At 41.0% G+C, this 144,179-nt stretch overlaps 4 protein-coding genes across 11 annotated transcripts in view; 2 read left to right on the top strand and 2 right to left on the bottom strand.

Moving 5' to 3' along the window:
- The window catches only part of LOC122785312 (zinc finger protein 646-like), a 16,637-nt gene extending 2,062 nt beyond the window's left edge, over positions 1-14,575 (top strand). Inside the window, exons 2-7 of one of the 5 annotated variants that reach the window (XM_044051050.1) lie at positions 222-481; positions 2,020-2,266; positions 5,579-5,668; positions 8,198-8,392; positions 9,828-10,007; positions 12,195-14,575. In XM_044051050.1, coding sequence (XP_043906985.1) covers positions 222-481; positions 2,020-2,266; positions 5,579-5,668; positions 8,198-8,392; positions 9,828-10,007; positions 12,195-12,362 — 1,140 coding nt within the window. In that variant the 3' untranslated portion in view covers positions 12,363-14,575. Of the gene's footprint in view, positions 1-221; positions 482-2,019; positions 2,267-5,202; positions 5,236-5,578; positions 5,669-8,197; positions 8,393-9,824; positions 10,008-12,194 lie in introns of all 5 variants that reach the window. The other 4 variants (XM_044051051.1, XM_044051049.1, XM_044051052.1 and 1 more) reach the window with 4 other exon arrangements.
- A 15,852-nt stretch (positions 14,576-30,427) lies between these two features.
- igf2bp1 (insulin-like growth factor 2 mRNA binding protein 1) lies at positions 30,428-86,133 on the top strand. 2 transcript variants are annotated; one of them, XM_044050589.1, is made up of 15 exons: positions 30,428-31,109; positions 32,268-32,328; positions 67,193-67,241; positions 70,915-70,966; positions 71,666-71,729; positions 72,360-72,656; positions 73,282-73,416; positions 73,534-73,656; positions 73,832-73,967; positions 75,350-75,469; positions 75,689-75,805; positions 83,780-83,854; positions 83,944-84,075; positions 84,163-84,276; positions 85,090-86,133. In XM_044050589.1, exons 1-15 carry the CDS (start codon positions 30,935-30,937, stop codon positions 85,243-85,245), a joined length of 1,806 nt encoding a protein of 601 aa, XP_043906524.1. In that variant the 5' UTR covers positions 30,428-30,934; the 3' UTR covers positions 85,246-86,133. The 2 variants fall into 2 exon arrangements, with proteins under 2 accessions (XP_043906524.1, XP_043906525.1); XM_044050590.1 differs by lacking the exons at positions 83,780-83,854; positions 83,944-84,075; positions 84,163-84,276; positions 85,090-86,133 and adding an exon at positions 80,434-81,977.
- Positions 86,134-95,955: 9,822 nt separating this feature from the next.
- Positions 95,956-96,312, bottom strand: prr15la (proline rich 15 like a). Its single transcript, XM_044050969.1, has one exon. It carries the CDS (start codon positions 96,310-96,312, stop codon positions 95,956-95,958), a length of 357 nt encoding a protein of 118 aa, XP_043906904.1.
- Positions 96,313-143,973: 47,661 nt separating this feature from the next.
- The window catches only part of copz2 (COPI coat complex subunit zeta 2), a 21,758-nt gene continuing 21,552 nt past the window's right edge, over positions 143,974-144,179 (bottom strand). For all 3 annotated transcript variants that reach the window (XM_044051513.1, XM_044051516.1, XM_044051514.1), the window contains one exon: positions 143,974-144,179. This exon is cut by the window's right edge and continues 585 nt beyond it. The gene's annotated coding sequence lies outside the window, so the exon portion shown is untranslated.

Raw genomic sequence — 144,179 nt, 5'->3', positions numbered from 1 at the left:
CATATTTTGTCGAGCAACTGCACATCAGGGATGGAAGTAAATGTAGCTTATATTCATGTAGTGGTATTGGTGCATTATGGTAAAAAAAAAAAAAAACATAGTGAAAGTCTTACATAGCACTTCAAAAATCTAAATTAAAGTTAGTAGGTACCAGCAGTCAAATCAAAGACATGTTGATATTGGTTTTGGTTTTGGTTTTAAAGTATCTTTCTTTCTCATAGCCAAGTTCAACCATCAACTGGTGCGATCAGCTCCCTTCGTCATCAGCAGCCCTCACCAGCTCCAGTCTCTCCTCCACGTCACTGTCCACCTCCAGTCTCTCCATGGAGTCCCGAGCGCCGGTATCTGCATCAACAACAGCGGTAGACGACATGGAGGACTCGGACGAGAGGCCGTACGTCTGTGACCTGTGCACGTGTGCCTACAAGCACGCCAGCTCCCTGCTCAACCACAAGCTCACACACAGGACGGGGGACTTCAAGTATGTACCTGGGACTCTCTTAAGCATCTTTTCACACTAAAATTATTGGGTTTACCTGGGAATTTGAACCTGACGAAAAAGATGATCATTGTCCCACTGTAGCGTTTTTTTTTTTTTCATCCCTGCATCACCCATGAGTGTAATGTGATTTTCATAAGAAACAATACAAGTTGTAGGAAGAAGAAAACTACTACTAAGCTTCTTAGTATCTTATCTCTAATTTTGGTCCTTTTTTTCAAACATAACAGCGAGTGAACTGTTTTAGGCATTAAGAAAATGAAGTAAGACAAAATAAAAATATTGAGCGCTCTTCCAAGATGTTTGACAGAGTATTAGGGCCACATTGGGAGAAAAAAAATTCACAGACTTGGAGAATAATGTCTTAGTTTATGAGAATAAAGGTAAATGTACAAGATTAGTCTTGAAGTCTTAGAATTTATAATATTTTAACCTGTTTTTGAAGAGGAGAGTTGTTAAAATGAGGGCTGTGGAGCATTGTACTTTAGATTAGGTTTCACAAACAAGGCAACACTTAATCTTTTGGGACATCAGCACCACATTGTCATAAGTATCAGGACTTTAAAAAGTATGTGCAACAAAATGCATCTTTTCCGCAGAAAGAACCAGGCGGACTTCAAGGAAATCGCTGCTTTTGTGGAGGGGGAAACAGCTGGAACTGGTCGACTGCAGGGTTATCAGTGGATGCATTGGTGGGCCACTCATAGGGGTTTTGTGGTTTCTCTAGTTTATCATGTGAATTCTCATGCCATAAGGCGTTGGGGCTTCCGCAGGTGTACTGTCGGCATCGGAGACACCGTGCTCGCTGTAAAAATTAATTATCAGTCTGATTGTTTCTTGAGAAACCACAAAAGCCCTCTGAATGGCCCGCTGATGCATCCACCGATATCCCTGCAGTCGACCACTTCCAACTATTTCCCCCCTCCACAAAAGCAGCGATTTCCTCCATGTCCGCCTGATTCTTTCTGCGGAAAAGATGCATTTAGATCCAGTTCAAAAAAGAAGATACAATCATGAAATGCTCTGCGGCCCTCATTTTAGCAACTCTCCTCTGGTAAAACAACAGGTTGGAATATTACGACTTTATTCTCAAAGTCTGTGAAAACATTTTTTTACTCTTTGTAAATAGGGCTGAGTATCAATCAAAAATCTTCAATACCGGTACCATTACCGATACTTTCACTTCAATACTGGTTCCTAAACGATCCTTTTTTCAATAGTATCGTTAAATTGAAGGTTAAAGTGAAAGACTGGGAAAATGAAGGTTAAAGTGAAAAGACTGGGAAAATGCAAATTTGTTTGGAGACCCCCCTCCCCCCCCAAAAAAAATCCCCTGTGACCCAGTGTTTGGGAACCACTGATGTAATCAAAGATGCCAGAGTGTTGAAAATGACTCAGGACTAGTCCCAGCTCGCTCATCACAGGTCCTTGTAGACGGAGAGCATCGGTTAAATGCCTGAATTGACTCAACACCATTTCCACCTTTAACCTCCGCATCGTTTTCCTCTTTGAACTTTCAGATGCGACTTTTGCAGCAAACCTTACACCAACTACATGTCTCTTCGCAACCACATGCGAATCCACGGTCAGAAGCGCTACATGTGCGACTTGTGTGGGAAGGCCTTCCGCCTGGCCCGGTACCTGCGGAACCACCAGAGGATCCACGACGACGGGCCCAACCGCTTCGACTGCCCTTCGTGCTGCAAGAGCTACAGGACCATGCTGGAGTTGGCCCAGCACCGCTGCACAGCTGCTGGCAGTAGCCAGGTGGGTCTGTGTGACGGCATGCACTGACAGGAGAGCATGATGGTTGAATGATGAGTTTGCAGCGCTGCCTGTTGTCTAACTCTGTGAGTCTTTTAAAAGCAAAACACGCGAGAGCCTGCATATTTTATATCTGAATGAAGTATACTGTGATTGTTTTTGTTTAAGCTTGTGTCAGCTACTTAAAAGCTTAGGAATCACAGCTTCTAGCAGCCTTGTGCTCCTGTTCTAGGGAAACACTTTGGTTCTTTTAAAGTGTGGTTGTATGAGTTGTTGACGAATTATCACCCACTCTCAATGCTAACAATGCTAACATGGCTGCCAGCATGGACGGATAGAAGACATGTTTTACAGAAGGCTCACTTGATCAAATCTAGGTCTATTTAAGAAAGTGTTAGCCTCTTTTCTCACAGTGATGTCTCACTCGCCTTTTCTGTCTGGAAACAAGTTTGTAAACCACTCTCTCTGCAACACTTAAGTCCATAGTAAGAAAGTTTGAGCTAAAAGTGCTGATTTTCTTTCTGTCCCTGCTGGTAGCCACTTTAAAAAAACCCTGAACTATTTCTGTAATACTTATGTATAGCAGAGTATACACACATTAATATAGCAACTACTTTCTGCTTACAAAACAAAAGAGGGAAAATGTGGTTAAATCCTGATGAGAGAATGAAGTGGCACTCCTGTGTCGTGATGCAAGCATCCTGGTTCTTTGTTGTTCTGGTCGCTTGTCCAACTTAATTCATGTCAGTCCCTCCCCCCTCCCTCCCTCCCTCCCCATGTTTACAAAACAAGATGGCTCCAAATTCTGATTGGCTGTGATCTGAACATGACACTCTTGTGGTCACACACTGTCACGTCTTCCAGAGAACACAAACACTGCACGATTGAGTGTCTCACGGGAGGCAGGTGCTGTTTTTGTCCCAGTATACAGACACTAGTGAGAAATAGATTTATTGAATGAAATGTGTCCACCTCCGCTTTGCTACATCAGCCAAAACACCTTGTACAGTTTGTTAGTGTTGGACAGAGTCTGGTTTAACATGTGGAGCGCCATTTGGAGTCTTCCTACCATCCATGAACTTTAAAATATCTAGTTCTTTAGGCTGACATTGCATAAAGTTGTTCTCCTTGTCAGTCGTGAGTTTAGCTGTGTTTTTCTTTAGTTATCGTCTGATTCTTCTGTTAGAAGTTCCTCGGGGGGGGGGGGGGGGGGGAGGGACTGTTCTGCTTGTGCAGGAAACCCAGCCCAGCTTTTGTCAGACTAACACAATAATACAATATTTCTTTTCTATCGAGAAAGTGGAATGATTGATTACTTGTGTGAGCCTGAAGGAGGCACTGCACTTGGGCCATGTGGTGACTTTCTGAGGAGAGGCAGCAGCCTTTCAGTGTGTAATGTTAAGGTTTGTGTTAGACGGCTCACCTGGACTGCTTTTTCTCTGTCCAGCGCTAGCACTCAACCTTGTAGCAGCACATTTTGATTTCAACTTCATAAGCTCGTTTATGCATTGAAGTTCCGAGGCACATTAATCAGTCTAATTTGAAACGTAACAAATGGCAAAACTCTGGGGAAAAAACTACCATAATACAACTGTTTTTAATGAGGGAGATTATGACTGTGCCATGTGTGTGGAAGATTAAGTCTGGTCAGGCTGTGATGATGGCCTGTCCTGCACGTGTGACTGGGCCACTCTATTGTTTGTCTGCTGCAAAGCTGCCGCTCCATTTTACATCTGCGCTGCCTTTTGAAAATTGCCATAAATAATATATTTTTAAATGTACCTTTAATTTGAAAAAGATGTTGTGCCGTACCAAACATCCAAAAACCATGTTCAAAGAAATCTTAAAGAGGTAGCACATCCTCAATTGGCAACCCCCGATCACGGCGTTATTTTTAAATATGTCTGTCTCTGTCTGCCAGACTCTTCAGGATTGAGCCATGCTCTGTTGCAGCAGTAAAGGCCGTCACTGTCTGAAATGAGAACAATGCCTTGTTTGAAACGCATACAATTTTAAAGCTTCTGTCCACATCCAACACTCAGTGAGGCAAACTAGTACAGCTTACAGCCACTGTATCTGAGTTAATCTCACCTTTCTGTCAGATGACACTGGTCCTGTCCTATGACGTCTCTCAACATCCCAGCTTTTCTGTTTAAAGAAAGGATCCACACAGTTGGGTTTAACTGAAAAGTCGAGCTGGTGTTTGAAAGCTCAGGCGATGGGCGGGTTCAAAAACAGTCAAACCACACAGTCCATGATCCCCTTTACACCTGGCATTAGAATGCGTCTACTGTGATTGGATCGTGCTCCACCACATGCACTCACACCTGGTGTTAACGTGCGCCACCTGTGTCCACATCCACATCCCATCAGTATGCGGTCGCAGTCGTTCATCACCCTTATGTCACCTCCCCCTCTTCTTCTGCAGAGATTTTCACCACAATGGCGTCACATCTTGTGCGCTGCCATATCAACAACAATGTTGGCTGCAAGTGAAGTCACACGCTATTGTATGGCTTATAAGCGGAGGGTCGCTGGTTCAAATCGCAGGACGGGTCAAGGGCTGAGGTGCCCATGAGCAAGGCCCCTACTTCCCTATTGCATCCCAGGCGCAGACACTGCTCCTGCGCCCGGCGTGCGTGTGTGTGTGTGTTCACTGACTAGTGTAAAAAGGATGGGTCAAATTCATTCTCACTAATTGGTGCATGTGTACACGTGTTAATAAATAATAAGTTGACGTGTGTAAAGACAAACACACATTACTGCTGCTCCAAATGTACCCTTTGTGTCATGAAAACATGATAATTCTCTGTTTGTGTAGCAAACCTTTAGCACGACAAACCATCAGTTTGTCAATTGTAGGACATTTTTGCTCTTAATTTGATTTAATTCTACAGTGGACTCTGTTTTTTTATTTTTGTGGTAACATTGCTGCACAGATGGTTGGCTTTAAGAGAAAAACTGGAGTGTGGGTGCGTATGCATGCATGTCCATGTATATGTGGTATGGTCTGCTTTGAAATGTGCATGTAAACATGTTGTAGCCCATTCCTCTGGACTCTCTGTCCTCTCTTCAGCTACAGTTACAATCAGCCTTCTGGGCAGAGCTTGATTTGCAGCTGTGCTGTGATGACAGTGGGCCTGTGGAGCTAGGGTTAGACCAGGCTTAGGCTAAGTTTAGGTCAAAGGTCAGGGCTAAAATCTGCCACAGATCTGACACATATACACAAGTATAGTAATCCAATGACGTGTGTGTGTCTGTGTGTGTGTGCGTGCTTCTGTCTGTGTGTGTGTGCACTTGGGGTTGGTTCATAAGAACCGGTTCAACTGCCCGTCCTGCTTTAAGAGCTACCGAACCATGCTGGACCTGGCCCAGCACCGCTGCAGCGCCGTGGCCAAACACCAGGTTGGTTTGAGCATGAGCGTGCGTGCTTGTGTGTGTGTGTGTGTGTGTGCGCGTCATGCGTGTTGTGTGTGTGTGTGTGTGAGGCAGGTGAGGTTTAGCTGCAGGAAGGACCTGCAAGCGATTTCAGATGTGACGTCACAATTTAAGTCCCATGCACAGAATTGCAACAAGGAAAACAAATTTGACCCACAACTTGGGACTCATTTCTCACTATGAGTTTTTATGTTTCACTGAAAGACTCATATTTCCAAACTAGTTTATTATTTATAGCATATGTCTGGACTGGGAAGATCCATTCATCGCCTAAATCATTTCATTTACAATCATTGGTGGCTTTAATCTATATCATGATTCCGTATTATGAGTTGAGCGTAACCACATATGGTGCATTTCCACTAGCTCGACACGGCACGATTAGATTGCGTCTGCATTACAAATAAAGTACCTACTTAACGTGGGCGGAGTCATCACTGCACGACTGCGTGAAACTGTGGTGACTTTGTTTTATACGTGACACACAGTGTGTGTGTGTGATTTCTGTCCACACGTCTCCAGAGCACAGACTACAGCGGCAGCGGCCTGTGATGGCACTCGTGGTCGGCAGTGCTGTCCCTAAATACACCAGACTCCTCTGTTAAATATAGAGATTTCCCTGGTAGTTGTTGGAGATTAACCCACGTTTTTAGGATTAAGTAGTTTTAACTTTTCTACAGTTGGTGCTGTTCGGTTTGATTTCAGTGTGCGATGTCTCTTCCTGTGACGGCACTCTGGCCAGTCAGTGGCCGACAGTCTGACCAATCATCGCATAGTTACCTAAGTAGAACCGTGGCGTGGCGAGTAGAGCCAGTGGAAATTCGCCATTACAGTTGTTAGAGTTGAAAGTTGAGGTTCTGGTCAACAAACAGTTGGAGCTGGCTCCATTGTTGCTCTACTCCCAGTATATGTTGTGAGTCTCTTCTCATTACATGCTCTTCAGGGGTCCACAACACATTTTTGGGTTCACCTGCCCCTGACCAGTGAGCACAGCTTTAAAGCAGGTGTCCACACATGACTCGACACATCCTTTGTATTAGAACAGATTATCTTGGAAGTGAAAATGAAGGTGCACATTAAAGCACAGGGTAGTCTACATTCCTTTTGTTGTGTTCATCTTCCCAGTTCACCCGAAATTTACAGTCATCTGACAGTGATCTGCCGTCTGGTTAAAACAAAGTGGTTTCCGTCTTTTTTAAGACTCCTAAAAAATCAATCTAAATGTGTCGACTTTATTCGTCTGCATAAAATGAACACATGGACATTTTGTTGTCAGTGTTCTGTAGAGTTGTCTCATAGGCGTTGTCTTATATCTAACGTCTTTTCAGGCCGTCTTTAGTTACTTTCCCGTGACTGTAGTTGGCTACATTGCCAAAAAATCTCCAAACACAAGAGAATGATGATGACAACAGTCAACATCAGTGTAAGAGAGAGGCGGGATAGGGCTTTGATTTTGAATAAACGATTTTGAATAAATATCTAATTGCGGTTATTTTGACAGGAAACGCGATTGCGATTTCAGAGGGAATGGTTATTTTTACGTCGTTATTCTCATGTTCATTCAAAAAAAAGATTAATGTGTGATATTTGTGCAGCTCTGTGAGAAACAAAGATGTTCTCTTCAGTCTGTAGAATAAGATGTGAAATAGTAATTCATCTAAAATGATATTTTGGCTTGAAAATTGCTGTGAGCTGTATTGCGATTTCCATGTAATTTCGATAAATTGTTCAGCCCGAGTTGACAATTGACATCATGGTTTTATCGTATTCTTTGTCTACAAGAAAGCAAAGGTGGCGTTTTGAAATTTTCCCTCAGAGGGACCCGTTTTCTAAAAATCCAGTTGCAGGTCTCCCAAAACGCAGAGAAGAAAAACCTGCGTGTTCACCTCCATCTCTTATCTATCCCACTGTCTCAGCAGTGCTTTTAGTCCATAAACCTGTATCCTGTCTGAAAATGAATGATGGTCCAAAATAAAAGGCTAATACCCAAGTTGTAAATTGTACAATAATAAAAAAATAATTTCCTTGTCTAAAGCTTTGAGGTCGAGCTTGTAGCTCTAAATCTTGAGGAGAAGCAAAATGACTAAACCTCGCTGGGTTGGGGACAAATTGACAGGGCCAGCATCTGTTGTCATAGTTACCATAGTTACAGAATGTAGACTCAGGTCATTTGGTAAATATTTGTGAGAGTATTTGTGTGTGTGTGTGTGTGTGTATGTGTGTTGGATTTGATCACCCCATCCAGTCATATTAATAGGTTTAAAGACAGTTAGGTTAGTGAGAGGTGATGAGTTTCAGTCAGACACACGAACACCACACACTTACACTGAAGAGAGAGTAAAACGACAGGTCATCACGTTCATCTGTCACGTCTCCTCTGCACTGTGTCTGATCTGCTTTTGTGAAGATGTTTGTGTCACGACGACGCGGCGAACACTGAACTCACCCCTCTTCGCCCTGTTCTTCTGTCTCTGTTCGCCCTCCTCTTCCCTCCAGTCTGGCAGCCGTCGTTCCAATTTCGCCAACAACGCCCGTCGGCAGCAGCAGCAGCAGCGACACAACAACGCAAACTCCATGATGCAGCAGCAGCAGCAGCACAGTGGACACGGCCAGCAAGACACACTTCCCTCCCACTGCGTGTCACCGATGTCTCAGGGAGGTCAAGGTGGCAGCCAGCCTGACCCCCACCAGGTAGACGTGATGGGTGGTGTCACCGGGGCAGGGACGGGACCATATGGATGTTTCATGTCATTTTCAATCTTGAGCAACAATCTGCCTTAAACTTCAAATATGACAAATACATTTGATTTTTTATTTCCCTTTTACATATTTCAATGGGAATAACAGCGATGTAGGACATCATAATTATAAATGAAATACAATTACAGTGAATTGTTGCCGTCAAATGGTTAAACGGCAGTTGTCTCTCTTCTGAGACGGTGGAAAATGAAGCGGCTGTTAGCCGGTTTAAGTCTGCTTGAAAGTGTGACATAAGTTAATAGAGCATGGCTGTAACTAATGACTATTCTGATAGTCGACTAGTCATCGGTTATTGAAACGATTAGTCAATCACACAATTTACTCAGTGGCTTATTTTGGGCATGTGCCAAAAATAACTAGGTCAATAAAAACACATTATTCAAATATATTAAACAATGCTGCTGTTTAAGATACAAAAGATAAATAAAAACACTTCAGTATCATTTTTTATTTCAAATTTAAATCCAAGGGGGAAAAAAAAACTACTGTCTGTTTTTTGGTGAGCCAAGGAATCATGATCAAGAATTTTTTATTTGAAAAAAAAAAAAATGCTAGGTAGAAAGTAAGATGTTTCACTCGAAACATCTTGTTTCACGAAAACATACAAAACTATTACCTGAAACTAGCTTTTCTGGTCTACAGTGAAAAATGTAGTCGTAACTGACATTAAATTAATTTCATTACTGATTTTTGACAATGTTGACTAACCAAGAGATCAGTAAATTGAACTGAAGTTTTTCCACATCTAATTTAAACGTCCCTCGTGTTAGAATGAGGGACATCTAATGGTGAGACTACAGATTGTAACAAACAGTGGCCTTTTGTGTACCAAAAAGGATGATTAAAGTTCTCCTTCTGTCTGTCAGGCTGTAAAACAACACCCTTGCTTAAAGTACATATGAAACGCTATAAAACCCAAATGATTCTTACTTTAAAATGATTATACCTATATTATTCAGTGTCTAAATGGATCCTTAACTGTTTTTGGAGGGAGCCGTGATTAAGCTGAGACTCTAGCCATGTGGACTCTGTGGAGCCAGGAGTGTGAGTGACTACAGTAACACACACTCTCCCTTGTGGCAGGCAAAATAAATCAATTAGACTGTATGTGGACACGCTTGCTGGCTGTTTCCAAAAAATGGACATTATTGTGAAGTTGGAAACTGACTGCTATCTTTATGTTTCTGGTTTGATGATTTTTTGATGAGTTTTCAGCTTCATAAATGTGAATATTTCTGGGTTCTTTGCTCCATAAAAGAAAGGAATTATTAAAGCGGAATCATTTTGCCTTGTGGACTTGAGCTTTGGCATTTTATGACGTTTGCTGTCCCTCCTAAGAAGGTTTGTGCCGTGTGTGTTTCAGCAGGGACGTCCCAGCTCAGTGTCCTCCCAGAGCAGCCAGCAAAGCATGAGGAACTCCTCCTCCAACAAACACGTGTCCTCCTCCAGCGCAGCCCCGTCCTCCTCCTACTCTCTGCTCCAGCCCCTGGTGCCTGAGGTAAAGGAGATGAGCTCGGGATACACTAGGCTGAGCGTCAACTCCATGGTAGGAGAGAAAACAGCCACACACCCGCCATCCACTATCTGCTGGCTAGCTGCCTTCTCCCTGTCTGCCTACTAACATCAGGACAGAGGGTCTAGTACTGTAATACTGAGTGTGTCCACCAGGACTTCCCCTGTAGGGCACACAGAACTGTGCTGTTTTCTACTTAGAAGCCTGGTCGACACAGTTTCTCATCTCCTCCTGAAATCTTTCAGATTTTGGTCTGTTGTTTTTATTTCAAATATAACTGTAGATCTGATTGAAAAGGACAGTTTTGCATAGTTCAGTGCATTTTCATCAACGTGAAAAAACAACAGGTTCGCGAACAATAGTCGACTTATAATAATAAGTATAAAACAACTCTTTTTCGTGGTTTACACTTTTTTTGTACATTATCAGCAAGTTTATGTGACATTCATGTTTTAAGTCACCAACAAAAACAAAGAACCATTTTTCCTCACATACAATTTCAACTCTACGGAGCCCTGGAGGTGACGCTTTAAAAATAAATTCCAGGGGTCTGTACAGCCCAGAACCAGCTTTGCCATTAATTACCTTTCAATTGATATACTTGGTCTGCTAATTGCGCCCTCTGCTGGCATGAATCTTAATTTCACAGTTCGTGAGGTCTCAAGAAATGACATGAAACTCACATTAGGATCACTAAAAGAGGCTAATATGAGAGTTAAAGTAGTTCAGTCTGAGACTAAAGGTCTCGGGTGGAATCAGGGAGGAAAAGTCCCGCGTTCAAAATTCCAGAAACGTTTCACAGGAGTTAATGAAAATGAACTGGAATTTTGGATCATTTACAGAAACTGTGTCATATACAAGATAAACATTTTGTTTTGTCATAAGCAGACATATGACGTGACACAATTAAAAAGCATGATAACTTTATCAATGCTTACATTCATGAAACAATCAATTCTTTCTTTGAACGCGAAGAACATGAATGAAGCGATAACATAAAATAAAAGCAGCAACAGACCAAACTGTGATTTGATTTCACTACTTTCTTACCTCGGGCTATGATCTGTTGGACTGTGGCGGTAGGAACCTCTCTAACACCACTAACTGTCACTGTAGTCGTGGCTTTCACTCTTTCATACTAATCATTCTCTCAGTGTTGTGTTTGGAGCCTGCTTTTTTTTTCCCATATTTCACCAACACAGCATATTTCACTGAAGCGATGTTCAGTGATGTCACCGGGGGAAATGGAACATGGGATTTTGAGTTTCTTGGGGTCAATCGCAGGTTTCAGTTCAGCTATTCATTCATTCATTCATTCAACCCTGTTAGTAAATGAACACCAGAATGTTGTGGCTTTAAGGCCCAGTTTGCTGCCCTCTGCTGGACGTTTCCTGAACACATACCAGGGCTGCATGGTCGCAGTAACGAGGGAAACAGGCGTCACAAACAAGTGATGAATGTTTCCTCTGCGTTCACTCAAACAGCCTCTAAATGTTTCAGTGATGCTGTAACAGCATTAATGATCAAAGTCATTTTCTGTAAAGTAGAAGCTCTTTAACCAAAATGATATTTTTAATGCTTAAATGTAGTTATTATTGTTATCCATGGATTTTCAAATTTACTGATTTACACAAAAAAGCACATTATTATTTCTTGATTAATATCAAATTATAGTCAATTATTTTCTCTCCTGAACAGAAAAAATTGTTTTAGTGGTTGAATATTATGCTCATATTATATGATCTATGAAAAGTTATTATATTTGGGTATAAAATGAATTTGGGTCGTTGATAATGAATTAAATTCCTCAGTATTTTAATTAAATCTACTTTATTTTTGTCTGTTTTCGTTATTTCTAATTCATCTTAAATACGTTTTCTCTTTGTTCACTGTGAATCAATGCATATCAAAACAAGCACTTTTATTTGTTTTTAAAGGGCGTGAACATGACTGTCTTATCTTTATCTTTATTCTTTATAGCTGGTGCTCAGTGAAGCAGTTATTGCTTATTATTATGATTTTCCTTTCCTGGTATCTGATAGAACATCAGATCAATACAGATATTGAATAATTTCAATCATAATCATTTTGTCTTTCTCAACTTATTTTGCCTCATTCACCACGTTCACGGTACATTTTCATTGGGTGTTTTTTAATCTCTGAAGGAACTCCACTGACTCTCTCTGTGTCTTTTTTTTCCTCTCTTCTTTCCCCCGACAGCCAAAACACCAGGAAGCGTTCTCTCTGGCCCCCCAGCGGCCCCTCACCACCATCAACCCCATCGGCCACATCCTTCATCCGAACGGAGCGCCCACGCTCAAGCCTTCCCCCGTGCCACGCAGCATCCAGACCATGCCATGGGAGCAGCGCTCGCTCTACAATCAATGAGACTTTGACGGGACGTCTGTCGCAGCCGCCTCCGCCCCGACGCACCCTCGTCCTCGTCCAGCATCAAAGATGGAGGACTCCAGTGACCACCTCCACCGCCTCAGCCCCCACCCCCCCCTTCCTTTTGGAACGCCGAGTTTGGGATCAGGGGAAAGGGCACTACTGACAACTAGTTGAGAGTAACTGAGTAGTTAGGTTAATAATGTGTTGCCTTGACCCTCATGTATGATCTATGCCATGTACTGAATATAAGTTAAAATGTCCTCCCCTCTCTAGTTATGAGAATATCTATCCCTCCCGTTATGAATAGTGTCTCTCCTCACCTCCTTTCTCCATATGTTAAACAAAACAAGAGGCTATTTTTATCAACCAAGTCCTGAAGTTAAAGTAACTCTCTGCCCATTCTAATATGTTTTTGAACATATACCCCAAGTTCTTTTTAACTAAACAAAGATTCTGGAAAGTAAAGGGAAAGGGGAAACAAAAACTTTTTCTTTTTTTTCTTTTTTTTTTTTACCGTACCCCTTTGTGATGCTCCAGAACGAACCGTGTGTATATTGTGCGTTGGGAGGTGTCATGACTGTTTGTGTTCCGTTCTGTTTGACCACACCTCTCACCTCCTGAGCACCAGGCAACAGCGAGGACCACGAGGAGAGACGCCACCGATGTCCGGCAAAGAGAAAAAAATGAAAGGAAAAAGTCCAGGAACGTGCCAGTCGGGCCTTTTTTTTTAATTTTTTTATTTTCCTGTGTCGTTAAGTGAAGTGACTGCTGTTGGGAAAAGGACCTCCCTCCTCCCTCCTCCCTCCTCCCTCCCCTCTCCTCCCTGCGCTCTGCCACAGCCAAGGACACGGACTCATCAGCGCAGTTTCCTTCTCTCAACACAACAGGAACACTCACTTGTTCCTAAACGTGCGTGTGACTGGTGGCACGTTGTTACTGTAGTTTTTGCTGGTCTGTTGGCCGGGAATCAAATCTAGAAGATAACACTTCACACGTCTCCATTCTTCTTCTTCTTCTTCTTGTTTTTTTTTGTTTTCTTATCGTTCCACACTCACCGTTAACGCGTTCATTTGTTCCTTTCACTTTAAAAGCACTTGAAGACGAGTGCTGTCTAATTGTTACTGTCTCTGTCTAGAGCTGAGTCGACTGTAAAGATGTAACACTGCCTTACATCAACGCCCCCCATCCCCCCCATCACAACTCAACATGAACGCCGGTGACTGAGCAGCGAAAACTGGTGCCTGGTTCGTGCCCATGAACACTGCTGTGTGTGGACGGTACAGTGGCCAAAGCTCTGGACCCACGCTCCCAGCGTCAACACTTCCTTCCTCCCTCCCTCCCCCCTCCAGTGTCGTTCTCTTATAGAAAACCGTCACACCTGCTAGAGCTGTCACTTTCTCTTTTTCACAAACTCAGCCACATTTACACGCACACACACAGACGACTGTGACATTATTTATTATTATTATCCTTAATATTAGTCGCGCACGGTCGATCGCTTGTTGCGTTTCCCATCTGTGTTGAGTCTACACAGATTTGTTCAGTATTTTTCCGTCTCTGGTGTCCACACTCCACTCCTGGTAAATGTCGTCAGGATGACGGTCGAGCTTCGTGTCCTTCACTTTCACTGCACGGCTGCGTCTCAGTCGTACTTTTCTGATCGTCCAAACTCGCAGTGCCCTCTGCGGGGCAACGTGGCAATTACTTTAAGACAGTCCTCTGCACTTCTAGGCTGTAAGTTTTGAATTCCAAGTGTTAAAGGTTCAAATTAGACTTTTTTTGCCCCCCCCCTTCTGTTCAAAATGATTTTTGAATTTCTTGTTAAAGTGACAGCCCTAACTCCCTCACCGTTCTCTGGACAGATTTGAGTTCAAACACCTACCTTCAGGGTGTTTCATTAAGCAGCGTGTCCTAGTTGGCCGGATAAAATCCAAATCCACGCTTCACAAGTGTTTTATCTGTTAACGGGTCCTTTTGATGAATAACAGTTGAACCATGGATGGGATAGGTAGTCACGTTAGGTTATCTTGCTAACACGGTGCTCATTGAAATACCCACAATTCTACTGACATTGTATTTTCTCTTTTTAAAAGTTGTCTCTATTTTTATTCATGACATGTTTTCATTGTTGCTTTTTTTTTCCCGTCTCCTTGTAAAGTGTCTTTTGAGTATTTAGAAAAGTGCTATACAAATAAAATGTTTTATCATTATCGCCGTCGGTGCTGCTTGTCCTCGGCTCACGGTAGCATTAGCGCTGCAGCTAATGATCAATGCCACTATTATTCATGTTTTGACCTTTTTAAAACATGAGTGAGGGAAGAAGAGAACAAACATAAACTGGATTCTTTCCCCCTCAGGGAGGACATTTTTCCAAAAATAAAAAGTACTATAACGACACAAATGGAGGGATGATAACTTAAAATAGGAGGCATCTATCTTCTAAAGCACGATTCTTTATTAGGTACACAGGACACCTTCTGTTGTCTCTTCTACTTCTGGGTTTCTAACCAGTCTAGTTGTTCTCTGACAACAGTGAGGCATTTTCTCACAGGATGTTTCCCTCTTCTTTTTCTCTGATCTTACAGAGATGATTGTGTATGTACAGGAAATGCCAGCGGTTCAGCCGTCTCTTCCTCTATCTGATGCTTCAGCAGGTGGACTTGACCATGGCGACACACCTGAATGCATTGAGGCACAGCAGAGTGATTGGCTGCCTGGTGAGTGTTAAATGAATGGTGGACTAAAAGGGGAAAAAAACGAACTCACGAGGGTGAAATCCAGCTGTTCTGCTCTGGGTCTCATGTCACTGGCTGTGTGGGAGGTTGTAGGACGAGGAGCTGATGTCAAACAAATGTCCAAAATCCTAAAATACTCATTTCCTATATGGATTTTTTGAAGAGAGGATTTGTGATTGTTGGAGGATAATAATTCTCTACCGAATCACAGACATTTATGTATTGAATTTAGAGCCCAGTGTGTTTTTTGTCCAGCAGTTAAAAACAGAAAGGTAGTCATTTATTCTTCACTGGAACATTGAGGATCTCATTGGCATCATCAATATCAGCTGTACATATATTAAAGGCAGGATTGTTGGCTGCTGTAAAATAAAGGAATATCTTATATACACTTTAGTGGGTCTGACACAGCAGGTAAACATTGATTTTTTTACATAATATAACCATAAACACACACTTGTATCAAACTACTTGTTTGGCAACAAACAAAGGCATAAAGGAGCAACATTTCTACCATTTTGCTCACATTTTAATGATATTACACTGTACACAATCACACAGCTGGTTCAGCTACAGTCCTGCCCTCTGTCGCCCCCGCTTACTCTATCGGTGGTACTGCAGCCTCTCAGCAGGCATCTGCTCTTCTTCTCTTACTTCATTTCCTCATCTTTAGCAATTATTACACTTTAATTAAATTAAATAAAGTGGCAGAGCTTCTTTATGTGTTTTTGCAAAACAGGTGAGACACGTTTTCAGGACGAAGGACAAGGACAAGTGAACAGGTGAATCACTGATCAAGTGCACTGAGGGGGGTTTGTATCGTTAGTGTTTGAGGTGAACTAATGCTCACTATGACGAGCTGTATATTTGTTTTGTTTGTATTTGACACACCTAAAAATCCTGAACAGAAACTGTTTTACATGCATGGAGAAAAACACACAAACATTTGATCTTTTTAGATGTATTTAGATATCTGAATAGTGTGGAGCTGAATTTGTTGGGTTTATTTTCTAGTTAGAAGTTTTGAAAACCAAAGTCATTAAACTTTGCACTAAAAGTGCAAATGAATACAAGACTTTTGTGATTTTACTGCCGTCTAAGGTAAGAAATAAGAGTGACACAGGTTTAGTGTGAAGTACCAGCTACTCTGAGGTGGGAGGGGCCCCCCCAATCACATTCAAGAAAAGCTTTGGCCGGCCCTGGTCTTCACTCCACAATTCTGAACAGTTGTATATTTTTCACATTCTCTATTTTCTAACATTTATAATAATGTGCTAAGAAGAGAAACTTGAGAAAATTGTCTCTGATATGCTTTTTTATTTACATTTGTTGAAATCCTCCTTATGTCTGAACAACCATGAATAAATGCATTTGACTCCCTGCAAATGTAATAAAAATAAAGCCAAATAATTTAACCTTAAATTTATGGATTAAATCGGACTAAGTCATTGTTAATAGATTAAAAAAAAAGAAAAGAAAAAAACCTCTTATCAACTTTATTTACATCTGCCAGGGTGAGCACAGATTAAATGTATTTTTTAGAAACAAACTGTGCATTAACTAAGTTCTTTCATTTATTTCACATGGTATAGTTGTTTTTTCTTGAGCCTGGCAGCAATTCTCATCAAACAGCTTCTCTTCAGACCACTGTCAAACGTCACACGCGACTCTCTGTGTGACTCACGGCGTCAGCGATGTTTAGTTTGCACCACAGCTGATCAGGAAGTTTATGTTAAGGAATTCACCCCGGTTCTGTGAAACATGAGAAAGGTAACGACGCACAGAAAGGAAGAGTGAAAAAGAACAGTTGGTAAATGGACTTGGAGTCGTCCTTTCAGAAACACCTGCAGCAGGGTTATCCAGATGTGGGAGAAGCCTCGGGTGGAAGTCAGAAGTTACATACTGGAGCTTTAACTTCAAACACGCTCCACAGCAGCAACTGCACCACACAGGTTCATATCTTCCATACACTGAATTAAGTCAAATTAACTGTTATTATTATTATTATTATTCTTATAATAAATAATAAGAATCGTACTAATAATGACAAAAATAATGTTTCCTGTGCGTCACCCTAAAGTCTCCGGGTGTCCAGTATTTGCTCTCGCTTTTATTACCAGGCTAAATTTCATCAGAAGCGTCGTGAACGCGCATTCTAATTCGACTTTTATAGAAGGGGAAGAGCTGTCTCGCGCGCTTCTATCGGCTCCAATTTGCAGACTTCAAAGAGCTCCGCCGCGCGCGCCCACGGCGCCGGTCACCGTGAATTAATATCCACTCTCCGCGGGTGGGCGCGCCTGGTCGCTGCCGCCGCCGGTTACCGTGGAAAAATCATTTGCCTTTTCGATGCGGCCACGCAGGCTCGCGCTGAGGCGTCAGAGGGCCGCGGCGCGGCGGGTCCAGGCCTCGGTGTCACAGCGGACGCGCGCGCGCACACACACATAAATACACAGACACGGGGAGGAATTCCTGTCAACTGACCACGCGCGCACTCAGAGGTTAATTAGTAACAGCTGCGTCACTACGTCACTCGGAAATGTTATTTTCATGAAAACTAAGAAGACGCTTTTTCTCAAGAAAGCGAACCAAGTAGAAAATAACGACGATTGATTTAAGTAGCGCAAATTCATGTTTGTTGTTCGCCTCATTCATTTAAAAACGTTTATTACGACACATATGAAAGAGTATTTGACACATTTTACGGCTTACATTCGCTCTCACGTGACCCTGAAAGCATAACACACAAATTCAACCGATTTTTCTAAGACGGCTGCCTTTAAAATATTGTCCTTATTTGTTATAATATAATGATTATATATCTCGGCGGGCCTCCTCTCTGAAGGCCTCCACCGCGAGCCGGAGTGCAGCGCCCCGTTTTGGCCTCTAGGTGGCGGCCGTGGCTCAGACTGCAGCAGAGAGGGAGCGCCTTCACACTTCATTTACTGTAAGTTACTTCACCTTTGTGGCCTCAGTGTACACTTTGTAACGTTTTAGGCTCCAAATAAGCTTAAAACAACATGTTTGAAAACACATTATACTATCTGCAATTTAGACCATAAATAACAATGGACATTTAACATGTAAATGATCTCAATGAGCCCACGACGTTACGTTACGACGCGACATGCACGGTCGACTTCATTTGAGCTTCTGCTAAAACAGTGTTAGCATTGGTTTGTTTCTTCCTACACTTTATATTTTTTTTTTAACCGGATTAAAAGATATTAATTAAAAGAAAACAATCTCCAGATGATTAAAAAAAACAACATAATAACGTAGTCACTGTGTCGCGGTGGTTCAAAAGTAGCCATGTTACAATGTTACAGTTTTGGCTAGTGTTGTTTTTTCTAGCTAAAGTAAAATACGCTGAAAACTAAAAGACCATTGCTCACGTTCTCTAGTTTCCTGTCACAGTGTGAGTGTGTGTGTGTGTGTGTGTGTGTGTTTCTCCTCCCACCTCGCCCCACTCTCCATTTTGTGAGCTTTGTTCCAGCAGCAGCTGCAGAAGCATGTGCTCGGTTAGTCCGACTGTCAAACGGTTCAATTTACTCACATTACATCACAAAACGTACTTCAATAAATACACAAGAATAAAAACAAAAATAAAAAAACGTGTTATTGTACACGTGTACACTTTACATTTAACTGAATGAAACAAAACGTACGTACCACAATGTAACATGTTCTACTTTTTTTTTGTCATTTCACTGTATATCAATGATGTCATTGTAATTGGCAATAACTATTATCAATAAATGCTACTAATAAAATCTTAATGTTAAGGTTGAAGGTTATTCATAACTTGTTATTTTTGGTTTTTTTTTGTCCTGTCACGCATCACTGTGTCCTTGTCTTGTGTCGTCTGAATTAAATGTGAAGTCACATGCACTCATGAATTCACTTTTGTGTGTTTTCAGTTTCACTGATGAAAACATGAATGACCTGTTGTTCACATGATCTCTGTAAATGGAGCTGCTGCTGCTGCTGCTGGGACAACATCCTGTTTCTGTGATGTCACAACAGGAAGTGACACTTACATGTCATAAGGTATACACTGATTGTTTTCAATTTGACTGCTGAGCACTTGTTTCCATTGTCTACCTTGAAATTCTGTGAAGCAGCTTCTGCTTTATTTTAAAACATAAAATAAAAATGTATCCTTATTATCCTGCGGCCTAGTCACTGCTTTTGCTTTGTTTTATCAACTTATTTAAATTGATATGGAACTATTTTTGCTTTAAACTGAAGAAGAACCTCACAATCACAATATCGTAAAATGATGCGTTTCATTCCTTTCTAACAAACATTAGTTGCGGTTGTTTTTTGAGTCGACAGTATTGATTTAACTAGAGATTATTTTCATAATCGATTAATCTGTCGATTATTTTCTCGATTAATCCTTTGGTGTTCGGAATGTCAGAAAACCTGATGTTGATCAGTGTTCGTCAAACCTGGAAATGATGATGTTCTCAAATGTCTCAAAATGTCCACAAACTAAAATGATTCTCTTTTAATGATTTCTTTGTTATCCAGAGCAAAGAAATGAAGAAAATATTCACATTTAAGAAGCTTAAACAATCGGAAATCTTGTTTTAATCATGAAAAACGCTTCAAACGGATTATTTGATGATCAAAATAGTTGTCGATTAATTTAGCAATCAATTTAATAATTGTTTCAGATCCAGATTTAACAAAACATTCACCGCTGTAGTTCTCTGGGAATAAAGAACATATATGTGAAGTCAAATCTCTGACTGGAAACAAGTGTTTTCAGTTTGTTTTGAACCAATCGTAGTTCACAATAATCTCAGTTGAAAATAGTTTTAATAACAATAACATAATAAAATAAAAAAGTGTTGTTATGTTAATTTTAAAGGATGAATATAATAAGTCTGACAGAACTATACCACAACTCAAATTTCACTTTATCACTTATCGTCTTTGAAGTGAAGACAATGAGCTATCATTGAAAAGTCAACAAAAAAGAGGCCGTAACTTTTTTAAGGCCCGCTTGAAGTTATGCCTTAACTTTGATGAAATTAGATTTAACGCTTGTCTGTTGAAATGTCCCTGTGTGCGTAAAACCATCACATGCAGTTCAGCTTTTGAAACGGTCGTGAACAAGAATTTATTCTTATTTTAAAGCACATCTGGGTGTTTGGAGAGTTTCACAAATCAAAAGTCACACACGGTTAAACAGTTTAGATGCCGAGCAGATTTCCTGCTCTTCATTTCAATATACATCCGAAAACATTGTTGTGTTAGGATCTGACTCTACGATTCATACAACAGTGTGTCATTATGTGTAATGTTAGTTCACCCCGTCACACTTTTTAGTCTTTTTTTTTTACTACTTAGTATGCAGGAAAAAAAACGTAAAGTATTAGCGATAGATAGTGAATGTGAGGATTCTGGGAGTTCAGGTCCATCAGGCCAATTATGAAAAGAGAATAAACTGCACTTGTGAAGTTCCAGTATACTATGTTTTCGTCCTCATTAAAATCTTTCATTAAAACAGAAAGGACAAAAAAAGGAGAAATCACATTAAAAAATGACTTGTACACATTTTTCTCTTCTCTCAGAAACTGAAAAGTCATTAGCAGTTATTCACTCGTTTGTAACTTGTTAATGAAGTGTGAGAGAACGTCACTGCTGGTGTTTTTGCTCTTATATTTTGTATATTTTTTTGCTTCTTACGTATAAGAAACGGTTCATCTCGGCGTGTGATATTCAAATACTGCTCCATTTCAGGCCATCGATCTCTTATTGTGCAAAGACAGAAGCAGGAAGTAGAGCTTTCACATGTTTTTCATTGTCGTGTGCAGTAGCACAGAGGCTGGGAGAGAAGTCACTGTGAAGCATGTCACATTTATGAATATACAGACATCAAGATCCTCTTTTGACCACGTTACACAATATATGAAAAAGAACAGTGAGAAACCGTTTTCCTTTTCACAAATCAACAGTTGACAGAAAGGTGTATTTATTTACTCTTCAGCTGCTTTTATTGACTTTGAAGCTTTTGCTACGATTGTCTCCACATAAAGTTAAAGTGAATTGTATTCTTGAAAACCCATACCATAGTAATATAAATAAAGTTTTACTCTTTTTCATGCATTTTCATGCATTTCCATGCATTTACTTTTCCTGCATTTACTGAGGCAGGATTATAATTTACACAATATTACACGGAATGATGTTGAGTATTGCCATGATGACGATGATGTAACTTATAAACAAATATGTATACAGCGTCAGTGTCTCTGCTGACAGAGAGAAGGAAATATTCAGCCACTGGGAAAAAGGTTTTATTAGTCAGTTTTATTCAAAATAAATAAACAACATCTTAATGAACACATTCCTACCTACCTCCTACCCTAATGTGTATGTATATATACATATATATATATACACACATATATAAGTATATATATATATATATACATATATGTATGTGTGTGTGTATATGTATATATATATATATATTGTTTGTGATAAGAATGTTGCAAATGGAAGCCAACCGAAAAGGCAACAACTGTAAACTAAATTATTCTCCATCTCGTTACTCACGATCTCTGTGTTAGTCGACCTATTCCTGTTGTCAGTGTAGCAACATTTGCACCGAAAAACCTTTGCAAAACATGCAGTGAGCACACGTTGCATCTTGCATATTTACATCTCTAAGATAAGATCATTTATTCTTTGTTTATCCCTCATCGGGGGGAAATTCACGTTCACAAATTAAACAACACAAAACAAGCAAGAGATTTAAGAAAGGTAGAACAGAGTAAAAGGAGTTTATGTGCGTTATGTACAATGAATGAAGGCTAGAGAAATACCTGCCTGTCGCAGGTAGATGCACAAATAAATATAGTGTACATGTGCAATTATAGCCTACTAACAACAGATAATACAAATCCTGCCTTCAGGGATTTTTACTGACTGACTCACTTCATTATGTTTGGATTAGGATGAGAATTAATGAAATGTATCTCATCTAAATGAAGTGTTTGTTGGAGTAATCTGCTGTTAACAGAAACCTTTTCCCAGGCCCCTGTCACAGCAGAAGTGGAAAACTGTAAAACCAGATTCTGTAAATCATCTTTTGCTCAGACAAAGGAGCAAAAGCTTGGAACTTGTTACCTGATCTGAGCTGTAAAATTCACAATTGTTAAGAGAGCTAACAAATCCTGGTTGATTCACCCACAAACCTGCATGTATGTGTAGCCCTGGGCTGTAAAGTTAAATGTATTGTTATTATTATTATTTATTTATTTTTAAATGATGCTGTTTTGTACTTTGTTTACTTTTATATTATCACCATCTGTCAATTCCTGTGTCTCAAGCATGTGCTGCAAACAGCACTGTCTGTGTCCCTGTAAACATGTGGTGCAGACAGGAAGAACATCCACACATGACGGTCGACCATGTGACATCCGAGCGAGGAGAGAGAGCAGAGGCTTTCGGCAGAGGACGTGTCAGATCTTTAAAAAAATAACCCTTTAAGATGCATGTAGACGACGTGTGAGTACACTGTGAATGATTGTGAGTTAACTATGGACAAACATGTTTCATCAACTCATTTACGTGATCAGATTTGGTCCATAACACTCAGGTGTCTCGTGAGGACCGTCGTCTCGTGCCGGAGACGCTGCAGAGACACACAGGGGGCGCTGAGGTTTAGCAGTAAGACGACTCTCCCTGCACGTGAAGGCCTTCTATACAAAGGTCAGTGCAATCATTGACGCTCACTCGAGGCTCTTTTTTTTTAAAATTGTGAAACACCACTTTGTTACCAATTGATTATTGATTGAGTGGAACGCTTGAGAAGTAGTAACACATATGGCACACACTACAATAATAGCACAGCGAGTGCCCAAAACACAATAAATAAATAAATAAATACAGTGAAGTGATAAAAACCGGTAGATGAATTGAAACAAACACCAAATACATCACATTCTACATTTATCCATTACCTGTTCTTTAAAGAGAGAGATTTTATTTCATGAATCCAAGCAAAGCAACGTCACACGGCAACAAAAATATATAATATATAAATATATATGCAAAGTTTTTTTCTAGCAAACGGGAATATTGTTTACTGGCATGTATTTGTTATTTTTACCAGGGGAAAACAATCATTTTTAAGCAAGAGAAAAGTCAGAGGGTGAAGCACCTGTGAATACACCCTGTATGTAAAAAGTAATATTTAATGTAAAATGCTTTGGAACAATATGTTTTTTTTTGTAGCTGCTTGAATAAAATGGTTTCATAAAACCTACACATCCTTACTTCCTTAAACATATCACTTCTTTTAGAGAAATGATCAAAATCTGTCACCTTTGTCTTCATCATACTAAAAATAATAATCCATCCACTTTTACTGGCTCTTGCAGCTGAAGCTTCACTGCTCTTGCTGTCAGTGATCTTTAAATTAAAGGAGCAGTCTAGTGTTACTCTGTTTTCTTGCAGTTCAAAGTTGGTAAAACAATATGTTTTAACAAAGTGTTGGCTACAACAGTCATTCCATTATTAATCGATTACTAAATGAATGGTTTTGGTTTGTGTACAAAAACAAGGCTTTAAAGAACGTCATTATTTCTAATCAGCATTTTACAGACCAAACAAGTGCTCTGTGCTCTGTGCTCACTATCATGTTTGTGTCTCAGGCAGGTTTTTGTTGGTGTTTTGTGTTCATTACATAAGTATGGAAGCCCGTTTCTGACAGAAATAAACAAAAAAGGGGTAAAACTTCTTCTTCTATAAAAGTCTTTATAATCAAAATATCCTCAAAGTGGCTTTTTATCTCATCATTATGACTTTTTATCTCATATTACATTACGTGTCATTTAGCAGACGCTTTTATCCAAAGAGTTGAACTTGCACACAGGGTATTATCATAATCATAATATTCCACACATAGAAGTGCCTTTCAGAATAATGTAAACAAATTGATCTTACAGACAGAGAACAACACTTCTGTTCCGGCTCCACACTCACACACTTTATAGAATTTAAGGCTAATTCTGAGCCATGAATGGACACTCGGACCCATCACTGTGCACAGATTGAGAGAGAGATAGAGAGACAGACAGAGAGAGAGAGAGAGAGAGAGAGACAGATCACTAGAGAGAACCAGGGCTTCTGCCCGTGTTCCTGTGATGAGAGGAGATCAGGACAGAGAGGCTTATCCAGTGCTTTAAGCCCCTGAGACGCTGCGCCTGGATGTGACCTAAATGACGCGCTAAGTGTCTCGTTAGTTAATCAAAGTCAGAGGCTAAGGCTTTCGATCAAACACTTACAAAACTTCTCGCACTCTTTCACGGTCAAAAATTGTTTTTTGCCCACGGAAAGAAAACCAGAGTGCCGAGTGGCAAGGTTCATTTCTTATTTATAACCTCTTTCAATTTGGCTCAGACAGTGAGAGAGAGAAAGAACTCAGCAATCAACAATTCTTCTGACGATTGTGCAGCTTTAACTTCACTGACTTCACTGACTTCACTGACTTCACTGACTCAGGACTCATCTTTAATCAAAAACAAACAGAAGTGAAGTGCACGTTAGTGGTGATGATGGAACATGTCACCCATCACTCTCTTTCTATAAAAACAATATGTTTTTCAAGGATTTAAAAATAATATATATAATAACGCTAATAACTAAATACTACTAAAGATAAAATGCCACTTTGCTTACAGTACAAGTTGCACATGACACGAATGCTTTGAAAGTCTATGCTACACTACAGAGCATGTGACTGTGCTTTACTAGTCTGAATGGAAACATGTGACCTACGCTGTACATCCACAGATTCTCTGACCAGTAAATTAAATGTTTAATAATAGATGACATAATGAATTAATCAGTTTTAACCAGAAATTTGGATATTCTCTGGTTTCTTTGCTCCATATTTTTTGAAGAACTTGATAATTTCGAGGCGTGGGAAACACCAATGTGACATTTTATGGGCGGAACAACTTACCATTTAATCGAGAAAATAATCAAAGGATGAATAAATTATGAAGATAATTCATGAAATATATCTGTGTCAATATTTTATAACAAAAAAATGTGGATCGAATCATTCAAAAATATTGTATTTCATTGTTTTAAAATACACTTTGTGCTCCCTGGTTTGTTCTTTGCGCTTTGGTTTTTTTGTCCTCAGGAAGCTGCTTACTCATTGAGTTTTTGAGCGGACCACTGAGCTGTCACTCCGAAACTCAGTAGCCAATCAGCAGGCAGCTTCCTAAGGCCCGCCCACCAACAACAAACCAAAGCGCAAAGAACAAACCAGGGAGCATAAAGAACATGTTTATTTTCAAACAATAAAATGCAATATTTTTGAATGATAAAATCCATATTTTTTTTGCATCTTAAAAAGTGATTTGTGAAAAATATTGACACAAATCTAATTCCATATAATTCACTTTAATTATTAGGAGAGATACTTAATGTCTCTTTCACAAAGAAGCTGTTAAAGCTGTTATCAGCCTAATTCTATCTGGACGCGGTAAACATGCAGAGAGTCTGAACATGTATACGTGACCACTGTCTTCATGCACCACTTAAAACAATTCTATTCCTTACAGTAACTAAATCAGTGTTGGAGATATCATTGAATTTACACATAGATTAGATGGAGGTAAATTAAATTGAACATTTCTTTGTTGTTGTTGTTAATTTGTTTGTTAAATTTGTCGTATCATCGTGGAAAAATGAACCCATCTCTAATTTCCACATTTGTTTTTGGACCTCTTTGTGAGAATCTTTTAAATGTGTTTTTTAAAAGTTACAGCTGCCACTGATTCCCCAGTTTGTGGACGATCAGTTGTTAGGATTAGGATTATGATATATTGGTTTGAAATGCTGCTGTGGATTATATGTTGTTGCTATTGTGTTTTTGTTAGGTTGGTTTATAAATGTATTCTCTTTTTATGTTTTGTTTCCATCTATAATGTTTACTGTACTCTAGAGGGGGAAAAGTATTTGTAGCCTAAAATGACAGAAACTGACAGTCAGTCAAGATATTTACTTTTTCTGTCACAGAAGAACAAGAGCAACCAGAATATGTTCACATAATGATGGGAAGTTCCTCTGTTACTGTTTCAAAGTCGACCGCTGCACTTCTGAGACACAATTCTCCCAGAAACAGGTTTGTGCGAGCAGTTTACCTCAGTTTAACACATGATTCTGCTTTCATTCTGTGTCACCTGGGGCCGTGTGAGCCGTCACCCATCTTGTGAGGCAACATCATTTGTTTGTCCCCCAACAACAATCCTTACATTCCAGAGAAAAGTTTCTCTTGTGGATACAATGGAACAAAGGAAACAGGTCAGGTGAAGTTGTCCAACTGCTAAATTCTGCACAAATATATAGACACATACTGTGTACGTATATATATATATACATATACTGTATATATGTATATATACATATATACAGTACATATATACTGTATATATGTATATATATATTAATAACAAAACACTGCTGCTCTGTCTCTCAATTGTAACTACTTTTTTCAAGTCTTTCTCTTCATGTAACCATAACGCTGTTTTCAGTCAGAAACCAACCAAACTTTCACCACACTGTTGCCACAGATTTAGGGAGTTTTACCTGTCGTGTTTCACGGAACACTCCTAAAGGTCAAGGGACAGTGTGTGTGTGTGTGCGTGTGTGGTTGTTGTTAAGGCTGAAGGACTTTTTCCTTTTCTCGTAAAAATACCAAGAAGAGGAGGTGATATAAATATCCTGTGTGTTTACCCTTTGGACTTTAGCCCCAAAAGGTCTAAATCAAGACAATGGAATAAAACACGCTCTATAGAGAATGTTTTGTTTGATCTTTTAGTATAGGTACTATACGTGATGCTAAAACTTCTGCAAAAGCAAAATCCAAACTGTTATTTCATCTTTTTTTTTGTAAACTAATCGTTACCTCTTCACTTGTCACAAAGAGACACGACGCAGTGATCAGAATACTTTTATTTGTTTTGTTTTTAAATAGTTTTATTACAGTTGCTCCATATCAGACTCAGAAGTACCAGTTTTTTAAAGAGCACACACGTTAAAGATTAAAAAGAAATTAAGAAATTAAAAATGTTTTAATATTAAAAATAATTAGAATCATATCAGAGAACATGATTCTAAACTAGCATAAAATGAAGAGGATGAATACAGAGAGAGACGAGGACAAAGAAGAGAAGAAAGTTGAACATTACCCCGTTTTGCATTTCCTGTGGCAGTTTGTCTTCTTCTTCCTCTACATTCCCGCCCAGTTCACCCTGTTTCTCTGCAGCCTTTGACCTCTGCCTATACACCCCTCCCCCAGCACGCACACACACACACGCACACACACACACACACTCACTCTCTTTTACACATAGAGAGGAAGACTGTTGATAGGACTCGTGATGTCTTTGATGTCACTGTTAAAGATTCTTGGATTTCATGTGCAGTGGTTCTATTTTATTTATTTATGATCATTTTCTAATTAACAGAAACCACAGCTTTGACAAATAATTTAATTAGATGAATGCATGATGACAATAATCTTAAATTCCAACCTTATAGACAATGGGAAAGGAATTTGGTTTCTAACTGGAGCGTCTTTAAAATCCTGGGATGGGTCTTTGCCCCTGAGCAAGGCACCCAATCCCCATTTTCCTCCTGGGTACAGATAAGTGCTGCCCACTGCTCCAGCTTGTGTGTGTAAAAATGACGTGTTAAATGCAGAGAGTCAAATTCACTATCACTAGTTGTGTGTGTGCAAAAATAACAAAAAAATCTACTTCTAAAGGCTCATTGTCATTCATTTTAACCATTAAACTGAAACCTTTAAGCTCAATCTGCACCTGTTGCAGTTTGATGTGAAATTAGCTGAGAGAAAATGGGCTGTAATCCATAATATTTCACGGAATGTCATATGAAAGAGACTAAAAATAATCACATACTATGGTTATTATAATTGGTTTTGAGGTTTTGGTGCAGCACAGTGACTCAGGTAATTATACAGTGGCAGGAACATATTGATATCATTTACTGCGGGAGTTTATTGGATCATTGTCATTAAACAAACAATTCCAAATATGTCACTTATGTTTTTTATGGAGTATAAAGAAACACAAAAGATAAGCAGAGTCTTGTTTTAAGTTCAAAGTTTCAGCTGAACAGTTATAACTTCTTTCTTCTGATGCACTGAAGGTCACACACACACACACACACACACACACACACACACACACACACTCCTTTCATCAAAGAATATGCTTCATTCTCTGTGCTTATTTGACCTCTGGAAACTGTGACCTCAGCAGCTTCATGTGACCAATGTGACCGGCCTGCATGTGGACAATGACAAACACAAAAAAAGAGGGACGCAATTAATGGAACAGACAATGAAATTGTGTGTTGATGTGCTAAAACAACTTAACCATTAAACAGCTATGCTTTAGAGTTAATATAAATGTTCTTGGAGCTGTAATTGCTGCATAATTACAGGATATTCCTTTTTTCCCTCATACGCAATCCTTAGATTTAAGGCTATTTAATCCATGAAGAAAAAAGCAGTTTTAATGTTGCATGTAATGTTTTTATGTTTTATTTTGAATGTATTCTATCCACTTATAGTTCTAGGACTGTGAAACTAAAGGTAGTCATTTAATTATAGCATCAAACTTTCATGAAGAAACATGTGTTAACTGCCACTTTTTGTGTACATGTACTTTAAAATATGAGCTTTGTTGTTTTTTTTCATATATGCTCCTGGGGAAGAAAAAGAACAGCATTTCTTACACATTAAAAAAACCAAACCCTCGCTTATATAAGATCAACCATGGCGAGGCAACAGTTAGACTACTGTACAACAATTTCCAGGCTTTGGGTCCATTTTGTGGATAGAAGCCATTTTCTAACAAGGCAAGCGCACACGTCGCCTGTGGGCCGAACAGTCTGTCTACAAAGTCTAAATGGAGCCTCTCAGAGAGCACAGACCCTGTTAAAACCCAAGCACACACTCAAAAATATATGACCAAAACAGGAGAGCGTGAGATATGCACACACACACACACACACACACACACACAGAGCACCAGTGTGAACCACAGCCAAACTGTGGAAGTTGGTGTGTGTGTGTGTGTGTGTGTGTGGGGCAGGCCTGTGTGCACACCAGTCCCTGCCTGCCTCCATTTTGAGAAGTCTTCTTCCACACACAGAGTTGCTTGGCTACAGCACTACGCGTGGTGCTGTAGCCAAGCAACTGCGCCACTCTGCTGCTCCCTCTACGAAGACAACGGCCCTCAACGTGGAGAGGAGTGAAGCTAACAGTGCTGCGTGTTGTTGTGTGTGTTCCTGTTGGGAGTCGTGACCTTTGAGAGCCGCTCGTGTTTTTTTCCAAAGAGTCCCAGGAGCAGTGGGGCGGTGCAAATTAACATCAAACATAAGCTTCAGAGAGACCTCCCACCTGCCTATGGACATGCCTGCACTGTGTCGCCGCCATGTTTGAGACTTAGCTTGACTTAATGTCTCTCTGTGCGGGAACGGCCGCGTGTCAAAGTGAAGTTTCACACCCGCGAGGCCCCGAGGCCCCCGAGCCAACGATGGCTCCTCTGAACGTTGAGTTCTGTCATTCCTGAACAGCAACTTAGAGGTCGTTTATGTAACAACATGACAACTCAAATTCATCATCACCACTAACACTATCATCACATGGGCGGGAACAGAGGGGGTGTGTGCGTGGTCGTTGCTGAGTGGGCGGTGCCTCGCTATTTAAATGTGAAGCCTATTTTTTGTTTTGCGGCCTTCAACTGCTCACATGTGTCACGGGAGAAAGTGGGTTAATGCCAATAAAAATCCACAGCTTGTCCGCCTTACATTACTATGTTACTGTGTGTGGCGGAGGAAACCACGTCTCGCGGGATGTAGCGCGTGCGTGCTGCTCGTCCTCCCATACGTCACGCAAACAGCGCGCGCCGTGCACGCGTGGCGACAGTACAGTGTGGCGCGCGGTGTTTCGCTTTTGGCGTGCCCGTGCGCGCGCACATATATCTGTACTATACGCACGCGCTCATCTGGTGGGTGAATACCCTAGGATAAGATGGGGAGCCCTCGCCCCTTTGCCTTCCTCATCCTCCCCGAGCCTATACTCCCAACAGACCACGTGGTTTCCTCTTTGCAAACACAAAGAGAGAGAGAGAGAGAGAGAGAGGCGCGTGCGCGCGCGTGTGTGTCAGTAGATGGGCGACGTCACCACTCTATCGGCAGAAACAGTTATTGGCAAAGGGAGGTCGAAAACGAGAGAGAGAGAGTGTATGTGTGTGTGAGAGAGTGAGAGACATTCCCCTGACTTGTTCCTGCCATAGTTTCCTCGCGCTCCTCCACCACAGACCCATCACCAAACCCACCCAGCACCACCCACCTCCTCCTCAGTGCAGTACAGAGCTGCTGCTGCTGCTGCTTCACTCGTCTGTTGGAGCCGACTGAAGTCACAGGATCTCATTTCTTCTTCATCTGGATTTACAACTTAAATTCATAAGCCATTTCTTTTTTTTTTTGTTCTCCTCTAAAATCTCAATTTTACTTTATTGCAGAGAGTTGATATTCCCCTCCTCCCTCCCCCGGTTTGCGTTGTTTTTTTTAAAAAACTCGTCTTCTTTTGCGATCAATCGTGATTTCCACTTTGAGTCACAGTGTGACAAGTGTGACGCTGTCTTGTTGCGCTATTTGCAAAAATCCTGGAGAGAAACTTTTTCTTTCTTCTGCCGATTTATCCTCGAGTTTTCCTGGGTTTTGGTCTTTTTCTGTTTTCTGGACTTGGGAGAAACACTTTCCACCATGCACAAGCTGTACATTGGGAATCTAAGCGAGAGCGTGACCGCCGAGGACTTAGGCAAAACCTTCGATGAATACAAGATCCCTTACTCCGGACAGTTTCTCATGAAGACCGGCTACGCGTTCGTGGACTGTCCGGACGACCAGTGGGCCATGAAGGCGATCGAGGCGATTTCCGGTGAGTTACGGTGGAGTAATGACCGCCGACTACACACACACACACACACACACACACACTCGACTGTTAGTTTCATTCATTCGCAAGTGAAGCGGTAAACGCCGGCGCACATCCCCGGCTGCACGCACTCCATCAGCGGCATGCTGCAGCTTCACTCCCCGCCTCCACCTCCAGACCCGAGCCGTTTACATTCATGCACCAGGAAAAATAAATTAAAACAATAATTGTATCGACGCCAGTTTAAAGAGTGGGGGGGTGTGTGGAGAGACACATACCCGGGGGAGCCATTCAAGTTTTACAAAGGGGGAGGGACGCGAGCGGAGTGAACGTAAAGCTATCGCTCGTAGTAGCCGGAGACTCGACACTGTTACTATTGAACCAATGTGACATTATTCATGTTGATTTATTTGCAACGATAATAGTCCATGCACGCGCTGCACGTGTATTTATGAGTATCTTATATTATGTGTGGTGCATTGTGATATAGCATGGACCCTCGCGGGCTCTCCTCCCCCTTTGAGTCGACACTTATTCTCTTTTCTGTGATAAAGATGGAACAAACATTTCAACCTTTATTCTTCTGAAAACAAGCCCCCACGTCACAGCACATCACCGCGCCTCCACTGTCACTCACCCGCGCCCACGAGTGTTTTTTTTTAAAAAAAACGCTTATTCTTGTTCTTTAGGTTTCCTACACTGGGGTTTGTAGTGTGAGGAAGCAAGGTCGCCATGGTAGTCCGCGCTGCTCCACGAAGCCTCGCGAACATGAGGCCGAAGCAACAACACGAGCACTTTTTAAACCTCACAAAGAGGCTACAATTGACATGTGTATGCTAGGCTACATTGCATCTGGGAGGGGTTAATGAGCTCGTCTGTGACATGTTGAAAATCACTCCAGGACGCGTCGTGTTTTGGGCCCTTTTTTTGAACCCACTCAGTATTCCACACACATCAACTGTGGCTTCACTTCACATATTTATCTTACTTTTCTTTTGTATTTTTATGTTTGCAGAAACACATGTTTCAGCTATGACCACCCCCCCAGACACACACACACACACCTCATTTACATGCATTAGCTTAACGGTTAGCATGTTGCGTGAGCCTTTCCTGACATATGTGTGTGTGTGTGTGTGTGTGTGTTTTCCCCATTTCCAGGTAAAGTGGAACTTGATGGGAAACGCATTGAAGTAGAGCACTCCGTCCCCAAGAAGCAAAGGTACGAGAGAGCACTGACACCCCCTCCCTCCCCTCCTCCTCCCCCTCCTCTCGATTTAACCCCCTTTTCATGTGTTGCATCACGCCGCCCGGGCCTTCTCTTTCTCTCGAGCGATAAGTGACGGTTATTGCTATGAGTTGTGCTCGTTACCGCTGTAATGCGTGAGACGAGGAGTGGCCGTGAACGCAGCACGGTGACCGAGTTTTTACTGGTTGTTTGTTAGCGTGTGCAACCTGAACTTTTGTCCGCCATTGCTGTGAAACTGACCTGTGACACGTTTTACTGGCCGCCTGCCTTGTGTGTGTGTGTGTGTGTGTAGTTGGGGCCAATAGGTAAATATCTGTGTGTGTGTGTGTGTGTGTGTGTGGTTGCAATAGTGAGTGCAGGCTCATTAGGCCACGAGCACACAAGCGTCCATGCCTCAGGTCGTGTCGGTTTGTCCGGCCTCACTGGAAAATGACAGGATTCAAAAATTACACAGGGTCATTTTCAGTTGATGTGTGTGTGTGTGTGTGTGTGTGTGTGTGTGTGGGGTCCTGTCGCTGTTACACTGTGACCTTTTCAACACACGCGCACACCCATTTTTTACACCTTCAATTTAAATGTGTGCACATAGTTTATTTGTGAAGATCGTGTCCCTGGTTGTAAATGACTTTGGGGTGGTGGGGGTGGGGTTTATGTGTGTTGAATTCAGTTATATAAACAAGTGTAGACTTTGGCTCATAAAAAAAAAAAATCCAGCCTATATGTTGAATGATTTAATGATAACTTTCAAAAAGTTAATATAATAGACATAAGTATTTAAAATGATTAAATACATTTAGAGAAGAAAAGAGTGGAATCTCATGAAAAATACAGCTTTGTCTTTTTCTTTTTTTTTTTACTTTTTACAGACAAAAATGTTATTGTTTATTTTAGTTACATTGACCGTGTGCAGACAGATGTGAAGCTGAAACAGGAGTGTACATTTTTGTTGGCCATTTAAAACATCACAACAGTTGAGCATTGTAATGGACTGGACTAGAGCTGAAGCTTAAACTTGTACTTTTAAAATAATATATATATATATATGTGTGTGTGTGTATGCATATATTTAAATATACCTTCACTGAGTTCAGTGATAAACTGATGTCTATTGTAGATCAGCTGCTCTGTTATTATTATTATCATTATTATTATTTCTTCAGTAGCCAGACTTGACCTGCTTTAAACAGCATTGTGGAATTTGCCGATGGACCATCTTCCATGCCTGTAACCTTTGGCACAGATACGAGGTGAGCCGTGAGCAAAGCTCCCCTCCATGTTCTGCTGTGTGGCCACATGCGTGCATGCATGTGTGTTTGTATTCAAATGTGAGGAAAGCCTTTGCCCTATTGGTTGAGCTGTTTGCCTCAAATTCATTTGACACTATTTTTTGTGCATCATCTTCCGTGCATTTTTCATGAGATTTTTCCACATTTCTTGATTTGTGCTGGGTCTGGGCAACTGTTCTGCACCGGAAATGTCACAACATGGCCGTGTTACTTACACAAAAGGGGCAAAAGCCAGACGTGTGTTGTGTGTAGCTGAGTGACGTTGGGCAGAAAGGCTCTATCTTGCAGTTATCGTCAAAGTGCAGAAACGGGTCACTCGTCATGCTTAGGGAAGCAACATGGCAGCAGGCTGTAATTTCCTCTAATCTCTCAGCAAGTCTGTAAATGTATTCTGATGGTGCTGTGTGTTGTGCACAGTGTCCCGGACCTCCTGTGTGATAACCTTGAAGAGCCATAATGATAAAGGTGATTTAGTGAGATGGTGGGCCAACATGGGCGAGCCAAGGCCTTCAAGTGGCTCCACAACACGTGGGTCCTCCACGCAAAGGGGGAGTCACTACACGTCAGCCAGTGAGGGGGGAAAATGGCGAAGCCCTGAACGAAGCAGGAAAACTGCACACACTGTGTGTCCAGCTGACCCTCCTGTAACAACACAACAGGAAGGAATTCACGTGTACTTCATAATAAAAGTGTAATATTTTTGGAGAACACATTTTTGAGAAGCTCCCTTTTTTTTTTGTTTTTTTTTTCTTAAATGGCTAACGGGAGCCAAATGAAGTCCCAAAATGATTGTTTAAATATTTATGTTAAACATCTGCTCAACCACTGTATGCCTTCGTGTTGGCATTACATGAGTCGACACAAATGTGCTGCTTTTATTAGTAAATGTTTCAAATATCCCAGCTGTGGAATGGCAGCAGTGGTGTAAAAAAGGGCTTTTCTTTATTGTTATTTTTCACACCGGGTGTGTAAATTTGGCTAATTCAATAAGCAAGATGATTATCGGTGCTACGACGTGTTCAAATCACTAGTTTTCATGTGGTGTGGATTTTGGGCTGCAGCGTGGTGTTGGAAGTCTTGAGTTTAGCTGGTTGTCATTGCTGCTGAGTGTGTGTGTGTGTGTGTGTGTAGTTTATACTTTGACATAGAATCCCACTGGAGGTGTGTGTTTGTGTGGGAGGGGCCACTGTTCAAAGGGAACTGAACCCTTTATTTAACGGATGGTGCTGGGGGGAGGGGGACTGGGAGGGGGGAGGGTGTTGGTGGTGAGTCTCATGAGTAGAAGTTCTAGGGTTCCACTCCTTCTCAATTATACTGCCGTCACTGTTGGGATAGGCTGCTGCAGGGGGCGCTGTCTGTGGCTGCCCCTCCTGGTCCACCATGCTGTGGGCGTCTGTCTGTCTGTCTGTCTGTATGTGGTGACAAAGGCCTGCTGTAAGACAGGAGAGCGACAGCAGAGCGACAGGTCTCTCATTTCAGAGACAGCCATGATACTGGTCATGAAGCAAAACGGCCGAAATGTGTGTCAGGCTGCAGAGGTTTGTGGGAGGTCAGCAGGAGTGGTAACAGGACAGGGGGAAGAGTGCGGGGGTGGGGGTGGGGTGGGGGCTGAACTGTGTGTGTGTGTGTGTGGGGGGGTGCCCAAAGAGAACAAGTCATCCTGTCAGTAAAGGCACAAATGTGTGCTACGCCCCTAATGAGAGAAGCTAAATGGCAAAAGACAAATTGTTTTTAGTATTTTCAGGTTTTATTTGATCAAAAAATACGTTAATGTATATCTTATATAATGACTTTATTTTCACGTAAGCATAAGTACTGTTAGAATAATCATTTTATTATTTCTATTTAACATACATGCTCTGCACAAAGTTAACATCAGAAGAATGCACACTGAACCCATGCAGAGATCCTCATACGTTTGACGTGTGTGCAGATATTTACACACATGCCTACTTGTCATATTTATCTCTGCGTTATAACTTCAGAAATGTAACACAGCATGTAGTAAAAGGCCAGATTACAAGTGAAAACAACCCCGTGTCTCGCCCCTTAATCTGATCCCAAATGTAATTGTCTTTCACTTGGTCCTGACGATGCTTTCCCACCAAGTAGTTTAAGATAATTCTACACAAACAAACACAGAAACTTGACCTCCTCGGGGGGGAAAGGATTCAAATTCATTTTAAAATAAATATTACATAGATAGTAAAAAAAAAAAGTGGACCTGTTTTTGTGTTGTTTCTAAGATTAGTCATCACCATGCAACGTAGATTAAAAATGCACCTTGGAACAATTTGAACCCACAAGGAGTTTTCACAATGTTCTGTATAGAAGCTCAGCTTCACATTAGATAATCTCAGTTCTTCATCTTAGTTTCCTTTTGTGACTTTTGCATTTTCTCACACACACACACACGATACCAGATTTAAAAGACATGAGTAAAAAAAATAATAAAAACCCATTTCCTGATTTTTCTTCCCCCAAAATGAACAGAGGATTTGATGTGTGGTGGAGTGAATGGAGAAGCGTAAACTCTCTCTGGACATCAACTCTTTTTCTCTAATAACCCTCGGCGTAAATATTAGACTAACCTGTTACACGTTCTACTTTTGTGCAGCCAGAGATAACGTTGTCCTCACTTTTAAACCAAGCATTTTCTTAATATCTGCTTTATCTCGTGTTGTAGAAGTGTGTGTTGATGCCACAAGTTGTACTGGGATTAGGACACGGCGAGAGGCCAATAACTGTCTTTATTAATCTGTGAGACACTGTTGTTTTCTACCTGTTCTAATAAGTGGATCACCATTTAACCAAAGCAGAAAGTCTTCCCCTCCATTATCTCCAGCCTGATTCCACGACATTCATGTTAAACACCATTTTCAGACGTTTTTTTAGCTTTGTAAAGCTCTGATGTCCTCAGCTCAACGTTTGAGTGTCGCTGTAACACCAGCCCTGGTAGTTTCTCCTCTGGAGCTTTGAATGTGGGGCATGTCATCATGTTTACGTCCATGTCCTTCACAATGAACCGTGTTTATCTGCCGTTTACTGACGGACTATGACATCATCACAGTGGCTGCGGCGTTTAAACTGAATTATTATCTTAGTCTTAGACTTTTAAAAGACTACCTAAACATGTTAGTCTGAACTGAAATTGTATTAAATAGAAATCCTCAAAGTCAGATAATGTGATCGGGAGTCAAATTATTTCTGTATGTATGTGTTCAGTTGGAAAAGATGATGCACTGTAGAAAAACACGTCGGTGGCAAAAACATTGACAAATTTAATGCTGGTGTTTTCTTTGGACTCACAAGGTGATATTTTATGCTTGGCTAAATTAGCTTATAGAATTTAATATTTTCGAGTCTGTGTGTTTTAGGAAGACCTGGTATTTTCCCCTCATGCTTGTATCGTGATAAAAGGACAGGAAACGGCATTACACTGAAATGTACTGATTGACATTTGTATTGGCAACCTGGTGGTGATGTTAATCCATGTAACCTGCTGTGATAAATTGCCCATTATTAATGTTTCATGTTTCAATCTCCAGAAACTCTACGAACATTGTAAAAATCTTTTTAAAAGAAAGTCTTTCTGTTTATGTGGGTGGAGTTTGCTCGGTCGTGTCAACACAGTCACTACTACTATCTACTGCGAGTGCTCTTTAATAAACTTAAAACCTATTTATTTATGATAAAAACAAACCAACACAGTGGTAACTCCAGTGATCGTGGGGTAATAATTCTGTTTGTTTTCAAATCAAAATTGAAATTAGCCAATAAAGGCTACAATTTTTTTATTATTATTATTATTATTATTATCATCATTATTATTGGCTAATTAAATTGCTCTGTATATTTAAGTTCTCATTCTTAAATTAGAGTATAGTAATAAATATTTTATAACCGTAAATATTGAACTGAAGACTGACTTAAGAGTTTTATCAAAAGTAATTGAAATATAATGTCACATTTAGACATTTTACCCAAAATGATTTAGCCCTGGTTACTGACTGTAGACATTAGTTATGAACAGGTTAACAAACATTTTAATTTAAGGGGAAAAGTTGGAGAAAGAAACCAAGAAAATACCATTGAGAAAATTCTGCAAATAAAAACTCTTATTTCAGACATTTGAGCATTTAAAAAATTGATTGTGACTCCTCTGTATATTTCATGGTCACCTTGACTCTCCTGTGTCTGTTACATTTTGTGTTTTCAGACATGACAATTTAGTTTATGTAAAATGGCAGCAGCCTGCTCATTATCCACCCACCCGGTCAGAACCTCTGGTTTGGGTCCGTTTCAGTAAAAATGATTACATTTTGTTGGAAGATAAAAAAAAAATAAAAAAAAATAAAAAAAAATCAAATAAACCAATAATCAAATAAATAAATAAATGACAGTGAAGAAAATATAGAGAAAGAGAAGCGTGGAGGAATTGGAGGCTGATCTGACTTGTTTAGAAATGGCTGCCATGTTGAGGAGAATATGGACACAGACCGTCTCATGGTTTCTATCTAATAACAACGTCTACTTTCAGAGACGGGCACAGACAGTTTGGATAGGGTCTGTTTTTGGCCTGGTGTATTGTGGGTAACCTTGATAAACAGTTGCTCAGGTGATCATGTTGGCCTTCACTCAAGGAGACGGAAAATTCCAGTGTGCAGCAGAGATGGTGTCTGTCGAGACACGTCCTCTGTGCTGCAGAAACATTGATATTTGTCATTAGAGCACACGAAAGGCTTCACGTGATAAATCCCCACTTTTGTCCACGGGGTGTTGGGTCTCGTGTTTTCTTTGTCATCACATCCTGAAACCTTAGGAGTCTCGACAGTAGACAGGAAATGACGAGGTGCAGTCTGACACGGCCTCGCAGTGGAGAGAGAAGAGAAAGGACAGGAAGCTTCACTTGTTTCTATCCAAGTCACTGTATTTGTTATTATAGGCGCTGTAAAGCAGCTCAGTTTTTTATCTGGACCGCCGCCCTTCTTTTTCTTCTTCTCTTTAAATTATGTAACACGACCCAGCGAGCGATGGCGGCCAGTTCTTCTGCCATTTTGCATCTTTTTTTGCATGTACACAGTCCGTCTCACTTTATATTCAGACACACAGTAAATGTTTTAACATGAGCCCCTGAATCTTTACCAGACAAACCCCTCGTACTTGGACGTAATCATTATTTTAAATGTGCAGTTACAGGAGGAATACGGCCTGGAATTGTCATGTGATACAAGGGTTCCAGGTGTTCTTGTATGGATGCAGATTACTGCCTGGATTTAGATGTGAGATGTTGAAATGTCCCCTTAATATGGGAACCAAGCCTAAATGTGCCTTAGGTAAGTTCAAGAACATAATAATAATAATAATAATAATGATAATTCAAGTACAGTATGTAGTGCTATATAGTTTTTATTAAAAGGAACATAACATAGATTTTTAAAATATACATTTTTTTTATTACTTTGAAATTAAAAAAAAAAAAAATCTTGTTTGTAATCTGTCTGTATGTTTATTTATTTATTGCACTCAAATATATAATTGTTGGCGTTTACTGATATGGACTAATATTATGGCAGTCACATTTGGCCACATTGTCAGTGATGGACCAGACTGTACCAGGCCTCTCACCCACACTCAGTCAGCGGGGCTTGGCTCCACCTCCTCCTGTTACGCTCACAGGATGGCATTATGGGAAATGGGTGGATGAATCGCATGACAAAAATGCCCCAATATGGCAAGTTTGAATCCTTTGCTTTCAGGGAGTTAGGGCAGTTTTCCTGCAGCCGTAAATGAATGACACTCTCACAGTTGTAACGTACCTTTAATGGTTTTCTTTATAGAACTGTCAGGAGTTGGAGACGGAAACACACACACACACCGCTTTATAATAACTTTATCATTTGGTTAAAATGGATGCCGTCCTCACTGGCTCTCGTGTAGTCCTCATGTGTGACAGCTGTACTGAGCAGCAAGGTCACCATCCACTGAAGCTGCTGCTGGGGATTTGGTGTTTTGCTCAAGGACACTTAAGCAGAGCATAGAATCTGTCCATGTCCCACGTCCAAGCCTTTAAAAATGCATGTGTTCTCACATATGACACAGGAATTATGTAACAGGTGACGTCGTCGTGTCATGACATCACTGAAACAACGTCTCCATTTTTTAAATCACTTTATTTTCTTCTTTATGTTAATTAATTCAATCATGTCTGACTCAACTCTAGCAGAAAAGACAGTTTTTCCTACTTGTTACTTTATGTCCTTTGAGTCAGACTCTCTCTCTCTCTCTATATATATATGTATATATATATACATATGTATATGTGTGTATGTGTATATGTGTATATACAGTTTAGTTCTTCTATTTCTGATTGTTGTATCTTGCGTTGTATGCACATTTTAAGAAAGGGTAACAAAATGAAATCTACAAATATTTACCCTCATTGTTCAGATGTAATTTGTAACACACGACGTCTGAATTCTCAGAACGTGACACAACAATTATTACTAATGAATTGTATGAATCATTAGATTCTATTCTGTTTCCTTTGTGACGTGTTTATGTAAAGACTTGCAACTTTCAAGGCACTTGAATGCATTTAGAACTGTGAGTGTGCTTGTTTTTGTTACCTCTTTAAGACCTTGTCAGGACCACGAGTCCTCATTGAGACCAAAACCTGGTCCAAATGAAACAGAAGCCCATTTCTGAGGAGCTGGTTGAGTTAAGTTATAGGTTATGGTTGGGGTTGGACATAAACTGGTCAGGGATCATTCTTTGTTTAGACCGTTCAAATGAATGGAAGTCAATGCTGTGTCCTACGAAGAATAGCTGCACAAACCCATGTGTGTGTGTGTGTGTGTGAGAGAGAGAGAGAGAGAGAGAGAGAGAGGCTCAGAGCAGCAAACCACTCGCTGTCTTCATCTCCTCTCATGGCTATAGCGAGGAAGAGGAGGAGGGGATGGTGGGCGGAGGCAGTGAGGGGGGTGTGACCAATCATCTGGCAGCAGCACCTGCAAGCAGCAAAAGAAAAAAAAAGTCAATAGGTCCTCCCTCCCTCCCTCCCTGCTCCACTCACTCACAGGCATGGTCTGACTGTATCCTCCCCTCTCCCTCTCCCTCTCCCTCTGTTCATGCCTTCACTGTCTCTTTTTCCCCCTGCTTTCTTCTCTCTCTGGTACAGTATGTTCGTTTCTCTTTCGCTCTCTCACTCTTGTTTTTTTTCCGTCTGTTCTTTCTCCCTCCCTTGGCGTGTTGCCATTTTCTCTGCACCATTCCAGGCTTTGGGCGAGCGGGCTGCAGAATTAAAGACAGACAGACAGACAGACAGACAGACAGACAGACAGACAGACAGACGAAAGGGCTCAGTGAGAATGACTGCACACACTGATGCATGTGTTCTGAATTTGACTCCAGCTCGACTGCATTTCTGGGGGGGTGAGACATAGTTGAGCTTTAATCAGGAGCATGTATTACTTTTAGAACGGCAGTGATCGTTCTGAACCGTCAGCACTTACTCTGCTAAATGTTTTTGATTGTTGTAAGTTTCAGTTTTTATCTTCAGGGAAAAACAAAACACAACAAGCACCACTGGACGATCACAGCGCGTCTCCTCTGTGAATTTATTTTACAATGATACAAGAAAGTCTACTTGTCTAAATGAAAACTGATGGTTCATAATGAATTTGTTGATTGAGGAACAAAAAGATGATTGAATACATGTCAGAGAATTATTTATCCACATTTCACTGCAGTAGACTTGTTAATATAAATATGTGATCATCTTTTTTTTTAAGATAAAGGGATTTTTTAACCTTAGAAATGGACATTTTCTCCAGCTCAACTAGCTGAAAATATATTTATAGGAAATAAATATCTAAAGGAAAATATTCTACGGCTATACTACTAATAAAATGAATTAAATTACAGCCCAAAAAATTCACATTTTCATGGTTTAAAGCTTTCAAAACGATAGCAAAGCGGTTAATTCATCCTATATATGACTTGACCTCGTTTTAGTGCTCATTTTGTTGCATTTACTTGCACATAAATATCAAACACTGTATTTTTATCCATGCTAGGCTATGAGTTCTAAATGATGATATCAGTGCAGTGTTGTGTTAAACACATTATTCAGGGAAGTCTGTTGTGTGCCATGTTTGCGTTTCCACTGGTTTTCCTGTCACTTTTCTTTTTTCCCCCCTGTGGTGAAGACTGAAGTGATCTCATTTGAAGTCTCCAGTCCTGATCCTGACCCTGTTCCAGATCCATTAGACCGACGAGCTCACAGTGACGTCAGTAGACTTGGACTCAGACAATAGAACAACACAACGCCACGGTCTCAAATGGAAACATAAAGTTACAAAGGCCTGGGTGCATTGTGGGTAATGTAGTGTCCATGTGTGTCAGGATATCTGAGTGTGCAGTTCACTCATTTTGTCTCTTGAAGCTGAATTTTCGACAATAAATCACTGGACTATATTTAAAACAAATGAAGGACAGATCATTTAGGAGGATGATGATGATGAACGATTGTGAGTCTCATCATAAGTAGATAAACCTTCTCGGTTGTTTTGGAGGATGACGTGTTAATGAGCAGCAGCTGCTGCAGAGGAACTCGCGTTTAAAACCAAAAGAAGACAAAGCTCTTGTCTTATCTTGCATTTGAGATTCATGGAGGCAGAATGTAGGTGAAGGGGTAAATGAGTCCTGTCTCTTTAAGAAGGAAACGCCTCCTTCCTCCCCCACCTCTTTCTCTCTCCTTCTGCTCCGCCCCCTCTCTCTGATTGTTTCTTCTCTCTGGTTCAAACCATCTGTCCCTCCCCTCTCCCTCTCTCTCTTTTCCCCACTCTCTTATTCCATGTCTCTTTTGCCTCATCTCACTAAAAATAAATTGGACACACACACACGCACACGCACGCACGCACACACACGCACACACACACACATATGTGGGTGCAAGGATATGTCACACTAGAGCTTCAGTGATGATCAGGAAAAAGAAAAAGAATGCAAGGATGGAAAGAAAGGGGGGATGGGAGGGTTGTTTTGGGGGGTGGGGTGCTGGTTGTTGGGGCCTAGGGGTCGGGGTCTGCTGGGGCCTCTCGTGCACTGTGTGTGTGTGTGTGGTAGAAGGATATTATGCTTGCATGTACGTTGGAGAGAGAGAGCTGGCCCCAAGCCGTCGTTCTCTACACGTTCCATGCACAAGTTAAGTTGAGCTCCGCTCGCTGTAGCTGGACTACGCCATTTTAATTGGACTGCTGTCCTATGAGTGCTTGCTGGGGATCAGTTTATAGTGAATGAAATGTGTCTGCGCTTCACACCTTCATTTTATTTAGCTTTTTATTTTATTTTTTATTTTAGCACACGTTCCAGTTGATGCCACTCGTTGGTCTTCAGCAGCAGCAGCAGCAGCAGCAGCAGCAGCAGCAGCAGCAGCAATCGTCGTGTGATTCAAATGCAAACTCTCTCGGTCCCGCGTTGTCTTGAGTGCGAGACATTTCAAGATCAAATGGCAAATACCCAGAAATGAGTCATTTTTCTGGTAAAACCCAATCAGCTGAATGTGTGTCATCAGCCAAAGTAAAATGAAGAGAGAGAAGCAACTTTCACAATCCAGGCTTCAGGACCGGCTTTGTCCCGCCCCCTTTTACAGGCCTGAGTTTCAAAGTTAACAGTTAAATTTAAAGACGTAATCCAGCCTTTTATGTTGCCACCAGAACTTTGAGGCTTTCTCCTCTTTATGTATTTGTTTTTTAGTGACATAAAAAAGAGAAAAACATTCTGTGCTCATTTTAAAACGGTGACACGTCACTTCTTCATCTTTCTTACAGATTTGTGTTCTTTCTTAAGTAAAAGGTTTAATGCTTGCGTTTTAAGTATTAATTCTACGTGGAGCTTGAGTACAATGACTCGGACTTTGTCCTAATTTATGGCTCTAACGTTTACTCTAACGTTCTACTTAAAAACACCAGCTAACTGCAAGAAAACCCGCTTTTACTTTGGTGGAGAAATAAAAAGTGGTGCTAACCTGATAGCTTCATGTTTTACAGTCAATAAAACAAAGCTATAACCAAATCAGAATAAATCTAAAAAAATTTTTTATTTATGAAGTAAAATGTATAAACATTATAACCAAGTTACTTTAGACGAACAGAAACTGCTCCAGATATAATATAAGAATATACAAGTAAATGTAAAATGTAAAATGTAAAATACGCAATAAAAGAAGAAAAAGCCAGTAGAAGCAAATGTCATCGTTTTTCATGGCTGTTTTTGGGAAATCTGGCTCTTGATATGTTGTGTTTGTGGATAAAGAGTTCATTAATGACAGAAAAACAGTAGTCAATGTGTACGATGTAAAGTCATACTGTGGACTTTATTTATTGCTCTTGCTAAAGTGCTCAAGTAACTTATTCTCACTGTGGATAATTGGGATTGATGAGGAACAGATGAAAGGTTTATATAAATGTTTCTACACACACACACACACACACACACACACGTTTCATTCAGATTATTTTGTGTTGAATCAAACAAAAGAGTCCATGACAATTTAATTAAACCCATTCAGCAGGTCAAGTTTATTTAAATGAACACGAGAAAAGAGACATGTGTAGAAACCTCACACAGATTTGTGTTGTGGGATAAATAATAAATCATACAAAGGGAGAATCTCAACATTTAACTAAGATAAAACAGAAGATACAGATCTTTTAGAATCTTTTTGCTTCCTCATGTATTCTCCTCTGAAGTACACACAGGTTGAGAGCTATTTACTCCCTGTTGTCGTCTCCTGGCTTTGTTTACTTCTCAGAAACTTCTTTTTATCCTGCTTGTCGATAGAAAAACCGATTGAAAGTGAAATTATTGCAGATTTTGACTCGGTCTTTGTCTTTTTCTGTGTTTTTCCACAGCGTCAGGCCTCACATGCTATTGCTTGTTTTTCTCTTTCAACACTTTTCCTTCCTTTTTCCTAAAAGACCTTTCACCTCCAAACTTTGGCTCCTCTAGATTAAAGTGTGTGTTGGTCGGTGGGGACTGCGCTGGAGGAGGGGTGTGTGTGTGTGTGTGTGTGTGTTCCCTAAATTCTTGACATATTTTCAGCCTAATGAGAAAGAAAGTGGAGGTGAAGGAGCCTATAGGACGTAGAGCTTGTGATTGACCAGGAGGTATTTTCTCATGGGCTCTGATTGGCTGAGAGTGGATTTATTAGCTTGTTGTTCTTTGGTTGTGTGGAAAGCACTTCCTGGTTGTGTGTGTGTGTGTGTGTGTGTGTGTGAACTGACAGCCAGTTTGTCTCCGTTTACGTTTCCATGTGTTCCATCCATCGATCCCTTCAGTTTCCTGAAGACTGGACTGTTTGTTCCTCATGATGTAAAGAATGCATGTAACACGAGCTCAGTGTCAACAACATGCACAGTCTTTAACTCTCATGATTTTTGAATAATACACACGTAGATCTATGACGTCTTGTCCTGGTCACCTGGTCAGTACTGCTGTGGAAGCATTCACTCGCATATTATGGTTTTCATGAGAACAGATTGAATATTGATGAGAAGTGCATCAAATTGACATAACATGATTAAACCTGATTGTCACAGGAGACACTGAAGGGCATTTGCTGTATTTTAAGTATTTAATACACATCATTAATTCTGCATTTACAGTGTACATCCAAAACTTTTTATAAAAGCTCTGTGTTTACTGAGATATATCAGGACATTTCAACAATATCCAGATACCAACAGAGCCTCTTCACTCATTTGGTTTGCAATAAACCAATTTCTTAATTTTTTAACTGAAGTTCGTGACATGATTATTATAATATTGGTATTTATTTATGTTTTTAGTGGTTGAACATGAGCTGATAAAACAACATCACTGAGTAAGTTTCCGTCTGTGTGGATCATGGGATAATAAATCCTTTTCCACTTTTTTTTGTTTGTTTTCCATAGTAAAATACAGTGTATGCTCTTATTGTGAAAGGTAGATGAATTCAGGGCCGCCGTGTGACTGAGTGATGGTGGACGGCTTCATGGTTGTGTTCCGCTGTCAGCTGTCGATGTAAATTACAGGGACAGTGCAGTGACTTGACATGGGTGATTTCCAGAGACACAGATTAAATAAAGTGTGGACACAAACACTGATATAGGTCCTTCTTCCTGCTGCCTGACCGTCGGAACATAGACTTTTTCTGTTTTCTTTTTTTCCTTGTCTCTTTTAAAAAGCTCCCTCCTGTGCCACAGAAGAAACTCTACATTTTTAATGGGATTATAATACTCGTACTGACAAGTCAACTATTGTGTCAAATCATTGGAGCGCGAAGAAAAAGTGAGAAGATGTTTTGGAGGCAGTGTTGACATTGAGACACAAAAAAAGAGGAACTCTCACCATGATATCGGAATAATTATTGTATTTAAGTCATTTTTAAAACGTTTAAACGTCATCATTCCTGCCGTGTCTCACAAAAATCACATTCCTCCGCAGATTAAGTCCAGCATGGAATTAAATATCTTCCTAATAAACACATTTTGTCACGTGAATGATTGTCCTCGACTCATCACGACAGTGTCTGAGGCTACATTTGTCACGCCGATGTAACGCAACACCGACGTACAGTATGTCAAGCACTTGACCACAGTGTGAGACCAGGCTGAGACCAAATGTCACACCCCGTGTGCTTAAACACCGAGACGCTGAGCATTTTAAAGATTTTATGGGGCTGTGAGTGAAGGTTGACCATAATGGCTTTTTCAACGGCCAGTGCCGATCCTTAGAATTCACTGCAGCTGATATATGATGCAGAAATCTGCAGCTGATTAAATATAACACTTAAATAACAAATTACTTAACCAGTATCTTCCTTCTAGAGCTGAAACTAAATGAATCGACAACTGTTTTGATAATCGATTAATGGGTTCAAAGCTTTTTTTCATGATTAAAACAAGATTCAGCTTCTTAAATGTGAGTATTTTCTTCATGTCTTTGCTCTGCATAACAAAAACAACACACAATGATTTAACGGTTATTAAAACGGTTATTGAAACTGTAAACCTGTTCTTAACCAAAACATAATCCCAGAGATGTTGAAATGATGTTACATAAATTAGGTTAAATTAACACAAGCAGAGTGTTCTTTTTTCTTTTTTGTTAGGGTCACATGTCACGTTATCGATAATCTGAAATAGACATGAAGAGAAGCTTTTAATCCACGTTGAACAGACTGGTCTTTCCTGCCTCTGTCACTCTGTGAAATACACTCCGTCCTGTTGCTTTGAAGCCTGGAAAATGAAATTGCAGTGATTATAGAACTCCTGCAAGACATAAAGACACCCATTCATTTTTATTTCTGAAAGATATTCACGTTCTCATCTGCCCTCTGTTTTGTCTTTGTCACATGTTCAGGCAAAAAAAACTCCAAATGACGGCTTTGTTCAGACCAAGAAACACGTTCACTGATGACCTGACGATTACCTTAACTTGTCTCTTGAAAGGGGCGTCGACATTCCAAGCACCAAGACTCGAACAGTTAATTGGCTTAAAATCAAAATTGCAATTAGAATGTGAATATTTTCTTCATTTCTTTGCTCTGGATGACAAAGAAATCATTTCTGTTTGTGGACAAAACGAGACATTTGAGAACATCATCATTTCCAGGTTTAAAAAACACCGATCAACATTTTTTAAGGTTTTCTGAGAATTTATGGACCAAACGATTCATCGAGAAAATAATCGACAGATTAATCGATAATGAAAGTAATCGTTAAGTAAGCCGGTCCTTGAGTTAGTCCATTAATTATATTGAGTGCGATGGAATCCATGTCGATGTCTTCATTAAAGCATTGAACTTTCAGTGCATGTGTGTTTGCACATGAGAAGGAAACATTAGAGTCTGTCAACAGAATCCCAGCGCGTCGTGGCTGCTCTATATTTAGTCACAAAACGAGGTGTTTTTTAACATCTAACGTGGAGAAACGCTGCAGCACAGTGGGCTCCAGCGCGGAGGTCAGTGCATTCACATGTCTCTGTGAGTCTGTCTGTCCATCTGTGCCTCAGGAAGGAAAAGGAGGGTAAACTCTGCTACTCTTTCTCATGTGTAAAACCTAAAGAAAACATGGTGAACGTGTGCTTCACGTGTTGGTTGGACACACCAGGTTTGCACAGTGTTGAGAAGAGTGTTGAAATTCACTTGTGTTGTAGTATAAGGTCAGTGAGGCTTTAAATGTGTGGAGCTTGATCTTCCTTTTTCCACAAAAACGCAAGTGGAATAAAAAAAAAAAGGCACCGGCAGAGGGTCTGAAAGGGATCAATCAATCGTACAGGAAGTGGATCAGATCACTGGGCAGAGATGAGATGTTTTCAGGACATTTCAGTCGTGTGTGATTGTTAAACAACACAACGCTGCATCACAGCTGCTTTTCTGATCGTTTGCTGTGTAACTGTGTGGCTGTTTTCCTCATTTAAATTAAAAAAATGTAGTAGTGATTTGATCCAAGCACAAAATATCCGTTAAGTTGAACATTTTTATTTTATTTCTAATTATATAGCAGCTATATTGTAGCCAGTTCTTCACCTAATTTTAAAATTTGATCCCAAGGTGAGAGAAGTGAGGACATATTCAGCATCTCCAGAGACACGTGACGAGGACACTTCAATTATTAAAGCCTCGCTGTTTCCTGTTTGCGTTTAGTTTGGAGCTCGGCTTGTGAATGTGGGAGTAAAAAAGACAGCAAAAGACGCGTTGCCTGTCACGGCTTAAATATGTCTTCAGCCTTTATCTCGTGCCGGTTTATGGTCTGTATGTTGACGTGATGTACTTTGTTTTTTTCATCATCACTATGTCGATCTTTATTCTGTTGTCGTTTTATTACAGAGGTGGAAAACATGTGTTCTTGGCTCCATTTTCACACTAAAACTCGTAAAAACACACATCACATGACCGTGCATGTACGCTGGCCGCGGTGCACTTGGTTGCTTAGTTACAGAAAATACTATGAATGAGGGACAGCGGCGGAGAAACACTTGTGCTATGTGCAAATGAAATGTAAATGTGTTGTGCAGGAATTCTCTTTTATATCGTGAACTCTTTTATTTTTTTGAGAAGAGGTCGGACGAAGCAGTAATCTTCCTGCTGTTTGTTTGAAAATCAACACAATTATTCTTTAAATGAACATGGAGCATGTAGCCTTAGCTTAGCTGTAGCTGCATAGTAGCTTTTGGTTTGTGGAAGCTTGTGATTGGGCTTAACACCTATACTGTTCTGAAATGTGTCCTGGATTCACTGGAAGACGAGCAACAATTAGCATAAATATGTACACAATTCAGATTTAACAGAAACAATCCGTATCTTTTGATCGGTTATAAAGTACAAGTTAACAGCTGTGGCCTTGTATTTAAAAGAATGTGAACACATTCTTTTAATGTTATCAACTGTGTTACTATGCTGTCTATCCACCATGCTATCAACTGTGCTAGCTGCTACACTGCTACTTCCTCAGCACATTCTCAAACCCTTGAAGGATAAAGACTCACAAAAAAACTCACATTCCTAATCAGTAACTTTAGTGAGACGTGTTTTTCTTACAAAGATGAAGTTGCTTGTGAGCAATCTTGTTTTTTATTTCTTTTTTGTAGCAAGCAGCTGCTAGCTTCCTAGCAGCTAGCTTCCTAGTGAGACTTGATGTTGAATCATTACATTACGGTCACTTCTCAAGTCCAAATGATGTGAGCTGCTGTTTTATTGAGATATTACACCATTCTATGATCATTAATTACAACTAAATTAATCATCAACTCTTTTCATAATCGATTAATACATTAAAAAGTGTTTCTTTTTCAATAATTAAAAAGAGTTTATCTGATTTTTTTAAATGTGAATATTTTCTGGTTTCTTTGCTCTGTATTACAAAGAAATCTTGAATCATTTTGGTTGGACTTTTTGGACATTTTAGAACGTCATCATTTTAACATATTTCAACATTTTCGGGATTTTTTATGGACCAAAAAAGTGCTAAAAATAATCAAGAGATTAATTGATTATGAAAATAATTTTTTGCAGCCCTAAACTACTAACAGTCCATCAGTTTTTGAAAAGTTAATGAGTATCTGTGTGTTACACAAACCTCACTTTATATTTACAATGTCATTACAGCCCTCGAGTATTTTTGTCATTTCTTTGACTAGAAATAGGCCAAATATTCTTGAATTGATTTACATTTTTTGTGTGTTAAGAAAATGAATCTAGCGCTGGGGTTAGGAGTTACATTTACAAGGCTAGAATTCTTTTGTTGTTCTCTAAATCTTTTTATTGCCACTGTCAGACGCGAGTGTTCCTTAAAATGAGGAAAATCAGGCCAAAGTGTAAGGAAGTCGTACTTCATCACAAGCTAAAGAAATTCTGTCATGTGAGAAATGTTCACGTTCAGTTTTCCCTTACTTGATTAAACTTGATTCATAGTTTACAATTTCTTACACACCAATCACACATATTTAATACTCCACTTAATAACCATTAATAGTGAACACACACCAGGAGCAGTTGGGATTTTATGCAAACAATGGTTGGAGCTTGTTTCTGGTAATTAAAGCTTCAAGTGAGTATCTTATTAAATTTTATTATTATTATTATTATTTTATTTTTTCTAGAAATGAAATTATTTTCCTACTGCAAACTTTCTTACCGATCTTACCTTTCTTTTTGGGCAAAAAAATAAGAAGAATTTCACAAAAAAGAAGGTTATTTTACTTTGTTTAAAATGAATGTATGCTGGTAGTCCTGAAATTATTCATTTGCCAAAAATAGGATTCTCTGTTTTTGAAGTTGGACGGTGATATTTTTGTCTTATGTCATATAGTATAGTTTGAATATTAAATAAAAGATCTTTTTGTAGAATTGTGTGTGGAACATATTGAGATGCACAGCCCTCGTATTGTTAGGGATGGTGCACACAGAGATGTGCGTGCTCGGGCTGTGGATGTAACCGCAGAGGACGCTCGCAGCTGATTCTTCTTAACACATAATGTGAAGGAGAAACATTTTAGAATCACTAGAATCATCCCCTGAGATGCGCAGTAGAATGGCTACTCATTATCTTATTGTTTGTGTGTCAACTTTCCTCCCATGATCCTCTCCTCTCCTCTCCTCCCTCCTTCTCCTTCCCACTGCTCGGAATCTCAAAGAGTTAAAATGGAGGCTCTGCCTGCTGGTCACATGTCTGACACACTGGCATGTGCTCCACACACACACACACACACACATGCAGGCATGTATGAGAGTGTGCAGAGTGGGAAGAAGAAGTAGAAGGGGTGAGACGGAGAAAGAGAGAGGAGTCCCCTCCCCCAGCGCAGTAATGTCTCACTCCCCCACCCCCATCCGGAGTGGGTGTGTGCGCGAGCGGTGGGTGTGCCGTATCACATCCACTGCACATGCTCACGTGGTCGGGAGGCATGAGTGTGTGAGTGTGAGTGGGGAGGAGTCCCAGCAGTGGGAGGCGGTGTCAGAGAAAACACACTGTGACACTTTGGATGTTTGTCAATTTCTACTTTAAAGACAAAAACCACAGTGTGTCTGAGGAGCTGAAGTCGCCCGACAACTTATTAACGGACTCAATCAGCCAGGTGTTGAACAGAAGTTTTATTTTCACACTGAAGTGTGGAAACGAGGTTTATGTGCATTTAGCATTTGAAGAACTCTGACTCAGATGAATAAGAATCTACACCGACATGTTTTCAGTGCACATGACGCAGTTGTTCTTCTGCCGCTTTGATTGAATGTTGACAAATGTTTGAACGCAACACTTTTGTTGTTTTGTTTTGTTTTTCTAAGAATTGAAGAAAAAGGATTAAACGCAAATAAAACGCTGATATCTCTCAAATTTGTCAATATCAGTGTTAGTGAGCACCTCGTCTTTGTTTAGATAATCTGTCCACCATCATTGATTATTATATTATTATTATTATATTGAGTTTTGACACCAAAGGCCTCTGAAACCAAATCACCTCTTGTTTGTAAATTATTATTATGACTGTATTAGATCGAAAACTGAGACTCTACAACATTGAATTTATTTCAATTGAATTATTTACTTTTCCAGTGTTTTCTAACAGATAAAATAATTTCCCAGCTAAAGCTTCTCTTAGCTGCTGCATATATGTTCTTTACTACTCGAAATCTTTTTATTAATCCCCCCCCACTATAAATAAGTAAAGGGAAATAAAGCTGCCTCAAACACAGTTCAACATGCAAGTCCACGTCATAAACAGGTCTGAGGTGACAATTATCTCTGACATCAGGCTCCTGCATGAACAGTTCTTTTTAAATTCAGTCAGAAGATGCATTTAGCTTTTTTAATATTTGTACAATTCACTGTGTAGAATATAATGTGTGTGTGTGTGTGTGTGTGTGTCTTTGGCCTCGTCTTTAATTTTGCTTTCGTTTGGCTTCCGTTCTGAAACCAAACAACATATGAGTCAGATACTTGTATTATTGCTCAATCTAGTGACTATTTTCTCAGTTTAATGTATGACTGTTTTGTCCAGAAAATGTCAGGAGCCTGAGCCTAAGAAAAATATTATATGACTAAAAATAATCGGTTTATGATCATAGCGAAGCAAAGAAACTGTTTTGAATAGCTAAAAATCACACGTCCTTATTTAATTTGAAGAAAACACACTCAATAATTATTGATTATTAAAGTAGTTTGCAAAAATGATTGAATTACAAATCGTTTTATTGATTATTGCGATACTACTGCTATCACTGTGACTAGTGACTAGTTTAGGCCTGTGTACAGATTTACTGCAACAGCTGACTCATGAACATTCATGTAAAAGTATATACATATATATATATATATACGTATGTGTATATATATATATATATATGTATATATATATGTATATATATATATATATATATGTATGTATGTATATATATATGTATGTATGTATATACATATATATATATGTATGTATGTATGTATGTATATACATATATATGTATATGTATGTATGTATATACATATATATGTATTATATATATATATATGTATATATATGTATGTATGTATGTGTATGTATGTGTATATATATACATGTATGTATGTATATATATATATAGCCCACTTCCTTCTCGTGGCAAATAAATGTATGTCTTTAAAACCATAAAAACTAAAAATAAGACTTAAGTGTGTTAAGCCGTTGTTTCCATGGTAAAGATTTATTGTTGCGTTTGTTTTAATTGACAGTTACAGTTTTAGTAAAACAGACTCTGTCCATATTGTCAACGCTCTGGTCGCCGTATCTAAACTGACGTCGGCAAACTTTGACGTGAGCAGGAATGTGCACTGATGTCTGCTCTGTGAGGACTAAACCGATGATGAGAGAAGTTTGATTTCCTGAACTAACGTGAATAGAAGTTCTGACATAACTGACTCCATGTGCAGGGACCACTCTTTTGACCTCAACAGCGTCCAAACATAAAGTTTATTCTAGCTAAACAATTCTCATGGTTGTGACGCTTCATTATGTTATTACCCAAATGACTGACTAGTTGTACTTTTGAAGACATAAAGCAGCAGCAGCAGCAGCAGCAGCAGAGAGACGGGGATACATTTCCGTGTCGGTATTCATTTCCCACTCATTATTCCCGAGGACATGCTGATCTAACAGGGTCTGAGCAGAGAAAGCAGGGTGACTCAGTCGGCCCTCTGCTGTTCAAAGCTGCAAACAAGGAAATTATGTCCAAGGAGGCGCGGCTGCTGCGTGCGTGCGTGCGTGCGTGCGCGTGCACGTTGGTGGTATAGAGACAGCTCCTCTGCGTTCTGCTTCTCTATAGGCTGCCGTCGGTCCCGCCCTGTTCTGTGCTGATTCAAAACAAAGTAAAGGCTGACATCACACACACACACACACACACACACACACGTCATCTTAGACAAAGCAGGAACCCCCTCCTTCCCTCCCTGTCCTTCCTCCTCTCTCTCCCCCATTTTGTTTTTGTGAAGGGGAGCACGGAGGCTGGGCCTGTGTTGGCTTTACATTCACGCAGTCCAACAAGTAAACGTCCTAAAGACTTTTCTGTGTGGTCATGTGAGGACTGAGGTGTGGAGCGCGCGTGTGTCGCAATCACCGCTTTACTGAATAATGGAGAAAGATTTAACTCTCTCTGGACGCTCCTGTAATTACAAAATAATAATACATATTCATACAAGTTTCACTTGTAGAAAACAATAGATTTCTTCCTATTTATTCATATGATGTGAGCTAGTGTGCGTTAGAGGACTGTACTGATACTTTAATAATGACCACTTACATGTGTCTGTGCAGAATCTGCCTTCATATCATTTACTGTGTCCATATCATGTGAGCTCGTTAAATAAGTGTTTTTTTTTATTCAGGCTCTGTCAATGACAAAATAACTGCCATTGTGGAATGTGCTTCTGTAAAACTATAAAATCTTGCCTCTCAGTAATATTTTAATCCACAACACGTGAGCTAGTAAGAGGAAAAAGCACCATAAAAGCACTAATAATTAATTAAGATTTATACTCTGCGTCTGGAAAACAAAAGAATCCCACTTTCATGTCACATGTTTTCATCCATAAAATGTGAGCTCGTTGGAGAACTCGTCCATGTTCAGGCTCCGTTAATTACAACATAATAAATAAAGATTTATACAACTGTCGTTGTAGAATGTGCTTCTGTGAAACTATAAAACGCTGCCTCTCGGTAATACTTTTAATCCATAACATGTGAGCGAGTAAGAGGAAAAAGATCAATTACTAATCAATAAAGTTTTATACAAACAACTGTAGAAAAAAACCCCAAAAGAATTCCACTTCACATCACTTTTTTAATCTCTAAAATGTGAGCTCGACTATGAACTGGACTGTGTTAATGCTCCTCTATCATCTTCTTCTGTAAATGTTAATGCAGCTTTTATACATAAGCTCATTCATGCTCCTATAATTACTAAAATAAAGATTTAAACAAGTGTCATCATGTGAAGATGGGAAAAAAAACATTTTTTTGATCATTTCAGTTAATATTTAAAGGTGAAGAGACTTTATAAACAGAAAGGTAACCAAAGCATGAAATAAGTGGGGCCTGTATATACAGATGAATATTAAAACAATATATATAACAACCTCCATCATGACTTGAATATGTAAAGAAGGACAAATGGGATTGAACATGTAAATAATCTTACATTTTAAACTTTAAATCTTTTTTTTTTTACATCAGTCAAAAACATTTGAGACTTTGTTTCTAAGGTTTTAGAAACTAGGCCTTAGGTAAAAATCAGAGTTTTTCTTATTCCTATTCTGCTCATTGAATGTTATCATATTTGTGTTTTAGGGAAATTCTTTTTACTTTTTTTTTTCAGTGTTTCTTATGAAAAATAAAATTAGATTTAAATACAATTTTTGACAATCTTTTTTTAACTTATCTTAAAGATCAGGGAAGTTAATTTCCAATAAAACAAAAAATATATAGTTAAAAACTAAATTTTTTTAAAAAGAAATTAAATATAGAAATTGACTGGAGTTCTGATCTGAATTTATATCATTTATGATAAGATGAGGTCACTAAATGAATGAAAATGTTTTCTTGTCGTATTGACACCTGTAAACAGTCATTTAAATGAGTAAAAATGCACATATTTATATTTTGATATTTGCTCTCATGTTTTTTCATTCCTGTCTGAGCCTCTGTGTTATCTGTTCTTGATCAGCTGTTCTCACTTAGTTCTGGAAAACAATTAAAGCTAGAAAAGAGGATAAATGTTAATTATTAAATCACTGTTTTATTATATCAAACAACACAAGGCCATACACGAGTAATTCAACTGAAAACATGTGGCAAGTTTGCAAAAATGCTGCTAATCAGCTGAGAGGAGCCTCAGGACTCTATTATCCTCTACTATATTATTATTATTATTATTATTGTTGTTATTGTTATTCATCTAAAGGAAGCATTTATGATGAAGTACATGATGTAAATCACACAGCAGAGATGTGATCATGTGATTTAATGTGGACATGGACATGCTGTCAGTCTGCAGCAGCAGGGAGTGGCCTTCATGTGTGAGCGTCAGCTCTTCTTCATCTCTCTGCTTTAATTAACACAATAGTTACACAATAGTTTTCATTTCTCTCCCACGACTAAAGACTGTAAATGTTAAATGACGCCATGAGCTACACATCTCTGGCATAGTTATCAGGTTATTCTTGTAGAAGAATATTCTTTTAGAGCCAGATTGTGCTTGAGCCGCCATACTGCAGTGCTGTCTGTTTGAGCTCCAGCCTTTAAATAAGTGTGTACATTTATAAGTGTGTATCATTACACCCGTGGATAAAGTGTGTCTTTATGAGATGCAGCTCATTAGCATTCACGTTAAACTTGAGAACGTGGCACTTTTCTCACATTAGTGCCTCATGCAGCCCCTCTTGTCTCCGCTGCTCTCTGCCTCACTAAATGAGAAACAAATGTCGCCTCCTCCTTCAGCGGCGTCGGCTTTGATTCCCTGACACGTTGTTTCCACGTGAACCACGTCAGTGTTCCTATAGAAAACACCGAACACTTGATATTTATCCCACAAACACTGCCGCTGCCGCCGCCGCTGCCGCTGCTGTCGCGGCGCGGGAACGGACTCCCCGCTCCACGCACAGCGGACACGTATGTGTGAGTGTTGTCGCTTCTTCCTGCGCGCCGCCATATAGAAACTACTACACGGGTGTGTTTCAGGCGCGAGCGCTCATGGCACACATTCTATACAATATAGCAGCTAATCCCCTCCTCCTCCTCCTCCTCCGTCTCTCGAGCAGAGAGCTGCGCCGCGCCTCCCTCCTCCTCCCCCCTCCTCCCTCTCTCTGCTGTAGTAACTCCCGAGTATAGTAGTTTTTAAGCACTTCATGAATGGAGCCGCTCACGCGCTTCGCTCTAGTAACGCGCAGAGGGCGCGCGCACACGCGAGGTGAAGGTGACTCCTCATTAAGATCATTAAGAACACTCACCGTGATTATACGTGTATGTATGTGAATGTGTGTGAGTGTGTGCGCGCGCTCATGTTATATTTATGCCAAGCGTAATAAAATGGCGCGCGCCTCTGTGAGCGCGCACGGAGGGAGGTGTGTCTCCCTTTTTTTCTACTGCGTAAATTTGACTCCCTTACTGAGTGGATACAGTAAATCACAGCTGTGTCACATCTATGTGCTCCTCTCTGTTTGTCTGGTCACGTGTCCGTGTTTCCTCCTGCTGCTGTCGTCATCAAGGTTTGCTTTATAAAAGAAACCATGACTTGATCCCATGTTCATGTAATGGCGCATGTGTTTCTCCCCCCCACCCTCCTCCACCTCCTCCACCTCCTCCTCCTCCTCCTTCTTCTTCTTCGTATGTGCGTTGCTTATGTTCCCACTTCTTCTGGCGAGTTCTCTCCTGTCATGTGACCGTGCACTTCATTGTAGTAAATGGGCGTTGCCTGCCCAAGATGGCCGCGTATTGGTTCTCACATGTATTCTCGTGTGTGTGTGTGTGTGTGTGTGTGTGTGTGTGTAAAGACGGGTGAGGCTGAAGGAAAGCAGAACGTGGCTGTGACCCCACTCACTCACACACACACACACCTGTGGACACTATGGAAACAAAGCACAGTAACGTACAGAACAAAGTGGGACGTATGTTGTGTGATCACCGTCCTCCTCCATGAAACCTTACATACATGACTTAGGTGACATGTTTAATCACTCGCTGTACTGTGACACCATTGTGTCTCACATAACTAATGTGTGTAGTTATAATGTTGTAATGACTCAAGTATGTGACAAAGCAGATTTATTCACGTGGTGTGAGTTGAAACGCTCGAGCTCAGTGTTTTTTGTGTAGTGTTTTTCTACATGAAAAAAAAATGCAGCAACAACTCAAAGCCCATGAGTCGTTAAGGCCCAGTTCCGTTTTTAAATGAGAACCTTGGCTTCATCACACTGCCTTCCTGTGCCATACCCCCGCAGCGTGGTCATATATGATTATATGAAGTGGCTGTACACGCAGCACAAAATGGCTCACACACACATGGAGTGGAGCATATGATTAACAGAGTGTAAGATTATTATTTTTTTTAATACGTAGATATTCTCAAAAAATAAATGTGTGACTGATGATACATTGTGTCAGTCAGGGTGAACACATGAATCACGACATGAACAAGACACGAGCACACTGCCATGTGTGTGCCCTGCATGACACCTCGTCACAAACGACGTCCCTCAACTGTCAGTAGACCTGAGGTTCAACATGAAACACATTTAAATAGATTGTCAGATTACACACACACACACACACACACACACAAACAGACTGCAGTAACGAAAGTGCTGATAAAAATCAGTGTTAAACGTGTTTAGTAAATATCACTTATTGAAAGCGTTTACTCACCTCAAGATAAAATGATGACTACACAGTTCATTAGGTTATTTCTGTGTTTACGTGTCATGATTAAAATGTTGAAGTGTAGATGACTGAAACTATCGTTTTAATGCGGATAATCACATCAGATGAGTTCCGCTGTTCCATGCACTTCTTGCCCTCCCTGGCGTCTCTTTTCCCCACATTTACAAACCAGAAGAATATAATTGAAATAAAAGATGGCGTGTGTGGACAAAGAAAGTGTAACTTTTGTGCGTATGATCTGAAACCTTAATAAAAACTGTAATCTGCGCCACTTCTGCGACTGGACAGCGCGGCGCAGCGTCAGGCTGCGGGTTGCCAGATCGTTATCGCTCCTCCTGTCATTATCATGAGCCCCAGTCACCAACGCAAACGCCTGAAAATGCACACATTTGGCAACTCACAGGACTGGCAGTTGCAACTCGCGCCAGTTCCCCGCCTCTGTTCACACTAACGGGGTTCAAGAGGAAAACAATGCCGCGTTAAGACGAGTAAACAGCGGCGTGGACGAGTGAGCTGTGGACGGTGACGTAGGTAAGTGCACGTGACTACTATCACACCCACGCCCACTGTCACAGCGGTCTACTCTGTTCCACCTTGTTCTCAAAATGGAGACCCTCGCCTCTCCAAAATGGAGGTCTGTGTCGCACCCGCTGCAGGCGGGGTCAGAGTGGAGAGTGGAGCCTGAACTTTGACCCAAACCCCCTCTGTTCCCTAAATGAATTCCAGAGCTGAGGCCTCTCTGTCTGTCTCTCTCTCTGTCTGTCTCTCTCTCTGTGTCTAACATGTCGCCCACCCCGCGTTACATCGTCCCACATAGAAGACACCACCCTTTACGTGTTGCTGCTGTATGTGAACCATGTTGTATTTAGTGATATTCTACGTTTGTGTTGAATGTGCGTAAACACAGGCGCCAGTTATCATGTGACATAATGTGAGTAAAGGGGAGTTTATTTAGCCATCAGGCCTCCACCACACTCAACTGTATATAACTGAATAATCTTGATTCTGAATTGTAATGAAATTAAATAGAAAATTGTCATTGAAAAAGCCTCAACTCTCCATAAACCCGCACTTTGTAGGTTTATATTTTATTGTGTTTTACATTTCGTTGTGTGTTAAGTGTTAAGCCTTTCGTTATCTTTGTTATTTTATTGTGTGTCACTACAACATTTCATTATGTCCTCATAATAATTCTTGAAAACAAGTTGCTATGTAGATATTATGAGTGATTTATTCAGGTCATAGTGAATAATGCTACTGTCGTCTTTTCTGCTCTTAGGAATCATTTTAAGGAAGGGTGTGTGTTATTACTCTCTCTCACGCTCACACACACACACATTGAGTGGCTCTGTAGTTAGCATCAGTGCTGTTGCTCTCCTGTGGTCATGCTTGCTTTATTATTTTGATTGGATAAAAATGACCCTTCAGTAGCCTGTAGGGATTTGTTCAGGGGCCTTGTTTGTTTCTGTTCTTTTTTCCCCCTCTGCTAATTCTTATGTCTGTCGTTTGTCACTTTGACATTAATCGTATGGAAGAAAAGAACTCTTACAGTTGCATGAAACGTGTATATCAGTTTAGTTTGACAGTTGGCTGCTTGCAGCACCTCAGAGGTACTGATGGATGGCACAGTGTCCAGGACTTTGATGATTCAAATCAAGAAAAATCAAACACATAATTGTCTTTCAGATACATATTTGAGGAATATCCATGTGCAGCTTCATTATGAGCATCCTCTCGGGTTCGTACACACATGATATCTGGAGCCCAAAGTTAACCTTCGCTGTTAAAGGGCGAAGTCACGCTTGTGTAGAATCAGAACTGGGTTTTTTTTGTTATTATTTAAACTGACTATGTGAGTGTCTTGACTTTTATTCTGATGTTTCTATACGTTGGAACAGGTGTAATTGTTTTTTAAAATAATGAAACCGTGTCCATCGAGTGCAGGAGTGTGAAAACACACTTGTTCTTTTCCTTCACACTGGCTCATAATTCACAGCTGGCCACCACCACCACCACCACACTCTCCCTCACCCTGCGCTCACGTAAACCAGCGTGCATTCTCTCCTCCTCCCTCCCTACACTTCCTCCTCCTCTTCCTCTCTCATTACTTCTTTGTTTCCTCTCTCCCTGTATGTGCTGTCTATTTAAAACTCACATGAAATTCCCATGGGAACTCTGGGATTAATGAATATGTAGCACTTGTATAGACACAGACTCTGTTAACAGGCGTGTGATACATTAAAAGATCACTGATGGGGAAAAAGTGGCTTGTATGTAAATTTAAAATCCATCCTTCTACCACTTTATCCTCCACATGTTTCTGTGCCAGTCTCAGCTGACAGAGGGTGATAGTCCGGGGGTCACATCCTGGACAGTTTGTCATCACAGGGCCACACACAGACAAACATTCACTCACACTCTCACACCTTACAGTCAGTTTAGAGTGTCTGATTTACCCGATCCCCATACACACACACACACACACACACACACACACACACACACACACACACAGAGGACATGCAAACTGAGTGCTAACGGTAAATTAAAATGATAAAGTGAATGAGTCAGAAATAACTGTGTAAGGATAATGTAGTGTTACAGCCCTCATCAGCTGATTCTATGAAACGGTGTGTTCTATAAGAGACTTCCCTCTTTCAGAAATGTTTATACATATATATATATATATATATATATATATATATATACACACATATGTATATACACACACATATATATACAGGAACAAAAAATGTTCATATATATATATATATATATATATATATATAAAACATTTTTGTTCCTTTGAATTCCTCTCAGTACTCAGGAGGGGGCGCAACAACATCACCTATGAACATGAAGCTTGTCACTGAACCTTCACTCTCTGTATGCTGTAGTCTCACACTGCTGTTGCCAAGGTTATTATCCAAGGTGCAATCCCGGTTAGATTATCCAGGTAGATTAGAGAGCAGGTTAATGATGAAGCAGCCATGCTGATAATGATGTTTGAGTTAGTTAGACTTGTGTTACCTTTTACTTTCCTGCTTCACAGGACGTCAGCTCCTCTCTGCTCCATTATTCATCCTCTGTCTCTGAAACAGCGATGATGGGATGGGGGTGTTTATTGGAAGGGGAGCGGTGACAGGAAGACGGGCAGGTGGGGGTTAGACAATATGGTTATCTGGCTGGTAAGGATGTTAACGTGAATACTGAACGATGGTGTTTGGTTGCTTCTCGCCACTGGAAAGAAGAAAATGAACCTGTGATTTGATGCTTTTATAAAACATGAACCCTCTGTGTTTCTGTCATCGTCCTGCGTGCAGACAGTTTTTGCTTCATTCTAACGGACATTTGAGAGCAAACTATGCCTAGTGTGGTGTTTGACGTGGTGTGAATGAGGACTATTTACAGTCTCTAAGTTGGTTTATGTGCCCAGGTCCAGCTCTATGAAGGGGGTCCAGTCCCCTCAGTTGTATCCTGAGCCCCATCTGTTAAAGCTTGGAAGAACAAGAACATAACTGGCTGTGACACCAGTTTGACTATGATGTCATTAAATCCTCTTGAAACAGAGTAGAGGAGTGGGACAGAACATTTCATTTAGTTAAACCTCCAGCTCCAGTTCCATTCCCTCTGTCATGATCCAGAGACAGAAGGGAAACAGCAGGCAAGTAAACTAGTCAGTGAGAGGAACAGCTGTTTGTGCCTTTCGGATTTTTATGGAATTCAAACAATATTTAGGGCTCTGCTGTTTTTGTGAACATTTTACTAAGTACTCTCATTAATGTGAGAAACTGAGCGCCATTTCTCTCACTCTGCTCACAGAGTCCACTCTGCAGTTCTTTTTAGTGTTGTCTGTGGATTCCCACGTCGTTCGGTAACGTGAAACCTCTGCAGGCGGCGGCGCCTAATGCTCGGTGCGGTAAAAAAACAGTCCTTGCATTATATGCACGAGCACTTGTGCAGCAGTCGTTGGAGAAAGCGCAGCAAACGCAGCAGCAAACGCAGCAGCAAACGCAGCAGCAAACGTGCATCTCCTGTTGGCTGCTGCTGACGCCTCAAACCTCAGTCCACAAATGGTGATTGTACAACGCGGGAATATCTCCCTGCGTTAATATGAAGGCATGTTTATGTGATTCCAGCACATGAAAATTACGCTGTCGCCCACCATTTGGGTTCTGTACGGGCGTCTGAGGAAGAGGAGGTCAGTCTTTCTGGCAATGGAATATTCCACCGGGAGCAATAACGTGCAACACACACACACACACACACACACACACTTTATTCTCAAACACAGACTCTGTGCTCGTCCAAAACTTTACACGGTTGTGTGGCTGTGATTGGCATCGTGCCCGTGTCACTACATGTGAGTCACTGGGAACAGTTTTCATTGACTTTGCAGCTTTTAATCAGCTTAAAAGAAGCACGACTACTAACCACACACACGCACACACACACACACGCGCGCAGGCACTCACATATTTTTCCCAGAAACTCTCCCGTTAGTGGTGTAACTCATTAAGCTGCTCAACAGCAAGTGGCTGAATCCATAGGTTTATAGGAAAGCCTGTAAACCAACATGATCAATAAACCTGGGGTTTGTTTATTTGTGGCCTCTGGTGTCCAGAAAAACAACGACATCACAGATCTAACACGCAGCTTTGGCAGTGAATTGGACATTTATGTTTTTGTCATTTGGAGCTGCGACAATCGTTTACTGAATTAATCTGCAACTAATTTGGTAATCTGAGTGTTTTTTTTTTAGTAATTAAAACAAGTACTCAAATGTATTGTTTAGGTTCTGAAATGTAAATATTATTTGCTTCTTATAACAAACAACAAAATTACAACTATTTAATTTTAGGTTTTGGACAAAAAAAGGTTTGATAAGATAATGTCCAGTTTTTAAGAAAATATTCACATTAAAGAAGCTTAAACAATCGGAAATCTTGTTTTAATCGTGAAAAATGCTTCAAACCGATTTAACGATTATTAAAACATTTGTCGATTAATTTAGTAATCGCTTCATTGATGTTTCAGCTCTAAAGTCATGGCAGCTCGTGCTTAATTGGGATCAGTGCATACATGTATACAGTATCATGTATATCCTGTTCACTCGTATGTAAAATTTAGCCCAAGAAAGTAAGAGGTTAGCTACAGTGGATTGAACATGGTGTTCACTAAGGGTGCTACAACTAACTGATAAATCGATTATGAATTGACTTCTGTTCATTTATTGCTAACTCTTTTAATAGCACAAACATGTTTTGTGATTCTAGCTTCATACACATGGAAATCTCTGGTTTGTGGACAAAACAAAAAAATGTGTCATTTTGAAGTTTAGTTCAAATGCTGTTGGACGTCTTTTCACCATTTTCTGAATTTTATGGACAAAACAATAATTGATAAGTAAAATAATAATTAGTTGCTGCCCTGTTGTTTCAAAGGATTTTGTAGTTCACTCTGCCATGTGTGCAGTCCAGATTGATTTAATCCCTGCTGTAATCTGCGCTGGGGTTAAGTCTGTGCTTGTGTCAGTGAAGACTGCTTGTTGCAGTTAAGTGTGCAGTAGCTCCCGTTTCAGTTTAGTTGCTGTTAGTAGTGTGTATATATGACACCGTAGATCATGTGGCGTGAAGGTCGGTCTCTGAACAGGAGTTTGAAACCAGACTGATAATGAACATGAACATATTTATTACTACCACCACGACCACGACCTGTGCGTTTTCATTTAGACTAAAATGATTTGTGCTCGACATCAGAAGTTATCGGCATTCATACGAACACGCCTGAGAACACACCTGAGAATACGCCTGAGAACACATAAGAGAACACACCTGAGAACACATCTGAGAACACGCCTGAGAACACACCTGAGAACACTGAGAACACGTAAGAGAACACACCTGAGAACACAACTGAGAACACACTTGAGAACACATCTGAGAACACGCTGAGAACACATCTGAGAACATACCTGAGAACACGCCTGAGAACATGCCTGAGAACATGCCTGAGAACACGCCAGAGAACACGCCTGAGAACCGTTCAGCTTCATTTTGACGGCTCGTGGTGTGAGTGTTTCCAGTGTCGGGGTCGTGTGGATGTGCAGGTGTATCCCACACAGAATTCATCAGCCACTGAACGGTTGTACAACATAAAGCATGTTAACGTTGCTCCTCCTCTCTAAAGGTCACGTCGATACATGCAGCAACATCCTGTAGGTTCATTTTTCATGAAAGGATGAGCACAACAGCGACATACTCGCAGACAGCTCACTGTGGTCCTGGTCTGAAGAGCTCTGACCCTTGCCCTTTGACCCCCCTCCCCTGAAGCAAAGCCTTCCTCTCCTCCACCCCCTGTTATGAGGACCTCAGTCTTTTCATTCTCCTGGTTCCTCTCTGTCTCTGTCTCTCTCGTCTTTTGTCCTGCTGGAGGCCGGAGCTCACTGACTGTGGCTTTAAAGCCTTCACAGCTGAGGGAACCTCAACAGCTCATCGTCAGGTGTCTACAGGCTTTTAAGGCAATGTTGTTTCCATCTTTGCAACAGTCCCAGCAACAGTAGATGCTTCACGGAGGTTTTAGGTGGTGCATAAAACCTCTGTGCTTATGATGCTTATGATGTGTGTTAAGCTAACAATTAAGACACCCAGTTTAGGTTGAACGAGGACGAGAGGCCCAACAGAGCAGAGCGTCCTGTCTAATGTTCTATGGTTTGGACGGAACAACAAAAACGCCATTTGTGAATCACAAAGGCTGCAATTTACGTGTTCTATTTTTGATTGTTTGCCGTTCTCTGCCAATTCACAACGTGTAACTCCGAACTTCTGATCTTAAATCTACGACATGGTGAATATTCGTTGTGAAAATGTGTGATGGGATTTTTTTTGTTCAGTCCTTTGTACACGTCAAAGACACTGGATGACGCGAGGTGACAGATGAGTGAACGAGCAGCATAAGCAAATGTTTTGTTGTCCATCCAACGGCCTCATCCGCCGTCTTTCCACACCCGTCCATTCCTGACCTGTTGCTATGGTTTCAGTCCCCGGGTCGACAGGCGGTGGTGGCAAGGGTCAAACCAGTTCAGCCACGTTGGCTTGGTGGGGGTGGGTCTGTGTTTATGGTTTGGAATGGCGGCAGAGAGGATAAATGGCGGGGTGATGTGATGATAAGGTAGAAGTTTGTGTGGTGGGTGTGTGATGCTGTATGTGTGTGTAATTGAGGGTGGAGTCTGTGATGTAGCTCAGCGTTGATTGAGGATCAAAGAGCTTTTTTTTCTTCAATGGGTGGTGCTGCTGCTGCTGCTGCTGCTGCTGCTGGTGGTGGTGGTGCTGCTGCTGCTGCTGCTGCTGCTGCTGCTGCTGCTGGTGGTGGTGGTGGTGGTGTTGGGGCCTCAGGTATTCTCGACGCACAAAAGACTATTCATGTGTGCTGGAGCCTCCTGGGGGATTGGGTGGGGTTCATTCAGGGAGATGGAAATGGGGGTTGGTTGTTGTTGGGGTTTAGAGCCACTGATGCTCATATGAGTGTGTGTGTAACTAACAACTGTTTTCATAATCAATTCATCTGTTCATCAGTCTCTCAATGAAAAGATGAGTTGCTTCATCTATAAAATATCAGACAATATCAGACTAAAATAAAAATGTTCCCAAACCTAAAAATGAAGACAACCTCACATATTTTGAAGTTGCCCTGCTGGGATCAATCAAGTCTGTCTGAATCTGTTTCTGAATTCAATTGACTTTCATAGAGAATGAAACAGAACAGATAGAACAGAGAAACATAAACTCTTCATTTCTGTTTCTGTTTCAGATTCATATAATAAATGGGATTGTGGTTATGAGCTGGTGTCTTTACTCCTGTTTTAGAGCACAATGCATATCTTTTTGTGGACAAAACAAAGACATTTCACAATTTGTTTTTCACCGATTACTGACATCTTGAGCACCAAATAACTAATCGGTTAATAAATAACAGTGACAGTTTAATCTGTACAACAGTCGTTAATCCCACAAAAAGAGAAGATCCACACACATTGGAGCGTGTTGTATTCAGGGTAAAGGTTATTCAAATTTCTCCTCACTTTTACTTGTACCTCTCACTATCTAGGATATCCTCATTATTGATCACATGTGTACATCACGTGACTTTGTTAACCTGGATGTTTGGTATTTAAGGATAGCTCCTCGCTACGAGCACCAGGGCTCACCGTCAGGCTCCAGTCATGTCAGAAAGTCAATGAGACTGCTGTGGTTTCCTCTCGTATGCTTCACTGCTGCATAAAAAAATAAATAAAACACATTTTAAATAAAATATTTTATTCTGTCAGATTCTTCAGCATTTGTGCTCTCGGAATCAGTGAAGAACCCACTGTGGAGAAAATGAAAGAGAGCACTCGTGTTTTAAAATGTATGGACGAGGGGAAGAGGGTTGTCACACACGACGAGTTTGTGCAGCAAATGCAGAAACACAAATCACACACACACACACTAATCTAAATCTAATCTTATCAACTCCTGTGTTGCTGCTTCTCTTTCAGAACTGTGGTGCAGGGAGTTAGTGGAGGACAAACAACCTCTGTTTCTAGCTGGATTAGGCTGTACTGAAGATATATATATATATATATATATATATATATATATATATATATATATATATATATATATATATATTTATATATATATATATATATATATATATATATGTATATATGTGTGTACATGACTAAGACACATAAGTGGTTTTAATAGTATGGTGTCAGTACATCCTTCGTATCCCTTTGTCTCTGATGACTGTTGATGTACCTGGGCTCACAGTGGTAGTGACACACCCAGCACCTTATGGCTGATGTGTTGATAGGAGTGATGTCTCCACACGGTCCCCGCCCCGGTGTCTCAGCTGCTGCCTGTGTGAGCAGCTTTGTTTCCACAGCAGCTCCGGGGCATGCATTTATAAATCTTAGCAGCCGCCTCGTCTGACACAGCAGCTGTTTGAGTAGAACACATGGCTGTGGTGATGTGAGCGGTGACGCCCTGATCTAGATGAGATGAAGCTGTACCTGAGTGTATTCTTATTCGTTTACTGACGTCTGCTCTGTTTTCTCTCCTCAGGACGAGAAAGCTGCAGATCAGAAACATTCCACCTAATCTACAGTGGGAGGTAAGTTCCTAATGTTCCTGTGACCACACGGTCATCACACCAACAAGTGAAAAGTGTTTTATTGTCAGTATTATTTGATCTTGTAGATGCATGACAGTGTAAGTTATAGCTCAGTCTCTGATGAGAACCCACAGCATCTCGTCATCACATGACTGTAACAGCGTTGGCAGTGTGGCACGCCGGCTTTCAAGTGAAGAAGCTGCGCTTCCCTTTGTCTGTGCAAGAGCTTCACATTCATTTATGACGCGTATCATCACTGACTGTGCTGAGCGTCTGCATGAACACATGGAAACAAAAATGTTCAATTTGCACTTTTATTCAAATGAAAACAGCGTGTGCAGCTGTGAACAGGCTCAGAGAAGCCGCTGCCTGCTTCACCGTGATAATAAACGTTTGTTTTTTTCCTGTAGCCTTAAAATAAGCCCTTTATATGTATTTTAGACAACCACATAATAAACCAACCAAGAAGAAGACGCATGTTTACATCCTTTATGGTATGGGAAGGCAGTACAGGCTCAAACAGAGGAGGATTTATGACAGATTATTATGAAGACAGAGCTTGCTGGCTGTTGCTGTGAGGTGGGCAGCGACAGGTTAACCAGTGTCAGCCGGTCAGCATACAGGCCCCACACTCGATGTTAATTGTAATTTGTGAATTGTTATTTAGGTGCATGGATAATCACACACTTTGTTGTGAAGCTAAACCTTTCAAATATTACATGGAGCTCAACTGTAATAACCACATGCTTGTGTTCAATATACTCAAGTTCAGAAATTTAACAAAAGAAAGTAAAGAAACAATAATTATATGTATGTATGTATATATGTATACATACATACATATGAATGTAAAATATTCACTTCTTTGAGTCGAGGGGGCATAAAATCAGTCTCTCCGTCTGTCCAAAAACATTCTACCAGCTTGAGTTTTGCCATTTTTTGTCACTGATTTTGTTCTACTGTGTGTCCTCGCTCCTGCTTTTATTTGCGGGTTTAAATCCTGGGCTGAGAACTGGTGCTGCATGTGCAGAGAAGTGTAAAAGACAAAGTGAGACTGCTGTGGGTCAGAGAACATGGTCTCTAATGCAATGCTAATGAGGGCGGAGGGTGAGGGCCAATCCATTCATCTGTCCATTATTTCCCCAATGAATCAATATGTGGTTTGGTCCATAAAATGTTCACATTTAAGCAGCTGAGAAATCACACAGCTTATTTTAATTATTATAATAAACCTTAACCCACAGGGAGTGTTCAGACCTGTTCCTGTAACATCTGCAAACAGACCAGATCACTCAGTACAAATAGTAATGAAAAGTCTGAATGCAGTTCTATGGCACCTTTCCCATTATACAGTTGCGGCGCGGCACGGCGCGGCACTACTTGTTTTATGTTGCTTTTCCATCAGTGACAGTACCTGGTACCTGCTGCTGTTTTTGGTACCTGGTCTGTTGAGGTTCAGCTGAGCCGATACTAAAACGTCGACACAAGAATCAAAGCGAACAATACTGAACTGTAGATCAGTTAAAAAGACTTCAAAATCCTGAAAACATGCGTTAATCTCCAACATTTAGCAAAGGACATTTCTAAAATCTAACGAGGGTCTTTCTGTTGTCCCCGTGTGTGTGCGTGGGTCTCCGGTTTCCTCCCACAGTCCAAAAACATGCAATATGGGGATGAGGTGAATTGGACACTCTAAACCGTGAGTGTGAGAGCGGACGGTTGTTTGTCCCTGTGATGGACCGGTGGCGCCCTCATGTCGAGGATGAAGCAGTAGAAGATGAGTGAGAGTGCGTCTGGACGCGTCAAACCGAGTAGAGCCGAGCCGAGCCGTGCTAGAAGTGTATCATGGAAGGCGGCGTTAGTTTGCAGCATGAAAATCCCAATGTTTAGAGGTTGCCATGACACCGAGGATGATCCCTCTGCACATGTATGTAGCCCCTGAGGCGTTTGTGCATGTGGGTCATATCTGATGTGAATCATGGGTTAGAGACCACAGGTCAGGCTGAGGAGACAGCGGTCATGTGAAGCAGCACAGCTGGAGGATGATTGTGATCCTTCCTCTTTGACTTCTCTCGACTAAAAGTTAGTTACTCGTCACTCAGTCTATAAATAATAACTTATATTTATAATACACAATAGTGTGACTCATTCCTTCATTCATCTGCTGCCAACACTTCACACTATCACGTTCCACGAATGATTATGACTCATAATTTGCACAGGTGAACACCAAATGCTGCACATTTAGACACAAAAGACAAACATAAATAATCTACAAGGATTACTCTGCACTAGAGAAAGCACTCCAAGAGCAAAAACCTTTGCCACGGTTAACGACTGTTCCTGGATCTGTCTCTGGATCGCCACCAAAACTTAATATATTCCTTCCTTTGTCTCAAACAAACATCCCAGAAAGTGTCATCAAGCTCCATTGCAAAGATTTAGAGTCGTGTAAAACACCGGCGGGAGAAAAGCAAAGCCATGCATGTGTGTCAGCATCAGGGAAGTGGATCCTGCAGCGATGTCACAACGTCATTGTAGAGATTCATTTCATCTACAAACGTGTTGCTGACAAATCACAAAAAAACTTAGCTGTCACTGTAACCTGTTAATAAAGTACACACACACGTACAGTATGTATACACACAGGAATACAGCAGAATCAGCACGGTGTGTGTGTGTGTGTGTGTGTGTGTGTGTGCGTGTGTGTGTGCACGTGTGTGTGTGAGTGTGCGTGTTTGTGTTTGTGTGTGTGTGTGCCAGCGAGCTGCTGCTGCTGCTGGATCGTCTCCATTTCTCCGCTGCACCGATGCTGCCAACTGTGTCCACAGGAGGGCGACATGTCGCCGTCAAATCTAATAAAGAAAGTAATGAAGTTAATGAAGAGGGTTAAGTGTCAGGCCATTCTGAAGATAAGTGGACAAGCGTACATGATGGGATGTCTTCACTCTGAGGGGAGAGGGAGAGACAGGAAAGGAGATGTTTTTCTCTCACTTCAAAATAAAAGAACATCCTGTTTTACACACACAGGATCTTTAGTACCTCACAACATAATGATAATAAAAGACTCAGAATGAAACTAAAGTAATGATGAAAACAATGCACTGCGTTTAAATTGTAGAATGAGTGACTTGTCATCTATCGCCATGGTCTGCTCGCGGTCACGTGATTTTTCTGCCGTCAGCAGCAGATCATTAGTGTCGTCCAGCTCAGCCTCTGATGACATCACAGCATTAATGTCAAATCTGTGAATGAGGAAAAAAGAAAGACCGTGGACCATATTTATTAAACTCTACTTTAGTTTATATCAAGTCAGTTATTTGATGTGTGTGTGTGTGTGTGTGTATAACTGCTCGCAAACAAATGATTAATCGATTAGTTTCTGATTACTGATTAATGTAGAGAATAAAGTTTTATGATATTTTATTTTGTTTTCTGGTTTCCTCTCTGACAGTAAATTGAATATTGTTTTTTTGGGGGGAAAAGTCAGAGTCAGAGTTGAGAAGCGGTGAAGTCCTTTCAGTTAGTGTGTGCATCACTAAGTTAGTGTAAGTTAGTGTACTTTAAGGGAATCCTTTAAAAAGCTCTTGCCCTTCATTTCCATCCTAACCTCTTGTTCTCTTCCTCCTCCACGTGGACTGACGGTGTTTTCTCTGGTCTTCTCGTCTCTCAGGTGCTGGACGGTCTGTTGGCTCAGTGTGGAACTGTGGAGAACTGTGAACAAGGTAAACGCCGCCGAGTCTCTCCTGCTCTCAACGCCAAACACGTCTGATCCACATCCTCATTCTCTACATTACAAAAAGTGCAGCACACTGTGATATTCCATGGCTACCAGTGCAGCAACATGTGGCAGTTTGCTGCCCCCGTGTGGCTGCAAACGCTAACTGCTATATTCACACCTAAAGTTGATTTCTCAGATTTTTCATTCCCATTAAGTTATGGAATAAGATGCTGCACTTTTCAGATGTACTGTAATATGTTGAAATATTACACAACAGTTCAAGGATCCACAACAGTATAGATATTGTTATTATAATAATAATAATAACAATGATAACAATTGCAGATGTAATCTATTCATAATTAGTTAAAAGGTGGTGGGATACGAAGCTGAATTCTTAATTTTCATTATCATCACTCAGAGTGATGTCATCAAAGTTATACAGTATGATGAGGATGTGGTTAACTCCCATAATGCTTTGCCTTGGAGCCGTTGGCTCTGCCTGAATGCTTTTCCACGTTTGTCACATCTTCCTCATCTCTCATTGGACCGTATGCAAAATGTAATATTAGGTAAATGAAGTCATCTTTTATGTGAAACCTAATCAGTGAAGTCTTTGTTTCTTGTCTTTTTGTTAAATCCATTTTGAAACCAACACGTGCGTCTTTATTTCTGTCTGTCTTCTTTCCTTTCTTTGTTTCAGTGAATACAGACAGTGAAACTGCAGTGGTTAATGTCACATACGCATCCAAGGAGCACGCCAGGCAGTAAGTTCTTCATCCTTATTCAACATGATGTCTCTGTTACTTCTATTACATGTATTTTTGTCATAATAAAGTAAACCCATGTAGAAAATATCCGGATGTAGATTTCTTCCTGTGTGCATATTTTGCATTAGTTTGTTTTTTTAATGTTTGACCAAAGACCAAATATAAAAGTACAGAAAACTATAATTGATGTGATTTCCTATTGAGAATCATCACTGATGCCACTAAAACAACAAGCTGCGAGTTCTCTGCCCCATTACTGACATCTAGTGGACATTAATAGGAACTACAATGTAAAACTTGCTCTGTGCTCTGAAAAAAGATTCAGTGAGTCTTAACTCATTCTAAAAGTATTGTTGTTTAATAGCAATGCATCAAATATCATATTTTTATTCATAGAATCATGAACAGTTAGAAGTTAAAATGCAGAAAGTGCCTTTGGATTGTACTTGTGTACAATTTTATACTGATTTAAATAATATGTATATTTACATATACAAATATGCGGCAGCCTGTGGAGCAGTGGGAAGGAATTGGGCTTGTAACCAGAGGGTGCCGATGCTAGAACATTATCGGCTCTTTCACCAGCTGCCTGTAATGTAACGTTGTGAGCGCTGTGTGTCTCCTCAGAGCCATCCAGAAGCTGAACGGGCACCAGTTTGAGAACAATGCCAGCGTCCTGCACGTCTCCTACATACCTGATGAGAACTCTGAGCTGGAGGGCGACCAGCGGGGGCCCGACAACGGCCGGCGCTCTGGTTATGGGCCTCGCAGTCCTCGCGGTGGCCCCCCAGGCTCGGGGATGCCCTCCAAACCTCCACACAACGACATCCCCCTGAGGCTGCTGGTGCCCACGCAGTACGTCGGGGCCATCATCGGCAAAGAGGGCGCCACCATTCGCAACATCACCAAGCAGACACAGAGCAAGTGAGTGGAAGTCACCTGTGTTTGTGCTGGTTTTTATGTAAGAATAAGAATAGAACCAAAATAACTCAAACACTCTGGGCCGTACTGTACTGTACCAAACCGTACCATGATGGAAACACAGCATCAGTTACCTATGATGGTTATGGTTAATGTAGGGAAGTGAGCTGTGGTTACAAAAGCATCATCTGCTGTGGTTAAGCTGTCCAAGTCAATGAAAACACGCACCTAACAAGCAAGTATGTGTGAGGAGTGTCTGTACAGTACATGAAATCAGTGAAAGTGCTTTGAATTTGAATTTTGTGTTTTCAAGTTTAAATGTACATGTACTTTACACGAGAGAAACTGTGTTTAAAGGTGAAAGAAATCCTTTAATACATTTCAAATCAGTAACAAGGCGATCAGAGATGGCTGACTTCAGTGTCAACATTCTAAAAGGGTTATTCTAAATTGTAACAAGCCTCTTTCGGCCTGTGCGGAAACACACACAGACACACACAGACATCACTCCCAAGTAATAATTAGCTTGGTTTTAAAGGGGAATCTGACAGAGGTAAAGATGTTTTGCAGTAAAGAAATTGGAAATGAAAAAGTCATCAATGCTTCACACTCTGTCTCGCCGCTGCAGGATCGACGTGCACCGCAAAGAGAACGCCGGTGCTGCAGAGAAGCCGATCAGCATCCACTCCACCCCCGAGGGCTGCTCCTCTGCCTGCCGCATGATTCTGGAAATCATGCACCAGGAGGCCAAAGACATCAAGACGTAGGTTTTAAAGAGTGGTGGTGAAAACGTATGAAGCGTGTCGCAGGATCCTGGACACTGTTGTTTGTTTGGACGTGTGTTAGTGAAGTCCTGATGTGCTTTTGTTTTCACTTACAGCATTGAAGAGATTCTGCTGAAGATTCTTGCTCACAACAACTTAGTCGGACGCCTGATTGGAAAAGAGGGACGCAACCTGAAGAAAATCGAGCAGGACACAAACACCAAGATCACCATCTCCTCGTAAGACCAGTGCTCACACACACGCACACACACGCACACACACACACACACACACACACACACACCCCTGCTTCACCTGCGATGAAAAATACTGAGCGCTGTCCCAGGCATGGCTATCTACTGTACACAGTGAGTGCATCAGTAACCGCCTCCTCTGCTCGTGTGATCTGCACAGTCTGCAGGATCTGACTCTGTACAACCCGGAGAGAACCATCACAGTGAAAGGCTCACTGGAAGCCTCCGCCCAGGCTGAGATGGAGATCATGAAGAAGCTCAGAGAGGCGTACGAGAACGACATCGCTGCTATGAATGTAAGTCTGAACAACCTCGCTGATGACCTGTGTCCACTTTAAAGGATTTTACACAGTTTCAGTCTTTCCACCGGCTCTACTCGCCTCGACGCGGCACGACACGGCACGGTTCGGGTTGCATCTCCACTACAAAAGAAGTACCTACTCAACGTGGGCGGAGTCATCACTGCACGGCTGTGTGGAACTGAAAATAGTCCCTAGTACCGGGTTATTATGCGAGTGGAGCCGGTTTGGTTTTTATGAAGTGTGGTTGTGTGAGGTGTTTGTGTTATTATTAACACTTTGACGACCGTGCTGCTAAGTGTGAACCAGCCTGGGACCTGGACACCAGCTGGGACAGACGGTGGACACATTTTAGAGGCAGAGTTGTATTTCTGTGCCGTGGAGCGAGCATCCGAGAGGAGCTCAGGGTAGAGCTGCTGATTGACCATGATTGACCATGACCATTGACCATGCTGAGGTCAATCAGGGAGGAGACTGGGCACTCAGGACTCGCTGGAGAGATTACATCTCTCAGCTGGCTTGGGAACACCAAGGGATCCTTCCAGAGGAGCGAGAGGAAGAGTCTGGGCTTCTCTTCTGAGACTGCTGCCCCTGTGACCCAGAGAAGCAGAAGACGACCAGATGAGATGAGAAGGAAAGGCTCACCGAGCAGTCGTGTGCTTCAGTCTTTGGAGGCTTTGTTCTCACTTTTCCTTTTCCTGCTGGAAACTGAAGTTTGTTAACCGCCTAGAGATAATCAATCATTTTTACATCATGGCACAAACGAGCGCTTCATTCAGATTTCCCTCAGTGACACAAACCTGTTAGATGACATCACTCACTGACTTCAGTGGCTATAGATGTTCTTAGTTGAACCTTTTGCCTAAAATGTCTTATTTGTGCTGTTTCTGCTGGCAGCCATGTTATCATTACACACACACACGAGTGACTTGTAAAGCAGTTGTTTTCAGTGTAACTGAATCATAAGAATCAGTGAATTAACAACATTTGTTGACTGGAGCACAGACGGAGTCTGTGATGCTGCTCGCTGTCACTAAATACACCAGACTCCTCTGTTAAATATTGAGATTTTAGACATTTCCGTGGTGATTGTTGGAGATGAAGCCACGTTTGTGCGCTTTGATTCTTGTGCCTCTTCCTGTGCCGTGCCGTGCCGAGTAGCACGAGTGGAAACACTCTCACACTGAGAGATTGTGTCCTGATGCCAGGCTGGTTGGCACTTCAAAGAACCTGAACTATGTCTTTGATTTTCATTGATTTTCATTGATTTTCATTGATTTTTATTGATTTTTTTGTTGTTTATTTTCTATTGACATTTATACAGCATGTAAATAAAGACCTGTGCTGTCTCGGTGTCTAACCGACATGATTCTTCACAGCAACAGACCCACCTGATCCCTGGACTCAACCTGGGAGCTCTGGGTCTCTTCCCCTCTTCCTCCAACATGCCCCTACCTCCGCCGGGAAATTCTGGATCCGGTGCCCCCTATGGCTTTGGGGTAAGAATACTTACTGTTTAGGTTTAGCACTTGAAAGTTAACAGTGTCCAGACACTTTTGTCCTTTTCTACAACTGCTTTGATCTGAAAATGAACCCACAACTGTAACACAGGCTACATTGTCGGTCGTAACGTAGTCGTACACGTCGTGGATAGAGATCGAGGCTGGAGACGACTGATGAAGAAGAATAACGCTGTGCTGTTTTGTCTGTGTGTCCAGGCTCCAGAGCAGGAGACGGTTTACATCTACATCCCAGCGCAGGCAGTGGGAGCCATCATTGGGAAGAAGGGACAGCACATCAAACAGCTGAGCCGCTTCGCCGGGGCCTCCATCAAGGTCTGTACGAGTTCCTGAGACCACATGTTCAAACAAGCACAAGTTTCTCAGACATCAGGAGAACCTTTTCCATGTGCTGTCCACACAACTCACACGACCACGAGAACATTCATTACAGAACATTTCAGACAGACCGCACACACGTGTGTCACAGGACGTTTGCATAAAAATCACTGGGTTTTTTTGTAATTGTGAAGTAAAATAATAACTTCTTTAGACAATTTAGACCGGGCGTGTCCAAAGTCCGGATTGGCTCGTGGTCAGATTTTGTTTTACAATGAGTGAAAACCTGAGTCCCGGGTTCACAAATAAACTTATATCATGATATCTGACTCCAGATATGAAAGAAAGGCAGCTTTACTTTCACTTGTTCTCTCCTGCGTGGCTTAGATTTGGTTACATTGTGGCAAGGAAAATACAATTATTTTAAAGGGGACATATTATACCCTTTTTCCCCCATTAAAATAGTTCCCTGGTGTCCTAATGAACATGTCAGTGACATGCTTTGGTCAAAATACCATAAGGATGAAGAATCATAGTAGTTCAATAACCCTGCTAAACCCGCCCCTTTCAGAACGCTCCGTTTTGTGCGTGGTCCCTTTAAATGCAAATGAGACACAGGCAAACACACACCCACTTCTTCCAGAGGGTTTCTGATTTGTCCTCTTTACAGCGCTCACTCGCTCAGCTCCTGTCCCCTCCCCTCATTCGTCTCCCCCTCCCTCCACTAGTTCTCTGACAATATCAACATGGCAGCGTGAGCAGCGAGAGTGCCGTCACAGGAAGAGACGTCCTACATAAGGATTTAACTGTAAATCAGTTAAAAACACTTAGGGACAGCACCGCTGATCCACCGCTGATCGCTGAATAAACTGCTGCTGTATGTGACTGTATGTGATCAGTGGTGGCGATCAGCGGTGCTGTCCCTAGGTCTTGGTCCTTGTGTCAGATGTCTCTTCCTGTGACGGCACTCTCTGTGAAAATCAGGCGCAGGGAATTCAACATTGCGTGTTTTATCGCCCATACTTACACTAAGGGGGACCACGAAAACATGACTGAGTATTCTTTTTCCACACTTTGACGACTGGTAGGGCCTCCAGAGTCCCAAATATAAGTATTGAAATGGTTAAAAAGTTGATTTTGCATAATATGTCCCGTTTAAAGCAGTTGCTGTTGCTCGTCTCGCTTCATGTGCACCACATGCCTGCTCAGCTGTGATGTAAGATGCTTTACCGTGTGCAGCGTGGGAATGTCGAGAGTCGGTCGTTCTAACCGGGCTGAGATTGGTGCTCGTGTGTGAGCCGGTTATTTGATTACAGGAAACAGTGTGGTCGTACAGAGACAGTGGAACATGCTCTTCTCTTTCTTATGGTCAATTCAATGAGGTCAACGGTTGTTTATTGAACTGACTGACCTGAGGCTTTCATTCTTCAATAAGAAGAAGAATCATGATTTTCATAGTTCAAGTGCTGTGTGAACCCGTTTGACAGTTATTTGAATGAAACAATAATATAATTTGTCATTATACTGTATTTAAATGTTACACATTGCAGCTTAAACCAGCAGTTGTGTAACTATATCAGGTTTATTTGATATTCCACAGAATCAGGCAGCATAAGCCAGGTTTGGTGGAGTCCTTTGACACAAGAGAGGAGTTCACATCAGGAGGTGAACATGCACAGAACTGTCACAGATACAACAGGGCTCCAAGCTGTCTCTAAGTTGTCATCACAATCAACAGTTTATTTTACATGAAGTGTTGATTGTGACATTAAAATAATAATGGATACTAAACCTGGATGACAGGAAACCTCTCTCCTTCCTCTTCTATGGGGTTTAATGTCCACTTTCATCTGTGATGTTGCATGACTGCCCTCTTCTGGAGTAAGACATCTTCATATTCTTTCTTTGCTCTCATCTCCTGAACATTTCTCACCTGTCTCACCTCTGTCCTCCCCTGCGTTTAAATGCAACATCACTTACAAGTGCTTTTATGTGACGTTGTCCTTTTATGTGGTGACAAATGATGGTGCACTGTGTTCACAACAATAAAAAATCAATTGAAAAAACAACACGGCATCCAGCACACGGTCAGAGTACAGCCTGGAGCCCTTTAAAGAAAGAAACACAATCCTGAACCCTAACACTGAATGGAGATTATTAAATCCAATTCAAAGTATGGAGTATGGGACCCACAAGGTGAGAATCTAGCATCCACTTACTGTAATTAGTCAGATTTCTTACATTAATTAGTCAGATTTACATATGTTTATCACACTGCATCTACAACAGTCTCACGTGACTGAGTTTGTCATTAATGGTTCCTGAATATCTGGATTTCCTCTGGAGCAGACAGACAGACAGACAGATATAATTTTTTATAAATGTTATAAATTTCAGTACATTTATCCACCCTTGTATAAATCCTCCTAGTTAGTCGTGTCTCATTTTGTGAGTAGTGATGTTCAATCCTTCCTTCTCATCATCTCTTGCCAGCACGTTTCATAAATACATGGCACAATATCACACGGATGCGTTTGTCTGCAGACGAAACGTGTCGTTATTTTATGATCCATCCTCTTCCTAGTACTGCGAATACTGTCAGAATGTACTTGTACAGGTGTTCACGAGTCATTTTTGTCATCTGCTCTGTCCCCACACACAATCACAGCAACGCTCTGACACGTTATCACAAACGAGAACATTTAGAATTTAAATTTACATTTAAAATGAATGTTTTCTTTGTTATATGGAGCAAATAAACCAGCTAGTGCCTTTTTTTAAAAACGTTATTAATTTTTTCTATATTACAAGACCAGCATGTGAAAAATGGAGAGTGACGCTGCAAACATATACAGATGTGATAGAACACTAGATCCAGCCCATAGTTGTCTTTCTGTCTCCCCTCTCCTGTCCTTCCCTCACCCTCCCCTGCTCCGGGCATATACAGTAGCTTCCTCCTCCTTCCTTTCCGTCTCCCCTCTGATCCTGCCCGTGCAAAGATACATCACAAACCCCCCAAAGCTGGTACCTCCCACATGGCTGACCGTACCAGCAATCTGCAAACACTGATCCACAACAGGCCGCGCACAGCAACGACACCAGGCGGGACGTGTGCAGAGGCAGTGAGGCAAGGCAGCGAGGCAAGGCAGCATAGCAACCAACTCAAATCCCCAACCTTTAACCACACCAGTGCAAACAATAAGAGAGCGTGCACAACACTTGAAACCGCTCCAGCTCCATCCACACGACCTGGTTGAAGAGGTGACATCAGCCGCTGAGGCCTTTCATCTGAGTCAGCAGAAGCCTTTCATGGACGGAGGTGGTAGTAATGCAACATTACTGTATGCTCGTTTGGATTCTCAATGGCGAGAGCGGCGCCTGGCAGCAAATCCTTTTCACAACAATGAGCCAATGCAATGAATGGGCAAAAGGTTAGCAGCAACTGAGCAGCAACTGAGCAGCAACTGAGCGCTTAGCGCACTGTCGTCCTTTGACCTCTGTACAGAGACGATGAAGAAAGTGCATCAGGCCTCGTCGAGTTAGTTATGTCTGTTGTTACAAAGCATCTGAAAGAGATTAACATGAAGCTGCTGCAGCCGCACAGAATGAACGACCTCACAGTTGTGGGGGTTTTCAACCTGGGCTCTACGTGCATGTATGTGCATGTAAAAACTGATCCAGGAGATGGATTTGATTTGTTTCTCTTTGATAGAATCACTGCAGCTTTAGAGTCTCCCTCATCTCTCACTTTATATTCTTAAAAAGACAAAGTGTCCAGTCTTTGTCATCGTGTCCCAGAAAAAAGTCTTTCTCTCACACAGTCCACCCTCCTCCTCCTCCTCCTCTTCTCTCTTTCTCAAAGTTTTTACTGAGATACATTATCGGAGGCTTTTATAAAACAAACACTTTTACTGGACATAAGTGAATGTCACAGTTTCCCTGTAGGATGACACTGTTGCCGCTCGTTGTAAAAGTTTAGTAATAACGATTCATTTACTGTTTTAGATTGAACATAAAGCCTTGACTGAACAATCCTGGAATTCTCCTTTAACTAAGAACACAATCAAAATAGACACAACTGTGATAAACAGTAGGTGGCGTCACATTCACCTTTTGTCGACGCTCCAGCTTTTTAAAAACCTTTTCAAATGTTCTGGGTTTTTTTTTAATGCAAATCCAAAGAAACATAAACCTTGTGAGTGAAAAAGTAACTTTAGTCCCCGAAAAATATGACTTGTGACTCCATCACCCCACAGGAAACACACACACACACACACACATGCACCCCTAATGTGGGTCTGATGGTGAGACAGCAGCTAACTCCACTCTTAACGTATTCTTAAGATATCACACACTCAGTGGCTGAGATTGTGCGAGGTTAGCCACGGCGCGTCACGTGACAGCGTCATGTGACACGTTGATCAGACGTTGATATTATTTGAAATGACGTGAATATTCCGCACGATTACAAAAACCCACAGCATGTACAGGATGGGTGGGCGGGGTTTGATAGTGTTTCTTGGCCCTTGGCAGAGGTCCCGCCCTCTTCTTTGAGCCATCATGTTTGTGTGACTGAAACTGGAGCCTCATGTTATGTTTTTTTTCCCCCCTCTCTCTCTTTAAAGCTAAACCACAGAAATTTGTGTTGTGTCAGCTGCCATCACAATGGGAAGTCCTGCCTGTGCACCGTGGTCCAAAGCCTCTCTCACATCCCAACAGTATTGCAGTTTATACAAACAATGGGCCGAACAGTAACCTCATCTATAAAGGTTACATTTGTCCGTCTGTTAACGCACAGGTGCCCTTCTCCACGCTCATGCCACCAATAGAGAAGCCAATAAAAGAGCAGTCTTACGAACAAAAGGTTCAACAGCTGGTGGAGAAATTCAAAACTAACGAGGCTGCGGCACAAACTCTGGCAAGAAACTTTGTCCATCAAAATCAACTTAACAGTAAAGACGTGGCAGAGGCTGTGGCCAGAAGCGTCTCAGAGCATCCCGGTCAGCTGAGCAGTAACCGACAACCTCAGGCGCGAGAGATCTCAGTGAGCAGCAGCAGAGTGGCCGAAGCTCCGCCTGTGAACGCCGCAGAGAATCCAGCTCAGCTGAACAGTAACAGAGCGGCGGGAAACATTCCAGAGCATCCGAGCGTCCTGAACAGTGACGCGGCGACAGCGAGCGCCTCGGAGCATCCGGGTCAACCCAACAGCAACAGAACTGTAGACTCTGCAGCGAGCGACCCGTCAGCACAGGAGGATGACACAGAGACAGGCGCCATGTCAGGCCCGGAAGGCGACGCATCCACCAGTAGAAAAAAGTCCAATTATCCACTTCCTTATGATATCATTGACGAAGGAGAGAGTTTCCTCCTGGGATCAGACCCTTGGAAAAACACAGAGGATGAGGACCTGGTAGACATGTTTTTCATATAAGACACATCTATTCTCTCAGGCACTCACAAACTTTGACACACGAGGGAGGAGGGTTGATAAGAATCCAGACGACTTACGGTTGCAGGCGCAGATAAAAGCACCTGGTGTTGATACAAACGAAGACGTGCAGACATGCCTTTTTAAAAGACTCATTCAGGTTTTATCTTCCTGCCAAAGCATAGCTACTAGAAAATAAGAATAGAATAGAATAGAAATATATAATAGAACAGAGGTATTTATTGTTGTTGGGAGCGATGGCCACAGAACTCAGGATCCTTCATCTTTCAAACTCTGGTGAAACCACCTCCGTGGTCACTGTTTGACCTGTGACCTCACGTGTAATGGAGAACACAAACGCCGCACAAGAGAACCTTCTCCAGAGCCAGGTTAGGTCAAGTCAGCTGTCTGTAAGGAGGAAACCAAGCAGCTGAGAGACACCTCTTTCCCCCTCACAGGGCCCAGCATAGCATAGCTGTTTCACCTGTTACCCCGTGTGTTATTACCACCTCTTGTTAGTAAACCTTCCGTACACTTAGACACACTTAGACACATTTATATTACAATTACCAAACCGAGGAAACACAGCAGCCATGTGGTCAAGACACCGTCTTTGATTCTGCCGTCGCCATTCCTTCGCTGACCTGACTTGACCTTTGGTCCGCGGTCTCACAGACACACATTCTCTCGCAGATATCCGTGTATAGTAACATTCATAGATACTGTTGTTATATACTTTGATGTCCCTTCAATAAATGTTTCATAAATGTATAGATGCGTCTAATTAATGGTGAATATTTAACCATTGATGTGCCACTGTGGCTCATCAATTATTCAGTGCATTCTTAATTATAATCCATATGTATAACTATATTAATGAGACGGAATCAGTGAATTGGCTTTTTTATTATAATCAATTTTATTGAAGTTCATCCATCGTGGGACTTATGTTATTAGCAATATTATTAAAATGAGTATTATAGAAATGCACATAATATTATTGGTGCCTCACCTGATCCACGGCACTGTCCCAACACCGTGAAATGACTTTAACTTTTTTATTTTTTATTCCTTGTTATTTTCACGTCTTATGTTAAATTCTCGACCAGTGAGGGCACCAGTGTGTGCAGAGACGAGACCACCCTCACCTCCCTTTGATCTGTATGCGGGTTACCATGGCAACAAGGACACATTTGAATGTTCTTTGTTAAAAGAACATTCAAATGCCTGTCGAAGGCGTCGCTTGACAGGCTTCAAACTAAGGTGCAGGTGACGTGACGTGACCTTAGGTGACGTGACGCGGTGGCCTCAGGTGACGTGACGTGACGTGACGTGAGACGTGACGTGACGTGAGCGTGAGGTGACGTGACGTGATCTCAGGTGACGTGACCTCATGTGACGTGACATGACGTGGCCTCAGGTGACGTGACATGACGTGGCCTCAGGTGACGTGACGTGACATGGCCTCAGGTGAGGTCACTGCCCCACTAGTCTTTCAGAGAACTGGGTAAATTCCTTAACCCAAACATCTCGTACAACATTTGTTTCACCTCCCCGTGTTTCAGAGACCCTGGGGATGGTTCCTTAACCTAAGGTTTGCTGCCGTCTCGTTTTTTTTTAACTAGCGTAGCTCGTAGCTCCGTCAGTCACTCTGTGTCTACACAGACATGAAAACAAAACTCTGCTATACTGATGAACACAGAGCGCTGAGTGTTTGCATCTGACAGGCTTTTCATCTGCATGGTGTGAACTCGTTTGACAGTGGTTTTGAAAGTAATGGACTCTTGTTTCAATTCGTACCAGACTGAACCGAACCGAACCGTTACGCTGGGTTTTCATCTATAACATTGAGTGTATAGTTTCTTCTTCTTCTTCTATGGGGTCTTCTGGTTTCTCAACAGAGGTTAAAGTTCCTTCAGCAAAGTACAACGTTTCTCAAAGCACTTCAAAGTTCCATCAATGCAGCTAAATTCAAGTTGGTCTTCTTCTTCCAATAGGTTCCACCAGACTTATACACTTTCGTGCAGTTCTGCCTTCCATAGGTCAAAGTTCCAAATCACATTTTGAAGTCTAAAATCCTAAGATTATAATCTAGGATTTATAGATGAAAAACTAAAAAAAAATCAAGATCCTCAAAGAGGAAGAATAAATGAACTTGTTTTTATGCACATGTGTGATACTTCAAACAAACAGAGTGCACACTGATGCATCCTCAGGGTGGAGAGAGACAGTCAGCTGACGCTTATTCACACACGCCGACACGGTGTCATTACAAGGGAGTGGAAGCAAGATCCAGGACACGTGAACCGTTGTACTCGTCCACGTGTGATTTCACCACAGAGATCGTCTCAGTTTGGCTGCAAAGTCTATTTATCACTACTTTTGTCTATATTCTGCAGCTGTTCATTTATCAGACAGTAATTCATATGTCTCTATGGTTAGGGTTAGTGGCTACCCACAATACCCTCTCTGACGTCCACAGGGCTTAATGCACAGGACATCCAGCATCATCAGTGATGTGTCTCTCTCCTCTTCTCCCTCAGATTGCTCCAGCTGAAGCTCCAGATGCCAAACAGAGGATGGTGATTTTGACCGGTCCCCCCGAGGCTCAGTTTAAGGTAAACATCGACGAGACGACACCAGCTCAACGGGCCGTCTCATCCGAGTCAATCATAAAACTGTTAACCTGTTTATCTCTGTCCCTCAGGCTCAGGGCAGAATCTACGGCAAACTCAAGGAGGAGAACTTCTTTGGGCCAAAGGAGGAGGTCAAACTGGAGACTCACATCAAGATGGCCGCTGCCGCTGCAGGAAGGGTCATTGGAAAAGGAGGCAAGACTGTAAGTTCGACTGTCATCGTCATGACGATAAAACTGACATCACTCAGCATCCTGAAATGACCAAAGCGCGTGTGTGTGTGTGTGCAGGTGAACGATCTGCAGAACCTGACAGCAGCTGAGGTGGTCGTCCCCAGAGAACAGACGCCTGATGAAAACGACCAAGTCATCGTCAAGATCATTGGACATTTCTACGCCAGCCAGGTTCTCTCTCCACTCTCTTTGTTCTCTTTATCACGCGAATGAGCGTCTTTTCCTTGCAAATGCTTAACATGCGCATGGTTCTATTTGTTTTAAAGGGGACATATTGTGCAAAATCAACTTTTTAACCATTTTAATACTTATATTTGGGACTCTGGAGGCCCTACCAGTCGCCAAAGTGTGGAAAAGAATACTCAGTCATGTTTTCGTGGTCCCCCTTAGTGTAAGTATAGGCCATAAAACACTCCATGTTGAATTCCCTGCGCTTATAACGGCAGCTTAATACGTCCCCTTTAAAATAAGGGTTAGCATCTGGACTCAATGATCTATTCCAACATATTGAACTACCTAGAACACGCTCTCCAAAAACTGCTGCTGTAAAAGTCAAACTAGGTCCAGTGTGTAAGAACTAGTGACACCTAATGGTAAGGCTACAGATTGCCACACATGGAAAATGGCTATTGCAGGAAACTGTGATACCTTTATGTACCAGAAAGGATAGAAACGCTCTTCTGCAGTCATCTCCTCTTTGACTCTCTTGTCGTCTTTGTCAGGTTGGACATGTTCTCCAACATTTATGTCGTAAGCTTCAAACACAACATGCTTTCTCCATAAAACAAGGCCCTTAAAGAGCACATGAAAGGATTATTCATACAATAACCACGTGATTTTTAAGGGATTATACAATAATGCAAACAGACTTACAGGTCGTACAATAAAACATCCTTAAATGCCACAAATTGGACCTTTTAAATGAATAAATGCAGCTTTAATTTCTTTGTTTTCTTACTCACCAACCCTTTATGTGTCGTTCAGTTGGCTCAGAGGAAGATCCGGGACATCCTGAACCAGGTTAAAATGCAACAGAAAGGCGGGATGGGCGTGAACCCCAGCCCTAATCCGCAGGGCTTCACAGAGATGGACAGTCCCACGCAGGGGCTGACCCAGAACCACCAGCCACGCAGGAAGTGAGGGTCCCCACATCCTCCTCAAGCGCCGCGGGGCACCCCTGCCTGACTGACTGACAGACAAAAGACGTGCATGGACGGATAGACGGACGGACGGATACACAGGAGAGCGACATACGGACCCAGCGATAGACAGGGAGAGATATAAAGAGGGAGGGAGTACGCCCGATAACCAGTGAGAGATAGGTGTTTGAGAGAGATGAGATTAATAAAATCAAAAGACGAAACGAATAAAAAAGAGGATTACGATTAAAAGAGTCCAGAGACCAGATGCCAGGCCAGAAGAGACACTGATTGAGGATGGATGGATAAAGGAGAAGAGGGATGGAGAGAGGGACAGGTGATGTCCTCCTAGTGTGCCTTAGCAGGGCCGTAGCCAGCTCATCCTCGGGCCCTGCGTTACATGTAAACAACATGGCAACATTAGTCAGATGAAGCCTCGCTGCTGCTGTTCACACCTGTCCAGGAGGCTAAAGCTGGCTACACCAGGCACCATGCTAGCAGGGGCCCATTTGCCCCTCTGTCGCCCTCTGCTGACCTCTCCAGCCATCTGCAGTCAGTCTTATATTTTAGGGGTGGTTTTTAAAAACAAACAAACATAGAGATATATGTATAGAAATGTTTTATTCAGAGCTATTATTGATAATATGCAGTCAGGCAGAGCCGGGAGAGGGAGCAGGGAATCTGCTGCAGCGGCACAGAGGGTCAGGTCACAGCTCTGGCACTAAGCCACACCCACTCCTACCCTCTGAGCCAATGAGAGTCTAGAAGAGGGGCCGTAGATGTTAACACTGCTCTTTAAAAACCTTTCTGAATAGCAGAGAGATTATAAAAAAAAGAGAGGAAGAAGAAGAAGAAGATATGAGGTTGTAAATATAATCTTCATCTAAAATTAAAAAAAATGCCTGCCTGGGTCATTGCCTTTCTTTTCATGGGGCTTTCTGTACATTTCCCAGGCCCTTGTCTATGACATGTAGCACACTGTAGTCTACAACAAGGCCGGGGGCTGGGAGGCACTGAGGCCCCCCCCCCCACACCACCACATTTACCTGTGTGGCGGAAGGCGCAGCGAGAGACAGTAAGGGGAGCTGAGGTTGCAGCTGGTCCTGCAGTTCTATTGCAGCGGCTTAGCTCACACACGTGACGGCCACACAAACACAGACAGCAGCTATGCTTGCTGACTAGCGACCTGCACCCTAAATGGCATATTTTATATATATTATATATATATGATATGTGAGTTAACCCGGCCCCTCTGGTGAATGTATTGACGGCAGGGAGCTAAAGTCCCGCAGTGACAGACAGACCTGAACAGAGGTGGCGCTCGGTCCTCGTGACCGTCTGTGATCTGAGTCGTCTTCGTTCGCCGAGAACCAAAAACAAAAGAAAACAAAGGCGAAGTCTTCCGACGCTCCCTGCCTTGAGCTCAGAGAAGGTAAAATCAGACCGAAGGGAAGCAGTTTCCTTGTTCTCTCTCCCGATCTGCCGAAGGCCTGTGGGCGGAGCCTCCAAACCCTGCCTACGTATGATAATGAGGGGCGGGGTTTACGCCTGGATGCTCTTGCCAAGATTAGAACAGATTAGAGAAGAAATGAAAAAGAAAAACCTACCTCAGGGTAAACTTACCTCAGTATTCCTAACCTTTTTTTTTTTTTTTGCTTGCTGGTGTTTTATATAAGATGAAAAAAAAGAAGAAAAGAGCTGATAGTCCTGAATATTTTTATTTTTTTAAGGAAAAATTAATTTTTTTAGGTATTGTCTTGTTGTTTTGGTTATTTTTTTCTGTTTTTTTTTTTGAGTGTGATGCTGGTTGAATGAGCTCAGGATGACGGGGAGGACATGTTTTTGTTTTGTTTTAAACGCGAAGCCTAGACGAGACAAAACGCAGACGGGGAATGGGCTGAGTGCGATTTTGCCTTTCTTTTTTTTTTAGGTGTGAAAACATGCTCTCCGTCCTCCTGAAGTGTGAGTGGTGCAACTGTTGCCTGAAACAGGAAGTCGGCCAATGGGGAGTGGTATTAACTCGAGAGAAGGGATGGGCGGGGTCCTAAAAGTGCACACTTTGGGGGTGGGTGGGTACTAAGGGTGTTTAGCATTATGGGATGACACATTCAGACAGCTGCATCCTCAGGACGCATTAAGTCACTGTGTGTCTCTAATCTCTACGGTCCAACCTAGAGGGACCCACATCTCCTGCCTTACTGTGATGACATCATCATCAAGCGCCAAACATTATGACAAAGGCTTTAAAACGTGTTCAAAAGCAACAGCAAGAGGACATGACGTGAGATTTCATCACATTATCTCGTCAGATCAGAGTTGTGTTGAACGCAGCAGCAGCAGCAGATCGTCCATGTGCAGCGTAACTGTGCATGGACACACACACCGCCATTACACGCCAACACAGCACACACACACACACACACACACACAGAACAGCTCGGACTTCTCTGAATGTGAATATTTATTACCCGCACTGACCATGACACCTCAGATGCTCCCTGTTGGCTACATGCGTGCTTGGTGTGTGTGTGTGTGTGTGTGTGTGTGTGAATGAGTGAGAGGTCACTGGTTTCAAATGTTCATTTTTGTCATGTGTTGCTGGGTGAAACCGCTTAAAACAATTAAAAAAGATTTAAGAAGAAAAAAAAGCAGAAAAAAGTAGGACAAGAACCTATGGCCTCTCTGTCTCTGCACCATGTGACCGAGGGCGGAGAGATGAACCCTGTTTTTTATAAATAATGGAAGCAAAAAAAGAGAGAGAGTTTAAACACAACAGTAACTCAGCTGATTGATAGATCTAAACCTGTACATTAAAATACTTTTTGTATTTTTGGAGGAAAAAAGTATAAAAATATCTGAATGGGAAAAGCTGTTGAGAGAGAGAGAGACAGCAAAGATTACAGCGAGCCAAGTCACTGAAGGACACTGCCAGATAATTCACTATCTTTCTCCTGTCTTACCTGCACACGGCAACAGACGCCATCAGCCGCCATCATACAGGTCACTATCGACTCAAAGTCTCTGCTTCCATTTTCGTGCAGAGGGGAGACCGGGGAGACCGTGGTCACAGCGGCTCACCGCGGCTCACCGCGGCGGTCCTGTGTCACGTTTCCACCTCTTCACCGAACCATAGAGCTCTGTTCATGACCACCAAGACAGTCAGGGCCGGGTCATACTGTCCACGCACACGCGTGTGCAGAGGTCTGCCAGGGCTTCCATGTTAGAGGTGACGGAGACGACGGTAACCGTGGAAACGTACTTGGTCACCTGACAGTTTCACCGCGAGGTTAGAACTGCCACGGACCCTCACTAAATGTGAAGTGGTGAATCTGACCCGGCCCTTTAGGATTCGCTATTCATTTGGATTTGTTTAGGATTCATGTGTTTTAATTTTTTTTTTTTACTATATTTAGTTTTTCATTTTTTTCATTATGATAATACAGCAAGCTTTATTTGGACGTGACATCTGGGACGTACTGTCGCACTCATTTAAGAAATATGTCGACGGCGTCAAAACTATGAAAACGACTTAAAAACAACAACAACAACAAGAACAACAACAACAGACCCCTCCTGTGTAAACAGGAGGAGGGTAAAGAAGGATGGAGGGACGTGTGTGGGACGGGAGTGGGTCTCAGTTTAAACGTGGAACCCTTCCCTCCCATTCCAGCAACAAGTCACTCCCACCATCGTTATGGTAGATTTCTCTTCTGTACTCGAGCAGAAGTGTTTTTTTACGTTGATTTAAAAACAAAACAAATGTATAACATTTCTGGAGCGGGCGGGACACCAGGGTCCCTCCCCCTCTCTGGCGCTGGTCTCCACCGTGTTCGTTTCGCTCACTTGTGTTAAAAAGACCTTTTTTGATTTTCTTACTTTAACCACCTTTTTTTTCCTCCTTACTATCATTTACTTTTTTTTTTTTTTTTTAAAACGAAATTGAAAATAGATGAACCTGATAATGTTTTCTGTTATTTTTAAATCCACGACTCTATTAACGAAAAAACAAACAAACGCAGTTACTAAACACAACGGGCTGCTAGCACGTAGTTCAGTACCACGACCACGACTGTGCCAAACACACAGGAAGGGCCTCGCGCCACAATGCAGTATAGACCCTGAAATCACACAACTTCACACTCTTCATCTTGGTTTTTTGGATGAACAGTAGAGAGAAAACATGTTTAGAGTTGTTGTGACACACGCACACACACACACAGACACACACGCACACACACATTACTGAGAGCAGCCTCCAGATCTTCATCATTTCTGGGCCCAAAAGTGAAACACTGTCAGTTTCGGATCATTTGTAGTGGACAGTTTGGCAGCACATAGAAATATACACATATATATGTATATATATATGTATATGTGTATATATATATATATATATATAAACTATGGAACCTATATATCATTGCCACATACTAAATTTGATATTATTTAAGGTAACGCCATTTCTGTTTTCATTTACTTGACTACGATATGACGATAGGAAGACGTCGTGTAGGTCCCAGCCAGGACCTCCACAGTGGGCTCAGCAACAGTCCACCTTTAGTGTCGACTCCATCCACTTTTAAAGTGAAAATACGAGCTGAAAACCCAGTCACAGGATCAAATGTTGCCACGCGCTCACACTTCTGAAGCAAAATAACATCACGTATGTTCATGTCCGTGTGACTTTTCCTCGTATCACGTGTTAAAATAGTTAAAAACCTCCACATGAACTCCATGGTTCGACTGAGAGAACAATGATTTAGAACGTGATCGGCCTCAGTGTGAAGTGTCACTGATAACTCACCATCACGCTCACTTTCTTAGCTTACAGCACTCGGACACACACACACACACACACACACACACCCCTCATGTCCCTCAGCAGAAACACACGCAGGGGGACACGCTAAAGAGACACAACAACAACAACAACAACAACAACAACAAAAAAACAACCTCTTGACACATAACTAGGAACGCTACCTCAGAACTCAGCTAGAAGATTGTTTTTATTTTCCTCAGTTACAACAGGACGAGATCAGTCAGTGAGACACATGTACATGCACAGATAGTCTCTGTTACAGTCACATTACTTTCATTTGATTTCTTTTCCTCGTTTTTCCACTCTTAATTTATTTTTCAGTATTTGAAATTGTACCTCTCCAGTTTATAGAGGTGGGACTGTAAAAATAAATAAGTAAATTAAATAAAATGACAAAAAACAAAGAAAAAAAAAGAAAAGGATGGAAATAAACCACCAATATGGATCCATTTGTGGTGCAGGGTGGCCAGGGCCACTGGGACCAGGACTTTGATCACACGTGGGGCAGGATTTAAATCAGTTTCTCACTCTGTCACTAATGAACACCGCGTTCTCCTCTCACCTGCCTCCGACTGCTAACACGACCCACGATCCTCGTCCAGCGCCGTCGACGACACCCTGTCGCCGTGTCATTGTTTTGTTGATCTACCTCTTAGGAAAAAAATAGGTATCTTTTTTTTTCTTTTTTTTTTTGAAAAAGGCTTAAAATAAATATTAAAAAAAAAAAATCATTAAAAAAAACAGTTGCTCGAAAGAAGTATAGGTAAATGAATAACTGGGTAGCGGCATCTCCATATACTGTAGTGGTTAGTCTATTAAAGGAGAAATCTTTTACTTCTTCCAAAGATGATTTGTTTTCTTTCTCCATTCTTAGTTGATTTTTGAAGGGATTATGAAATGGACTAATGACAGAAATCTTCTTTAAACCCCAACATTAATGCGATTTCTTCATCCAATTTTACATTTTGATTTTCCCCTCATTTCATTAAACGTACATGTTTTTGCTTCAAAGAAAATCTCAATACTCTTCATGTTTCATTTCTAATTTTCTCTCTCTCTTGTTTATTTTTTTGTTTGTTTGTTTATGACAGCAGATTGTATCCATAGTGTTTGGGTGCATTTAGCATTTTCTTTCTCTCTGTGAAAAGCCTACAGTTAGAGCGCCCTGCGAGGACCTGCTTCACTGATTGATCTATTTTCTCTTCTGATGAGTTGTTTGAAAAAGCAAAAAAAAAAAAGGACCTGTTGTTTTATCTGACCGCTGGTGCCGCGTGTGACAGGAGGAGGGAACTCAGAGTCATTCCTGTCCCGACGCTGCACAAAACAACAACACAACAACACAACAACAACAACACAACAACAACAACAACAACGACATGTGTGTGTGTGTTTTTAAAGTGCAGCAGTGACAGTGAAGGCTTTGTGTCCCAGATACGACCTGAACGGGACTGAGTCTCCCTCCTTCCACCAGGTGGCGCCTTCGGTCTTCACTGTAAATGGACTTTCACCTTTTGCCTGCCTGATTCCTTTAGTCCTCATCAACACTTGTTTTAAACTCCTTGTAAACAAAACAGAGCATAGATATGAATGTGTTATTAAAAGATGAGAAAACGGATCCTGGCGTCTTCTTTCCTTTGTCGCCGTCACGTTGTGTTCATTTAAAATTTAAGGAACATTCATAGCAAGGTTTTCACCCTCAGATCAGCCACAGGTTTAAAACAGCTCACTGGTTTTTATGGGTTTTCAAGTCATTTATATCTAAACATCTAAACACAAAAGTGTTTTAAATCACAGGACTTTCTTCAAAACAACCGTGCGGTTTCCTGTTTTATTGTTGTGGCTGATCAGTGATGAAGCTAAAATGCTAAACATGTGTATCAGAAATTCATTTATTCATTTATTTACTTATTCACCAAATCATCGTAAAAAAAAAATCTGAACGATTTCAAAATTGTCACTAATGTGCAAAGAGTGAACAAGTGGGACGGTAATAAATATTTTACTGAACCATGTGAAGCTTAATTGATCTGTTAACGTCCAGTGGTAATGAATTGACGGGTTCACTTAAACAAAGAAACTGTTCAACAAAACTCAATCATACTCGTCCGTACTCGTCTGGACTCGTGTACTGAAAACATCATCACTCTCAGTCCAAGTTCTGTTCCAGTTCTCAAGCACACGGACAGCGAGTACGGTTCTCAAACCCGGACGTGTAATGATTCTAAGAACCACTTAGATTTATGATCTTTACCACAGACATGTTATATTTAGAGAAAGGGACAGTGATGCCTTCTTTGTTGTGAACCTCATTTGACTTCTATCAAATAATAATCTATCAAATCTAGTTATTCATTTATCTCTGTGTCTATTTACTCATGACTTTATCTTTTCTTCTTTCTAATATTCTCCTCTGTTTAAACCCATTGATCTGAATGCTTTGTGTGTAAATGTGTATCTGACCACTAGATGGCGACCTTTAGCAAAGACTGTCATTGAGATGGCAGGGCTTTTACACAGTGAGGGCTCCCCCTTGTGGTTTCAATTAACCACTGCACATTATGGCAGTGATCTTGTTCTCATATAAGATATATAATTATGTACACAATTAATTAATTAAACATGTACAATACAACACTGTATAGTAACTATTTTCTGTTATATATATATTATATTCTGCATTTAAAACATAATCCAAACAGAAATGATTGTAAAAGTCTGATTTCTTTTCATCACATGTGAAATCAAGACATGACACAAATGTGAATAAGACGCAGTCATTTATAACATGGGTGAGTTATGTGAAGTGAGGATCAGCGTGTCCGCACACTGTCGCCCTCTGCTGGCCTTCACTGGCAACAGTGTGTAGTACCTGCATGTTGTTGTTGTAGAAAAACTATTATCACTCAATCACACAAAAAAGATCTAATAACAGAAGCTTTAAAGCTGCAGTGCGTAACTTCTGGTGTTTGTTGTTGTTGTTGCTGCTTCTGTTTGATGTGTTTGAATATAAACTATAATGTTACGCTGTGTCTCTGTCCAGCAATACTATCAGACCTGACCGAGTGTGCGCTTGTGTGTATACAGCAGCAGCAGCAGCAGCAGCAGCAGCGCAGGGGCGGCTGTAAAAGTTACACACACCAGCGTAACGACCCACATACATATGTTTACGTCTTGTTTCCATTTCACTGTGTTGATAAAATGATCAAATGCAGTTGAACACAGGATTCTGTGACATAAACACACACACACGGTGAATCCAGTTAGAAATGGTTCACTCCTAAAGCAACTTAAAGTCATCGTTGTGATTATTTAAAGTGGTGTTACATACAATAGACAATGACTGTTTGTATGGTCTTTGAAAGTACAACACAAATGTGATCTGCTTCATCGTAACACAGCGTCTGTGCTGCTGTGCTTATGTGTATGGAGTCATATGAAGACCAGTAGACCTTCTGTGTCACATTAAATCACGTCCGAGTTCTTCCACCTCACTCTAGCACCAGTGTTGACGAACCTCCACCCTAATCCCAGAATAAATGGGGCAAAAGTGAGTTTGTGTGTAATGTAGTGACTCATTTACGATCATGTCTATAACACGTGAATGAATGATCTCCAGAGAATCCTTGGTGAATTCATTTAAACGTCAGCATACACACATGAATCTTCATTCAAAAAGTTGCTTGGGGACCCAATATAAATGTCTTGTGAGCCCTCTGCGGGTCCTGACCCAGACTTTGGGAATCACTTCTACACCTATGTAAAAAACACTTTACATCTGAGAAAATATTGAGCTCCGTTTATTAATGATTCACTCACTCACTCACTCACTCACTCACTCACTCACTCACAGACGATGTTTCTTTTGACGTTTTATGACAAAGACACTTGTTTAATTTCAGGGCAGATTATTGCACATTCAGCAGATATGATCAGTCAAAGTTATGCAATGACAACACACACACACACACACACACACACACACACACACACAGTACTGTTCATAAACCCTAGTATTAGCAGAAAGATCAAACTTTGAGAATCGACACAGTCTCACATGAGCTTCAGTCACAATGATCCAGTGATGTTGATCTGTCTGCTGTAAACAGCTGCTCAGGTCTTTCTTTCTTTCTTTCTTTCTTTCTTTCTTTCATTCTCAACAGTCAAAGTATGGACATGTTCAGACATGTGCTGAGATGGAGTTCCTCTCATGTCCAGTAGTTGTTCCTGAACTGAAGAGACAGTTTGAGGGAATTCTATATTTTATGTCTCATTAAAGCTGCTCTATGTGACTTTTGTCTCCTGCAGGACACACTTCCCTCTCAGTGGTGTTAGTGCTTTAGCCTTTATTATCATTATTATTATTATTATCATTATCCTTATTATTATTATTATTATTATGATTGTTGATGTCCACTCATGACAACAAGCTCCACGTCTTTATTACTGCAACGTCAGACACTCTTCCCTCTCATAACAGCCATTTTGGCTTCACTCCACTGCTTCGCCCTCACACTCCTGCCTGCTCTCTTAGGTCAGAGGGGGCGGAGCCTTTTCTGTCGCTGTGCTTAGACTTTGAACAACTGTCCATTTTTAAAACATATCTTAAAAACCCACTTTTACTCTCTGGCTTTTGACCCAGTGTGAGACGTCGATTTTACATGTGTGTATTGTGTCGCTGTTACATGTTCCTGGAGGTGAACAGTGGTTGTGATGAACATCTTTAAATGTTTCCCTTTGAGTTCAAACGTGTCCTATAGTCCTGTCTGCATGGAGCTAGCATGTTCTGCCCGTGTGAGTGTGGTTGTTCCTCCCACAGTCCAAAAACATGCACTATGGGGATTATGTAAATGTGACGCCTACAAATTAACTGTAGGTGTGAATGTGAGAGTGAATGGTTGTTTGTCTCTATTGCCGTGTTTCCACCAGGCTCGCCTCGCCTCGCGCCGCACGGCACGGTTAAGTTGGGTTTCCACTAGCATGGTACCTGGTACCTGCTCTGAACAATGCTGAACTGTAGATCAGTTAAAAAGACTTAAAAATCCTAAAAATGTGGGTTCATCTCTAACAAAAAAATCAATATTTAACAGAGGAGTCGTGTTTAGTGACAGCACTGACTCTGTCGCTGTGCTTCAGTCCAGGGACTCCGCCTACGTTGAGTTCGTACTGTTTTTGTAGTGGAGATGCCGAGGCGAGGCGAGGCGAGGCGAGGCGAGGCGGGACCGTCGTGGAAAAGGGCCAAACGTGTCCCTGTGATGGACCAGAGTCCAGAGTTTCGGCTAACATTGGCACAGCCTCCATCACGACCCTCATGTGGAGGGTTAGATGATAGATGGATGTTTGTGTCCTATATAATTTGTAATGTGCAGTAGAGAGTTAATATTAAAGGGCGTCGCACAGCAGACAAGTGAGGTTAGAATTCCTTTTTATATGAAGCAGTGAAGTGATGACTTCTTTACTCTGTGATGTTAACAGTATGGATGTGTCGTAATTCAGGTCAAAGTTATTCGGCTAACATGAAAAATACAGATTTATATTCCTGAGATGAACGTATGAATGATGCTAACGCTAACCCGTGTCTCACTTCCTCTTTGTGCTGACAAACATAAAACCCCCACAATGGCAGATTGTAAGAAAGGCTGTATTCCAAGGCTAATATTGATTTATTGGTGTAGTTACAAAGGTCAATGGGATTTTGAATCCTGGAACGTCCAGTATCACCAGTAACCCACGTCTTCATAAGAAGATATCATTCCTGGGGACTTTCCCAGATTTTGATGGCTCCATAAATCGACCGAGCCATAATCACAAACATTTACTAAATGTCTCTTCATTCAAGTGCAGCATTCAGTGTTACCGCTGTTGTACCGCGTGCACGTGTCCTCACTCCTGTCATTTCTTAACCCTCTGGTTCTCGTCCGTGGCAGGATTAGCTCCTGTAAACATCTCTGGGTTCTCTGCCAGCGTGGTGCGCACCTTCTTCTTCTCCTTAAACCTCCCGGAGTGGGACACTTTAACGTGGCGCCCCTTGGAAGCTGCCGTTTTGTCCACGATCCTCTCCAGTCGGGCGTCCAGCTGGGAGCCGTGCACGCTGACCTCTGCGTGGGCAGCGGCTCCACCTGCTGCTTCTGACCCGTGCTGACCGCTGGAAACAAAGTCTGCAGGGATTTCATACAGAACCTTAGGCTGAGATTTCTGTCTCCTCAGAAACGTCAGCTTCCACCAGCTGGAAGACGATGAATCTGTCATGATGGATGGATGATGGATGATGGATGATGGATGATGGATGGATGATGGAGCGCTAAGGAGAGGAGGAGGAGGCGGAGATTTTAAACAAGGTTTGAATAAAAGTAAACAAAAACAGAAGGAACCTATAAAATCGCTGGACATAATCCTTCAACACACAAACTTGTGTCATTGTGTCACTGACGTGTTTGTCCAAGAGACAAAGAGTCGTACACACACACACACATAAGGTCAGGCTGTATGTGTGTGTGTGTGTGTGTGTGTTTCTGACCATAACACAAATGGATAATGTAGTTTCCACAATCCAAACACTCTGTGATTACAGAGGTTTGGGTTCAATTCCTAGCTCCGTTAGTCCATGGGCAAGACGCTCAACCTCCTGTTTGTGTAGGTCTGACAGATATAGATGCACTTTGTGTGTTGTGTGTATGGTCTTGTGTAAATGTGAATTTCTCTGTGAGATGAATAAAGTATCTATCTATCTATCTATCTATCTATCTATCTGTCTGTAAAGGGAACGTAATGTCACTGCAAAAAATGCCTCTAAAAAACAAGTAAATAGAACCACTATTAGGGGAAAATGCTAAATGATCTGCCAGTGCAGAGAAACAAGAGAAAATACTTTGAAACTAGTCAAATTATCTGAAGTATCTTCAGCCTTAATAGTAAATAGGTCCAAACAAATGGTGTGATGAGATAAATCCAGTCGTTTTGATAGTGGTGAACTTCAATTTAACATAAATTTGTATGGTGAACATGGAAAATTCTGGGTGGAAACACTGATGTAACGTCACACAGACACTAAAGCTGCAGACAGCGATGTCCTCTCACTTCCTCCCTTACATTTGACGAGCGACCTCACGAGCAGAGAGCGCCGCCTCTTTGTGGAGTTCAAGCTCCTTACTGACTAAAACGTGTGATGCTGGAAAAGGATTTGAACCAGCAACCCTCCGGTTACTGGCCAAGTTCCCTTTCCACCAGACCGTGCGTTGTCCCATTGAGATACAAACACAGCGGATGATTTTCTTAAACCACAGTAAGTTTATCATCATAATGTATCAGGAGCTTCACGTCTCTGCAGCATTCACACACACACACACACACACACACGCGCTGTACACATGAGACGTGAACATGAACACATGAACAGCTCAGCTCACGACTGCCTCCTGCTGCTCCTCCCTCCTGGGGCGACTTCCGTGTGCAGCTGAGCAAACAGAAAGTCAACCACGTCGATCATTTCCTTTCTTCTCTCGTTCTCTGTGTGTTCCATGAAGACACGCTCAGTTCAACGGATTATTGTGTGAGTCCCTTTGTCTGGTTATAACGTAGCCTCTGTGCAACTTTAAAGTGTCGCTGAGTATCCACTCCCTCGCTGCTCTGCCATCGCGTGTGTGCGTGTGTGAGTGCCGCGGACGGCGGCCATCTTTGTGCGGGAAATAAGACAAACTCTGTCAAATCACGGCCGGGTTCGTCATCAAATCATAAAAGACATAAAAATCTCACAGAAAATGCTGAAGAACCAACATTATTCCATTTTATTGAGGTTTTTCGTTAAATGGAGGAAAGAAAATATTCACATTTAAGAAGCTGAAGCTCAGAGTGATTGAAAGTGGATCCTTATTCATAGTTATGTTAGCTCCATGCACTAGTGGCAGCACATGGTTACTAACTATTAACAAAGTCATTATTAAGAGACGAGGCTTCACTTAGAAACAGGCGTCAACTATTTTTACATTACGAGAAGAACATTCTTATATATGTGCACATGGCAGAAACAAACAGCACTAACCAGCACTAACCAGCACTAACCAGCAGCACTGATCCAGAACTGATTGCTAAATGAATCGTATGGTTTTAAACCAGAGAGTTTAAAATCGGACTCATTTTTGTGCCGATGAATTGAGAAAATGATGAGCAGATTCACTGATGATGAAAGAAGAATTATTGTCTCGATCTACACACGTGTTATTCGACCATTCCCTCTGATGTCGTCACAGAATCATAGATAGATATTCATTCAAAATCGTTTCGCTCTGAGAATGACGTTACACTGTCACCAAAATGGTGAAAATGATGTTTTTGTTGTTCAGCAAAGCTGGAGAACACTGACACTCACCTGCTTTGGTCCTCACTAAAGTGTGTGTAAACATATATGTATATATATACTGTATATATCACTTGAGATTTAGTAAGGTGACACTGTTTATGTAAACGAGGTGTATATAACTCATTAAGTCATTAAGTCATTCAGTCATTTAGTGAAACTCTTTATGAGCATGAGTCATTTTCACATTATGGCACTTTGAAACACACAGTCCCTATTTCCTGGTTTGCCTTCTTAACTGTGGATTATTAGCCTAATTATTTAGGGGCCTAAATGAGAAACCTATTGTTAGCCTTCAGATTATTATTGTTATTATTATTATTGTTGTTATATTTGTTATGATATAATTTTTGAGGGGGTTAACATACATACAAACTCTTCAGACTTTGCATGGAGGTCAGTTCAGTTCCCGGACCTGTGCGATGCTCAAGGGCTCTGTGGCGCCCACCAGATGTCAAACGTGGATGGAGCACGCCAAGATTAAGTTGCACCGAATTTCACTTGGTCAACAGGAAGTCGGCCATTTGGAATTTGGCGTCCATCTTGGCGATTTGCACGCCTCGTGAATGAACGCGTTTATCGTACGGACATAAAAAAATGGATGTATATTGTTGTGTATCATCAACCTACACTCCTACAGGACAACATGTAAACTGTTTACATGTTGATGTTCATTGATGTGTAATATTCATTTTCTAAATAAATGAACTCCTTTCATGGAGTTAATGCAGTTTAAACCCAGATTATCTAGTAATAACTAAGACTCTTGATGATAGAGTCCAGTAAAAGTCCTCGATGATGACGATGTCTTTGCTTTGTTGTCTTTAAGAGAGAAAAGGTTGACCATTAAAAGTAGATGTTGACTGTGTCACTAAAACACTTTTAAAGTTACAGCAGACTCTTAATCATTCACTGAGGAGCAAAACAAATATGCTCTTCATAATTATGGGAACATAGTTAAAACAAATCAGATCACAGAATGACTTTGAACCAAGTCCAAAGTGTAAAGTAACATTTTCTTGAAATACTTTGCACTCTTTACTTTTTTGGTGAAATATGACATTATTATTTTGAATTATGAGGGCGTTAAATAGCTATTTTCATGACTCTAGTGTGAAACTACAGATATTAAAATGCAGGTGGTTTAATCCTCAACAAAGCTTTGCATTTACAGGCATACATGTTGTGTGACGTAACATCATCTGCTGTATAACAGATACTTGATCAGTACACGAAGCACAATAAGGTACAATGTACCTGCAGTGCTTGACTCACCTGTTTAATACAGATTAGGAGCGGCTGTCGTCTCCCTCCGGCTGTGTTTCAGCTCCGCAGAGTTCACTCCAATCTCCCAATTTCAGCGTTTAACGCTCAAAACCACGGCCGCTTCTCACTGCCCTGTTATCCTTTAATCTCATGCATCCTTACTTTCAGTGTTTCCTCATCCTTTGAGTCCACAGTCGCTCTCTGTCTCCTCCCGTATGTGCTGTGTTTCAGGTGCAGTGGTTAGCCCTTCCCACTGACACACGCACACCCTGTACAAACCCTACTGTGATGGTGAAGCTCCTGATTCAACTCGAAACTGACTACAATTCACTCTTATACTTTCTTATCTCAATCTAACCTTCATGGCAACAGTGACTCCACCCTGGTCTCTATTGTAAGTGTTGGCCTGGCCGCTCATTCAAATACTCGTGCAGAGAAACGTTTACAGTCAGACTCACCCTGGACAAACAATGATTCAAAAACCTATGAATATAGTTCATTCAGCATGTTCTCTGGGTGTATTACTGTGAGGTTCATAGGCACCGTCACCTGTCATAACCTACACACAGAGTGCAGTATAGTCTTAGTGTGTGTCAAGTCATAAAAGCACGTTTTAAACTTCAAAAATAGGCGGAAAGTCAGGTTTTTTATAAGCTCAGAGCCGATTGTTGAAAGGTCATTGTTGACTGTGAAGTTCTTTTGTCGTGGCAACACCAGTCATGACTCCAGCCCTCCATTTATTTGGAAGTGTACATGCTCAAAGAACACATGAGATCAGGTTCCAGTTCCCTTAAATCTGCTTTGAGATGTTTGATGACTCAGCCTGTACTCGGGGAGTATATAAGATTACATGATTCTTTCAATGTCTTTCAATGCCTCGCCCTGACCCGGCCTGACCTGATACTGTTCACATGCATGGACTCTGAGGACAGTGTGTGTGTGTGTGTGTGTGTGTGCTCTCTCTCCTCTGCAGCTTTATGGCATCGCACATTGGTTCCCTCCAGAAATGTCCTCACCATCATCATCCTCTTCATCAGAGACAGATGCAGTGATGAAAGGTCCTGCATGACATGGAGGTAGGTTTGTCTTCCATGTTCAGCTATGTGTTTGTGTTACTGACCACTCAAAACACCAATTAATATGCCAACTAACAGACCAAGGACATCCAAAGACAGTATGATGACATCATCAGTGTGTGAAGCAGCAGGGCTGAGAATCAGGAGGCTTTTAGTAGAAGTGAGTCTTTGCCCCAAAGTGAAGGACTTTAACTATCTTGTTGTGGCAAAAAGGGTCAATCTTCATTTTTACCCTCACTTATGGTCACGAGCGATGGGCCGTGACCAAAAGAACAAGACTATATGGGCACAATCAGGTTTCTATTACTGTAAGAGGCTTAGTGTGGTCCTTATTACAACACTATTACCATTGTTTTTACCTAAATGGAGATTTATTACCTCCTTATTACAACATTATTACCATATTGCTATTGTACAGTGATGTTCAGTGTTACCCTTCATGTTCTTTCTTTCACCAGGTTTGCATGGATGACGATGGAAGTGTCGAGGAGCAGGAGAGTGTTTGGATTCACATGTTTGTTGCTTCAGACAAAGAGCGAGAGATAAGTCCAGTGTTTATGTTGCTATGGCAATACCAAGATGGAGAGTTCTACAAACTTCTCTTTCACACCTAAATAACTGAACACACTGATTTCTGTGCTTAGAACAGACATGAAGCATCTCTGCTGAGTCTGCTTCTGTCACAGAGTTCTTCTGTTAAAAGGGACAATTGCTTTATTTTTTATGCTTTTATGGCTCGAGAGGTTTTATGTTATCTGGTTTCATGTGAACATGATATAACTCAAGAATTTCAAGAGTCAATTTGTGATTTGGCACAAACGCGGCTTGGACTTGAGGTCACTGATAACTCAAAATCATAATATCTCACGAGCGTCACGAGCGTCACGACGTTATTTTTTCAAAGTCAGACTCACAGATTTACATTTGGATGAACACAAGTTTGTTTTGTTCCAGTCATAAGTGCATGTTTTATGAGTCTGGACAGAGTCTAGAGAGTATTCTAGAGTCTTCTCTCTAACCCAAACTAACACTCATTGAACCACAGCCTTTCCTCTCCTGTGTGTTGCCGAAACTGAGACACAGTTTGGAAACAAGCCCGGGTTTCTAGTGTGACAATCATATTGCAGGTGTGATTAATTTTTAACTTTTATTCCATGATCATAAATCATTACCAATTCAGAGGAAATGGATGGTTTCCAAACAAAACACACTAAAAGGCCGTTGATTTCTTTTTTATGTAAGTTTTTACTTGACTGTTGCTGAGACCAAATGCTGTTCACTGCTGTTTTATTGAGCCAGGATTGTTTAATGGAACAATCTCTACATCCTCAACATTCTTAATCTTTTTCTTAATCTCCAAATGTGTTGTGAAGCTTGAGTCCATCAGTGAGGTGGTGTTTGTGTGTTTTCTTGCTCTTCAATCGTTCTTTTCTTCATCAGTCGTACACTTACACTGTTTCATTCAACTTCAGTATCGTCACTCTGCAAATGAAAACGAGGCCACTTTTATGATTTTACTGCCCTCAAATATTAAAGAACAAGAGTGACAGTGGTTTGATGTTAACAGACCTGGCAACAAAAATACAACTATAACTAATATACAGTTTAATTGTTACATTGATATCAATAACAGCCAAGCACCAAGTGGTGTCAGCTTAGGGCCCCATAGAGGCTTGAGCCGGCCCTGCTCTCAGGTCTGACCTGTGAGTTCCGATGTGATCGGGATGCACCACATTTCCTGTCTTTAGCGGACGTCGTTTTTGTATGAAGATTGACACGTCGTTAGTAATAACACAACATTTGAAGCAGGAGAGACTAGAATTTAAAAAGTCTCTGGCAGACAGCTGAGAGATAAGAGAATGATGGATCAGGAGGAGGAGGAGGAGGAGGAGGAGGAGGTGACTGGATAATGAGGAGGAGATGAAAACAGGACGTGTAAGAATGAGTCTGTGATTGAAGCCTGTAACTGAACTGAGTGTGTAAGTGGCTAAATATTGTTCCTCACAGCAAGAAGGTCACCGGTTCGGACCCTAGTTTGACCAAGGACCTTTGCGTGTGCATGTGTGTGTGTGTGTCTGCCTGGTGTTGGACAGGTCACATGTCCTGTGACCTCGCTGGGATTGTCTCCAGCTTCTCCACGAGCCTCACATGGAGGACAAAGCCGGAGACAACAGGACAAACTCTTGTTCTCCACATCAGGTTCTCACTGGAGTTTATCTCCTGCTCTCATTACATGAGTCCTACAATAAATAAATGAATATGATCATGATTGTAGGATTAGGTATCATAAACATTAGCATTAAAGTGAACAATTATTTAACTGGGAATGTCTCTGGAGTTAGAAATCTCTTTTATGAGGGAGATAACCAGTTGGACTGCAGTTCAAATGACACACAGCACTTGTTTAAATACTTGTTTACTGTAGCTCTGGATTCCACTTTTGGTCAGAATCAGAATCAGAAGCTGGTGACCTGCTTGGTGCGAGGTTAGCCACTGTACCACCATGTGGCCCCATTTACACATTTGCAATAAGCACTTAAACATTTCATTTTAGTTTTCTTCTATAAACCTGCTTGAGAACAACACACATACATGAGCTTGATGAGGAAATAATGAATAATCAAGTGCTCATGTAAACACATGACATTACAGTCACATGTATGTCTGATAGTGCATCTGCTTTTTTCTTAGATTTCTACCTCGCAGTTAACCTGACATCACTCTGACACCTGATCATCTTTTTGTTTTTACACATGAGACTGTGGGTCTGTAAATGAATGACAGTGTTGCTCTTTGTACAGTTAGTATTCATATCTGCTGCGACTGCTCCAGGATATAGGACAGAAGTTAATAAGTAACCAAGTTATGATCTTCATTGGAAAACACACACACACACACACACACACACTGTGACTTCATATCTTTAAATCAGGCTCACTGTTGTCTGCACGTCAGCTCTGTTCATACACAACAGCACAATAATAATAACAACAATAATAATAATAATAATAATACGTTTCAATTATGGACACTTTTCAAAACAACTGAGGACACTTTACAAGGCAGAGTTAAATAAACAATAAAGCAATAAAAGTATAGTCAGATAAAACAATGTACAATACAACTGAACGATATATTTAAAAAAAAAAAAAGCTTACTATGTGTTAAAATGTGTATAAACAGAACCCTAACCCTAAAACCAGGTCTATAAAGTTGTGTGTATCTTTGTGGGGACAAAGATATTTGTAAATATTTGTATTTACATGATCAACTACTTGTGTGTCTGGTGCGTTGGTTTCCATCAGGTCCAGGGTTCAAACCTCATTGACACCACGACTGTGCTGTTACGACCCTGTCGTCACGCACCAAAAGTGAAGTTTGCACTTTTATCAGGAGAGAACATCAACGAAATGAGCAGGTGAGAGTGTGTAACTTTACAGTGAGCAGTGATTTGTGGTGGAGGTGTGATTCACCCGCGCTGCAGCTGGCACAAAGAGCTTTTGTGTAGTTTTGGTGAATAAGAAAAGGTCTGGCTCATCAGGTGTCCGATTCAGGAGGAAGAGGAACAACAGAAAACCCCCAAAAATAAAACACTATTGTGTTGTAGACATGTAAATAAATAACCCATAATCAGGAGCGTGAGCTCACACACATAATAATAGCAACATGCAGCGTGATCCTGGAAACTGGGTTGGGAGGAGATAAGTGGACGTGAAGCACATTTGAAATATATCTAGATATCTTTATTTACATTTGTATATCTGAATTAATGCAATTTATAGAGTGATCTCTATCAATAATACAAGCACCGGTGACTCCCAGGGGGTGGAAGGGGGCTCCAAATCAAATTCAGCTTGGGGCCCCCTGATGTGGAGACAGATTTCTACTGGATTTCTACTTTTCTTTCTTTTTTGCTGACTGTATATTGGATTGAAGAAGAAGAGGAAGAAGAAGAAGAAGAACTGACTTTATTGAAGGACCAAACTAAATGATTCTGAACCGCCTGCTCAGGCTGAATCTGTGGTGCAGGTGGAGCTGATGAAAATGCTGATCAGTGCAGTATTTACATCTTTGGGAGGAGCATAAAAACCACACAAACCTATGTTTGTGGGGACATTTTGTCTGGACTCCACAATGTAAAGGGCTTTTTCAGGGTTAAGACTTGGTTTAGAATTAGGTTAAGGTTAAGGGTTAGGGTTAAACATTTAGTTGTGGTGGTTAAGGCTGGGGTAAGGGGCTAGCCTATGATGTGTCCTCACTAAAATCTAAAAACAAGTTTGTGTGTGTGTGTTTCACCAGTGCATGATGCAAATCTAGAACAAAAGCACTGCTGAGATCTTAATCCATGGACGTCCTCCTATCTGTATCCAGATGACTGCCGCTGTCGTTTTTCTCTGTTTTTTGATTTCCTTGTATTTAAATCCGCCTGATAGTAAAGGATTCAGAGAGGAGCGCACGGTCACAGATAAGATTATTTATTACAGTGGATACAGTCACAGAGCCAAGGGTTACATGTTCTTATGATGTTAGGGGCAGCATGCATATTTTAATAATAAACGTGTGGTCATGTGGTCGGAGCGTTTGTGTGTATACAGCAGCAGTGCAGGGGCGGACGTGTACAAGAAGCGTTCATTCCTGTTGTAAGAAGTAGAATGTCACTTCCTTTGTGTTTTCAGTCGTACTCCAGCCTGTTTTCAGCAATAAGAAAAAGCTAACCGTGGACGCTTGTTTCAGGTTATGTTATGACACTTTTCCATTATAGCGTTCTCGCACTATTCTCCTCAATTAGACTATAGTCTGTTTTTTTTTATTTCTTTTCCATTAGTGACAGTATCTGGTACCTGGTGATTTTTTTAGTACCTGCTCGAGGTTCCAAGCAGATACTGAAATGTGACATCAACAGACTGTTGGTCAAAGAGTGTCGTCACTGGACGAGTCATGAGCGTGACGACCGACACAAGAATCAAAGCGAACAATGCCGAACTGTAGATCAGTTAAAAAGACTTCAAAATCCTGAAAACATGTGATAATCTGAAACATTTAGCAAGTCATGGAAAATGACGTGCCTGAGTCGAGTAGTGCTAGAACTGTACAATGGAAAAGAGCCATTTGAGGGTCCTGCAGTCCCCACACATACAGTCAGTGCTGAAGTGGACCCTCATTTCACCTCTGTGAGGACACACACTCTAGTTAAAGGTTAGTAAAAGGAAGAACATGTCCTCCAGTTCCTGTTTCCTGCACTCTTCCCTTCATGTCCTTTCATGTCCCTTCATGTCCCTTCATGCCTCTCACATGTATTTCTCTATATGGGTCCGTCCACTCTGTCTTTCTATCAACATCTTCCTCCCTCCGTCATATTTCTCCATTAGGCAGGATTTTTAACCACCTCTTGTATGTCCTATTAAGGAAAGTTCTGCATCGTTTACCACGAGTGGCTATCAGTCACTGTCACAGAGCTACAGCCCTCACACACACACACACACACACACACACACACACACACACACACACACACACACACACTCGACATTCATGACTTGAGGGGACATTGCATTGATTTGCATTCATTTCCTGGAGACTTACTCTACCCTTAACCACAATTACTACTGCCCTAACCCCTAACCCTAACCGTAATCCTAATCCTAATCCTAACCTCAGCCTAACTTTAAAACATATCTTCACCGTCATTTACGTTATAGGGACATGATTTTTGTCCCCACAAGGAAGACAAGTCCCCATAATGTGACTGTGTAAACAAGGTCCCCACAACAAGTCCCCATAATGTGACAACAGGTTTAGGTCCCCACAACATTAGTAACACCTGGACACACACACACACACACCTATATAGATATAGATGCACAGACGTATGTACAATGTTTAACTAAGTCCACACCCTATGTACACACACACACACACACACACACACATTTGTCTCTGTGGCAACACCTGTGTCCAAAGAGAAAATGGATGGAGAAATGCAAATGGAGAAAGGAAGAGTAAGGAGGGAACTGAAGCAAGAAGGGAAGGAGGTAACAAGGTGGATAATGAAGGAAGGAGAGAGAGAGAGAGAGAGAGAGAGGAACCCAGAGAGAGTTGGATGAGCATTAAGGAAAGAAGGGTCTGGGGGTTAAAGATGGGGGTGTGGAAATGAGGAAGGACAAAGGGATGGAAGGAGGCATGGGAGGAGGAAAGAGAAGGTATCATTAGTCCTCTTTAGCTTCTATTATGAAGATTAAAGTGAAGACTGCCTGTTCGTCTTCCTCTTTCCACAGCAGAGACGTGTGAGCTCACTATTCTGAGCCAAAATGACCTTATATCCTTACATATGTAAATGTGAATCACTATGTGTGGAGGCGCTTTTGTCACAAATGAAGAAATGAGCGTGAATGTGAGGTGAAGGCACAGTAAAGAACCTGTGCTCTACAATCTACACAATATCATCGTCTTTCCCATGGTTCTAAACAGTAAACATGTAAAATAGTTATGTTGGATCTGGTAGAGCAGACTCACTGAACACACCTCAGGTGAAACAAACACAGAGAAAAGTCCACAGTCTGCTTCAGGACAGAGAGGCTCATCTTAAATCTACCATGTGACTGTAGGAGCGCCATGATGTCATGATGCACAGTCCCTCTGTGGCAATGTTCTCAACAATGTTCAAGAACTGGAGAGGAAACGGTAGAACTGGTGCAAGATTGATTATGTAGTCTGGGAGATTCATGACCATTCAGCCATATGGCTGCACTCTGTCCACTGGGGGCGTGGCTTGATTGTCCACAGTGTCTTTGTTGAACCTGCACTTTTAACGCCTTTACAGTTGGTGTGGTTAGAGTGAGTGAGGGAGGATTGATCAAGCAAGTCTTTATACCGTATGCAACCAATTCAGTGCAGGTGTGCACACACACACACACACACACACACACACACACACACACTCTGGTTTCCATAATTCCAGAGGACATTACATTGACTTACTCTTACCTTAACCATAACTACTACTGGCCTAAGCTGAACCATAACCACATCCTCACCATACGACATGTCTACACCTTCATTGATTTTTGTGGATTTTTGTCCCCATAAGGTGACTGTGTACACAGATTTAGAGTATAACACACACACACACACACACACACACTTTGTCCCCCGTCAGTCAGATACACACAGACACACCAAACATTTTGAGACACATCTGTACTGTAAGACTCATTAAAAACATAATATTTGTTCTGACGTCTGTTGTGTTCTTTATGTATTTGACCAGAACAGAGCTGATGAGGTCAAAGATGCATCCAGGATACATTTTAACACCATGTGTGAAAAGTCCTGTCTCTCTGCATGTGATTGGATTTGTTAAGACCAGGAGTGAATGTGGCCACAGTCTAACTTTGACTTACCATAAAAACTACAGCCAATCACAACCAACTTCACGTCAACCACACAAATGTTGTGACTCCTCCGTCATAGGTCCATAACTTTGTCAATGGAGGCCAATGTTTTATTGTGGAATGGAAGTGAAGTGTAGTTTCACCTGTGTTACATTCACATCATGTGTTACATTCACTTCATGTGTTACATTCACTTCATGTGTTACATTCACATCCTGTGTTACATTCACATCATGGGTTACATTCACTTCATGTGTTACATTCACATCATGTGTCACTGAACCCTAAAGTGAAACATTACAAAGCACAACACAAGGCAAATTATTTGGGCAACAAAATGACATACAAAGTCAAATAGACACAAATGTCTTGTTGCCCTTGTTGGTGTCCCACATTCTGTTGTATGTAGGTGTTCAAATGCATTCATTAATACAGACACACACTTTTTTCAACACATAATCACACACATAGAGAACACAGGCTCATCTACATACAAGCAAAAACACACACAAACCACATAACACCTGACAGTAGGATGAGATGGAGATTTCTCTGTCTCTCACACAGACACTCTAATACATGCATACAATTACAGACACACACGCACACACCCACACACGCATCTAATGTAAATTAAATCCTTGTGGGCTGCACAGCTTTGTTTTTGTACACTTATGCAAATGACCCGTTAATAAATGTTGGCTAAAGAAATTACTTCATTATAGGGCTGTCTTACACACACACACACACACACACATGCATGAGAATATAGATGTAAATGTATCTTTTATAGAAAAGACAACCTCATTTTTTGATGTAAACATTAGCACAAGATTCTCTTTGATATCTTATTCATACAGTGAGTGTGAGAGTTATTTGACATGTGATATCACCTGTGTTACCATGGCACTGAACACCAAGATCACACTTGGAAATTGAAAATTCATTTTCCGATAACTAATTATTCATCTTTGTCAGGAGCTCAGAGGCCCTTTTTTCCCCCTCTGCAGACGTTTACAAATGTTTGAAAGAAGCAGGTGTTACTGATGACTGATGTTAACTTCCTGTAAAGTCAGGACAGTGTGACAGTGAAGCTAAACTGAACTCAGCCATCATTCATTTGATCATTCATGCCGGTGCGTTTCCTTCTCTCACTTGTCAGAAAGTCCATGGTGAAAAAGGCCCACATTTGTGATGAGTGATTAAGTTCATCAGGGGATATTGTATGATTTATAACAAAATGCAAGATGCTTGTAATAAGCCCGCCCATTCATGGTAAATCTTTTCATAATCGTTGGATTTGCCTGCAGTTCATCCCACTGAGGACACTTTGTTTAGAACAGTATGAACAAGAAATACAAAAACATATTGTGAGGACAATAAGTTCAGATGGTTATAAAAGGGACACTCATATATTTGTGTTATTTCGTATTTCATGTTATTAATATTTTTGTTATTTCATGTTATTAATATGTGTGTGATATTTCATATTTTATGTTATTAATATTTTGCTATTTCATATTCACGTTTTTAATATTTTTGTTATTTCTTAGCTCATGTTATTAATATTTTCTGTTATTTTATCTAAAAGAATCACTGTGCTCTAGTTTCTGCAATCAGGCAATACAGGGGTGTAGTGGCGCCTTTACACCACAAGAGGGAGTATCCCCTCAAATGAGCAACTCTGTCGAGGGTAAACACAGCCGGTGCACGCGGTCACGTTAGCCGCCGGCCAAGTTAGCGGTCATGTGTATTTTCAGGTAAGCAGAAGGGAAACTGTTAAAATAGACATATAACTGAGTAACATCACAGAGTTATAGAGGTGCTGATGAAGTTGCTATCTTATGTTATGTTTTGTTTTGTTGTAAATTATCCCTGTAACTCTGAAGCTGACGCTAATGCTAAAGTTAAGCTAACTGTACACCTCAGTCAAGTTACAAGTTACAAGTTATTTTATTGAAGTGTGCAACAATATTTAACAAATAACTTCCCTTCTGTTGTCTCTCTCTCTCTGGTTGTCTCTCTCTCTCTCTCTCTCTCTGGTTGTCTCTCTCTCTCTGGTTGTCTCTCTCTCTCTCTCTGGTTGTCTCTCTCTCTGGTTGTCTCTCTCTCTCTGGTTGTCTCTCTCTCTGGTTGTCTCTCTCTCTCTGGTTGTCTCTCTCTCTGGTTGTCTCTCTCTCTCTGGTTGTCTCTCTCTCTCTCTGGTTGTTCTCTCTCTGGTTGTCTCTCTCTCTGGTTGTCTCTCTCTGGTTGCTCTCTGGTTGTCTCTCTCTGGTTGTCTCTCTGGTTGTCTCTCTCTCTGGTTGTCTCTGGTTGTCTCTCTCTGGTTGTCTCTCTGGTTGTCTCTCTGGTTGTCTCTCTCTCTCTCTGGTTGTCTGTCTCTCTCTCTGGTTGTCTCTGTTGGTGCCGTGATGTGTGTGAGCGCCTGCCATCCATCAGCCCATCAGTATTTAGACCCCGCTTGATCATCCACTCATTAGCAGGTAGCAATAGCATCAGCCACTTTAGGGGCAAACTCTCAGAGTTGCCCTGCACACTTTATCTCCATGAGCGTTTGCTTTGACTGAACCACTGTGTCCTCGTTTGCTCAGGAGCGCCCCCTGCTTACCTGCCCGTGTGACGTTTTAAAGCTGCATGAGGCCGGATTGTTAACTGTTGTGCTTCATCCACAGTTTGTGGCAGCATATTAACAGTAAAACAGTGACCTTTAGCTTTTAAAACAGTTTAAGAGATTACACGACTGTGGAACACAAACACAAACACATGCTGTCCATAACTCAGTCTTTTATCATTTATATACCCTGAACTAGGTTGTTTTTTTCATGCGTCAGCAACAGGCGGAGATTGAAAAGGAAAGTAGCGCAGAATTATCACATGATAATAACAATAAAGGACTGTAAAAACAATAAATGTGTTAAATATCCACGACAGAGGAAGCGTTAGTTAACCATTGGCTGAGGTTTTCGTAGTAAGGCTTTTTAGATCTGGTATTATTGGCATCAAGGTGCTCACTCTGCTGCATGTGATGTGGTAGATGATGGTTTGGTTTTAATTCAAATTAAAACATATACACAACTTGTGTCTGGCAAATCAACATTTCTTTTTGTCAGTTGTACCATTGTTAGCAGTGAAGCCAGTGATTTTATGTCTTAATAAATAATACATTCACATATACTACGCCAGGGTTTCTCTAACCCTGGTCCTGTGGACTCACTGCCCGGCCTGTTGTACATGTTTCCACAGAAGCCTCACAACGTGTGTTGGAGCAGGGGAAACATGTCAAACACGCAGGGCAGGAGTTAGAAACCCTGTAATGTATAATACATTTTCTTACTTTGTTGTAATCAATAGGATGTGGTGTCATTTGTGTGTAAGTCTGACAAAATAACTACGACTACAGAATCATCCCATCTGTAAAATATTAGTTACAAATGACAGGAAGTAAAGAAGTGAGTAGTATTTTGTGTGATTTTCTCTGAATATTTTAGATTTCAGAAATCACTTAATATGTCTTATCTTTTTCTTAATTATCTTTGCTTTACATTTTCAGCATCTTCTTTCTGTCTGTCATTACAGAGGTGTTCATCATGGAGAGCGGGTCACACATGGATGTGGACGCCAGACTGGACGTGAGCTTCTGCAGGTACAATGTGATGAACATGAGAAGACTCTATATTATTCATAAAGCGCTTTTCTAGTCTTGATGTAGTGTGAAATGTTTTACCAAGAGCTGACACTAACATAACCGATTAATCGTTTGGTCCATAAAATATCAGAAAACCTTAAAAAATGTTGATCGTCAAACCTGGAAATGATGATGTTCTCAAAGATGAACTTTTAATGATTTCTAATCATGAAAAAAGCTTCAAACAGATGAATCGATTATCAAAATACTCCCATTCACTCACACTTTCAAACATCTTCCTAACCCATTCACACATCCTCTGCACATAACTGCGGTGCAATAAATGTAAATACTCTGAATTTAAATCCCTCTGAAACGTGCACTAATGTATTCATTAAAGCAATAATAGTGGAAAGTTTGTTAAAGTAATGAAAAGTCCTCTTCCACTTTGACATATGAAGGTGAGAGCCAACACCTGCCTCTGAACTTTTCTTTGAATTATGACGGCAATTAATATGTTTTAATTTATTTACTTCCCCTCCAAACTCCACACATAAATATATTTCTTTTTTAAAACACACTTTTTTTTCCTTATATTGTTGTCGCTTGCGTTTAATTACCAGTTAAAGAAAAAGCGGTGAGCGATGGGACCAGTGTGGAGCGCAGATAACACCCACCTCATGTTTCACCCCCGTTGGTGCCATTAATATGAAATCCTGACAATAAAATTATATTTAAAGTGTAGCAGCATTTAAAAAAAAATCTCTTTTGTTTGTGGAGGTGAGAGTGTGTGTGTGTGTGTGTGTGAGAGAGAGGGGGTGGGAGGTGGTCAGGGGCTGTTAATGCTACGAGCCACTGAATGAGACGGCGTGGGGAGTCGGTGAGTGCAGATAAAGCCCTCCTCATGTATCAGCCTGCTCACCTGTCTGCAGCCAGACCCTTGTAATGGATAGACACGAGCTGCAACCATCACTCATACTCACACTGCCTCCCTCTCTCTCTCTCTCTCTGTGTGTGTGTGTGTGCGTGTGTGTGTGTGAGCGAGTGTGTGTGAGAGAGAGAGAGGGTGTGTGTGTGTGTCTTGTGCAGTTGGGAGGTGGTGGGAGTGATTATATGTCTGCATGGGTGCATGACAGAGAGAGACAGAGACAGAGTGTGTGGCTGTGTATGCATTTATGTATGTGTGTGTGTGTGTGTGTGTCTTCAGTTGTATAACTTCTGTCAGTCACTTTGATTGATACTTCTTACACTGACACCATTTTGGTTTAAAAAAAAAAATCACTCTTTCTCTGCGTTTCTCTCTCTCTTCATCTGTGTGTGTGTGTGTGTGTGTGTGTGTGTGTGTGTGTGTGCGACTCACTGCTGACTGTCCAAACTGACATGACAAAAGAGGTCAGGGCTTCTACGTATATGACCTGTCCATCGTCAGCTGATTGTTGCAACAACAAAAAGAAGGAGAAGAAGAAGAAGAAGAAGTTATTTGAAGTTTGCAGAGGTCAGACAGTTGCCTGGTTCTGCCACCGGGTGCCGCTAAGCATCAATTCACACGTGCATACATTTATATGTGAGTGTGTCTCCATGTCCACACAACACACACTGGACACACTGTGCTTGTTTCAAACCAGATGTCCTCGTGTCATCCTTTTCAATCAATAGACATGATTGCCAGGCTGACCTGACCTTTGCAGGGGTCAAAGGTCAGCCTCCCAGCCTACTGCTGTTGCCACAGCGCTGAACGGCATCCTGAGGAGTGTGTGTGTGTGTGTGAGAGAGAGAGAGAGAGAGAGGGAGAGAGGGGAGTGTGTTAATGCATCTGCCAGAACCTCTGTGTGTGTGTGTGTGTGTGTGTGTGTGTGTGTGTGTGTGTGTGTGTGTGTGTGTGTGTGTTGAGAGTCAGAGTATATGTGAGAGTCATAATGTGTAATAGAAGTCTGATAATTTGATTTGGGAAGTTGCAATGTGATTATGGGACAGTGGCAGGTCCTGTGTGCATGTGGGTCAAACACAGGGGCCCCCCACACACACACACACACACACATCATAGAGAACATGTGGGACACACATTTATGCACTGAGCGTCACACAGAGGCTCCTTGTGTCTGTGTGTCCAGGGGTGAGTTTGCCCTCAGGCCGGAGGAATGACATCACTGAACGTGTCAGAAGTCCACGCACCAGGACAACAGTGCTGTGTGTGTGTGTGTGTGTGTGTGTGTGTGTGTGTGTGCTTTACAGGCAGGAGAAAGGTACAATAAATCTATATGGAGCTTCTCTTCCTTTAGATGAATGCATTTTATCATTTAAACACATGTTTAGACACACGTGGTGGCAGATTCAGAAAACCACCGCTGACACAATCCTCTCATATCCTGTTCCCATTGTTGAAATAGGCCATTTAAATACAGGTTTCTATTAGGAACACAAACCCTGGATGATAACACTCAGTTCTTATTTGTCTTCTTTGTTTTGGGCAGTGATGCAAAATGCCAGTTTCATGTCTGGGGCTCTGATGTGTTTTAACTTCCAGCTGTAAACAATGAATGTTTGGAGCGAAACTTACTCTTTACAACTCAGTTGAAAGATGAGAACGAGCGACTGAAGTAAAACATACAAAACAGTGACCACTGTAACATTGTTTTTTAACATCTTCTTCCTGCACATTTGTAACGTCACATTTCACGTATCGTAGAATCAGGGGTGAAGTTTGAGTTATGTATATGTATATGTATATATATATATATATATATATATGACGTCTTTAGGTGTGGCAGTAGTTGCATCAGAGCTGTACATGGTTAAACGTCCTCGTCCCATACACACCCAGTCTGTCCCTGAGGTCAGCTGATGGTTCAGACCTGGTATTAACATTTGTCCACAGTGGTCCAGGTCTGTCCTGAATGTGTCCTCAGTTCCCGTCACAGAGACCACATGCAGAGGTGGTTTGAGCCACAGTCCACATTCATGAGCTGTGAACAACGCTGTCTGTCCTCAGGACACATCAGAGATGTCGGTGTGTATTTGAACAGGAGACACATCAGGACACATTGTCACAGTTGTAATCTGCCAAAATGTCCTCACAGGCAAAACAAGCCAAATACCAACGTCCTTAGATGCACTGGAGCTTTCAGAGAAATGACAACATGCAATTATCTAACATTGTTTATGATTACATGAAGAGAGAGGGCAACGTTTCTTAGGAAACACCTCAGCGAGTATGTACCTGATAAATACATTTGACCTTGCTTTATGTTTTCTTATGTTTTCTGGATTCTACTGATTGATGTAAGCATTTAAAACACGTATGCTATGTTATTATTGTACATGCAAATTAACAAATGATCAAAATGATCAGTCAGGAAGTCAGAATTTACTGAATAGCCTCCAGGGGGCGACTCTACTGGTTGCAAAAAGAAGTATGTTTTAATGGGAACTACAGGACAAAGAGCTTCTGTTTCTTTGTAACGTCACTAAACATTGTCCTGAGCAGTTCATGGTCTCGAGCTCCACGTTTCAAGTCTTCTGCTTGTAAATTCTGTTCCCGTAGACAATAAAGTGGACACCAGTGTGACTGACAGCTGATATCATCCAACAGGAGTCGTGAATGAGAGTTCAGATTTTTATAAACAGAACCCGTTACAAGCATTAGCGGCGCCAGGATTTTGATTGTGGGCGGGCCTCCAGAAAACTGGAAAATGAGTTCCCCCGTGTGGCTCTTGTGTCGCTGTCCTCAGCTCAGTGCTGAAGCGGACACAGACATACACTTTAAGACTCACTTCATTTATCTCTATTGAACGTTCACAGAAATACTGAAATTATATATTTGGCCTTGCTTTGCTGGTGTGAGGGGGTGTGGCTACTACGGGAGGACTTGATGGTAACGCCCTCGTCACTCGTGATGTTACTTAAAGGAGCAGGAGTTTCCTCCTCCTGCTCCTCGGAAGCATTTCTCTGTGAAGTGAAATGAAAACAAGCTGCTTTGCTTTGCCGTGTTTATGTTGACGGTTCATATTGGCTCATAGCTACCGTCTGTGGGCGGGTCCGGACCTAGTAGCACCGCGGGTGATTACAAGCATCTCAAACTGTTAATGGATCCTTTAATTCCTGCCATATTTCATCAAGCAGTTTCTGAATATCTGCTTTAGCTCTTATCTTACGCTTTGCATTGCGTTTTACTACTTGCACTTTTATTATAATGTGCTTTTAATTTGTGTAATTATTATTATTATTATTATTTTTTAATGAAAATCCCTCTGTGCTTTTGTGCGTGTGATACGTGTTGTGACAAATGTGCAGAGAACAACCAGCAGTTGTGCAGAACTTTATCGTCTCCTTCAGCTCTGCGTGTTTGTTTTATGAGCGTCGTCGTCGTTGTTGTTGTTGTTGTTTATAGTCAGCTATTAACTACACTATGTAAACTAACAGCAGGCGGGGCACAGTGAGCGGCTAAATGATCTGTTCCCTACTTTTACAAATGGTTGTTTAAATGAGAACGTGTGATTTTAATAGAGAAGATGTTGATGATGTGATATTTCTAAGCTTTTTTGAGCATAAACCTAAACTCATTCATAGTCAGGAAAAGTATCAAAAAGTGTGTTTAAATGAGACGTGTTAATAAGTTACATGCAGTTAAGTTTGTGGTAACAGTATTTTTACTGGAAACAAAGCTGATTAACGCGTGTCCACCAATGTAAAGACTGTATAGAGTGAGGACACTTATTGGAATGTTAAGATTTGGTTTTAGGGTTGACATTAAGAGTGTAGAGTTTAGAAGTTTAGTCGGAGTGTTACATGTCATTTAGCAGTTGCTTTTATCCAAAGCAACTTACTTTGGAATTGAGTACAATCAGCCAGGGGTGGAGTTGAACTTACGACCATGATGTCTTTCACACACAGGGTACCGGTCTTAACCTCTGAGCCACTCCACATATGTATAGCATCAATAGCATCAATATAGCATCAATTCACAACATACAGTACATCATCATCTAAAGGCACTTTACAGTTATTACAGAAACACCCAACAGGAACACAATGAACACAGAACCAGAACATCTGACTCAACCAGTTAGGGAAGGAGAGAGGAGAGTAAGGAGAGGGAAGGGAAGGGGGTGAGTGAAGGAGAGGAGGATGTGAAAAGAAGAATGGAAAGGACAGAAGAAGATAGAGGAGGGATAGAGACCAGCAACTGTGATGGAACAGGTGTATTTCAAGTAACCACAACATTAATAATAGTAATAGTAATAATATTTGCAGGGGTTGGTGACCCTCAGAACAGGACAAGCCAAAGATGAAGAGTGGATGAGGATAATGGTAACGTTAGCAGTGATGAGTGTCATCAATACACAGCCCGGATTTTGGAACCCGCGCGCAAAGGCCGCGATGTGTGTGCATAGTCACCGCATGTGCAAACTGAATTTCCGCCCCACTGGTAGGTGGAGTATTAAGCCCCGCCCACCAAGCAGAAAACACTTTTCAGCAACAGAAGAAGTCGTCATCCAAGCCTCGACTCCCCTGCTCGCCGTAGCATCGTTCTCTTCTTCTTTCTCCTATTCCCTGCGTCCAGACTTGTATCGCCACCCGATGGTGAAGTGAGGCAGCACAGGACCCCGACATGCGGGTATACCAGGGCCCGCGATAGTGTATGAAACGTGCAATGCCACGCGCACTTCGGCGAGCGCGGTGTGTGCACAGAAGTATGCCAGGGCCTGAAGAGTGACTGTCATCACTCATGTGTCATCAACAAGGAAAGAAAACGTCATATTTGTTAAGATGTTAAGATTGTTAAGATAAGATAAGATAAGATAAGATAAGATAAGATAAGTTAAGATAAGTTAAGATAAGTTAAGATAAGATAAGATAAGATAAGATGAACCTTTTTTGATTTCCCAAAGGGGAAAGTTTGAAACGGAAGCTATTGTAGTGAATCTGTGAGTGAAACAATTATGACATCAACCCTCACACACATGCATATCAGCAACAAAAGCCACATGGATTCTGACATGACCGTGACCATGACATCACTCATGCTCCACTTAGATGTTGGATATACTGTATGTCTGATCATGTGATTTGTAAATCAGATCTCTGTGTCACATCAACAGAGAAAACGGGATATGAGTCACTTCAGCCTTGTAATCTGAACGTGTCCTCACAGAGATAGAACTCTCTCTCGTGTGTGTGTGTGTGTGTGTGTGTGTTCAGTCAGCAGGAGAGCGGGAAAAGCCACTGCAGAGATGCACAGTGGGTTTGTTCACTAAGAAAATAGATATCATTAGTGAGGTGCCACACACACACACACACACACACACACAGAGCTAAGGTATCATTAGCTTGCTGTTTAGTATTCATACCCATCCTTTCTTCCCCTCCTGTGCACACACACGGTGAGGCAGAAATTATCCAGCAGCACCTGACACTCCATCATGATGTCAGAGTGAGATTTGGGTGTGTAGTTGTCCGTGTGTGTGTGTGTGTGTGTGTGTGTGTGTGTGTGGACCAGAAAAGCAGTAAAGTAGAGACTGAGAGACATAAAGAGCCTCCAGTCATTAGCCGCATAACACCGTCCACTTCCTGCAGGGAGACACACGGAAAAGCACGGACAGACAAAGAGAGACGGAGGCTGGACGGACGCTCACAGAGGACAATATGATGCGCTTGATTTTATGTTTCACACTGAATTATTCAGTAAAACATTTTAAAGAGTCACAACTATGCTTTTGAACCTTGGAGGCTGCACTTTAGCACAGCGGTGCTTTAGCCTGTTTCACATTCACCATGTTCACCACATTAGTTACTGAAGCATGTTAACATTTGATCATCAGTGAACAAAAAGTCGGCTGAATAAAGTATAGTTTTCAAGAATTGAATCATAAACTGATTCGAGAAAAGTCTGTAAACATTTGGTTCTGATGGAAGTGTGGATGTCTGAACCACATTTCAACCTTTTTTACACGCTAGCAGTTCATATAACTGTTTGATGTTGATAGAACTCTCTCCACATACCAATAACTCCAACCTCACAGGACGAGGAGAGAAGAAAGAGAGAAGAAGACAATAATGCTACATCACAGATGCTAACGGCCATGAAACATGACTCAATAAAGTGATTTTAACTTTATTTAAAAAGATCTTTTCCACGAGTGCATGCCAGAGCAGTCACTAACAGACGATACAACACACATGTAAATAATAAAGAAATGAAATAGTATTCACTGAAATAAAAGTTCAGCTATAAAACACTGCAATAAAGATTAAAAACTGAAGGCATGTACAAGAATGTTCGTTTTAAAATACGTACGACCAAGTCACTGGACTTGGAGATGATGATGCTGGTGAAGATGAGGTGGCACCAAAGCCATAAAAATATGCATCTAATGTCTTCATCCAACAGATGCAGAGATATTTTAGTCTGGACAGAAATGATGGAGCAACAGAAGAGCAGGACTCCTGCAGAGCCGCGCCATGAGCACAGCTAAACCCTCTGGCAGACGCTCCATCTTTATTAAACTGGATGTGTTCTTCATCTCCTTTGTCTGAGCCTAATGAGAAGCTTAATGAGAAGAAGAAATGATAATAATAAATAATAAAACATACACTATCACAGACTGTGTGACGTTTAAGCAAACTAACGCTGAGTAGACGCGGACTGACTTTCAGAGCTGGAGGATCAGTGTTTACATGAGTGAGAGGTCATGGGGGTCACATGGTACTCATAATAATGATGTGTTGTATATATATACATGTATATATGTATATATATATATATATATATATATATCTCATTACATATATATACTTATATAGATATATATGTACGTATATACATGTACATATATACATATGTGTATATATACGTACATATATATATCTACATATATGTAGATATATATATTAAACAGTTAGAGTCAGTGTTCTTCTAAACCACAGGTGTCAAACACAAGGGGCCAAATCTGGGCCAAATCTGGCCCGCCATGCTGTGTCCTTCCACTGACTCTCTGATTAGTTCCAGGTTACTTTGCCAGTAAAATAAATAAACAAATTAAATGTGGACTTTCAAAACAGAGGGGGTTATTTATATCTGGCTTTCTGTCTTACTGTAACTTTATACAGTTTTTACTCATTTTAAAATACTGCATAAGTGAACTGAGGAAGTTCTCTGTGAGCAGCAGAACTCGGATTGTGATGACATTTTCTGTGGATGTAGGTTATGACCCGAGGAGGAAATGATTAGATGTTGGTCAGTGTTCACATCATGGTGAGATGACCAATGAGTTTACTGACAACAGCTCAGATCTGAGGAGAACAGAGACAATGTCAGACATGAACAGCGAAGCATCCTCTCGAATTCTGCCAACAATGTCCAGCGTTGGATAACTAAGGAGGAGGATTCACAGATAACGACCTTTGTATAGAGAATTTATGAAAAACAAGGTCACACAGAGACCTAAAGTGGGAGTTTGTAAGTTTATAAGTTATAGCTGGTCTATAATGGACATTAGGTCTGCTGGGTCTAGGAATGTGTGAGTCATTAATTTAAAGAAGGCCAAAGATTAGAATTTTCTCTTATAACCCCCTTTATTGATTCACACAATCAATAAACTAGTTATATATATTAACCCAGGGAGATCACTCACCATGAATCCACAATAGACACCATGAGCTGTTTCCAACAAAACACACTCAAATATAAATATACAATAATCATATATAAACATCAATGACACAAGACGGAAGGATTAAAAAGACACTGTGTTCTAATATGTTCAAAGCTCCATGTCAGTGAGGAAAACACTGATAATAAATATAATAAATCTCTTTCCTCTCTTTAAGTCAAAAGTAACACAATCTCATACACAACATAAATAGTAATATATGCAAAGAATGGAATATGCAAACACAGACAATCTTAATAATAGAGAGGTTCTTCTAATCCAAGTCTTCAGTCTTCATCATGTTTACAGCACAGCCTAATTACCTTTAGACATTTGTATTTATTGTTTTATACGCTTTATGTTTTAAATCCCCACTCTATATAATGTGTCCATGTAGCTGGAGTAGGTGGAGTATTAAGCCCCGCCCACCAAGCAGAAAACACTTTTCAGCCACAGAAGAACACATTGGACGTAGTACCCTCAAGATTCTAGCATACCTCTGTGTCTCAGTGGATTTCCCAATAAAGAACTATGAAGAACAAGGTTACACAGAGACCTATAGAGAGAAGTTTGCGAGTTATTGCTGGTGATTAATGGACATCAGGTCTGAGTTTAGTGTGAGTCGTTTGTCCCTCTGTTACCTGCAGTTTCTGACGGTTCACTTTGAATTGTAGGTGATCACAAGTGGAGTGTGTTATCATTACATTTTGGCAAGAATCTACTCACCAATGATCTCACACATATAAATGTGTCTGCAGAATCAGGTTCATTTTAATCTTACAGATTTGACAGCAATTTAAATGTAACATGATTATGTAAGACGGTAAAAGCTATAAGCAGAAAACATTCTATACAAATCCAGAGGAGGTCTGTGCTCGTGAGTGAGGAGCTTCTATCGATGTGTCTCTGTCAGAGCTGCAACTAACGATTATTTTCATAATCGATGAATCGTTTCAGCTCAAGTCTCTATGTATAAAAATGAAAATGAATCCAAACCTATGTTGTCTGGCTATCAATGTGTATTAGAGTCATTGAAAGTGTAAACGCCTCTCAGTCTGACCCCACCTGCTGTTCTTATGAAGAATATTGAACCATTTCCTCTGCATTGACGTCTGCCTCCAATCAATGGCCATCTCTTCAAAATCCTCCAAGTGGGAAGGAGAAATTGACATGTTGGTGGAGAATGAGCGACATAAGTGAATTAGTAATGATATTATAAATCAGAGAGGAGAGGCACAGTGAGCCAGGAAATATAACTGACAGCGGGTCAAAGGTCACGCTTGCCTCTCAAAAATAAAGGTATAGACGTCAAAGTAATAATATATTACAATGCACAGAGGCGGGGCAAAGAGACAACTGACGGTTGCCTTTAATAAATGGATGAACATAAATGGAGTATTATTTGTCACATGGATGACACAGAGGTGGAGCTGGACATATACAACCACACTGTGAATGTCACTGAATGCTGGAGTATTATTGTCCCAGCAGCTACAAGTATGAAGCATTTTAACCAGTGACACACAGTTAGGCTTTTATTTTGAAATAGTCACAGGAAAGGAAACGTATCAGTGAGGTTTAGTTATTTTTGCACACACAGTGTTTTTATGAGTTTAATGAGTATAATGATTATTATTTCTTTAAATATATATATGTATTTATTTGTTTACTACATTTACGTCAGTGTGGCCCTCTGGGAAATAAATGTCCCTCCGCGCTGCTGTAGACACACAATAACATACAGTGTGTTCACAATGAAAATGTCATGAACAACACATCAGTGATTAGATATTAATATCTCTATGATTGTATTCCTGTATTTTGTACAAATGACATTAAAGAACACATGAATATTGTCATCATCATTAAAGTCTTTTAACTTTCATCTTTTCTTTTTTCTGTTTTTTATCGTGGAAAACACTGTGGAGTTAAAGTTTAGTCATAAATAACGTGACTTCACTGTCCGCTCAAACAAAACACACAAGATTTCACACAGACCTCAAGTTGTCAGATTATTAATTAACGTTAACATTAAAACATGAGCATGGAACACAAGAGTAAAGCCAGTGGCCTTCATTTAAATGAAGCGCTGCAATTTAACTGTAGATGAACTGTAATACTCACATGTGAAGTCATCGCCTGTGTTTCACAGCGTAAAAGTTAACATTTCGATGGTTTCATGCTCGATTGTGTCCGTGGAGCGAGCCTTAACATAATCTTCAACAAATCCTCCAGCCCTGAACGACACCTTTGGTTAATTGGTTAATATATAGTTTAGATCCTGGACCAAAGAACCAATACTATTGTTTTTACGGTGAGATCAGTCTCCACTAATGACTCAATGAATCAAACATATGTGTATCAGAGACACATGGAGACAGAGCGAGAGGAAAAATGAATCTCAGTCAATCGCTAAAGACCAACAGTTTGACTTCACTGTATGACTGAGAAGAAGAGAAAGTGTCATCGAAGTAAAAGAGAAAGACAAGAAAAGAGGGCGATATTGACACTTTGATGGAATATTGATGTCTCACCAGACAAATGATATAAGAGCACTGGTAACAACATTAGCATTTTAGCCGCTTGTCATTGCTAATAGGTCTGGATTGATGCCATAGTGAGTAGATATTGATGCACAGGAACCAGAGTGTTGCTCTTTTAATCACACTGCTGCAGCGCTGCTCGTCCTGGAGTTTGACCTTTGATGACGACGTCAGCGATGGCAGAATAAATCTCTGTCTGTCAATTCTCTCAAGAACTCATCATCCGTAAGATTTCACACTTCAGTCCAAAATCAATACGTGGCACAAATCACAGACAGGCACGCAGACACACAGACAGGCAGGCAGGCAGACAGACGATGTTTCTGTTCTATGTAGATGTTTTTGTTTCATTTGCTTTCCAAATGAACTGAAGTAGTTCTGATTATGTTTGTAGTGTGACCTTTGGTCAGTCTTGTAATCACAAAAACATCAAATCAGTCATTTATCAAAATAGAATTTAAGTTATAATAATAATAATAATAATAATAATAATAGTTAGTGGAGAAAGCATGTAGAGAGCACGGCTGCTCAGATTCTCACAGTGTTCAGTGTTATTTAATGTGATTAAAGTGTTATATAAGTGTTATATTTCATATAAAGCACATGGAGTTGCCTCTGTGTATGAAACGTGCTGTACAAATCTGAATGTGTCAAAAACAAAATAATAATAATGACCTCATCATGAGTATTTAAGTTTGACACGTGCTGGCAGGTGATAGAGTTCCTGTGGTCGTCCTGACACAGTGTGACAGTGGAACTGTGAGTACTTCTCTGACTGTGACCTGTCAAAACCACGGTTTAAACTGACTGTAGGTGTGTGAATGTGAGCGTGACTGTCTGCAGCATCGAGTGCTTATTAAACAGCTTTTACTCGAAACACATATTTGAATTACAAGTTGAAAACCGTGTCAGGGAAAGTAACATAAAACTAATTTGACTGGAGTGAGAAACACGATGAGTTTAGAAACAAGCCAATCTCTCATCCTCCCATCCAACTCTGTATCCACTCATCCATCTTGCTCTCTATCGTTTTCCTCTGTCTGTGTGTGGCTGAAGAAGATAAAACAGCCGTGACAAGGAAGTAAAGGAGACAATAAAGGAGAAGAAACTGATAGGAAAACGCAGGCGGGGAGGAGAGAGATGCGGGAGTGACACGGGGCTTTCTGCTTCTGCTGCCTGGTGAGTTTATGATGAGAGCGTGTTAGAGAAGTATAAACCCCAACATGGATGTGCACGCACACACACACACACACACACACACACAGTCACTGTGTGTGTGTGTGTGTGTACAGCGTTGGCACAGCTGCAGCTCTGGGTGGGGGTGCTGATGGGTGCCGAGCCTAACTATGTACTGCCTCAGGGTGAATCTTCTGTGTGTGTGTGTGTGTGTGTTGTACTGTCTATGTGAATGATTTTGATGCTTAACACAGTCTTGTGGGTGTGCACAACAAGGTGTGTGTGTGTGTGTGTGTGTGTGTGTGGGTCTTGACCCCCATCAGTCTCACTCAGAACTCACTTAACAGCATACAGGGGGCCTCCAGCAACACAAGCTCCAGGGGTGTGTGTGTGTGTGCGTGTGTGTGTGTGACAGAGAGAGAGGGGGTTTCTGAACCACAGATCAGGTGACACCCATTAACGACGAGCAAAAAAAAGTATATATAATCTGTAATATATACTGTATATATGCAGTATATATATATATGTGTATATATATATCAATATACTGTATATATATATATATATATATAAATATATATGTTGTGTGTATATATCTATATATGTATATATTACTGACCCCATGTGGTGTGGAGTATAATAGCATGTAATCATCACAGAGATTGTTTATTAAATTCAAAAGCAGACCTGTTCTTAGTGCATGAGTTTGGGTCTAGATCTCCAGAGACCCATCACAACCTCTAATCCCGACTCAGATCAATGATCTTTTTCACACTTATTTCATAAACAGGCAGAAATACACTTGAATTCAGCCTCTGCATATCAAGACGAAGCTCTCTTTAAATTGTCTTCAATATTCATAATAATCCATGCACATGAATGTAGAAACTAAAAAAATGAATCATCAATGTTGAATAGGTGTTAAAAAACAGACCTCTCTATTTATTTCCCTTTTCACACTCTCTCAGTCTCAGGACTGTGGCTGTAACACTGGGGAAACTTTTCCACTTATTCACAACACTTTATCCAATCAGGAGCCAGAACTTCACAAAGAGGCGGTCCTCTCTGATGGAGAGGTTCAGATGATTTTTACACTTTCAGAATAACGTTCAAGTATTATATCTGTGTACATGTGTGCGTCCAAATACTGTAGAACAAGCTGTTACTTTGAGAGTAACAGCAATGTCTCTGTAAAATGTGACTCAATTCATTTATGTGTGTTTCACCATCACTCATTCACACACACACACACACACACACACATACACACAGATGTAGAAATGTTAGAATGACATGTAAATGAAAAGCCCCAACAAAAAAATGAATATCTCTGAACCCCCACTCTCTCTCTCTCTCTCTCTCTCTCTCCCTCTCAGGGGGGTCGGTAGGGCAATCAAAAGCTCCCTTTTCTCTTGCTCGACCATTCTGTCTTCCCTGGTATTGGCGAATTGACCCCATTTCTGCATCCTGATTGGTTAACCCAAACTCTCTCTCTTTTCCTCTCTCACTTTTTGTCTCCGCCCACTCTGTCTCTCTCTCTCTCACTCTCTCTCTCTATCCACCCCTTTTCCTTGCTCTCTCACTTTCTCTGTATAATTCTGTCCAATCATTGTCTTGGCTATCAATCAGTTGTGACAGAATGAATGTGGCCCACATAGAGAGAGAGAGAGAGAGAGAGAGAGAGAGAGGTAGAGGGAGGGAGAGAGGTAGAGATAGGGGGCTGTCCTCTTGATCACCCTCTGTTTCCCTGTGTGTTGTTTTTCTTTTTGTTCTGGAAAGTGAGAGAGTGGTGTGATGACGTGGTGGACATTAATCAAACTAACACCGTGGGCCTCACACACACACACACACACACACACACACACACACACACACCATTCATTCCCTGTAGACTTACTATCTCTAACCCTAACCTAACGCGTCTTCCCTGCATGGAACTTCCTTTTGTCCCCACAAGTCCCCGTCAAGTGTCTGTGTGGACACTTGAGGTCCCGAAAAGACAAGTAATACCTACACTCTCTCACTCACTCACTCACACACAGTCACAAGTACACTCTGAAAAACAATGTGTGTGTGTGTGTAATAGGACAGATGCTCTCTCTCTCTCTCTCAGAGCTCAGCTGGTTGTAGAAGTGTTTTCAATTCCCCACAGAAGCACAGAGCAGCTGGCAGAGCTCCGTGTGTGTGTGTGTGTGTGTGTGTGTCAGGGGACATGGAGTCTGGTGGTGGTGGTCTGGCTACATACCACCTGACACACACACACACACTCACTCACACTCACTCACTCATAGATAGATAAATGTGTCAGTAAAATGACGCGTGGAGCCATGAAAGTGATGCACCGCGGGTGATGAGCCTCCCTGCTATGCTCAGTATAGTGGGAAGCAGACGACGGGGGGCAGGGGGGAGGAGTTTGAGAGGGAATGGAGAGAATGAAGGAGGTGGAGAAATGAGAAAAGCAGGAGGAAGATAAAGAGAAGTGAAAGAACCATAAGTGATATGATAGAAATGTCATCTTATGACTGCAGCAGGCTCTGCAGGTGACATCACGGGGTTTGGCAGCCATGTTGAAGGTCCTGGGCTGCACAGATTTGAATGTTGCTGCCAGATGCAAATAATTGTGATGATGAAATGTGAACGTTCAAGCCAGTAAACAAAACTGGGGTTTTTCAATTGTAGTTGAGAAATTGTGGTTTCCAGCCTGCTAAAAACGTCTTGAAATAAACACTTATACAACATTATAGTTGTATATCTTGTCATGTCTCCCTTCATACTCTATATTATACTGTTCATCCTTTTCTAACTGAGTAACGTAACACTTTTCCTCAGCTCACACGAGGTTTACAGTTTTTCTTTATCCTTCTTTAGGATTCAGGGTAAGAACATGTCCACCTTGTTAAGCCCCATGAGTGAAATGGACTATAAAATGTAGTTTCATTGATGAATTAATTAATTGATTGATTGATTGATTGATTGAGACACCCATAAGTCTACTGCCCAGATTCTACATGTACATGGACAGCACATTTTCTGACTGATCCTGAAACTTAGTATGAAGCGTGTTTACTTCCTTGAAACGTTGAAATCGTGTGAACAATAAACAACGGCAGCTCCCATTCACTCCGTGTCTGGAATCAATAAATTCAATGTTGATTGGACACATGGTCACGTACCTCTGGCTTGTAATTATGTGTGTGTGTGTGTGTGTGTGTGTGTGTTTATTCCTCTGGTCACAAAATCCCTGTTATTAATACATCATTCCTCACAGACAGTACAACCACTATCTCCAAACACCTCCAAACACTCTCAATCAACTAAACACTATTATAAAGAGGAGGAGAGAAGAAATAAGCAGGAGCCACATCAGGTCACAGGACACACACACACACACACACACAGTCCTGATAGTGGCATGTTAATGGATTAGCCTCATGTAACAGTGACAGTGATCGTGTGGCGTGGGTGTGTGTTTACGCGTGATAAGCACATTCAATGGACATATTGATTCTGTAACACTGTGCAACTACCTGAACATCCATTTGAGCCTTGAAATGAATGGATCTCTTCTCTAAAGGAGCTTATTCATCTTTTTAATGGAACAACCTCTCAGCCTTTACAAGACCTACCAATAATAATTATTTATAAGAGGAACCCCCCGCCCCCTTAAAAAAAACCAAAAAACCTTAGAGCAACTTCCTTAACAATGTTAGAAAGAGAACTGAGTTAGTAGTAAACACTGGGAAGAATACAGTGAAAATGAAAACATAAAACAAATACAGGAAAGCACAGCCATGCAGTGACATTCAACAAAGTAAAGATATAAATTATACATTAAAATCTATTAAAATCGAGCTGTGGTTAAACTCCTGTTCACTTCCAGACTTCCTGTGTGGTATTAAAACGTTCTTGTCATGTATATGTTGGCTTTCAAAGAGATGCAGACTGGGGTTTGGTTCTTTGGAGACTCTAAATTGACCACACATGTGACTGTGAGTGTCTTTATATTGGCCTTGTGATAAACTGATTGTGTGAATCCTGCCTCTGGCCAGCTTGGATTGGCTCCACTGGTCCTCCCTGTGACCCTCCAAAGTGGTATATGGTTAATGGATGGATTTGTCTGTAAATCCCATCCTCAGGCAGGTAGTTTCTCAGCTGATGGACCCTGACAGCAGCATGTTATATACACCTGTTAAAGACAGGAGGGTGGCATGTTTACAGCACCACAGCACACTACACTTCCTCTCTGTCTCTCCTGTGCTGGGTTTGTCTCCTTGCTTTATATTGCTTTATCCTGGAGATTGTCCAGGATGAGTATAAGTGTATAACCTTTTTTACTTTTACCGACATTTATTAAGAAATAAATCCGGATTAACCTGTTGGTCTCCAAGGAAGCGCAACTTGATGACGTACATAGCGAGAAAAGGCATTTTGTTCACCACCAGTCCAACGTAAAGCAATGCTGACACAGAGGCAACATCTACCAGCTTTCATTTACATCCAACATTACACATTACACATCACACATTACATATTACATATTACACATCACATATTACACATTATATATTACATATTACACATCACATATTACACATTATATATTACATATTACACATCACATATTACATATTACATATTACACATCACATATTACACATTATATATTACATATTACATATTACATTATCATATATTACACATGACATATTACATATTACATATTACACATATACACATTAATACATACACACACACATACATATTACATATTACACATCACATATTACACATTATATATTACACATTACACATTACACATGACATATTACACATGACATATTACACATGACATATTACATATGACATATTACATATTACATACATATTACATCACACATCACACATCACACATATATATTACACATACACATACATTACATATGACATATTACATATATATATTACATATACATATATATTACATATTACACACACACATACACATATATTACACATTACACATTACATATTACATATTACACATGACATATTACACATTACACATCACATATTACACATTATATATTACATATTACACATTATATATTACATATTACATATTGCACATTATGTATTACATATTCCACATTACATATGACACATTATATATTACATATATCACATTACACATCACATATTACACATTATATATTACACATCACACATCACACATTACATATTACATATTACATATTACACATTATATATTACACATTACATATTACCTATAACACATTACATATTACACATTACACATTACAGCTTTCTTTCGATTTGGTTGTAACTTCCATTTTAAGTGACTTACTCCAAGGAACTCCCTACGCTCTGCAAATGTCATCGTGATCATTGGTCTGATTGGTTGTAGGTCGTTCCAATTGTGTACAGAGGTATTAATTTCTACGTTCCTTAGTCACGCCCTCAGTCCCTCTCTCAAATCATCGCTCAGTTGCTCCAATTAGTTAAATAATAACATTATCTAAAAAAAACATCAGGGTTTAAACTGGTTTTTTTTTCTTACCAGTGGGAATGGGATATTTTTGTAGTAGTATTTTCTTCTTGCTTTTCTCTGTGATTTTTTCATCAGGCTTAACTTCTTCTTCCATTTCACTGCTAAACGTCATCCTGTATTTGCTGAATCTGGTGTCATTGAACTCATATTCCTTACACCTTTTTCACATTTTACTGTGTATAAAATGATACCACTTATAATATGGACTTAAACAATTCAATACAGTTTAACTCCTCAGAATGAAATGTAACAATAAAAGTGTGATAGTTTCACACACACACACACACACACATGCACACAGTGACTCTTAATAATGGTGTCAACAGAAGACATGGTGACAGTGACGGATGGGGTTGAGACCTTTGGGGGCCAGAGGAATGACCTCTCCACCAATGAGAAGCCAGCTGTGTGACCTTTGGGCCAATCACAGCACTTCCAGGTCAAATGTGACCAGAGGGCGACTACCAGGACAATCTGTCCATCTGGGAATGAATGGATGGAGGGGGAAATCGAGGGAGAGGGACCACCAGAGAGAGAGAGAGTGAGAGACATAGAGGCAGACGGAGAGCAAGTGTCCTACATTATAATGTGGCAGTAAATCAGCGTTATTATTATTTATGTATATATTCATTGTCCGTCCACCCTCTGGAAAATGTCTTGCTTTGACATGCAGATAAACCTGGTTTAACTGTAAACTCTGCCAATCAATAGAATGCCTATAGGGTGAATTCTTTGTTTCCAGAAACTCTTTTAATCGTATTTGTTGAAATGCTTTTCACGTCCTGGTAGCCATCAATAATTATTATAAAGAAAAAAACAAGCGTTTCATTCAGTCCACATGGTTGACCAATGATTGGCTGCCATACATTTCTGTACAATGAACAATGGCAGAGAAACTGCAGCAAGAAATACAACTTTCACCACAGAAAACATCGTTTTTTTATTCAAGACTTACAGACTGTAGCTTTAACTTTGTTAAACATCCGGTGGGAAAACGTTGCAGCACACGGGATCTTTAACAAGGTATGTCAAAAATTGAATATATAGACTTAGGTACAGGTCGGGTCTCATGGACCGCCATCTTGAGTCCCCATGTTTCTGCAGAAGCCTGAATGGACAAACTAACCACAGCAGAAGCTCACCATGGAAACACACTTTCTGCTATGTGAAGGTGAGCATTTTATAATCTGCATTCTCACCATTACATGACAGTAATTCTTACACAGTGGACCTTTAAAATATAGATTTGTTCTCAGGCATGTTCTTAGCACGTTTACAAGTCTTCATATGGCCACAGAAAATGAACCTGTTTCATCAACTAGTTCCTGGCTGCAAACTAGACAAGGATTCGAGACAATCACAACATCTTACTCCAATAGGACCGCTGAACCACTGTAATCTTTCAACATGAAGTCAGTGGTATGATTCCCAACTGTGCTGGTCGACATGCTGATGTGTCCTTGGGCAAGACACTTAACCCACGTTACTCCTGACGGCTGTGCTAGGAGCATTGTGAAATGTGTGTCATAGAAGATGTGCAGCACATAGAGAGTGATTGGATGTGAATGGGTGAATGGCACAAAAGCTTTTACACCGTCAATAAAGAGCATTTACACCACGAGCGGGAGACAAAACACACGCTAGCTAGCAAGCTAAGTAACACTAAGTCCCTTAAAGCTTGTGAGCCTGTTATTTTACACACTTTACACGTGGGATTCTGAACATGTAAGATTGAAATGGATCTTGTCATTGTAACAACAGTGAAGGAGGCTCTTGTGAAGTTTTTTACTTTCTCTACTTACGTGAGAAACAACTAACTCACAACAACTTCCTTGTGTAGCATCGCTGTATTCCTTCTAACAAACAGGCGAGCACATTTTGCCATATATGACAGTTAGGTTGAGTAAGGTAAGTTTAAGTTATACAACTAGACACAGTTAATGGGTCATATTAAAGCATAACCTCTACACCAGTGGTTCCCAACCTTTTTTCCTTTCTTGTGTCCAGGACAAACCAGGCCCCCCCGACCCGAACCCTTGTCCAGGGCACACACACAAAAAAGAACAAACTAAAAGGTTCATATGCAAAATTAAACAGTGGTTTTTGTTCCTATTCTCACAGTGTGTATAGATACAAACTGTCCTGTGCTTCCATTAAATCAAAACCAAGGTATCGGCTTGTTTTCTTTTTTTTTGATCCCGCTGAATCTTCCGTACTTTGACCGTTTCTCACACAACAGGAACGTGATCAAGTGTTGGTGATAAATAGCTTAATAAATAGAGTAAATGATCGTTTTGATTTGGGTGATACTGACCTCTAATTATCCTGTAGAGTGTCTGATTGAGATGCACAAATATACAGTAATTACATTAACCTCACAAACTCAGAGCAGTCAAAGCTCTGCGCTCCCCCATGTGATCTCTGGTGCCCCCCCAAGGGAGGCTTGGACCCCAGGTTGGGAACCATGGCTCTACACTATAGCCTATGCCATTGTTTTTCATAGTTGTACTGATGTAACATTAATGTAACCAGTGGTCACATGGTCAACTGAAGCTGAGTGAAATGAAAGCTCCGACATGCATGTGAGTGAGTGTGTGTGTGTGTGTGTGTGTGTGTGGAAGTGATCGTCACCACAACAGACATGTGTTAAACATTACACCACACACACACACAACCACACACTTCCAGATTGAGTAGGCAAATCACGGCTCATGGATTGTGGCGTGGTCAAAATGATGGATAGATGCCGGGATTGCTTTCCTGCTTCCCATTCCACACTAGCCATATGGAAATGACACACACACACACACACACACACACGCACACACACACTCACACACACAGAGAGGTCTGTTTATTTACAGCCAGTGTCAAGCATGTGAGATTGATTATAAATGAACACTGGCCCATGATTAGCTTGAACATGATGGCGCTCGTGTGTGTGTGTGTGTGTCTGTGCGTGTTTGTGTGTATGTGTGATATATGAGTCTCAAAGAGTTGTGAGTTAATTACCGACTCTCCGTTTATCCCGGGAAGACTGACTTTCTCTGGTGGCGGCGTGTGATATGTCATAAGAAGAGATGCAGACCTCCGCCTTTAACAAGCGGTTGCAATTAGATGTACTTTAAATTACACACACGCACACACACACACACACACACACACACAGCAGAATACACGACACATGCGAGACGTCAGTGATCCCACACACACATGCACTGGGTTGTCAGTCAGGCAGTCAAGATCCACCACCATCATCATCATCATCATCATCATCATCATTAACCGGACCTGGTCAAGTTACTGTTTGTGCGTTTGTACAGTTAGTTAATAATATAGTTCATTTATACCTGTCAAAACTTGTTATTCACATTGCAACAGTACCATGTAAATAAAGTCATAATTCTAATCACTGTATATCGTGATGATCACTGAGATGATGCTGTAAACAGACACTATATGAGGTTAGAATGAATAACATGCAAAACAAAGATCCTGATTGGATTTATTGCACTGAGGAAGTGTAATCTTAACTGCGTCTAGATTATTTACAATCACGTTTGCACGTTCAGTATTAACATTGTGAAAAGCTGCAGTTTATTTATTGTGTCATATTAATCATCGCTGCTGTGAAAAACACTGCACTTGCAAGAATGTGTATGTCCTCTGTGATGAGGGTGTTTTTCACAGCAGATTATTGTGGCACAGTATCAGCAGTGAGTCGAAGAACCTGCATCTGAACTGGAGGAGCTGTACGTTTCACACAATCTGTGTTTTAGAAAGTCTTTAAATGCACTTATTGTTGTTTAAATGCACTTATTGTTGTTTAAATGCACTTATTGTAAGTCGCTTTGGATAAAAGCGTCTGCTAAATGACATGTAATGTAGAAACACTGGGAGGTTCAGAATGGAAACTTCATTGTAATGTATTATATGCAGCTAATACATTACAATGACATCGTAGCCCAACTCTCTCTGGTCCCTGCACTTACTGATGCTTCATCATAGTCTTCCTCTTCTAAACTCTTCAATGTTGTTCAAAAATGGCAACTTTAACTCATTTCATCTTTTTTCAGAGGCTCTGAATTCTGCAGGAAGTTGTTGTTTTTATAGAAGAGTAATTCATTTAAATGACATTATTTAAAAAATAAATGAAAATATATATTTGGAATTCATCCACTGGGCTGGATATGAGTCTTTTTGGCTCATGGCCGCCAATCGCTGACCAATGTCCATCTCCTTCTCTGTTTTTGGTGTATTTCTGTAACAACGTAGAGCGCCACCTATAGGCCTGGCATATCTACTACAGCATTAGGGGCCATTTTGGGAGGTTTCGTGTGGATGAAAACTTTTTTAAATGACAAAGAAAAACATTGCATGGGTAAAGTAAAAAAAAAAAAAAAAACCTTAAATAAGTCTGCTGTGTTTTTTTCAACACATGTGTTTTCCAACAAATGATTTAAATATTTAAATATAATAAAAACTTATTATGGTGACCACAACATTTTGTAGTTATTTCAGGCACGGGCAGTTTATGGTTAGAAAGTGGTCATAGTCTGGTTTAACAAAAGAAAAAGAAGCAAGAAGCATGTATCCTGTCAAACTGCAAAATAATTCACGCCTGAACCTTTTTGTGGGTGCTCCATTTGTTTTGACATAAAATGAATCACTTCCTGTGTGCAGTGTGGACATGTGTGCAACACAGAGAGAGTCTTTATGGTTTGAATGTAACAAACATTTGTTTATATAAAAGTTTGGCAGAGATGGAATAGAATAGCATGTGTATGTTTGTATAATTTGTCTAAAAATCAATACTGTTTGGGTTTTTGTGGCCTTAAAGTAATAAACATGTGTATCTATGGAAACTTCATCAGCTGACAGGGAAAAGGAAGGAATTGTTTCAGTCTCACCGTTAGATGTCATTAATTCTTACACACTGGACCATTAAGATGGAAGGATTTTGACGATGCATAAAAATAATAAAATAAATGAGGAGCTATTACTGTTATAAGACGAATGAAACATTTCAGGGAACACACACACACACACACACACACACACACAGTTCCTTGACGTAAAGCCCACATCTGTGTTAAAGGTCATTCTTTCACCCAGTCCTCCTGTGCAGTGTCTATGGCTCTCTGGTAAGCCCGGGGTTTTTATGGCATCCTTCACCCGACAATGGAAGCAAACCTGGCAACCTCACAGTGATGACAAGACTCTGTGACGGCTGCACACAGACCAGTAAATCCTTCCTGCACAGGACTGAAATAAAGCCGCCCTTATTTATTAAAGACGGGCCTAGAGCCATGGCAGTGGCAACACCAGTGTTTCTGGGTAAACAAAACAAATGCACATTTTTTAGCCTGATTCAGTTCCAATTCATTACGTATTTTGAATATGAGAATATAAGCGACTGCAGCATCATCAACCCATTCATTTATGTGATGGCAGTTTCTGACCAGTAATAACAAACATGTGACTAAGTTGAATAAAACACTCAATTAAAATTATATTTTATTTCTTCAGATATTTAGAGCAAAGGATATAATTGAGGCAACGACATGAAAAACACAATATTTATGCTTTAGGGTCACATGAGAATGAAGACTGGACGAAAGTTAAGGAGATTTCATTCAGTGCAGTTTAATGTGAACGTGGAGTGGAACATTAAAGGTGGAGTAAAACGTCGCTGAGTCTAAGCTGTCGCTCCATCAGCGTGAAGCAGCCATGGTTTCAAGCATCATATCAAATCAGTTGTTGTCTTTGTTACACTGTTGAGTCTGTGCTGCTCAGCAACAAACACAAACACACAGTGAGGCTCCCACTCAACACACACAACACACAACACACACAACACACAGCACACACAACACACAGCCCACCCAGCTGCCATCACATGTCACTCAAAGTCTGCCATGACCAATCAGAGGAGCCTGTCACTCCCTCTTTGTCCTCAACAGCCTTTGGTCACTTCAGACAAGCGGAACGGACAGCTATTCAAACCACTGTGTGTGTGTGTGTGTGTGTGTGTGTGTGTACAGGCCTCCAACAGTCAGTGATAAACATTTGAAAGCCTGTCTGTCTGTGTGCGTGTGAAAATATCACTGACAACAAGTCTGTGCACTGTGTGTGTTAGTGTGTGTGTGTGTGTTTGATCAAAGCTGATCATGGCGCCACAGTTGTCGCAACAACACATAGCAACGTCATGGTAACAAAAACTGCACTGATGAATTTGACCAATTCCTCCGAAAACTGATCCCACACACATACACACACAAACGTGTCTCCGCCCCTTTAAATTCAAACCTGTCTGTCACATTGTTGGAAATGATGGTAATGATCCTCAAAAGCAAGGTAATTATTTTAATAGCATATTTGAACGACCAGTCAAAGTGATTTACTTCAAATTATGCATCACATCAAAGTTCATCACAATCACACAAAAAGCTCAAATCACGAAAAAAGAAAATCAAATTCAAATTCTTAAAATAAGGGTTTAAATTAGAAAAGCAATTAAATATTGGAGGTAAAAAGGGTGTAATTATGTCTTTAAATAAAAGGCTGTGGAGTAACTGTGTGTATAAGCAGCTTCAAATTCATCACTCCAATTAATAACAAATTATTACTTATTATATTATTATTATGTTATTATTCAACATTTGAACCACTACACAGTGAAAAACCTCCGTTCTCTGAGAATCAACGTGAAGCTGTAAAAGTGAGGGAGGAGCTGAGCATCGATCATCCGTCACTCTCTATGTTTTAATTATGTTAATGATGAGAAACTCTATCAGGAGTCCTCTGGTTCTGACTGTAAAATTATTTTGACCAAAAAGTCACCGAAATGTGATGCTTTAGTATGTTGTCCAAAATGTGACAAAAAAGTCATACTTTAGTATCTCGTCCAAAATTTGACAAAAAAGTCATACTTTAGTATGTCGTCCAAATTTGACAAAAAAGTCATACTTTAGTGAGGTTCCACCTCTCAGCTGAGCACAGTCAAACCTCTGAACTCTGCTTACAGATGAAAATAAACTTATTTTTGAATAATGTTTCACATTCTCCATGTTGGTTTTAACCTTCTGGCTATTTTCTGTTTGTATTGTTCAAGTAATTTAGTTTTAATCTGTCTAACACTTTAGAAAGAAAAACGCTGCAGAGAAGCATCATGTAATCTGTATAACTATAATCTGTGTGATAATCCTGTACAACCGCACTGTTTACATACCATAAAGATTTCCTCATTGTATACATGCAATTATTAATAGTATTAGTAACCATAATAATATAGTATTTCAACACTTTTTCATATACTTTTATATCACTGTTCTATATATTTTTATTTTATTTATTCTAGTTTTTTTTTTTAAAAATCCTACTTACCTCACAAATTATACATCAGAACAACAAATACATCAATGAAAATCTTTTTCTATGGAAAACAATGAGGAAAAAAAGCAAAAGAAGAAGACGAAGAACAAAGAAGCCTGTTTACATTATCAGGGAAATAAATGACACTTGAATACATTTACTTATTATTACTGACACATTCATTCTGTAATGAACGAATACCTACATATAATATATCATATATATATATATATACAGTATATATATATGATACCGTTCTCAATGACATGCTGGTTATTAGGACAAATGTTGTGAAGGAATGTATGAGTGTAACACGATCAGTTTACTGTACTTTACCATACTCGTTGTCTGTAACTTAACACAATGATTGTTATTTTTGATTGAAAGCTGTTTTCTCTGCACCGCCTAGTGGTCAACCAGCAAAACTACAACTACAAATGGCAAAAGAACAGCAGCCCACTTTATTCATGTTTTACTTAATAGTTGTATATATATGTGTATACATTGTGGACACATATATATATGTATATATATATACAGATATATGTACTGTAAGACTGAATATGAAGTGGTCAAACTAAATAAAACTGCAGAACCAGAAAAATAAAGAATACGATTAAGAAAACACAATATTAGCAGCAGACATATATCTATATACCTTAACATGAAATGTATACATAAGTATGTGCTTATGAAGTGGTATGACCTTTAAGTTCCATGACAATAAATATAACTCAATAATAAATAGAATAATGTGAATGAAAAGTATTTACATTGACTTTAAAATGTAACTATGCTGTCAAACCCACAGGGTTTAATATGACAGGAATTCATAAAATGGCTAAAAGCAGGCGAAGTTTACCTCATCACATCATATATCTTATAAATAACTTAGTTTTGAAGGAACTAAAAGATGAATTTCCTGATAAAAAAAAAAAAGTCTTTTCAATCATCATAGACCCTGTAACATCTCACTTTGTGTTTACGTCAGTGTGAATCACCAGGAAAGTTTGGTACAGTCTTTGCTTGTGTTTCAATACACCGTTACTGTAGGCAATTAAAAAGTAACAGAATTAATCCCAGACACTCCCCTGCTGTCTGGCTTTATCGCCCCCTCCACCTCCACCTCCACCTCCAGCTCCACCTCCACCTCCACCAGCACCAGCACCAGCACCGCTTCCCCTCTATTTTCATTAACTTGTCTCTACATGTTTACCTTCAAACTGGGATAAATGGTTTTTCTGTTGCTAATTGTGGCCCCGTGTTTTTTCTGCCGGCTGGTTTCGTGTTTCTCCAATCAGAGCTTCGGGATCCTGTGTGGAACCAGTTTGTTTTTCCAAGCACAGGGGCATCATTTATAACCCGCGCACGCCTGTGTGTGTATGTGTGTGTGTGTGTGTGCGTGCGACCCATTTCTTCTGCCGTCTCATGGGTCTAAAAACGTCCCGTGAAGTAGCAGCAGATCAAATGATGAAGGGACTATTTTCTCGACCTCACGAGCACATTTTAAAGTTAAAATGATGCTTAAATTGAGGAGGACGCTCAGGTTTAATGCAGAACTTCATCATACGTGGTTTAGATCACACTCTGTGTGTGTGTGTGTGTGTGCGCTGCATGGGAAGGTGAGATGGCTTTTTAATATCGAGTAATTCATCTTGCAGACCACAGATGATCTTTGGCCAGATGGTGACGTGAGGCCCCAGAGTTTGCTCCAGCAGAGACCTGGGTTCTATTTATTTTGTTTCTATTTATTTTAAAAGGAGTCGTGCGGCTGAGCAGTCTAAAGGCCATGTGTTGTGTTTCTCTTTTCATGCTGAATGAGGGATGATTGAGTTTGGCCATGAGGCCCGCCTTCAGGCCGCCCGGACACACCAGCAGCTTTTTATTCTTATATGTAACCTCTGCATGGCTGTAAGCGTGAAGCGTGAGCGACGTTACATACATGACCCAGACTTATCTGCTCTGACACCATCGAACCACATTTACAGTTTCATGCCTTTAATTGCTCCTCACTGTAAGTACAAAGCCAGCTCATCGGGGCTACGGTGGATCAGTGGTCGTCTTTGAGCTGAAAGGTTGTGGGTCTGGTTCCCAGCTCCACGAGTCTGCATGCCGATGTGTCTTTGGGCAAGACACTCAACTCCACGCTGGTGAGCGTGCGAATGTGCATGAACGATGTGTGATAGAAAATAAGCTGCACGCCCATGCACTGTATGAATGTGTGAGTGAATGTGCGAGTGAATGTGTGAAGAGCAAAACTGTAGCGTAAAGCAACTAGAAAAGTGCTGTGCTATAAACACAGACCAATGTTTCTACATCTCACTGCAGTTCAAACTGTTGTTGTACCTGATTGTTCTTCTCTCTGCCTTTAGAGGTCACCACAGTGGATCATCTGCCTCCATCCATGGACCTCCTCTGTTCCACCAACTGTCCTCATGTCCACAGCGTCCATGGACCTCCTCTGTTCCACCAACCAATTCTAGAAATAGGAGTGATTTTATTAACGTGTCACTAACGTGGTTGTGTGTAAGATTCCCAGGATTGACAGGTGTCACAATAAATTCCTGTGGTGTCTCGCTGTCATAAACATGTAAGAGTAAGATGTCGGTCTGTGGGGAACATGATTCTCTTCATTGTGTAGGATATGGATTCACTGATGGGAAAAGTCAGAAATCCTATGTTAAATATGTAGGTACAGTAATCATTATTATATATTATTATATATTTTATAACATTAAATGTGTACAATATTGCAAAGATATACTGTACATTGCACATATTTGGATGTATATTCACAAACAGCAGTTACTCCTGTCAGTTTTAGTTCAGTAACAAAAGGAGTGGATTTGAAGATGAAGATGAAGGTTCCTTGTTCTTTTCTTTCCTCTGTTGACGGCTGATTTCTGTCATATTCTTCATTCATGCACCTTCAAACTTCATCTTATAGACATTTCCATTAGCGTGACTTCTAATGGAGTTCTCGTGGTGTCTGAATGTTGTCCAAGTCTTCACCGAAGGTTAAAGCTGAACATTTTTGGAGATGCATGTTTGGTTTGTTGCAGACAGTCTCATGATCAAAGCTCTGTATCTGAAACACAAACACGAGAACACGATCAATCTTGTTAGTTAACTCTCAGCAAGAACACGAACATTTGACAAAATGTCCAGCTTTTCCTTTAAGGAGGTTTTCAGCGCGTCCTTATGCTGGTCTCTGGGGGTCTTCATATTTTTCTCGGTCTCTCTGGAGATCCCTGGAGGGTTCTGGGGGCCCCAGTGTCTGGCTGTTGTTGGCAGTGACTCTTGACTCCTCATGGTGTCAGAGGCTTGGCGTTTCTTGGTGCTAATTAGTTTTTACAGCCAGGCTTCCAGCTGGAGCCCTCTGCAGAGAGAAAACACACATAATTACATTTCCACATCAGATTAGAGGTGATGCTTTGCAGGCACAACAGAGACAAGGCCAACGTCAGCGGAACGCGTGGTCAGAGAGGCAAGTGGAAACTTTAAGTCTCCTTTAGGATGTTAGGGCAACGTTTCACACACACACACACAGGAGATCTTCACCATGAAACTACAAGGACTAGTCTGACCTTTGCCCTTTGGAAGTGACTTACAATAGGTAGTGGTTAAAATGTACTCTTTCTTTAGTTTTATGTGTAATACGGGGACATGGCAGAAAACTGCTTAGCAACACAGCGTGCTAACCAGTGTTAGCTTTGTGACGGTAACGTTTGGATTCTGTCAATCTGGGAAAAATCTCATAATCCTGTGTTTATTTGGAGGACATTTTAGCCCTGACACTAACTTAGAGTAGAGTACAGAAGTAGTGAAGCTAAATGACTGTGTGCACACTCACGTCCTGGTTTTCAGTAATAATCCAGCCCTTCTGGTAGACTATGAGAGATCTATAATCTGTGTCTGCAGGAGTTACCAAGTATTATAGCGGAGCTGGCTTATATTTCACAGGAAGTTACAAGTGACGCTCTGTGTGCGTATACTGTGGTCCTTTGGTAGGAGCAAAGGGGGGAAATGGGATTGAGCTTAATTCTATCTGCTCTCAAATCAGTGGTGTTTAGATTTCGTGTCACCCGGCGACATTTCTGCGCTGCGCACAGGAAGTGGTTTGTTTCATGTCAAGAGAGACGGACGGGTCTGAGACTGAGACGCCTGCAAACAGGTTGGAGTATGACACACACACACACACACACACGCTCCCTCAGTCAGGTCTGATAGTGATGCTTGACACAGTTTTCAGATTAACAACAAAAGTTACATACTGCAGCTTTAAGTTACAGGGACTTGCTTTTGTTCCAAGACAAAAATGGTCAAATTTAAATCCTCACAGCATGGTCACTCTTGTTGACCCCACCCCCTCCAAAATGGCCCCACCCACCCACTCTCTCTCTCTCGCTCTCTCTCCCTCTGTACCCCATTGGGTGTCACATTCACTCCGCCCACTGCCTCTCTCTCACACACACTCTATGTCTCTCTCCCTTTCATCTCCCCTCCCTCCAATGCTCTCTCTCTCTCGCTCTCTCCCTCTCTCTCTCTTTCTCTCTCTCTCGTTCTCTCTCTCCTCTCTCTCCCTCTCTCGCTCTTTCTCTCGCTCTCTCTCATTCTCTCTCTCCTCTCTCTATTATATAAGCTCACAAAAAAAGATCGATCTGTGAAGACGTGAGCAGTAAATGATTTATTTTTTTAGTTATTCATTTTCTGTTTTTGCCTCACTTTGATTCATGAAATCAAATCTAAAGGTTGATTAAAAACAAAAAAAAAACTCACACTCCTCCCCCAACTCCCCCCATCTCTCTCTCTCTCTCTCTCTCTCTCCCTCTCTCTCTCTCTCTTGCTCTCTCTTTGTGACATCACAGCTCAATTAGCCAATCAGAGGCAGGTCAATTTGTCAATGTCAGTGTCTCGTCCAATGAGCTGCCGTATGGTAATTGTGTGCAGCCAATGTCTGTGTGAGGAGCTCAGTTAGTGCAGCAGGCAGTGAGGTAGTGCAGGCGTGCGCACACACACACACACACACACACGCACACACACGCGCACACACACACACACACACACCTGAGATCTGTCACTCAGTAAAGACACAGTCACATGGTCATGAGAGAACGCAGAGACACATGAAATCATTTCCTTCAGTGTGCTGTTGCAGTGACTCAGTGAATGAAAGTTTAAACAGGTGGAGGATAGAAAGCAGAGTTTGATGATGATGATGATGATGATGATGATGATGGAGAACCTTTCTTTCTGCTGAGTCAGCGTCACGTCAAACACTGGTCATTTCACAACAGTCTCCTCCAGCTGCACTCGCTCTATGTCACTCTTTTCCATCTTTCTCTGCATCTGCAGTCTGTGGTGATGAGACACTGACAGAGACACAGACACAGACAGAGACAGAGACACAGACAGAGACACAGACAGAGACACAGACACAGACACTGACACTGACAGAGACACAGACACAGACACACATAGGCACTGACACTGACACACTGACACTGACACAGGCACTGACAGACACAGACACTGACACAGGCACTGACAGACACAGACACTGACACTGACACTGACAGAGACAGAGACACAGACACAGACACACATAGGCACTGACACAGACACTGACACTGACACAGGCACTGACAGACACAGACACTGACACTGACACTGACACTGACACTGACACAGACACAGACACACAGACACTGACAGACACATACACAGACACTGACACTGACACAGGAACTGACAGGCACTGACAGACACTGACACTGACACTGACACAGGAACCGACAGGCACTGACAGACACTGACACTGACACTGACACAGGCACTGACAGACAGAGACACCGAGACACTGACACAGGCACTGACAGACACACAGACACAGACAAAGACAAAGACACAGACACAGGCACTGGCACAGACACAGACACTGACACACTGACACACCGACACAGTCACTGACACAGACACAGACACCGACACAGACACAGACTCCTTAACTACTTCATTAAAGTAGTTAGGAATACACGTGTCTACATAGTTACACCTGTAGTATTAATACACATGTACAGTAGGAATACACTTGTATCTGTAATGTAAATAAACATGCATGGTGTGCATACATACAGTATGTACAAATATATCTATGAGGTACAAATACACGTCGCTGCATAGATACAACTGTAATACTTGTACTGTATATGTATAAATACACCTGTCTGTACTGTAACTTTAAATGTCTGTGTGTCTGTAATATTAATACATTTCTATCTGTATTATTTATACTTACATATTTTCATTGCAATCCAGTTCCAATTCACGCTATATACAGTATTAAGAGGGCGGGATCAGTACAGTGAAATAACATATTTCTCTTAGTGATATTATTATTGATTTTGAGACACCAAGTATCTGCTGTTAAACGTGGATCAAAATAAATAAGAGCAATTGATGTTTGAGTCCACTAGATGGTGCCAAATACCCACTCTCACATGAGCTGTGTGAGTATAATGTCAATCTAGTGACTGACACGTGACACTAAATCAAGTCAAATTGAATGCAAACACATATTAATATAACTTGAAAGTAATGGTATTTATACATATATATATATATATACATGTGTACAAATATATATACATACACACATAATCTGCTGTGATGTTAAGTCAAAGTCGATCAGCTGAAGGACTAAAACTATGAGAAAAAACCAGGACGACTGGAAACAAGGACAAATATAGTTTTATTTTCAGTCTCACAAATGGTAGATAAAGAAAATAACAGCGTCCAATGTTACAAAATTATCAATTTGTCTTTGGCTTTTTCCCCCTCTCCTTTTTCATCTAACATATTTAATATCAGTTCCTTCCTTCCTTCCTTCTTCATTCAGGTCCCTTTGATTTAGAAAATCAGTTTTATGTACAGATTTGAATCCGTCCCTCATGAGGGAATTCCACTGAAGGAAAGGTTAGAGCTTTTTTGTTTTTCCTTTTAATAAAAGTTTTAACAGTGCAAATGATTGCCTCGTCCACATACTGCTACTTGTTTAGCGTCATAAGAAACATTTAAATAAACTTTGAGCATTTA

The sequence above is a fragment of the Solea senegalensis genome, linkage group LG19, assembly GCF_019176455.1.
Source record: "Solea senegalensis isolate Sse05_10M linkage group LG19, IFAPA_SoseM_1, whole genome shotgun sequence".
In the NCBI taxonomy this organism is placed as follows: Eukaryota; Metazoa; Chordata; class Actinopteri; order Pleuronectiformes; family Soleidae; genus Solea; species Solea senegalensis.
Note: the sequence above shows the minus strand (reverse complement) of the source record. Positions and strands in the feature narration are given on the sequence as shown.

What these genes read in the sequence shown, in the direction of transcription:
- igf2bp1 (XM_044050589.1), top strand. Translation starts at nt 30,935, where the DNA reads ATGCACAAGCTGTACATTGGGAATCTAAGCGAGAGCGTGACCGCCGAG. An exon ending in ACGACATCGCTGCTATGAAT is followed by an intron (nt 73,968 to 75,349) that starts GTAAGTCTGAAC and finishes GATTCTTCACAG; the next exon opens with CAACAGACCCACCTGATCCC. An exon ending in GTGCCCCCTATGGCTTTGGG is followed by an intron (nt 75,470 to 75,688) that starts GTAAGAATACTT and finishes CTGTGTGTCCAG; the next exon opens with GCTCCAGAGCAGGAGACGGT.
- prr15la (XM_044050969.1), bottom strand. Translation starts at nt 96,312, where the DNA reads ATGACAGATTCATCGTCTTCCAGCTGGTGGAAGCTGACGTTTCTGAGG.